Genomic DNA, 144,179 nt, shown 5'->3' with positions numbered 1-144,179 from the left:
ACTAGATCTTAACCAGCTTTCTATAATTTATCTATAAGCCTTCATCAACAAGGAGGGTAGGCTAAGATGACCATTATAGCCTAAGTTCACTGTCTGAAGAACCCATCACTGGCTGATGAATGAGCAGGTGTGGAACACAGGGCTGAAGCAGTTGGCATGAACAAAGAGAACAGCAAAGACAGTGGATGAATCCCGTATCCAGTGAAACACACTATATCAATGGGATGACTAAGAAAGTGCACACCTGTGTGCAGCAAAAGAACAAAGGCTTGAGAGAGACAGCAAGATCCCTTTTTCAAAGTTTGGCTACATCTACTAAACAAAGAGCAAACCTCACAAATTGTTCAGTATGAAAACATGATTCCATCTCACACTGGATTTTCAGTCACCTGACATGTAAGGATCAGTAAGTCACCTATTACACCATCTTAAAATACAGACATGATTTTGATAATTATACAGTGGTCATGTAAGAAAAAGCCCTTGTTCTTAGGAAATAACCAACATACGTAGGGGTAAAGGAGTATAATGTGCCCAGCATATTTTCAAAATGGTAAAGGAAAAAAAATGTGTATGGGGGAGGGGGAGGAAGACAGGGAAAGAGGGAGGGAAGGATGGAGGGGGAAAGAAGAGTAGAGAGAATGAACTGTAAAGCAGGTGGAGCAAAATGTAAATAGGTGAATACAGGTAAAGGGTATATGGGACTTCCTTGTACTGTTCATGCAACTTTTCTGTAAGTTTGAAATTATATCAGAATAAAAAGTTACCCCTGAAGGCCCCCTCCCACCCCCACCCTCCTCAAAAGACAGCAATGCAGTCCACAAAATAAAATATGGCATACATTTCAACTGTTTTCTTGACGTGTCACGTTTAAGGGCTATAAAGAAATAGCTCTGCTTCATTAACTCTACTCTGAGGTCCACACCCCATCTACATGACGGCTGACTTTGGGAAAATAAAGCTTGCTCTGACATAGAACTCAGTGGACACTTGGTGTTCTCCTAAAAGGGAAAATGGCAGGCATGGGAGATGAAGTGGAAACAAAGGAGAGTCTGAAAAGAGTCAAAGACCCATACCACCCTCTCCACAGCAAAGAAATAAACATAATGAGGCTCTGGTGGCCCTGGTTATATTTAAATAGTACTATACTTTTATGGCGGAAGGGGGTAATATCCTGAAGTTAAATATATTACATTTCAGCAGATTTCTACAGCTGAAACCAGAGGTAAATATTTGCAAAATGTGAATATATTTAAAAAACGTTTCTTCTCAAGTCAAGCTTCAAAACATAGATACAGATGTGATTTCCCTAGATTTTTTGATGTGGTCTTGGTCTATATTAATCCTTGTATCTTTGTGGAATATGTAAAGGAATGGAAATAACATGATTACATGCTTCTTTTAGCGAAAACTTGCTACACTCCATACGTTCATGAAATGCACATTAATTTACCAATTAGTATTGAAATGTAATAAAATAAAGCCCATTAAAAATGAAGTACTAATCTCCTGATCATTTGGTTTTAAGTAATAACCATCTCTTACTCTGAGTTTTTCATATTAAAAACTGGCTTTATTTTGAAGGCTAAGTTTGGAAACCTTGCCTCAGAAATGTAAACCCTGTTCAACTTACCTTTGTCTGTTCTTTTCTAAGTTGCTTTAATAATATTAAATTGTCCAAATTCTTTTCTCTCTCTTCTCGGAGCTGTTTTACTACTGATGAGGTCTGAGCTATACAGTTTTTTATGACTCGGTCCCTACTGGCATGAGCCGCCATCAACTAAAAGAACAAAAGAAGGAAATGAGAAAAAAAAAATCACACCAATTTGTCACATTTCAGTGTTTTAAAAAAACTTTTTTAGGCTACAGAAATGTAATACTTTCTAAAACAGTTTTTAAAAACTGAATCTGTGGAAGAGAAGATTGTGCTGAATGAGCCCGCTCAAAGGCAGCAGCTGTGAGGGTGAAAGTGAAGAGGTTGGGCCGTCCTCTTCCTCACTAAGCTCCCAGGCCTTCCTGCTCCTCTTCCTGCACTCCTTGCGCTGTGCTTTGATTCATCTCAGTCTCCTCCCTACACTCCTTTCTCTCCCATTCTTGCACCTGTGTGTTCCTCTACCCTACACCCACCCTCACACACCTTCTGGGCCACTTCCTATTGCTGTTCTCTTTTTGTTCTTTCATTGTTTTTTGCAGCCTCATGTTGTCAACAGTGCAAAAAATTATAAAGTAAGTGATATAGAGAAGCTCTTAGTTACAATAAAGAAAAACAAAGAATGCTACATTTACCTATGTCAGACAGAACCCTTTTCAAGATTTTAAACTTTAAGTACTAACAAGGAAAAATTGTACATGAAGTGGAGGTCACCGATTCCATCAATTGTGTGTACTGACGGAGAGTAAAGGATGCCCAACAGAGCAATTATCAGCCTTCATCTTAATGTAACAAATCCAATACAATAATTTGCATCTATTTTCTGCCTTGTTTCATTAATTATGATAGTCATGTTTCAATTCAAACATACTCTCATGATCATAGCCAAATTCTGAAGATACCCCAAAAACTTGGGGTGGAGGCAGAGCAAAATACTAAAATAATATGCAATCGTCATTATAATTAATGGTGCATAATAACAGTAGTTCACCTCCAACTAAAATTTAAGTGTTGGCTTGCTCCATTTAATCACGTTATATCATTCCTTCTCCCCTCTGAAGGGGGAATATCCCAATGCTATGCTAGTGATGGCTGTATAGAAATAACCCATTATATATATTTTATATAAAATATGGGACTAACAACCATTCTATAAGCATTCCTCATAAGTTATTTGAAATACAGCTCTTAAATGGTCATATTGGGACCCCGTGGTTGAGAACTACTGGTCTAATACACACCAGGAAAGAATAAACCTTTATATTTCTAGAGGGGAATACTAAAAGTGCATTAGGTAAAAGTTGTACCCATGTGAAGGGAGGGAATTTCATAACAGACGTTAATCCCACCTATAGTATATTTCTCTAATAAGCTAATTTTTTTCAGTGTAACATTTAGGGTTCACAAGGACAGCCTCAAGGCCCATATTTATTAGCTAATATGCTGCTTCTGTTACAGGCTTCAGTTTCTTCTTTTGGAAAATTATGGATTATGAGTAAATAATCACTAATATCCTTTCCACCTCTAAAATTTAGAGGCAACATGACTCAGTACATTGCTCAGATACCAGATGCTATTTAATTACTTTGATATTTTGTCTAACCCCCCAGCAATTAGTGAAACAGCATTAGTACCAACTAGAAGTCTATCACAATATTTTCATTTTTCTATCTGCATTTTAAAATCAATTTCAAATTTTGTACATTTTATTAAAACGTTCAGTATCTTTCTTTTGGTCTCTCTCCACACAGTTTCCTTCCTTGGCTGGGCTTTCCTCCATTATTCCCCTCGTTAGCTTGGCCCCCTACCTGTGGATACACTTCTAGATGCAGACTACCCTCCTACGCTCACCTGCTTACATTTCCTTCAGATTAGCCCCACTGTGAACCCACTCCTATGTGAACAGGAATTACTGGGCAAATCACCTTTTACTCAGTATTATCAATTATTGTGGTCTGTTTTCATGACCATCCTTCAATAAAATTCAAAACTAAGAGCATATGCAAGAGGAATATGCATGGACTTCTTTCTGTACATATATGTCAAAGAAATGAGGACGCTTGATAACTAGTAACAGATGGGGTGACATAAGCCTACTAGAGAAAAAATAACATGAACCCAGGCTTATTAGCTCATTAGTATCAGATGCTTGAGGATTTGGTCATAAGAGAATTATTTCTGATACCTAAAGTGCTTATAAAGGAACTGAGATAAAATTAAGAAACTCAGTAAAGTAAAACTTTGGTTAGAGGAGAAAAATCCTGAACTATAACCATATCATAACCATACTTCCTTTGATTTGGGGTAAGCAATTCTGAAATGAAGACACTTGGGGTGGGGCAGGAGAATGATTCAAAACTAGTCTACAGGGGGTATATCTAGGACTTCCCAGTTTTATTTTACCACAACTTTGAGAACTTCTTTTAGTCTGAAATTTTCACCTACTACCTTTTAATCATTATTTTAAAATAATGCTTTTTGCCTTTAAGGGAAACAGAATGTCATTTTCCTGATTATAGTTTTTTGGTGTTTTTCTTTCTAGAACAAAGGTTGATTCTAAATTTCCCAAACATCATTTTAGAATCCTAACAACGACCCTTAGTTTAACTATCATTAAAAGCAAAACACTTAAATATTGTGAATCAGTATGTTGTACACCTGAAACTTATATAATATTGTACATCAACTATACCTCAACTGCAAAAAAAGTTAATAAGTTTTTGTCACGGCATTTTTTGTGTGTTTTAAATCTTCCTCCAGAACTTCTGACAAAAGGATGTAAGCAGCATACTTTTTAAACATAGTCCAAAAGTTCATTATATTAAAGAGATAGCTTTAAGAATTACTCTAAATCAATCATTATGACACTGGTAACAGTTTTGCATTTGTAAAGCACTGTTCCAAGTTCATAGACTCTTTAACTGTTCAGTATTGATTTTTATGTTTACCTTGAAACTAAACAATAAAGGAAAACTTCATATATTGAGGGAATATGCTCTAATAAGGGAATCTTACTGAAATTATTTCATTTTTACTAAGATTATACTTTTAAAATTTGGAATTTCTAAAATCAGTGCTTTATAATAACTTTGCTTATCTTCTCCTATGAAGAAGTATTATCATTAGAGTGCGCAAATATTCCTTCATTGACTATAAAAGGAAGGGTCAGCGACTAAAGACAGTCAGGGTGACCGTAAACAACTTGGACATGTCACAGAGTTCCACTTCTTAACTGAGACAATATCTAAGGGAACTCAGTGGTACTTGTTAGCATGGGTACTCTATTGCAGGCTCAACCCCTGGAACAGAGCTACTTGATAAATAATCCTTTACATACATTCATGTTGCTGGCTCCCTCTAGAATACAGATGGAGAAAAACCCAAACACATACACAAGAATATCTAAAACAGAAAGGTTCCAAATTTAGCATGCCAGTTTATCCTGGTTCAACAAAGGAATAAGAAATAATAACAACAATAAGAGAAGCAGCAAGCATTTATATGTAAAACATTTAGTACAGTAAGCACTTTATATTAACTCATTTAATCCTCTAACAATTGACCGGATACTTTTCTGATACTATTTTACAAATAAGGAAACTGACTCAGAGGTTATTTCAAGGTCACCCAGCTAGGAAGTAGCAGAGGTGAGATTTAATCTAGATCTGGAATCCATGTTGTTAATCGCTATACTATAAACCTCTAGGTTAATAAAAAGATTCTAAATGGAAACAATTGAATAGATTATAGAGATTATATATATATGGGTAGTGAGGTGGATCACTAAAGCCATTACAAACTTCTACCAATAGTTCTTTAGACAGAGCTACCCAAAGAAACTAAGTGAACTGTCGAACAACCTCATAATAAATTAGGCCTTGGACCCATGCTCTCTACTCCCAATACTGGAGTCTACTCCTTAAAGCCCCCGTCCCTACAATTTTATGAAGCCACAAGAATTACCTGACCACTCAACAAAGTAACATACTTTCACATAAAAGCAGGAAAAAAATCAGCAGTTAATGCTTTGAATTTAAGTGATATGAATAAGTTTATCCAAAACTGATTTTTTTTCCATAATTGAGAAATTGACTTTAGATTTTAAGTAATACAGTAATCTTCTGGTAGAGACTAAAAAAGCAAATGCCATATATCAGCTTCCAAATTAATGGAAAAAAATAAGTAAGCTATAAAAAATGCTCAGCTATATCGTTATTTCCTTTCACTTTTAGAAATTAAGAAAGAGAAATAAAGGGGATCTTTAAGAGGCAATGAAAAAATATATACTTGAGAAACCAAAGCCTCAGAAAAGGACAATTTATCTGTGGCTTTTCCTTCTCTCCTGCCAAATGCTTCTTTTCCCTTTCCTGATGAGTCAGGGAAGATAGAAGATATATTGATAAAAAGTGTGAAGGGTTTTAATTCTTCCTTAAATCAGGTGTCTAGCTTCTTAAGATTGATCCATTCAAAGACCCTGCTCTTGTTTCACTGTTTTATTGTACTTGACTGTTTCACTTTCTCCTTCATTCCTTGAAGCATAAGCTTTCCTTAAGTTAAAGGCTGCTCAGGAGGGGGTCAAAAAAAGGCTGCTTTCATTCCTTAGAACTGTCTCTTCCCAGACTTGTACTTAAGATCACACATTTTCTTTAGTTTGTAGAAACCAGATCAAAACATATATACCCTCAGGTATGGGCAAGAAAACATGAAGATTCCATTCTTGTATCCACAGTTTAATTATGTCAATTGTTTTCTTATTTTGCCTACAGAGAAAGGCATAAAGGAAGCACAAAAGAAAAGACTCAAAAGATACACTTACAGACTCATAAAGTTGTTTACAGGTTTGGCTGGCATCAATTTTCCCTGCAAAGGAAGCTGTTGGAACCGTAGTGTTTAATTCATGTACTATTCTGTCATCAATCGTCCTCATCACCTTGAGTAATTCCTATATATATTTAAAATAAAAGAATAGTAACTTGAATGGAAAGTTAAGTGGTTAAAAAAAGACCATTTGAGCAAAACTAAATAAATAAATAAAGCTCTTGGATATGTTACAACCCTGTGAATTAGGAGTGGGGAAACCACACTATATATACTGCAACCACAGAAAAATCTTTTTTACAAGAATGAGAGGTAGGTTATGTAATAGTAATTCTAACAATTGGCACAACTCTTTCCTTGGTCCCACTGTGATCATCTTAAGTATAAAGATGGTTTCATTCATTTGTAAACCCCATGTTCCGGCACGGTGCTTAGCAAACACTGTGTTCTTTCCATCTCCAGCATACAGCCAATAAAGGATTCTACTGAATTTGATTACCTCAACTTGTCCAAAACAACCCAGCATCATTGCTTGCTCTGTTCCCTCTTTGTCTATCATTCTAAAATGTGGTGCTAGACAGAAATTTTCTAGAAAGATACACAAGAAACTATTAGCAGTGATTAACGTGCAGACGTTAATCTATATCCTTTCAAGCTTTTTTCCCTTTCAGGCTTTTTCTTAGTTTTTTACTACGATTGTGTATTATTTTTGTAACAAAAATAAAGTATACTGCTAGAAAAGAAATCAAATCTCTTTGTGGCTTTCTTGTTCATAGAACAAGTAGTTTTACCTTTTCTCAGTTACCCAAGTTCACATTTCCCAAGGATCTCTCTCCTCTAAAAGAGGCTCCAACTCTCAAAACCCAATCAAAATAAAAATAATACCAAAAGGGCAGGGAACTTAGAAAGACCCTGATGAGTACACCAACACAGCATAGTCCCTTCTCCCCACATTTTGATTAGGGTACTTCTTTTCACTTGTCACTAGACAAAGGCTGGGCATCAGCTACCTTCTGTCTGCAGATGATATAAACTCTAGAAAAGGTTTCTAGTAGTATACCACTTTCTTTCTCTTTTAATCCACCCTTACCTCACCCTGGCCCCACAAAACAAAACAAAACACAATCACAGAAAAATCATTAAGAAAACAGAAGTGTATAATACTAGGACTATACTTAATGAAAACATCCAGGAAGTTAACATTTAATATTAATGTGTATTAAAAGCATCTTTGCTTGATCCTCTACTTCGTTCAACATATGAAACTATTTCTTTGCCAAACTTAAATCCATCACTGAAATCAGCTTCTTCATTCCTTTTATCCATTTTTTTTTGGTCATATTAAAAATGACAGATTTTGGGCTTCCCTGGTGGTGCAGTGGATGAGAGTCCGCCTGCCGATGCAGGGGACACGGGTTCATGCCCTGGTCTGGGAAGATCCCACATGCCACAGAGCGGCTGGGCCCGTGAGCCATGGCTGCTGGGACTGCGCATCCGGAGCCTGTGCTCCGCAACGGGAGAGGCCACAGCAGTGAGAGGCCCGTGTACCACACAAAAAAAAAAAAAAGACAGATTTTAATCTGAAAATTGGCAGGAGTGTGATTTGCATACATTATTTAATCACATGATTGTGAATTAGTTATAGTTACCGTTCTTTTTTATTGAATTATAGTTGATTTACAATATTATATTAATTCAAACATACAATGTAATGATTCAGTATTTTTATAGATTATACTAAATTTAAAGTTATTAAAAAATATTGGCTATATTCCCTATGCTGTATCATCCATTTGTTAAAATAAACTTTTATTATGATTAAAGTATTACACAATCATTTTGGAAAATTTAGGAAAAAATTTAAAGAAAATAGAATCATCCATATTTTTAAATTAATTTTTATTGGAGTATGGTTGCTTTACAATGTTGTGTTCAGTTTTTTCTATACATATCTGCAAATATTTTTATCAAATTGAGGTACTGTATAACATTTAAAAGTTTTACTTTATGAAATTATGAGCATTCTGCCCTTGTTACCTTGAAGACATTTTTAATAGGTGCATAAATATTCTGTTCTGTAGAGGTATCACAACTTATTTGACCATTTCCCTCATAATTAACAGCTAGGCGTTTCCAATTATAATAACCATTTAGGCCATTCAGTCTGTCTGCAGCCTAGATTCTATTCCTACCAGGCTATTAATCTTTAATTAGTAATTTAACGCCCTTTTCTAGAACCCAATCTAGAAGCAAAACAGCTTGTAGAAGGCTCATAATTTAGACTAATAAAAACAGGCAAACATCAGATCTAAAACCAACTTCACTATCTTATCCCCTCTTCTTGTATCTTTCTATTTTTGTCAATAGTATCAAGATTCTCTGTAAACTGGAATTCTTAGGGGATAATCTTAACATATTCACTAAGCAACCACAATTTTAAATAATGTTTTATGTACAGTAGAGGATATATAATGTCAGTAAGTGGCAAATTTCAAACAAACAGCGGCAGTACTATTTAGAGTCAAAAAATAGGTAAGTAGCAAACAGGGAACTTCCTTGCCAACTTTACCTCCTACAACTTGCCTATTAAAACAAAACCAAAAAAAAACCTTTAAAATCCCTCTCGTCTTTCCCTCTCTCTAAATCGAACTGATTCTGAGGCCAAGGTTTACATTATACCTTTTAGATAAAGCTTTCCTTGACTGAGAGTCCTCAGCAATCTTTCTTCTTTAAACATATGCAGCAATTAGAGAGACCACAGAGTTGATTCATTAACTCACTCTTCATTCAAAAAATACTTACTAATGTCTAATGGTTAGGCACCATTCTAAACACCAGGGCTATAATGGTGAATAAAATAGAAAAGGCCCTTGCTCTTATGGAGCAAAATTCTCAGAGGGGGAGAGAGACAATAAACAAGTACCCCAATAAATGAGATAATTTCAGTACTGAAAAGTACTACAAAAAAGAAAACTGGTAATGGGATGAAGAATGACTAGGTGGGGCTGAGGGGCTAATACTTTAGATAGGGAGATCAAGGAAGGCCTCTCCAGGACATAACATTTGAGCTGAGATCTGAGTGATATAAATAAGCCAACTAAAAGGACATCTGGGGGAACAAGTCAAAAATTAAGAGGCAAGAACAAACTTGGGGATGTTTGAAGAACTAAAAGGGGGCAAGTGGGCTGGAAGTGAATAAGGGAAAGTGGTATTAGGTGAGATCAGAGTTGAGGAGAAAATAAAGGACAGTAGAGACAACAGAAACAATTAAGGGTTTTTTCCTAAAGGAAACAGGGTTTTAGGCAAGGGAATGATATAACGATTAATTTTTTAAAAGATAACTTCGACTGCTATGTGGAGAATGGAAACAGGGTGATCATTCAGCAGACTACTCTGGTGGTCTAGGCAAGAGACAAAGAGGTAGCAGTGGAATCAGGGAGAAGAAGTTGGATTCAGGATGTATTTTGAAGAGAGAGCTGATAGGACTTGCTGATGAATTGGTGTTGGGGGATAAGAAAAGAAAACAGAATGACGCTTAGGATTGAGACCTGAGCAACCAAATGGATGGTAGAGTCATTAATTAATGGTGGGGAGAGACTGGGAGAGGAAAAGATTTGGAAGGAGTGGGAAGATCAAGATCCTATTCTGACTCAGAGGATATTTTACATTTAGGATTATTGTTAATTGTTTGCGACACTGGTATTGTTTAAAATTGTAATCTTTTAGAAATAAAGACTGAAATATTTACAGAACAAAAGATCTACCTGGGATGTGCTTCAAAATAATCTGGTTAGGATGGGGAAAATGGTAGTATATAAATGAAACAAGAGTGGCCATGAACTGATTGTTGGAACTGAAAGATGAGTACACAGGGATTCATGGTACCTCTCTCCTTTTGTAAAATTTGAAATTTTGCATAATAAAAAGTTTTTTTAAAAAATTCTGTTTTGGACATGTGAAGTTTGAGATGCCTGTTAGATATGAGTAAAAAAGTTAAGCAGAAAGTTGAATATACCAGTCTGACACTGAACTGGGCTGAACTTATATTAACAAATTTTATTTATTTATTTATGCATGCATGCATGCTGCACGGCTTGCGGGATCTTAGTTCCCTGACCAGGGATTGAACCTGGACCCTCAGCAGTGAGAGCTTGGAGTCCTAACAACTGGACTGCCAGGGAATTCCCCAAATTAATGTTTTTAAAGCCATGAAACAAGAAGAGATCACTGAGGGAGACTGTAGGGAATAAAGGGGGTTAATGATCAAGAAGGAACGCTAGCATCTAAAACTACAGGAGAAAGACTGAGATGTCACAGAAGTCAGAAGAAGAAAGGTTTCAAGAAGGAAACGGTCAACTGTGTTGAATGTTACTAGGAAGTCAATAAAGATGTGGACAGAAATTAACTTTTTAGATTTAGCAGGATGGAAACTATGGGTGATTTCACAAGAGTCATTTAAATAGAGTGTTTAATGGACTGAAAAGTTAATGTGGCTTAAGTACAGAGAATAAGAGAAAGCATGGTGTAAAATGAGGTCCACCATTACAGATCATGTTATAGGATTTTAGTCTTTTTCCTGAAAGCAATAGGGAACCAATGAAGTGTTTAAATACAGTGGAGTTACATGATCTGATTTGTATTCTGAAATGATTGCCTAAGTTAAAGTTAAAGAATTAAAGTGTGGAAAATGGATTAGAGAGAAACAAGAGTAGATGCAAAGAGGTTAGTTAGAAGACTGATGCAGGTGAAAGGTTTTATCACTTCCTAGAGTTTTGATTTACTTTGAACTTTAACTAGTTTTGAGTCTGATCATTAGCAATACAGCCAATTTTCCCTCCAATAAAACAATTTGGACATACTGTTAAGTTCCTTACAGCAATGGGAATTTACTGGCATTAACTAGGTAATAAATCAAACAATTTCAGTCTTACAAATGTGAATTTTCAAATATATGTGTTCTCTGTGTGCTAAAGAATCATCAATATATGATCTAGAGCTTGGCTTTTAATATGAAAGTCACCAGCTATCTATATAACCTCTATCTAATCTAACCTCTAAATAAAATGAGGTTATTTTAATCAAAATTGTTCAATTGCACGAGCTACATTTCAAGTGCTCAAGAGCCACATACTGCTAGTGGCTACCATATTGGACAGCACAAGTTTCCACCATCACAGAAAGCTCTACTGGACAGTGTTGAATTCGAGATAATATAATGACAAACTGATAGTACACTTGTTCAGGAATTGCTGAGCACTGTAAGCTACTTTTAACTATCACAGAAAAGATACTAGGAAAGCTAAAGATAAGGGGGGAAAAGGGGTAAGGCTCAGGAAGGAATTTCTTTCAAAATTGCAAAAGGAGAAGGAAAAGAACTATAAACTACCTCACTAGGCACAAATTTCTTTACAGTACAAAAGGTGCCAGAGCTCTTAAGGCAACTCCAAGGGGGTCTAGAGAAAAGCTTGGGTACCCTCACAGACTGAGAGCAGATGAAGGTTAATACAGGCACATAAGTGCTGCCATTAAACTATATGTATCATTCATAAGGAATTACTACCTACCTACCTGATACTTTGTTCCAATGGCATACCCTGTCTCTCACAAATTCACCAAGAAAATATAAAGAAGACACCCCCGAGCAGATAGCATACAACAAACTGCAACACAAGTCCACAGAGATAATACAGAAATATACACAGTTCAGTGGCTCTCTGAAGACTACATCTTTGTACAGGAGCTGGAACCCTAATCAGCTTCTAAGTGTCAAAGAACAGCAGAAGATAACTCTCCAAACTTTGTAGTGCCTCCAGCTTCTCCTTTCTTTCTCCTCAAAACAACAAGAAATTCTGATATATCATGAATTTTTAACTTTAGGCTAACCCTTTAAAGTTATTCAGGCACTTACCTTGGAATTGCATTTTATGTATTACCTTTAACTGTGGGGTGAAAATCTCACCCTCTTGGAAGGCAATTTCAGTACTGAAGGACTGACCGTATCTAGCAGCAGGGAGGGGTGGAGAAAATTTTCTACTGCCCCTGCAATTATACTATACTCTATTCCTAAGGTTACTCCTTAGATAAATTCTTTTTATTATTTTGGGAAGCTTTTAGAGTACACGGGGGGTGGTAAAAGGTCTATTACTTGACAGTAAAATTAAAATGTACTCCACAGAATGATCTGAAATTTCTTAACCTTTCTTCTCCTCACTCTCTGCCTGAAGGTACCCAGAAGTAGATCCCATTCAATGGTGCTCTTTCTGGCTCCTCAAACTCCATTTTCTTAACAATGCTCACACTGTGCTTCCCCCAAGCCAGAAATACAGACTTGCCTACAACTGCCAGAGTCCTGTGGTTCCTATGCACTCCCAGGCAAGGGAACAGGGAGCAGCTAGGTATGCTGCAAAAGATACCATCACTGATGCTAGAAAATAGTCTATTTAGTCTGTACCTAATTACCAAACAACTCAGAATCAATTGTGTGTAAATAAATAAATATTCTTACCAGAAATACCAAGACTTAAACATTCTAGGAATACTTAGTTGATTTTGCTCAGGTGATATATGAACTGGGTCTCAGATAGAGTCAGGAAGAAGGGATTTCAGGGTGTTAAGTGGAAAAAAGCACACAGAAATGACAAAACATCACGTGTTCAGGGAAAAGTAGGCCTATGTGGCTGGACAGCAGAGTTCAAATGTACATTGGAAGTGGCAGGGGTTGGGGAGAGAGAAGTATGTATGAATACGGGCAGTGGTGAGAGTTAACTAAGCAGAGGCACTTTGGGATTGGATTTTAAAAGGACTTGTATGTCATGTTAAGTAGTTTAGACTTAGTCGTATAATCCTGAAATTAGATGCATGGTTCAGATTCTAAAATTTAGAAGATAACAGTATGAAGCCATAGCATTTTGAAGGGGAGATATATTAGAGAAAGGAATGACTGAAGATAAGAAGAGCTACAGCAAAGCTAATTGCAAAAATGACAGGATGCTAACAAAGACTGTGGGCGTGGTAATAAATCTTCCTAAAACATTTTTGATCAATTCACCCCCTCTGCTCACTGACTCCCTAACCTCACACTTGGCATTCAAGGCCTTTCATAACCTGGTTCCAATCTTTTGTGTAATCCCAATGTGCTCCTGTGCAAATTCTGAATTCCAGCAATTTGCTATTTCCCCCCCAATATATAAAACTTTCTGCCTATATACTATTCCTTCTACCTAGAATTCCCCTGGTTCTGTCCACCTCTGGTACAACTCAATTACCATCTATTGACTTAATTCTCTCTGAACTGTTACAGCATTGTGTTCATATTCTAAATATCCTCTACACGTTTTGTATCTCTGCTTGAGTTCCTTGTTTTATATCCTGCCCACTCAGTCTCTCCAAGTGCCTGATACCTAGCAGGTTTCTGTTATGGACTGAACAGTGTCCCCCCTCGGCCCCCCTCCTGCCCCCAATTTCGTATGTTGAAGCCCTAACACCCAGTGTGACTGTTTTTGGAGACAGGGCCTTTAGGGAGGTAATTAAGGTTAAATGAGATCATAAGGGTGGGACACTAATCCCATACAACTGGTGTCACTGTAAGAGGAAGAGACACCAGAGATCTCTCTCCCTCTGTGTGCACACAGAGGTCATATGAGGATACAGTGATGAGGTAGCAACTTACTTTGAAATGCATCAAAAATTAAAAAGGTGGATTGACGGATAGATTGAGGGATGGTATGTGATTTAGTAAGTATAGTGAATCACTGTAGAACCTACACAGTGGGTACATGAGTATTCATTGTAAAATTCTTTGAACTTTCTACAGTGTTTCAACATCTTCATAATAAAATTCTGGGGAAAAAGTAACTAAATCTTTATAATAAAAAGTACACAATTTTCTGTTTCTCTTCCACAGTATTCAGTGCAGTGCTTTTCACATATAAGGTACCTACATACAAAATGTAATGGTTTCACAGCTCTAAAAAACATAAACTTTGATTAATAATTTGTGAGTGTGCCAGTTAACTACAGTTTATAATTTTACAAAATTCATTTAAATGTAAATGTTATACTAAAATTTTATTTTCAGATACATTTTTTTTACATTTGTATGCCTCTGAAGCAGTAAGGGCAAATGTTCTTATACTCATTCACAATGAGGTTAAATGATATGCCAAGGCCAGCTCTGGAAAACCTGATCTTCTGACTTTTAACCCAGGGTATTCTCCATTATAAACCACACATTTGGAAAAGTCCTAGAGAAACAATCTAAAAACTTCTCCAGGTTTCACTAATGAGATTCATTTTATGACTTTTTAATTTACATTATCTCTGTGAATAAAATGGTTCTGCAAGACAGTTTAGCTTTTGCCCACTTACAACATCTCATCTGAACTTCCAAAAGAAAATGAAAGTGTTCTTTAAGCACTGTTGAATGTTTCAACAACTCAAAGAGATCCTTTGAAATTTGGTTTTAGAGATTTAAATAATTATAGAGATGGAAGCCATTTTAAATGTTATTTAACATAATCTTATTTTACAGATTCAAAAGTTAATTATGGAAGGGGTCAGGTGATTAGCTCAAGGTCCCAAAGCTGTTAATGGCAGAAGTAGTACTAGAACCCAGAACATCCAACTCCCTAACCAGGGTTCTTTCAGATAAACTTTAAGGCTATCATAGCTCAATTATCTGAGCTCATTAACCCAAGTTAAATCACAGGACTAACGTGACAAGACCAAGGCCACAAATGGGCTGGTTAACCTTAGAATCCAACAGTCTTTTTTCTACCTTATTTAAGATTTTTACAAATATTTGTATTTGTTAGGCACTTTGATCACATTTGAAGTCTGCTGCTGTTGTGCTGATCTAATCTGCGCAGCTGAAGTGGTGAAAAGGGTGTATATAATGCTGGAAAGACTCCACAGAAACTTCTTTGACCAAATGATGTTTGTCAAATAATTCAATCTGTTGAGATTATCTTCAAGAATATCACTCCCTAAAAACGGATGCAAGCACACAGCTTACTACAGAGGTCAGTGATACGTGAAATGATTTTTCATTATCTTTAGTTAAAAATACATTTTTCATTATTTTTAAATTCCACACTCTTATCAAGACAGCAGCACTTATCCTTACATTGGAACAGATAACTTTCATTGCAACTTCGTCAAAATCCAGACCCCCTGTTCTTTAATTCGTGGGTTAATAATCAGCCCTAGACCTCTGGTGTTTGAATATATAAAAGACATAACCTTTTTCTTAAATGTTACATTTTCTCTAATGGTTGGGAAGGCAGAGAACCAGCGCAGGTACTAGGATTAATCGACCCTTCAAACCTCCAAACGTTCTGACCGATCAAAATAGTGAAACTCGTACAATTTTTTTGTTTTATCAAGTAAATAAGCTTTCCTTCACTTTCTTCTCTCCTATAAATACTCAGCTTTAAACAGGAGGGGAATGACAGAGACTAAGAACTGAGTTCAGAGAATGGCTAAATGGTTGCTGCAATCCTTACCCACCCGGCCGGACTCGGCTTTGCCACCGAGGAACCACTGGAGTTTCTGGGTGCAGTTACTCAAGGCCTGGGAGAGCCATGACCCCAAGGCAGCAGCCTCGCTCCCCAAGGCCAAGCCCGCGCCCCTATGACCTCCAATGTCTCGAAAAAGGAGTTTTGAAATATCCGCTTTTGCCACAACTGGTCCGCACTCCCTCCCAGGCCAGAATAGGGAACAGGGTCCGGGGACAAAAGGAAGGTCACGCCTGCCGCGTGAGGAAAACCCCGTCACCTGGAACTCGGCGAACTCCTCACAGTTCACACCGCCACTGGGCGCCGCCATATTGGACACACACGAGGCCCCCGCCGCGAGCCAATCATCGCGAAGCAAAGGTGTCCGCGGCACCGCCTAACAAAAAATATTGAGAGGAATCTCAGCAAGAAAGCTGAGCTCAAGGTTTGTCTTTTCCCCTTAGCCTCGCCCACATGTAAACCCGTAATGCTGCTATCCTTCTTTTCACTCCTGGGCTTTTAACATGTCCTCCTGGAACTGGCCCAGGTGCATAGATCGAAGAATGTCAGAACTTGAAGGGATCGTTTTACTCCAATCCCATTTACTTAACAAAAGGGGAAACAGTTTCCTGGTCGCACCAACAAGGTGGTTCGAGAAGGAACTCTCAAGTAGAAGTGAGGTTTTTCTTAACCCTCCCGTCCCGACCCTTGATCAGAGGGGCTTTTGTTCTTTAAGAATTTGCGCCCACCAAGAAATGTCAAGAAAAGACATTGATGGCAGTGGGGGTTAAGGGTTGAATAAGGTGTTTAGGTGTGGAAATAATAAAATGTTTAGTTTTATAAAAATAGGCAAATAGAAAACAACATAGGAAGCATACATGTGAATTTCTCAGGTAGCCTGAGAGATACTCCCTAAAGCCAACCAAGAGATGAAGGCCACTGGTCACTAAGAACCCAATTACGCAGTTTTGAAAAAGGCATGTACACATTCATTGAAAATACTGAAAAAAGTGTACTGAAATACTGATTTATCTAGGCAGTGTGATTTCGGGGTCTACAGGTCACAAAAGTCCTACTTAGTAAGCATATTACTTTTCTTCTTTTTTGTTTTTTTTGGTACGCGGGCCTCTCACTGTTGTGGGTTCTCCCATTGCGGAGCACAGGCTCCGGACGCGCAGGCTCAGCGGCCATGGCTCACGGGCCTTGCTGCTCCGCAGTACGTGGGATTTTCGCGGACCGGGGCACGAACCCCTGTCCCCTAGCATCAACAGGCGGACGCTCAACCACTGCGCCACCAGGGAAGCCCCACTTTTCTTCTATTTTAAACGGGTACTTTCTTAGGTGCAGAGAAGGCCATTGCAAAGGCCCTCGAAACCAAGACTCCAAGACAGCAGTTTTGCGGCCGCTTCCAAGACGCGGCGCCAACAGAGACGTGGCTGGGTAGGGCACGCTGCCCGCACAGTCTGAGCGCCAAGCACGACCCACACGCTCCACGCTTCTAGTAGGCCCCGCCCATCGCCCGGACGTCACTCATGACCCGTTCGCTCTGCCCTCACCTCCCACAAGCCCCTCCCCAGAGTCCTGCTCGGGTCTCTGAGCTCGCTGCGCTCGGCGACCTTCAGCCTACCCGCGCCACCGGCCTTGCGGCACTGTGTTGGTCGGCGGAGTAGGCGGCCATGGGGAGCCTCCGCGGCCTGCGCCTGGCGGCTGGTGAGACGCGGGCCGGGCAGGGGGTGGGCGGGAAGCCAGCTCGGCCGCTGTGGGTGGAGGAAGCCTGCAGCCTCCTCAGGAATGGTAGTTGCTCTGTTCCATTACGCTTTCCCCTCAGGTAGTTCGGAATCCAGGGTAGTAATAGGGGGAGAGAGCAAGGGATGAGCGAGCAACTGGTAAGCAAGACACTGCGGGCTAGCCGAGAGTGACCCTCTGCATCCAACCAGCTGCCACCAACTTAACGAGCCGTTTTGCTCCCGGATCACTTTTCCGACCCCCAGCCCCTGTGAGCTCAGTTCTTAATGCACTTCCCATCCCTAAAACTACCCCATTGCCTGATTCATTCAGTTTTCCACGAGTCTTGAGCCTCCCCCTCCCCGCCACTCCCACCCCCACCATCTCTAGAGTTTATCTCTCAGAGAAATTTTGGGTCTAGGGTTTCCTACCTATTTGTTATCTGATTAGGCAAGGGATGTATGGTCTCCCAGAATAACAGTAATTGTTTTCCTAAAATGGGGGGGGTACACTTCTTTTAAATAATTCTACAATAAAGTGCTTTAAATTTCTTGGAGGAAAGTGTTATGTAAATGCAGGATCTGTGGTTTGTTTCCCTTGTAGACATTTGTGTAATGACTATTTGGAGTCGGGGTTTAATTTGCCTTCTTGGGGAACCAGTAGAGCCTTTGCTTAGTAGGGGCTGAGAAATCAGTGTTTGCCTCTTGGCTGTTTTCTAGGCACCAGGGCAAATCACACTTTTGGTTACCTTTATGAACTTTGATAAGGTGTAATGATTGATTCCTTAGTACCAAAACGTTGTTTAATTCAGATTTTACCAGAAGAATCGCCCTAAACTTGACTATTGAGATAATGCAAATGTACATTGTAAATGTAAATGAAATAATGTAAAAAAAAAAAAAAGTTATCCTTGACATTTCTTTTTTTTTTTTTTTTTTTTGCGGTACGCGGGCCTCTCCCGTCGCGGAGCACAGGCTCCGGACGTGCAGGCTCAGCAGCCATGGCTCACGGGCCCAGCCACTCCGCGGCATGTGGGATCTTCCCAGACCGCGGCACGAACCCATGTCCCCTGCATCGGCAGGTGGACTCGCAACCACCGCGCCACCAGGGAAGCCCTCCTTGACATTTCTTATTTTGCATTTCAGTGGAGAATGGACTGGAAAACATGTCTCATGCTGAATATTATTTACTTACTTTAAAACAAATACCCTTTCTGCTAAAAGAGATTGATTTCATTGATTTGTTCAGTTTACATGAACTAATTCCCCTAAAATCTTTTGTACACATCCTGTTAACCTTTTCAGCAAGATGAGTGAAAGAATCATTGCTCTGTAAAAAAAAACCCTGTGAAAGGGACTTTGACTACAGAACCAAGACTGAGTGTTTGTAAGTAATTCATCTTCTTGCCTTGAGAATATATTTATGTACTATAAGGATTCCAAAGCCGCTCTCCAAACTTTTGACGTTTAAGAACTTTACCATTGGGCAGTCAGTCAAAACAAAATTCCTTGAGCAATTTAAGAACAATTTATTTTACTCCAGATAGATCCACTAAGGATGTTATATGAGCAACTCTTCCCAAAGGATCTCTGAATGTCTGATGTTTTGTGAGCAACTTCAAGCAATTTGCTCCTTCACCCACTTTTGCCCATTTTATTTCTAAATACTTTGACCTACATTGTTTTACTTGATTGATTGATTTCTCATAGTAGCCCTCTTAGGTAAGTCTTATCGTCTCCTCTCCATTTTACAGATGAACATGGGTCATCTGTAAAACATGGGTCCGAGGGTTGGATGACTTGTCCCAGGTTGATCCGCCATAAAATGTTAGAGTCAGGAGATGAGTCAGTGCCCTCTAATTCTGGAACTGTACTCTTTGCTTTGTTCAGACTGCTTGTTCAGATATATGTGTACATGTATTTGTCATAGCTAATAGGGTCTCCTTGGTGTGAAATGGAAGAGTCATGAAATGCAGATTTACTTGTGAAATGGAAGCAGTCATTCATATGCAAATAGTTTTCAAGTAAGAACGATTTAACTGGCAACTTTACTAAAGGAATGGTAGATCAGATGGAAACATAATCTAGGCATACCTCATTTATCCAGAATATTATTTGGAAGAAGGTACTTTAGGTGAATGAAATTTCAAAAACCCAAGGCTTAATCCTTTAAATGATGGACCCTTATTTTTAATTGTTTCTGTTGGAAATCTTTGCTATACTCCCTTAACAAACAGAATGTAGGCTTTTACGATCTTGAATTTGTTTACTGTTTTGTAGATGTACCTGTAGAAATAGGTCAGGGTTGTTAACTTTTGGTTCTTGGTTCTCGGTTCTTTGGTTCTTCACAGATGAGAGGTTCTGTGAACCTCTGAAATTGCATTCACATTTTTATGATTATATGCCTGTTTGGGGAAGAGAGGATCCATAGCTTCCATCCATTACTCAGAGCAATCTGTGCTAAGCTAAAAAGCACTTTTATGATGATTTGGAACTAAATGGCTTTTGATCCACACTACTGTGGGTTCCATGAGGGTAAAGATGGGGTCTGTTTTGTTTTTACTAAATCTTCAGCACTTACCAGTGTCCAGCTCATAATAGATAGGCAATAGATACTTTTTGGAATAATTGTTTTTAATATTTTATTATTTTTAATAAAATAATTGTTTTTTATAATTTTTACTTTCTATATAATAATTATTAGATCAAAGGAATGGAATGGTCTTATAAGAATGTTTCTTCACACCTTCAGAAAAGATTTACTGCCCTAAACTCCTTTGACTTAACAGCAGATTTTTAAATGAATTTATTATTGTTATTTTATCAATGCAGTGGGCCATGGGCATTCTCCTTGTCAGTTTTACCCACATCCTAGAGCATTAGAATCAATGGATAACGTAAAAGTCATGTAGTCATGTAGTACCCTAAGTTTACAGATGAGGAAACTTAAGGCCCAGGAAGGAAATTGACTTGCTAAGGGTCACACAATTACAAAGCTGGGAATATCTCCTGGTTCCCATTCTGATTTTATTTCTACTACATTCTGCTCCTTCATTGTACTTTTTGTTTGTTCTTACTAATCAGCCCTAAATGAGTACATGCCCATTTTTACCATTTTATGCCTCCAGTCTTTGGCTTTGCTTATCACTCCCTCCAGGTCTTGCCAACAGGTTTTTACTGAGCAAACACTGTGTGCCCTGTTCACTATGAAACCTCTGGAATGAGTGGACTGCCACTCTTCCTAGGGCTAATAAAGTTTATTGCAATGAATAAGCAGACCTATATAATACACCTGGAGAGCTTATACAAGACAGTATATATTAAGTTCTAGATTGCAGAGCAAATTTTTTTTTTTTTCGGTACGCTGGCCTCTCACTGCTGTGGCTTCTCCCGTTGCGGAGCACAGGCTCTGGACGCGCAGGCTCAGTGGCCATGGCTCACGAGCCCAGCCGCCCCACGGCATGTGGGATCTTCCCAGACCGGGGCACGAACCCATGTCCCCTACATCGGCAGGCGGACTCTCAACCACTGTGCCACCAGGAAAGCCCTGCAGAACAGATTTTAAATACTGCTCTTGTGTCCTGAAGCTGGTTCCTCCTGGCTTTGTGCATATCACTTTCCAGTTTCACAGGTAGTCATGTTACACTGGTAGCTTGAGATCTGCCATGGTGAGGGTTATTGGCAAACACTACAAATCAGGGCTTTTACCCACCACCCCCCTCCCAAGAGCCAGCATACCACTGGTTTTAAGAATTCAGAGATTGAGGGTTCTTTTCCCTAAACCATGTAGCCTCTGAGAGCATAATCTGACCTTAAATATTTTTACCACTTCATCCTCATTTTCTTAGTGTTGACTCAAGTTGCAACCCCCATTTTTTTTAATGAAAGTACATAGAACAGAAAATTTTACAATTCATCCCAAATGGTAAGAGTAAATATTGTTTTAGTCATATATATGTACACACACATAGGTATACATATATATAAATGTATGTGTCTGTATTGGTGTACTTGGTCATTAAATAAAATGCATTTTTCCCTTGGGAAAAAAAAAAGAATTCAGAGAAAGGAAAAGTAGTGTAAGTTAGGATTATCTACTGAAGGTTCCACTGAAACAGAAGGGATGGGAGAGTGACACGAGCAAAGGTGGGGGCAGTAATGAGTCTGCAGAGGGTGTGGGGGGAGAAAGGGCAGTAGGGAGAGAGGATTATCTTGGATTTCAGGAGGTACTAATAGGAGATGCAGTTTGGCCTTCAAGGGTTTGAACCAGATGAATTTGGACAAAAAGGAAACCTTCAAGAAGAAGTCATTAAAAAATATTTTTGGAAAATTAACATGGTCGCTGCATACAGCATGAATACCTGCTACCTGTGAAAATATTACAGTAATCCGTAGGTGAAGTGATGATGAGAATGACGAAAAGAGAATGTATCTAGGAAGTATTTTGAAGAAACTGTTAGTATGACTTTCAGACAGAGTAATTTAAGGAAGACATAAAGACTGAAGTTTTTGAGTATGGAGGAGTGAAGGAGTGCTACTCCGTTGTCAGAGATAAGAAAGTTGGGAAGGCTTACTGATTTGGCAGAGAGGATGGTGCACTATTGAGTGGGAGGTGGCATTGAGTTATAGATGAGGATGGAACCTCAGTCACAGACCTGAGGACAAAGGAGGGGTAAAGTTAGGGAAATATATGGGAGCCATCAGTGTAGAGCTGATTATTAAAACAGAATGGAGGAGTCCTCCCTGAGAGCAGTGCGGGACAGAGGCAAAAACTGAACCTTGGAGGCCTGACGTAGTGTAAGCAATAGGAAGTGGCAGAGGATATTAAAGAAGGTAGATCACAGAGGTCGGAGATGAAGGGAGAAAACGTAGTGGTGTAATGTAAGGGAGGACTGAGTCCTTGTAGAAGGATGAGATCATTAGAGTCAAATGGCCACAAAGATGGGAAGAGGAGAGTCAGATGAGCTAGTGAAAAGATTCTAAAAGACATATTCATATGACTAGAAAGAGATCACTAATTTACAGCAATTTTAGTAAAATGAGTGAGGGAAGAAACATTGTAGTTATCGTGTGGGTGATGGGGTCAAGGTAGTAAATACATGCCACTTATTCAGTCACTTCCACTATGAAAGGAAGGAGGTAGTATTTTATTTATAGGAGCTGTTGACAGCAAGTGAATGTTTTGTTTGAGATAGTGGGCCCTCAGTACCACTGTGGTGTAATAAGTCAGGAATTCTCATCAACTACCCGTAGATGTATAAATTGATTCAGCCTTTCTGGAAAGCAGTTTTTTATATATTTTAAGAATCTTAAGATTGGACCTAGAGATTATCATACTAAGTGAAGTAAGTCAGAGAGAGAAAGGCAAATATCATATGATATCACTCATACGTGGAAACTAATTTGTAAAAGATACAAATGAACTTATTTACAAAACAGAAGCAGACTTATAGATATTGACAACAAACTTACGATTACCAAAGGGAAATATGGTGGGGAGGGATAAATCAGGAGCTTGGGATGAACACAATTGCTATATATAAGATAGATAACCAGCAAGGACCTACTGTATAGCACAGAGAACTCTACCCAATATTCTGTGATAACCTATATGAGAAAAGAATCTAAAAAAGAATGTATATTTGTATATGTATAACTGAATCATTTTGCTGTACACCTGAAACTAACACAACATTGTAAATCAGCTATACTCCAATAAAATTAAAATATTAAAGAAGAAAAATGAATCTTAAAAGGGTTCATGTCCTTTAACCATCATATCCTTTAGCCCTCCACTACCAGGATTCTATATAAGAAAATAACCAGAAATGACATTAAAGATTTATGTAGAAAACTATTCATTGAAATATTATTTGTAATAGTGAAAAATGAGAAATAAATCCAGCCATAGGGAATGATTAAATTCAGGTTATATCCATTTGATGTTATACAGGTATCAAAAAGGTTTTTTTTGTTTTTTGCGGTACGCGGGCCTCTCACTGTCGTGGCCTCTCCCGTTGCGGAGCACAGGCTCCCGACGCGCAGGCTCAGCGGCCGTGGCTCACGGGCCTAGCTGCTCCGTGGCATGTGGGATCTTCCCGGACCGGGGCACGAACCCACGTCCCCTGCATTGGCAGGCGGACTCTCAACCACTGCGCCACCAGGGAAGCCCTGAAACACAGTGTTTGCTCAGCAAACACTACAAATCAGGGCTTTTACCTGATCCTAGATCAGGTAAACGTAAAAGTCATGTAGTCATGTAGTACCCTAAGTTTACAGATGAGGAAACTTAAGGCCCAGGAAGGAAATTGACTTGCTAAGGGTCACACAATTACAAAGCTGGGAATATCTCCTGGTTCCTGGTCTGCATTAATAACATCTTTTATAAGAGCATTTTTTTTATTGGTTTATGGTTGATTTACAATGTGTTAGTTTCAGGTATACAGCAAAGTGATTCAATTGTACATATTTATATTCTTTTTCATATTGTTTTCCATTTTAGGTTATTACAAGATATGGAATATACTTCCCTGTGCTATACAGTAGGTCCTTGCTATTTCTCTATTTTATATATGATAGTGTGTATCTGTTAATCCCAAACTCCTGATTTATCCCCTCTCCACCCTTTTTCCTTTGGTAACCATAAGTTTGTTTTCTATGTCTGTGAGTCTGTGTCTGTTTTGTAAATAAATTCATTTGTATCATTTTTTAGATTCCACATATAAGTGATGTAATATGATATTTGTCTTTCTTTGTCTGATTTACTTCACTTAATATGATAATCTCTAAGTCGATCAACATTGCTGCAAGTGGCATTATTTCATCAAAAAGAGGGATTTTGAATGCAGCCAGAGACATAGGTATTTAGCTCTGCAGGTGTGCCCTGGTCATTCATGTAGCCTATGTTCAACAGGGACTCTAGCTGGTTGTGCTAAAAAGCAGCAATTCTCAAACATGGCAGCACATTAGAATCACTTAGAAAATCTTTCTAAAAAATACTAATGCCAGAGTCCTCGTCACAGAAATTGAGATTTAATTGGTGTGGGATGGCCCTGTGTGTTGGGTTTTTGTTTTTCTGTGGTGATTCCAGTATACAGAGTTCGAAGTCCATCTTTTTAGAGTAGTGCTTCTCAAACTTTAGTATGCATAAGCATCATGTGAAGGGCTTGTAAAGACATTTTTCTAGATTCTGAAGGTTTGGGGTGGGGTCTGAGAATTAGCATTTCCAGGAAGCTCCCAGCTGAGGCCGAATAGCACTGTTCTAGACTTTAGAGTGTGTGGTATTGGTTTTCCTATGTCTGGCACACAGTGTGTACTCATCAGCTATTGAATGAATGTAGCTATTTGATTCTTGAAATTCTTGAAATTCTTGAAATTTCAAGAATTCTTGAAATTCTTGAAATCAGTTGGATATCTCATTAAAAATACAGATTCAAATTCTGTAGGTCTGGGGTGGGAGCTGAAAGTCTGCATTTCTAACAAGCTCACAGGTGATGGCAACAACATTTGAGAACAGCAAGGTGTAACAAGATATGTATCGTGTGTAATTTTCTCATCTCATTTCCACCAAGGTGCACTAGGCAGATGACCTTCACCTGGACATCTTTGGTCTACCCTGAATTGGGCAATTTCCTACTATACCCCATTTCTTTCCTTTTCTATCCCATTACAAAAACATATTGGAGTACAAATGAGTGAGAGTGACATTTTTATAGAGATAACATCAAATCCTCTCCAATTTTTAAAATATTAAATATCAAGTAAATATAAAAATTTCATAAACTATGTATAAAGTAAAAAACAATAAGATGTAATTAATACACATGTTTAAAAATATTCTTATTTAGAATAATTTTAATTTACAGAAAAGTCGCAAAGATAGTATAGAGTTCTGTGTACCCCTCACCCAGTTAACCCTAATGTCATCATCTTACATAACCCACAGTACATTTGTCAATACTAAGAAATTAACAATGATACTTTGCTACAAACTAAAGGACAAACTTCATTTAGTTCTCTCCAGTTATTCTACTGTTGTCCATTTTGTGTTCCAGGATCCAATCCAGGATACCACATTGCATTTAGTTGTCATGTCTCCTTAGTCTTTGCTGATCTGTGATGGTTTCATATTCTTTGATTTTCATGATCTTCACAATTTTGAGGAATACTGGTCAGATATTTTGTAGGATGTCCCTCAATTAGGTTTTGTTTGATGCTTTCTCATGGTAAGACTAGGGTTATGGGTTTGGGGGAAGAATAAATAGCACAGAGGTAAAGTGCCCTTCTCATCATGTCATATTAGACAGTATATAATATCCACATGATTTATTACTGGACTCATTTTATTTTTTATTGATGGAGTCATATTTTTTACCTTGTTATAATCTATTACTCTTATTTATTTTGTTGTTCAGATTATGCCAGTTTAGGCTTTATCAGATCAACTTCTGTGTCCCTTTACAGGCCCTCATCATTTTGTTTTTTGGACACTTCCTTACTTTCTGCCACTACAGGATGGATATTCCAGACTCATCTGTATTTTCTCTGCCCCAACATAGAATCAGCCAGTTTTCTCCAAGGAGCCCTGGTTCCTTTCATTGGATAATGGTATTTAGACACCAGGATCTGGCAATGAGTGTGCTTGTTGCTACTCAAGTGTCACTGATTCCAGGCCTGCCCAGTGGGTGGAGCTGGAAAATACATGTGTGTATTCTAAACCATGTGTATACACATAATTATGTCTCTGTCTCATATCATCTTTCTATATGTATACACACATGTATATATAGAAAACTAAAGGTGCACATACTGAGTTTTCTGACTCTGACCCAGCACCACATTCATTCTAGCCTTCCACCCTTGGTTTTGGAACTTCTTTCTTTGACAATGAGAAACCTGGCTCTCATTATCTACCATTTAGTTACTTACTTGTTCAATCCTAGTATATAGTTATAAAGTAGTTTCAGAATTGTTAACCAGTACTCCTGTAAGAAACAAATTTGCCAACTAAAGTACATTTCTCTTTGTCTTTAGTCTTACAGTTTCCAGTCAAAACAATATTTTCCAAAGTTACTTAGGTCAGCTCCTTTTTTCCCACCTTGAAGTTTATAAGGTTAGATCACACATTATTTCTAATACAATTAGATACATTTGTCACAGTCTGCTTTCCATCCTGGGAATGATCCAACACCCTGGTTGATATTATAAAATTTGCATATATTAAAGCTCTCTGTGATGTAGTTTTAGGGGTTTTGACAAATGCCATGATTTCATTTTTAAGCAGATCATTGGCAGACTTCATAACTAGCAACATATGTGCAACAAACCTGGCAGCTGATCTTCACACAGGTTAAGAAACAATAACTTAGATAATCTTCTAAAAGCTTCCTCACCAGCATTCATTGAACCTTCATTTATCATCACTGGTTCCCGGAGATTGATCACGTTCCAGGTAACGTCACTGATGGTTATCTCCAGGAGAGTCTTGAATGATTCTGAGAAAAAAAGCATCCCCACCACTCTGCACAGTCCATCATGGGTTGGAAAGAATGGGAAGGAAGGGACAACAGGGCAGAAGGCAGTACTTGAATCAGCCTCGAGGCTGACCCACTAGAGCCTCCAGCCAGCAGTAATAACTCTAAGGCACAGATTTACAAATTGTGAGCCCCCAGACCAACAGTACTGGCATCACCTGGGAAATTGTTGGAAGTGCAAATTCTCAGGCTCCACCTATACTTACTGAATCAGAAACTCTGCAAATGGGGTCCACTAGTGTGTGTTACGAATCCTTTGGGTGATTCTGTTGCATACTAGAGCTTAAGGATTTCTATTCTTAAGATTAACTAGCCATTTGCCAGTCAGAGCCTTACGGGCATAGTGAGGCTTCATCTTGACTTCTTGCTAAGGCTTTGGGGACACAGAACTGGTCAGCCAGGGACAGGCTGCAAGTGTAGCCAGATGGTTTAACCCTCTGGGTTTAACAGCCCTTTAAGGGCTGGTTTTCTTTTGTTTTTTTTGTTTGTTTTTAATTGTGATCCACGAGAGGATGGAAAATTTTGGGCTTGGATGTCTGGGGCAATATATTCTCTCTCTTTGAGTTAGAAAAGTGGTCTTAATAATGATACTGGGGGGGTGGGAAGGGTAAGCTATGACAAAGTGAGAGAGTGGCATGGACCTATATACACTCCCAAATGTAAAATAGATAGCTAGTGGGAAGCAGCCGCATGGCACAGGGAGATCAGCTCGGTGGTTTGTGACCACCTAGAGGGGTGGGATAGGGAGGGTGGGAGGGAGGGAGAGGCAAGAGGGAAGAGATATGGGAACATATGTATATGTATAACTGATTCACTTTGTTATAAAGCAGAAACTAACCATTGTAAAGCAATTATACTCCAATAAAGATGTTAAAAAAAATAATGATACTAAAACTTTTTTATGCTTTAATTTTTTTGTAATTGCAAAATGAAGACCGAAATCACATCAAGACTTCATATATATATATATATATATATATATATATATATTTTAGTGATGTCGGGTTTAAAAATTTTTTTTTTACAATGGTTTGTTATTTCTAATGTGTATAATATCATGTTTGTTTATGTTTTAATAACCATTTATACCTTAAGGAGGTACAAATTCCTGGCCTCCAGTATGAAGTTGTAGTAAGAAAAGTTGGGAGATATTTTCTGATCTAGGTAAACCTCTCATGCCTTTAAGTCCCTATTCCTCACCTCCACCCCCAGGTATGTCTGTGACCTCAAGTACTGCTTCTCTTTTCATTGTTCCTCTGTTCTAGCCATGCTGGCCTCCTCTTTGTGTCCCTTAGGGCCTTTGCACTTACTGTTGTTTCTGATTGAAATACCCTTCCACCAGATACCTGCATACTAGCCCCCTCACTTCCTTCAAAAGTAGCATTCTCAAACAGAACTTCTACTTCCCTATCTAAAATTTCACACACACACCACATTCCAAGCACAGAAACACTGTCACTCCCCATTGTTTATTTTTTCTCTCTGGAATTTACTATCTAACTATATATATACGTATATATATATATATACATATATATGTATATATATACATATACGTATATATGTATATTTTTCCCCCTTCCTCTAGTAGAATGTAAGTTCAGCTGGCATAGATTTTTATCTGTTTTTTATACTGCCTAGAACAATACCTGACAAGTAGTATTTGTTGAGTGAATAAATATCTCCAAACGTGCATTTGTGTGACTGACAGTAAGTAGGTGTACATGGTAACATTTTTGCTTTATCATTATTACCCAAACTGAGCTGAGAGGCAGCTTGTCTTTTATTCTCCTAAACTGCCTCTGTTCTAATTAAGAGGGATGGGGAAGGACAGTACCTAAGGAGATAAATATTGATTCTTTTTCTGTTTCCTCTTTAGACAGTAGAGCTCACTGCCAGTTAACTTTGTTGCTTTCTGTCTCAGCACCTGCCAGAAGGCAATGGGACAGGATGGTGTGAGATGGGGATTTGTAGGTCACATTAAACCAGTGGTTCTCTGGGGAAGATGAAAAATTCGAGATGGATGGTGGTGATGGTGGCACAACAATGTGAATGTACTTAATGCCACAGCCCTGTACACTTAAAAAATGGTTAGAATGGTAAATTTTGTGTTATATGTATTTTACCACAGTTTTTTTTAAAAAAAAAACCCAAACACAGTGGTTCTCAAAGTGTAGTTTCAAACCAGCAGTAGCAGCTTCACCTAAGATCTTGTTAGAAATGCAAATTCCCAACCTTCAACCCAGAATTGTTGATTCCAAAACTGGAGGTAGGTGTGCCTAGTGATTTGCATTTTAACAAGCCATTCTGGTGGTTCTGATGCATACTGAAGTTTGAGAGTCACAGCATTGAATACTTGTTTTAATCCTTAGAGCTATGGAAAACTTTTGAAGAGGTTCATAGAATTTCTTCATGCCCTGATAACTGTATAAAATTACCTTGATCAGAAATACTGACCACCTTAGGGGTAAAATTGAAGTGCTCTGGAAATGTTTTGAGGATTAGTGCTTTAAGTAATATTTCAAGAAACAAACTTAACGCTTAGAGTGCCTGCTGTGTTTCAAGCATCTTGCCAAATGCTCTCACGCTTGTTTTCCATTTAACCCTCAAATCAGCCCTGGTGAAGTAAATACTACATTACCTAGTATACATTTAAAACAAGCCGAGATCAGTTATAATTTATCTACTTTTCTTACAGTGTATACTTACTGTCACTAGGTGGCACTGGTGGTGTGGTTACTCAGACCCAGGCAAAGCTTTCTGGGACTACCTGCCTAGAAAACTGAAATAAATGAGGCCTTTTATGAAAGAAATCAGACTGCAGACAACCACAAATCTTGATACAAGTAGAGGTTCTAACTTAAGGTATGTCAGAGTTAGGACCTCTGAAAATTCACTCCTATAAAAAGCAATGAAAACATTACCATAAAGTCTTAAAATCAACTTTTTCAGAACTCTAGGAAATAACCAGAGGCTTGTGACAGTCTGTGTGGCATTTATCGAAGAAAATGACTTCATGGTAAGGACAACAAGGCTAATGGAGTTTTAACTGATTCCTGTCTCCTCTTGGCTTCACAGTAGCCTTGAAAACTAATACCTCAAAATTGCAGTAGCTCTAAAAACCTAGCAGACACTGAAGAAGGCAGAATGGATTTGGAGCTCCCCCAGACCCCTAGCCCCAGAGGACTGTTACTATTTGGCCTGTGTGGCAGTTCCATGGAAATGTTCACTCACAGGGCTTGCCTTTTTTTTTTATTAACCTGACTCAGAGCTAATACAATTCGAACAGCTTCTTTCTCACCCACCCCAGAGCATGCCCCCAAATGCACACATAGCCCTCCAGCAAAGGCTGGCAAACTTATTGGTGCAAGGCATTTAAGGAAGTCTCTGTCCAGTTATTAGTGGACTACTAAGCTAACATAGAACATAGACTTCTGTGGCAAAACACAACAAAGAATACTGGGGAATACAGAGCATTGGAAATAGAATTGAGAGTCTGGAAATAAACCCTCATATTTATGGACAAATGATTTTCTATATTGTGTCAAAACAATTCAACAGGGGAAAGAATAGTCTTTTCAACAAATGGTGCTGGGAGAATTGGATATCCATATGCAAAAAAATGAAGTTGGATTCCTTCCACACATAATATACCAGTATTAACTGAAAATGGATGACAGATCTAAATGTTAAAGCTAAAACTGTAACGTTCTTAGAAGATAACATAGGAGTAAACCTTTGTAACCTTGTATATGACACCAAAAGCTCAAGCAACAGAAGAAAAAATGGATAAGCTGGACTTCATCAAAATTAAAAATTTATATATTTAAAGGACATCATCAGGGACTTCCCTAGTGGCACAGTGGTTAAGAATCCGCCTGCCAATGCAGGGGACATGGGTTCAAGCCCTGGTCTGGGGAGATCCCACATGCCACGGAGCAACTAAGCCCATTCACCACAACTACTGAGCCTGTGCTCTAGAGCCCGTGAGCCACAACTACTGAGCCTGCGTGCCGCAACTACTGAAGCCCACACACCTAGAGCCCATGCTTTGCAACAAGAGAAGCCACCACAACGAGAAGCCTGCACACTGCAATGAAGAGTAACCCCTGCTCATTGCAACTAGGAAAGCCTGCACGCAGCAACGAAGACCCAACGCAGCCAAAAATAAAAAAATAAATTTATAAAAATAAATAAATAAAGGACATCATCAGGACTTCCCTGGTGGTCCAGTGGTTAAGAATCCGCCTTCTGATGCAGGGAACGCGGGTTCAATCCCTGGTCAGGGAACTAAGATCCCATATGCCGTGGGGCAACTAAGCCCATGCCCCGCAACTACTGAGCCTGTGTGCTCTAGAGCCTGTGCGCCACAATTAGAGAGAAGCACGTGTGCCACAATGAAAGATCCTGCATGCTGCAATGAAGATCCCACGTGTGGCAACTAAGACCAGACACAGCCAGATAAATGAATAAATAAATAAATACATAAATATTTTCAAAAAATCAAGTACTGATAAATGCTACAACATGGACAAACTTCGAAAACATGCTAAGTGAAAGAAGCCAGTTAAAAAGGCCACATATTGTGTGATTTCATTTATATAATTAAATACTGTAGTAGTGATCAGTACATAACTTTGTGTATATAGAAAAAACTACTGAATTGTACACTTTATTTTTATTTAGTATATATATTTAAAATTTTTTTACTTTATATTGGAGTATAGTTGATTTACAATGTTGTGTTAGTTTCAGGTATACAACAAAATGATTCAGTTATACATACCTCTGTTCTTTATCAGATTTTTTTCCCATTTAGGTTATTATAGAATATTGAGGAGAGTTCCTTGTGCTATACATTAGGTCCTTGTTGATTATCTATTTTATATATAGTAGTGTGTATATATTAATCCCAAACTCCTAATTTATCCCTCCCCTCCACCTTTCCCCTTTCATAACCATAAGTTTGTTTTCTAAGTCTGTGATACTATTCCTGTTTCGTAAATAAGTTCGTTTGTATCATTTCTTTACATTCCCCATCTAAGTGATATATGATATTTGTCTTTCTCTGTCTGACTTACTTCACATAGTATGATAATCTTTAGGTACAGCCATGTTGTAGCAAATGGCATTATTTCATTTTTTTTTTATGGCTAGTATTCCATCATGTATATATACCACTTCTTTTTTTTTTTTTTTTTGCGGTACGCAGGCCTCTCACTGTTGTGGCCTCTCCCGTTGCGGAGCACAGGCTCCGGACGCGCAGGCTCAGCGGCCATGGCTCACCGGCCCAGCCGCTCCGCAACACGTGGGATCTTCCCGGACCGGGGCATGAACCCGTGTCCCCTGCATTGGCAGGCGGACTCTCAACCACAGAGCCACCAGGGAAGCCCTACCACTTCTTCTTTATCCATTCATCTGTCATTGGACATTTAGGTTGCTTCCATGTGTTGGCTATTGTAAATGGTGCTGCATTGAACATTGGGATGCATGTATCTTTTCAAATTGTGGTTTTTCTCTGTATATGCCCAGAAGTGGGATATGTGGATCACACAGTAGCTCTATTTTTACTTTTTAAAGGAAACTCCATACCTTTCTCCATAGTGGCTGTACCAATTTACATTCCCACCAACAGTGTAGGAGGCTTCCCTTTTTTCCACACCCTCTCCAGCATTTATTGTTTGTAGACTTTTTGATGATGGCCATTCTGACTGGTGTGAGGTGATACCTCACTGGAGTTTGGATTTGCATTTCTCTAATAATTAGCGATGTTGAGCATCTTTTTATGTGCTTTTTGGCCATCTGTATGTCTTCTTGGAGAAATGTCTATTTAGGTCTTCTGCCCAGTTTTTGATTGGGTTGTTTGTTTTTCTGGTACAGTAAGTCCCCTACATACGAAACTTCAAGTTGCGAGCTTTCAAAGATACAAACGTGCATTCGCATGTACAGTCACGTAAGTTAGTTCATGTGTCTGGCGTTCATTGTCACGTGCGTGCATCCGGTACAAGTGGTTGTGCTTTTATGTACTGTACAGTACTATACAGAGTACAGTAGTACAGTATCTTTATTTCAAGCTAGATCTGCAAGAGAATGACTTCATTGAACTCCTTGCTATACAACACGAGGAGCTTACTAATGAAGACCTGATGGAATTGGAGGCCGAGAGAAAGTATGAAGAGAGACAAGAGGAAGAAGAAGTAACTGAAGAACTGAAGAGATTTATGATGCAGGAAATGACAAGGGGATTTTCTTTATTTGAGGAGGCACAGGACCTGAACGTAGAATGGTACAGAAAGGTTGCAGCAGCTGTTCAGAATGCAGTCCAGTGCTACTGTGTCATCTATGACAAGAAAAGAAGAGCTACTACCCAGACATCGCTGGATTGTTTTTTCAAGAGGGTAGATAGAATTGAATCCAGCAAGGAACCAGAACCTGTGCCATCAATGTCAGGCATGAGTGAAATTGCAGCTTGCCCTCCGTCTCCAATTGCTGATGATCCTTCAGCTCTACCATTTCCCACCTCCTCTCCCTCCTCTAGTCAGTGAGTCTTCTTGCCTTTTCTCTTGATGCAAGCCCGTGTATGCCAGCTGTTGTACTGTACTACTCTACTTTTCAAGGTACTGTACTGTGACATTAAAAATGATTTCTTTATTTTTTGTGTTTGTTTTTTATGTATTATTTGTATGAAAAGTATTATAAACCTTTTACAGTACAGTACTATATAGCCAATTGTGTTAGTTGGGTATCTAGGCTAACTTTGTTGGACTTACAAACAAATTGGACTTACGAATTCACTCTTGGAATGGAACTCGTTCGTATGTAGGGAACTTACATTGAGCTGCATGAGCTATTTATATATTTTGGAGATAGCTGCATGAGCTATTTGTATATTTTGGAGATTAATCCCTTGTCGGTTGCATTGTTTGCAGATATTTTCTCCTGTTCTGTGGGTTGTCTTTTTATTTTGCTTATGGTTTCCTTTGCTGTGCAAAGCTTATAAGTTTAATTAGGTCCCACTTGTTTATTATTATTATTATTTTTTAAACAAAATGTTGGGGGTAGGAGTTTATTAATTATTTATTTTTGCTGTTTTGGGTCTTTGTTTCTGTGCGGGGGCCACTCTTCATGTCTGTGCGCAGGCCTTTCACTATTGTGGCTTCTCTTGTTGAGGAGCACGGTCTCCAGACACGCAGGCTCAGTAGTTGTGGCTCACGGGCCTAGTTGCTCCGTGGCATGTGGGATCTTCCCAGACCAGGGCTCGAACCCGTGTCCCCTGCATTAACAGGCAGATTCTCAACCACTGCGCCACCAGGGAAGCCCTATTATTGTTTTTATTTTCATTACTCTAGGAGGTGAATCCAAAAAGGTATTACTGCGATTTATGTCAAAGAGTGTTCTGCCTATGTTTTCCTCTAAGAGTTCTATAGTATCCAGTTTTACATTTAGGTCTTTAATCTATTTTGAGTTTATTTTTGTGTATGGTGTTAGGGAATGTTCTAATTTCATTCTTTTACATGTAGCTGTCCCAGCACCACTTATTGAAGAGACTGTCTTTTCTCCGTTGTATATTCTTGCCTTCTCTGTCATAGATTAATTGACCATAGGTGCATGGGTTTATTTCTGGGCTTTCTGTCCTGTTCCTTGATCTATATTTCTGTTTTTATGCCAGTACCATATTGTTTTAATTACTGTAACTTTGTAGTATAGTCTGAAGTCAAGGAACCTGATTCCTCCAGCTCCATTTTTCTTTCTTAAGATTGCTTTGGCTATTTGGGGTCTTTTGTGTTTCCATACAAATTTAAAAATTTTTTGATCTAGTTCTGTGAAAATTGACACTGGTAATTTGAAACAGATTGCACTGAATCTTTAGATTGCCTTGGATACGATAGACATTTTGACAACGTTGATTCTTCCAATCCAAGAACATGGTATATCTTTCCATCTGTTTGTGTCATCTTTGATTTTTTTCAAGGGTGCCTTATAATTTTTGGAGTATAGGTCTTTTGTCTCCTTAGGTAGGTTTATTCCTAGGTATTTTATTCTTTTTGATGCAGTGGTAAATGAGATTGTTTCCTTAATTTCTCTTTCATTGTTAGTCTATAGAAATGCAGCAGATTTCTGCATATTAATTTTGTATCCTGCAACTTTACCAAATTCATTGATGAGCTCTAGTAGTTTTCTGGTAGCATCTTTAGGATTTTCTGTGTATAGTATCTTATCATCTGCAAACAGTGACAATTTTATTTCTTCCTTCCAATTTGGATTCCTTTTATTTCTTTTTCTTCTCTGATTGCTGTGGCTAGGACTTCCAAAACTATGTTGAATAAAAGTGGCTAGAGTGGACATCCTTGCCTTGTTCCTGATCTTAGAGGGAATGCCTGCAGCTTTTCACTGTTGGGTATGATGTTTGCTGTGGGTTTGTCGTATATGGCCTTTATTATGTTGAGGTAGGTTCCCTCTATCCCCACTTTCTGGAGACTTTTTATCGTAAACTGGTGTTGAATTTTGTTGAAAGCTTTTTCTGCATCTATAGAGATGATCATATGGTTTTTATTCTTCAGTTTGTTAATGTCGTGTATCACACTGGTTGATTTGTGGATATTGAAAAATGCTTGCATCCCAGGGATAAATCCCATTTGAACATGGCATATGATCCTTTTAATGTATTGTTGGATTTGGTTTGGTGGTTTGTTGAGGATTTTTGCATGTATGTTCATCAGGGATATTGGCCTGTAATTTTCTTTTTTGTCTGATATCTTTGTCTGTTTTTGGTATCCGGGTGATGGTGGCCTTATAGAATGAGTTTGGGAGTGTTCCTTCCTCTGCAATTTTTTGGAACAGTTTCAGAAGAATAGGTGTTAACTCTTCTCTAAATGTTTGATAGAATTCGCCTGTGAAGCCATCTGGTCCTGGACTTTTTGTTTGTTGGAATTTTTAAATCATAGTTTCAATTTCAGTACTTGTGATTGGTCTGTTCATATTTTCTATTTCTTCCTGGTTTAGTCTTAGGAGACTGTACTTTCTAAGAATTTGTCCATTTCTTCTAGGTTGTCCATTTTATTGGCATATAGTTGCTTGTAGTAGTCTCTTATGATCCTTTGTATTTCTGTGGATTCAGTAGTAACTTCTCCTTTTTCATTTCTAATTTTATTAATTTGAGCCCTCTCCTTTTTTTTCTTGGTGAGTCTGGCTAAAGGTTTATCAATTTTGTTTATCTTTTCAAAGAATCAGCTTTTAGTTTCATTGATCTTTGCTATTGTTTTTTTGCTTCTATTTCATTTGTTTCTGCTCTGATCTTAATGATTTCTTTCTGTCTACTAACTTTGGGCTTTGTTTGGTCTTCTTTCTGTAGTTGCTTTACGTGTAAGTTTAGGCTGTTTATTTGAGATCTTTCTTGTTTCCTAAGGAAAGCTTATATTGCTATAAACTTCCCTCTTAGAACTGCTTTTGCTGAATCCCATAGGTTTTGAATTGTTGTGTTTTCATTTTCATTTGTCTCTAGGTATTTTTTGATTTCCTCTTTGATTTCTTCAGTGATCCATTAGTTGTTTAGTAGCATATTGTTTAACCTTCATGTGTTTGTGTTTTTTGCAGTTTTTTTCTTGTAGTTGATTTCTAGTCTCATAGTGTTGTGGTTGGAAAAGATGCTTGATATGATTTCAGTTTTCTTAAATTTACTGAGGCTTGCATTGTGGCCCAACATGTGATCTATCCTGGAGAATGTTTCATGTCCACTTGAGAAGAGTGTGTATTTTGCTGGCTTCAGATGGAATGCTCTATATGTAACAAGTAATTCCATTTGGTCCAATGTGTCATTTAAGATCTGTTTCCTTATTGATTTTCTGTCTGGATGATCTGTCCAGTGATGTAAGTGGGGTGTTAAAGTCCCTTACTGTTATTGTGTTACTGTTGATTTCTCCTTTTATATCTGTTGATATTCACCTTGTATATTAAGGTACTTCCATGTTGTGTGCATATATATTTACAATTGTTATATCTTCTTCTTGGATTGATCCCTTGATTATTATATAGTGTCCTTCTTTGTCTCTTGTAACAGTCTTTATTTTAAAGTCTATTCTGTCTGATATGAATATTGCTACTCCAGCTTTCTTTTGATTTGCATGGAATACCTTTTTCCATCCCCTCACTTTCAGTATGTATGTGTCCCTAGATCTGAAGTGGGTCTCTTGTAGACAGCATATATACAGGTCTTGTTTTTGTATCCATTCAGCCAGTCTATGTCTTTTGTTTGGATCATTTAATTTGTTTACATTTAAGATAATTGTCAATATATATGTTCTTATTGCCATTTTGTAAATTGTTTTGGGTTTGTTTTTGTAGGTGTTTTCTCTTCCCTTTCTCTTTTGTTCTGTTCTCTAGTGATTTGATGACTAATGTTAGTGTTGTGTTTGGATTCCTTTTCTTTTTTGTGTGTATCTATTGTAGATTTTCAGTTTGCAGTTACCATGAGGTTTTGATGTAGCAGTCTCTCTCTCTCTCCCTCTATCTCTCTCTCTATATATATACATACATACATACACACACACACACACACACACACACACACACACACCCATATATATATATATATATATATATGATTGTTTTAAGTTGCTGGTCTCTGAATTTCAAATGCATTTCCAATATCCTGCATTTTTTGTACTCTCCTCTTCTATCAATTGTTGGGTTTTGTTTTTGTTTTTTGCGGTATGCGGGCCTCTCACTGCTGTGGCCTCTCCCGTTGCAGAGCACAGGCTCCAGACGCGCAGGCTCAGCGGCCATGGCTCACGGGCCCAGCCGCTCCGCGTCATGTGGGATCTTCCCGGACTGGGGCACGAACCCATGTCCCCTGCATCAGCAGGCGGACTCTCAACCACTGCGCCACCAGGGAAGCCCCGATTGTTGGTTTTGATATCATATTTGTGTGTGGATGATTTCCTACCTTTACTGTATGTTTGCCTCTACTGGTGAGGTTTCCCATTGGTAATTTTCTTGCTACTGGATGTGGGCTTTTCTGCCGAGAAGTTCCTTTAGCATTTGTCATAAAGCTGGTCTGTTGGTGCTGAATTCTTTTAAATTTTGCTTGTCTGTAAAGCTTTTGATTTCTCCATCAAATCTGAATGAGAGCCTTGATAGGTAGATTATTCTTGGTTGTAGGTTTTTCCCCTTTCATCACCTTAAATATATCATCACTCCCTTCTGGCTGCAGAGCTTCTGCTGAAAAATCAGTTGATAACCTTACAGGAGTTCCCTTGTATATTATTTGTTGCCTTTCCCTCGTTGCTTTTAATATTTTCTCTTTGTCTTTAATTTTTGTCAGTTTGCTTACTATGTTTCTCAGCATGTTCCTCCTTGGGTTTAATCCTGTATGGGATTCTCTGCACTTACTGGACTTCGATGACTGTTTCCTTTCCCATGTTAGGGAATTTTTCAGCTATTATCTCTTCAAATATTTTCTCAGGCCCTTTCTCTCTTCTTCTTGGACCCCTATAATGCAAATGTTGGTGCGTTAAATGTTGTCCCAGAGGTCTCTTAAACTGTCCTCATTTCTTTTCATTGTTTTTTTCTTTATTCTGTTCGGCAGCAGTGATTTCCACATTTCTGTCTTCCAGCTCACTTATCTGTTCTTCTGCCTCATTTATTCTGCTGTTGATTTCTTTTAGTGTATTTTTCATTTCAGTTATTGTATTGTTCATCTCTGTTTGTTCTTTGTATCTTCTAACTCTTTGTTAAACATCTCATATCTTCTCAGTCTGTGCCTCCATTCTTTTTCTGAGATCTTAGATCATCTTTGATATCATTACCCTGAATTCTTTTTCTGGAAGGTTGCCTATCTCCACTTAATTTCATTGTTTTTCTGGGGTTTTATCTTGTTCCTTCATCTGGAATATACTCCTTTGTTGTCTCATTTTATCTAACTTTCTGTGATTGCGGTTTCCACAGGCTGCAGGGTTGTACTTCCTCTTGCTTCTGGTGTCTGCCCCTGGTGGGTGAGGCTGGTCTAAGAGGCTTGTGTAGGCTTTCTGGTGGGAGGGACTGATGCCTGCCTACTGGTGGGTGGAGCTGAGTCTTGTCCCTTGTTGGGCAGGCCTGTGTCAAGAGGTGTGTTTAGAGGTGGCCATGGGCTCAGGAAGATTTTAGGCAGCCTGTCTACCAATGGGTGGGCCTGTGTTCCCACCCTGTTAGTTGTTTGGCCCGAGGCATCCCAGCACTTGCACCTACCGACTGTTGGGTTGGGCCAGGTCTTGTTGTCTAAATGGTGGCCTCCAGGAGAGCTCACACTAATGAGTACTCCCTGGTATCTCTGCCACCAGTGTCCTTATCCCCACAGTAAGCCACAGCTGCCCCCCACCTCCACAGGAGACCCTCCAAGACCAGCAGGTAGGTCTGGACCAGGCTCCTATGAAGTTACTGCCTTTTCCTGGGTCCTGGTGTGCACGAGACCTGTGTGCATCCTCTAAGAGTGGCATTTCTGTTTCCACCAGTCCTGTGGAGTTCCTGCGATCAAGCCCTGCTGGCCTTCAAAGCCAAATGCTCTAGGGGCTCCTCCTTCTGATGCCAGACCCCCAGGCTGGGGAGCCTGGCCCAGGGCTCAGAACTCTCACTCCTGAGGGAGAACCTCTGCGTTATAATTATTTTCCAGTTTGTGGGTAACCCACCCGGTGGGTATTGGATATGATTGTGTTGCAGATGCATTCCTCCTACCATCTTGTGGAGCTTCTTCTTTGTCTTTGGATGTAGAATATCTTTTTTGGTAGTTTCCAGTCTTTTTCGTCGATGGTTGTTCAGCATTTATTTGTGATTTTAGTGTTTTTGTGAGAGGAGGTAAGCTCAACTCCTTCTACTCTGCCGCCATGTCTCCAATCCTCCTTTACTTTCAAACAGAGAGTTGTGGTGGATGAGCTTTTTGCCTTCCCCAGATGGTTGAAGCTTACAATTTTTGTTTTTGGAAACCCTACCGCCTCCTTATTTCTATTATTATTTTTGCAAGAAAGGTATAAAGAGAGTTGGAGTGGAGGTGAGATTTGTGATTGAGAAAGCCCTGGACTCCCTTCTCCATCTTTCACCTCTTTCTCTCTGATTGGTTCCTGTCCAGCAGCAGATTGAAGCAGGAGATGATTCTGAATTTTACACGTTAAAAGGATGAATTTTTGATGTGGAATTATGTATCAATAAGTGTTGTTTTAAACATCTTTAGACATATATAAACATATGCCTATGAGAAGTCTACAGTGATATCTTTTAGATTGCTATGTTTAAAAGTTTTCTTAACAGCAAGAGAAAAAAAAAGCAAGGGAATTATGTTTCTCACCAACTATGGGAGGTCCAGTACTATAATCACATTTTACTCTTCGTTGCTCTCTTGCATCTCCTTATTGCTTCAAACTCTGAAGGTGCAATGACACTCAATTAGGAGTTTGGAATTTCAAAGGTACACACTGTCCACTAACAAATAGATTTTTAAAACTGCTTGAATTCTTCTATGATTTTTTTTTTTTTTGCGGTACCTGGGCCTCTCACTGTTGTGGCCTCTCCTGTTGCGGAGCACAGGCTCCAGATGCGCAGGCTCAGCGGCCATGGCTTATGGGCCCAGCCGCTCCGCGGCATGTGGGATCTTCCCAGGCCGGGGCACGAACCCGTGTCCCCTGCATCGGCAGGCGGACTCTCAACCACTGCGCCACCAGGGAAGCCTTCCTGTGGTGTGTGTGTGTGTGTGTGTGTGTGTGTGTGTGTGTGTGTGTGTGTGTGTGTGTGTGTGTGTGTGTGTGTGTGTGTGTGTGTGTGTGTGTGTGTGTGTGTGTGTTTGTGTGTTTGTGAGGTTTTTTTTGTGGTACGCGGGCCTCTCACTGTTGTGGCCTCTCCCGCTGCGGAGCACAGGCTCCGGACGCGCAGGCTCAGCGGCCATGTCTCACAGGCCCAGCCGCTCCGCGGCATGTGGGATCTTCCCGGACCGGGGCACGAACCCGTGTCCCCTGCATCAGCAGGCAGACTCCCAACCACTGCGCCACCAGGGAAGCCTTCCTGTGATGTTTTAAGCACAAAGCTGTGAGGGCACACTCTTGTCGCATTAAAGGCAAGTCTTGGGCATGTTTTTCTTTGTTACCCAGAGCATCATGGAGGGTCAGGACCCTGGTCAGATTTATCATTGGTGCCTTTCCAGCTTTCTTTTCTGTTTCATTCTACTGCAGTGCTCCCTTTCTTCCATGTCCTAGGACCCTAGGGCTCTTTTGTGATCTTCTGACTGAATCCTATACCAGTCCTGCTCTCTCTTATACCACGACACCCCCATACTTAGAATTATCCCGTTTTACCCTCATCAGAACTGTTTATGGCTGTCTCTGCTTTGAATTCTGATTAATTATTGACATTAAAAATGTTTATGCTAACGCTGAAGGTGAACATTTCTAAGTTCTTAAGCATGCATTCGTTTTAAGAAGGAATGTGTTTCTTAGGTTTGTTCACTGAAAAGGTCTGGAAACAGTGACAAACTCGGTAACAATGAACCTCCCTCAGGCATCTCTAAGAACATTTTCTACGTAAAGGAACCAGAGCACTTTGGAGGAATGTCTGATTCCAAATCTGGGGCTGGAAGCATTTAAAATGGGTACAGAACATGTTAGAAAGTAAGGCAGCTATAAATGATTACTGGGCACATGTTGAAAGGACCCAGGAGCCAATTAGAAAGGTCCCCAGTGACTAAAGATAGGAACATCTGGGCATTAAAAAGAAAAATAACTGGAATGGACTGGAGCACATCACATGTGTTAAATGCAAGAGTTCCTTATGTTGCTTATAAACAAAAGGTTACCTGTGGAGGTTGCAAGGAAACCAATTCATTAATTTGAAAACTGGCAAATGAAGGGAAAGAATCAAGCATTTATTCTACATTTCTTATATGACTTTTACCTCAGGATAACCAAATAAGTAAAGTAGAAAAAAATACTACCATCTTGCAACCCCTAATGAAACAGTCACCAATGTCTGCATAAAACATTAGATGAAAGGTGATGGAGAACTTTATAAGGATGAGTCACACTGATAGTATCTACTGCTCAATCTTCATATCACAAAAAGACAAAATCGATGTATACCTTAGGATGTCATATGGTAGGGTGTACACAGTACCGCCTATGACATTTTCTTGCTAAAAATTCTAACCTGAATCTGATGAAACCTCAAAAATCTGTTTACAAGAAATAGGGGAATTAGAAGAATATGTTAAATAACACCATGGGGAGGCAATCAGCAAAACCTAAAGTGAGGGAAATTCGAACTAATGATCTAGTTTCTTCAACAAATAAATGACAGGAAAAAAAGGAGGGAGAGACCTATACGGCATGCATCAACCGTATTCAGTGTGTGCACCTGTTTAGAATAAATCCACTGTAAAAAAAATTGTGAGTCCGTTGGAGAATTGAATCATCATGTCATTTGATCATAATGTGCTGATATCAAAGGAATATTTTTTAGTTAAATTAATGGTATTCTGGATATGATTTTGAAGTTATTATTGTTTTGAGATAAGTACTGAAGTGTTTATTGATGAACTAATAGGTTGTTGGGGATTTGCTTTAAAATAATCCGGTTGGTGGGAGGGAGTGGGTGGGATTCAGACGACACAATATTGGCCATGTATTGATAATTGCTGAAACTGGGTGGTGAATACATAGTGATTTGTAATACTATTCTCTATAGGTGCTTAGAGTTTAGACTTTAAAAATTAACTGCATACATATACTGTATATGATAACATAGTTTTATACATTTGTATGTATATAAATATATATATAGTTTTTAAATTATACATAAATTGTGACTGTATCTAAAGTTGATTTCTAATTGGAGAATTATGTCTTGGAAGGAACAAGGCTCTCTAAAGAGCCCCTTGCTGGCCATTGCAGCCCCCTACCCAGAGTTTATCAGAACAGTATTGGCAACTTGGCATCTTGTTTTAGCACTTCTGGGAGGTTGCTGATCTTTACCTCAATGGCCAAGGGTCATAATCCATAATATTCCCACCAGAATCATTATTGTTATGATGAGACATACGTGAGAAGTGCTTTTATAAAACTTACAGCCGATAAAATGTTTATGTTGTAAATTCGTAATTTCCTAGTCAGCAACACATGCATATTTTAAGATAGCACTAAGCATAGCACCTTAAATATAGTACATGTATCTTACATATAGAGTAGGATATTCATTTTTAAGTGAGTTAATCTTTATAAATGAAATTGTATCTTGCAGGTATTTCTCATTTTGAGACATCGATTTCCTTTCTCTGAAACATTTTTCTCTCTTTTCTAGGAAGTTATTTTAGGTTCTGTGAAAGAGATGCTTTCTCATCGGTAAGGCTTACCAGAAACTCTGATTTGAAGAGAATAAATGGATTTTGCAACAAACCCCAGGAAAGTCCAAAGCCTCCAACCCGTAAGTTTTTATTAGTCTTTCCAGTCTTTCCAGACTAGGCAGCTCCCAAAGACTAGAATAACTTGGAATCAAAAGAACCTAGGGGCTTCCCTCGTGGCACAGTGGTGAAGAATCCACCTGCCAGTGCAGGGGACACGGGTTCGAGCCCTGGTCTGGGAAGATCCCACATGCCGCAGAGCAACTAAGCCCGTGCACCACAACTGCTGAAGCCCGCGTGCCTAGAGCCTGTGCTCCACAACAAGAGAACCCACTGCAATAAGAAGCCCATGCACCGCAACGAAGAGTAGCCCCCGCTCGCCACAACTACAGAAAGCCCTCTCACAGAAATGAAGACCCAGCCAAAAATGAAGAACACAGCCAAAAATAAATAAATAAATTTATGAAAGAAAAGGAAAAAAAGAACCTAAAAGAGAGGTGGTCACAGGCGTCCCTATATCATACCCTATCATGTAGTTCAGGCCTCCCAAATTGTGCTTATATTAGCTGTGCTTACATGTGGCAGTGATTTCTTCATTTTTCTCATTTGTCATTTTCATCTCTTGCCTCAGGGATTTGACTGGAGCTTTTTATAGGACTATAGATGCACCAAAGTAAATAGTGGTCTAGAAATCATCTTTTAAGGAACCTCAAAGATGAACCAATCAAAAAATGATGTTTTGGGTAAAATATAATTAGGGCTACGCACTGGCTTGTACATTGACTTTAGCCATGTTTAGTCCTATCCCTAACTCCAAACCCTGTCATTGTCACCACTGTGGAAGAAGGAGCATAATATATAAACTGTAGGGTCCCAGGAACTATTTGCTTGTTGCTTCTTCATGGCAGTGCACTAGGGCTAGGCAGGTATTGGTGAGTGGAAAAGAATTATTCTCAAAGAATATTTATCAAGAGCTTCAGAATGTTTATACCCTTTGACTTGGTATTTCACTTCTGGAAATCTATCCTAAGGAATAATCCCTATATGTGGAAAAAGCTTTGAATGTAAAGATGTTCCTATTTTTATATATATATATATATATATATATATGGAAAATGAGAAATTAGTCTAAATGTTAAGTAATCTGGGAATGATTAATTATATATGTTAGATCTACTTGATGAGGTTGTACAGCTGTTGGAAATAGGGCTTATAAATACCGCATACTGGCATGGAAAGTGTTTGTCATCATGTTAATGAACAAAGCAGAATACAAAATTTTATATTGTGCGTAAGCACAAGCATGGTACATATAGAAATTACATATATATACATATGTATGGGGATAAGACTTAGGAAACACACCAAAATAAAAATATAGTGATCATGCTATGACAGGAGAATTAGGGGTGGTTTTTAAATTTTTCTTTTTTCACATCTATACTTTCTGAATTGTCTTTAATGAGTATATAGTACATAAAATGGAAAAAAAATTTTAAAAACTCTAGAGAAAGTTGTGCCAAGCACTGGAATGGTTAAAAGATAAAATCACAGCAGTTCTATTTCTGTACTTCTAAACCTCTTTTCTTGACTTTGGTTCTTTATGGATTTTTTTCCAAGTGACCTTCCTGTTCCTTTTGCTGTTGCCTTCTGGTTAAGTGAAAGGTGCAGCTTAAGCAAAGGTGATGTGTATGTAGTCAAGGAGATGGTCTGTCTGCAAGAGAGATGTAGGCATTATATGGAAGTTGGATGAGATTATCTCCAAGGTCCTTTCTAACCCTGACATTCTGTGATTCCCTAGCTTTTTCTGCTCCTTGCCTTCAGTGACTTCCCCTTCCTTTGAAAGGCTCTCTTATAGTCTATGGTTCTACCTTTCTTGTTCATTTTCATCTTTGGCTGCTCTGTTTTCCTCTGCTGCCTCTTTCCCCTGTCTCCTTTCTGGGTCATGCCCCAAGGCTCAGCCCCTGGTCTTCTATGTTTCTCTGTCATCCTCACTGGTTCTCCCTTTGCACTAGTGGTTATCTCCACTCCCAACTTATTAATGAAACCTACTCAGATGGCATGAATTTAGAGTCAGTAGATCTAAAATGGCATTCATGCTTTTTCCTCTCCTGACTGGTTCTTTTCACAATCTCCTTATTTTGGTTAACAATACTGTTATTGTCTTACTCATCCAAGTTTGAGGTTCTTCATGAATCCTTCTTTGTCTTCATCTCCAGATTCTTTCAGTCATCATCATATTGACTTTGTTGTCTCTCTTCCTGCTGTTATAACTCTAGTTCTGACTATATCACCTCACCCTTGTATTGTAATATCTTGTATTATAATCTTCTGTTTGGACTTGTTGCCCACTCTGTCCTATCCTTTTGCTTTCCATCCATTATGCAGATTAAATTTTCTAAAATGTTAACTTCTTCCTTGCTTCAAAGTGTACAGTAGTTCTTGAATCAGGTCTAAAAAGCTTAGCCTGCCATTCAAGTTCTTTTATAATCTGATTTTACCTACAAACTTTTTTTTTAATTCTACTGAAGTCAAACAGGCTCCTCACTGTTCTCTTTTTAGTTCATCCTTCTCACCTTTATAACTTTGTTCATGGTGTTCTTTCAGCTTTCAATGGCTATGGCTTATATTGGGAAATAATGCTTTTATTTTACTTCAGTCCTCACAGAATTTTTGAATCTCATTTAAGAAATAAGCAACCTAAGAAATTCCATCCAAACAAAGCTCTAATTAGCTTGAGATTTCTCAATGATTCTGTTTAGCGAATAGCTAAAAAGCACAAATAGCATTTTAATGTTGCTAAATTTGAGAGTCAGTCTCATATAAGTAAGATATCTTCTCTTGTTTTCCTCATAGACACTTACAGCCACAGAGTGCCATTGCATAAGCCTACGGATTGGGAGAAGAAGATCCTAATATGGTCAGGTCGCTTCAAAAAGGAAGATGAAATCCCAGAGACTATCTCGTGAGTGCTGAATTTAGGGTTGTAAGCAGCTTTTATTTTTCAGTAGTCTATTTTAAAGGAAAAGCAGTTCCTCTGAGTCTGACTACTTAAAACCTTTCAACCAAATTTTAAAACAGTTTCCACTTCTCTAAATGTTTCCTCTTTGGCAAGTACCTGGAATAATAACAGTGCTGGAAAATCTATGTGTTATCATTGATACCTTATGTAGTGCCTAGTGAAGAGCTGTTAGATACTCTGAAGTCAGCTGATTTGATATCCTCTCCTAGCTACAGAAAGTGACTAAATTAGTTTTTCTTTCTTACATTTCATTGTTAGTGTATAGAAATGCAACAGATTTCTGCATATTAACTTTGTATCCTGCAACTTTACTGAGTTCACTGATGAGCTCTAGTAGTTTTCTGGTGGCATCTTTAGGATTTTCTATGTATAGTTATCATGTCATCTGCAAACAGTGACAGTTTTACTTCTTCCTTTCCAATTTGGATTCCTCTTATTTCTTTTTCTTCTCTCATTGCTTTGGCTAGGACTTCTAAAACTATGTTGAATAAAAGTGGCAAGAGTAGGCATTCTTATCTTGTTCCTGATCTTAGAGGGAATGTTTTCAGCTTTTCACTGTTGAGTATGATGTTAGCTGTGGGTTTTTCATATATTGCCTTTATTATTTTAAGGTATGTTCCCTTTGTGCCCAGTTTCTGGAGAGTTTTTATCATAAACTGATATTAAATTTTTTTAATTAATTAATTTATTTATTTTTGGCTGCGTTGGGTCTTCGTTGCTGTGTGCGGGCTTTCTCTAATTGTGGCGAGCAGGGGCTACTCTTCATTGCGGTGCACGGGTTTCTCATTGCAGTGCCTTCTCTTGTTGCAGAGCACAGGCTCTAGGCACATGGGCTTCAGTAGTTGTGGTATGCGGGCTCAGTAGTTGTGGCTCGTGGGCTCTAGAGCGCAGGCTCAGTAGTTGTGGCACATAGGCTTAGTTGCTCTGTGGCATGTGGGATCTTCCTGGACCAGGGCTCGAACCCGTGTCCCCTGCATTGGCAGGTGGATTCTTAACCACTGTGCCACCAGGGAAGTCCCGCTACTTTCATTTGTCTTTCTGTCTGCTGTTCTGTTTGGGTGATCTCCATTATTCTATCTTCCAGATCACTTATTCGTTCTTCTGCATTATTTAGTTTGCTCTTTATTGACTTTAGCCTGGTTTCACCTCAGCAGTTGAGTTGTCTAATTTTGACTGGCTCCTCTTTATAGTTTCTAAGTCCTTGTTACAGTGATCTGCATTTCTAGTGATTGCCTTTCTTAATTCCTCCAGCATTTTTATTACCTCACTTTTGAACTCGGGTTGTTAGACTGGAGAGGTCTGTTTCTTCAGTCTAGAGAAACAAACCAACTGGTTTGTTCTTTCAGGAGATTTCTCTTGATCTTTTAATTGGGAGTGGTTCCTATGTTTTTTCATTTTACTTATATTTCTCTGACTCTATGAATTTAAGGGAAACAGTTATCTACTCTGGTCTTGAAGGGCTATTTTTATGTGGGAATGACCCTGTGTAGCCTGTGTGAGTCCAATATTTTTGGTTTGAGGGCTGTTTTTGGTATGGATGTCTGCCACATCTTTCCTCAATGTGTGTTGGCTGTTATCTCCTTCATAGTGGTGTGATTTGTGTTGTGGTAAGCAGAGTCTGCACTGGATCTTGTGTTGAGGGGGGCCTTCTCTTTGCTCTGTTGTTGTCACAGCCCTGTCATGGGCAGGGTCTGTTCCCCAGTTGTTGGAAGAGAAGCCCCCAGATCCGGTTCTAAGCTATGATGTGAGGTAGGCAGGAGTGGAGTGCTCCGGCTGGGAAAGGAGCTGCTGTGTATTCCCCCCCAGGAGCTGACTACCCAGACATGTGCTCTGTGACGTCGCCTGCCACCCACTGTGCAGGCTCACAAGTACACTGTTGTTGGCGTGGCCCTCAGCCCCGCCTCTGCTGTGGAGACACCGGTATTGGCTCTGATTTCAGCCCCACTTCTGTGTGTGTGCACCCATGAAGCCTGTTGCTCCTGGCACAGGACCCGTCTCAGCTACAGGAGAGCCAGTAATCAGCTCAGATTATCCCCAGGCGCTGCCACAGGCATAAATTCGCCGAAGTTGCACACCCGCAGGGAATCGCCTCAGATTTCAGCCCTACCTCTGTATGCGGGCAACCACCCAGCACTTGCACACTCCCAGAACTCATAGCGGCTAAGCCACACCCACTGTGAGCTCACCAAGAATGAGGCTGCTGTGGCAAGTCCCTGCCCCTACCTTAGCGCGCTGACAGTGGGTCTCCGGTGATGGGCATGGGCTGTGTCCTCCACACACTTCCAGTTGCAGCCTGGACTACACCTGAGGCCCTTCGGGCTGCCTCCGCACAGTCAAACTGAGTCTTCTCCTCGGGTTTGTCTGCTGAAGCCCAAGTTTCAGCCCTGAGCTGCTGCACACACACCAAGAGGTGCACGTCTTGGGCTGGGAAGTGCAGCAAGATGGCCAGGGCCACCTGTGCTGGCCTCTCTCTGTCCTGCCTACTGTAAGCCGGCTGCTTCACTCTCCTCTGAGGCTTACTGTCTGTCCCCAGTGGACCTACCAGTCAGCTAAGGGGCCTCCCCGTGTGAGGGACCTTTTCCGCTTTCACGGCTCCCTCCCAAGGGTGCAGGTCCTGTCCCAATTCCCTTTTTTTTTTCTTTCTTTTGTCCTACCCAGTTATTTGGTGATCTTTCTTGCAGCTTTAGTTGTATGAGATCTTCTGCAAGTGTTCGGTGGGTATTCTGTGGGAATTATTCCAAATGTAGATGTATTTTTGATGTCTTTATGGGAGGATGTGAGTTCTATAATACATCCTTCTATCTTCATCTACACCCCATTATTGTGTTTCATATAGAAAGTGAATTGTGAAAATGCTCCATCCTCCCCAAAGTCCTGTATGATCTCTAGGCCCCATCTCCTTTTTTATATGTATAGGCACTACTCTACTCCTGATTTGTGAGACACAGATTTATATCCTTCTGACAACTTCAGAAAGGGAAATTTTAACTTTCTCTCACGATCCCATTGTATTACTAGGTTTGAGATGCTCGATGCTGCAAAGAACAAGGTCCGGGTGAAGATCAGCTATGTAATGATTGCCTTGACAGTGGCAGGATGCATCTGGATGGTTATTGAGGGCAAGAAGGTGAGAGTGGACTTGCCGTCTATCTTTGTGTATTTTCCACAAAAAAACCTAGAGGAAGTCAGGGGTTGACCCTTGTATTTATTCTCTGTGATGAGGAGGCTACTTCCTACATGAGAAATGATAAGAAACAAAATAAAACATAGTAGGAACAAACCTGAGATATGATGCCTGGAGATAAATAGCAAATCCTAACTTTGGCAAGGTGAAGGACTAAATTAGTTTTGGTTAAGTAAAAAAAAGTGTTTAGTTATCACAGATGTCATAAGTAATGTAAAACAAATAGTATGACACTGGCATACTTACTAATAACTCCTTGCATGTCTGTAAAGCACTCTCATTTTTGTATTGATCCTCACTCTGCTCTTGGTGAGTGTTCTTATCACTGTTCTTTACTTGATGTTCAAACTGGGCCATATATCTAAGCTCCTAAGTGGTACATAGGAATTCAGGTCCAGAAATCCAGTCATTATTCACATCTATGTTACTGTCTTCCAAGTACCTTGCGGTTATCTTATTTAAACCTCACAACAACACTGCAAGATAGATAATTTGATTAGGACCTCATTTATAGATGAGGAAACATAGCTTAGAAACCTTTAGTAACTTACCCAAGTTCACACACATCTCCCTAATTGCAGAGCCACAGTTTGAACATAGACCTGTCTAATTGAGGTGATGGTAAAAGTGCTCCCAGTTACTGATTGCTCACTATGTAACAGGTATTGTTAAACTTATTTAATGACCACAATAATTCTAAGAACCTAAGAGGTAGGTTCTGTTATTATCCATGTTTTGTAAAAGAGGAACCTGAAGCTTAAAGATGTTAAATAATTTTCCCAATGTCACATAGCTAATAAGTGGCAAGACAAAAAAGTGGAGCCAAGTTTGCCAGTTACCAAACTGCATATATACTGTCTTGTGATTAAAATAGTTATTTTTATATGCAGCAGTACTGGCCAAGGCGTTACTTTAACACCATGTCTAATTCTATATATCACAGCTTCCATGTGGAAAGAGATGTCTCATATCTGTTGTCAGATATTTAAAGGGTTCTTCTGCAAACCCAGTGGTAACTGACATCCTTATCCCCAGTGAGTCCAGAGTAAAAGAAATGAACTTCTGGCTCTCTTTAGAGTCTTGGAATAGAAGATACTGACCATTTAGGCTGATGTTATGGGAGCACGAAGGGCAAGTGTGGAGGCCTGGGTGAATTTCTCTTGACTACTCTGTTCCTGCCCCACTTCAGTATTTTTTCTGTCTCCCTCTTTGACTTTTCATGCTTAGCTCTCAGACTGAACCTGCAGAAGCATGTAGACGGGACATAGGGCTTTCTAGAATTCTGAGAAATCTGCATTGCTTTTGTCTACTTGATTATACTAGCTGAGTTTATTTATTTTTTAATAAATTTATTTATTTGTTTTTGGCTGCATTGGGTCTTTGTTGCTGTGCACACGCTTTCTCTAGTTGTGGCGAGTGGGGCCTACTCTTCATGTGGTGTGTGGGCTTCTCATTGCGGTGGCTTCTCTTGTTGCGGAGCATGGGCTCTAGGTGTACGGGCTTCAGTAGTTGTGGCTCTTGGGCTCTAGAGCACAGACTCAGTAGTTGTGGCACATGGGCTTAGTTGCTCCGTGGCATGTGGGATCTTCCCGGACCAGGGCTCGAACCCATATCCCCTGCATTGGCAGGCGGATTCTTAACCACTGTGCCACCAAGGAAGTCCTACTAGCTGAGTTTAAATACTCCATAAACAAATCACTTCTGAGGTCTTCCCTAGCCTCATCCAAGGGTATATGCTGTATAGTTTAAAGAGTTCCTCTCCTGTTCTATACTACAAAATTTTACTATTTCTCTTTTATGGAACTATCCGTTTCTAAAAAGTTGGTAAATGCTACTGGAATGAAGAACTTTTGAACTTAATGTGATTTAGAAGACAGAAATTAGCCATTGTGTTTTGTCCTCTCCATCAACTTACCAGTCCGATTCTCCTCCCCTCCCCATACTTAATTCTTTACATGTGAAATCACACAGATAGAAGAAAATACCACCTTATAGGGTGCTGTCTTCACTCATTTGGTATAAAAAATTTGAGACTGGTCTGTTTATGTAAGCTTCAAAGAGATGTAACAAGTCACAGGGAGGGAAATAAGGGAAGAGGATGGTTGTTTCTTCTCCACTCCTGTTTGCTCTCAAAGGATGGAAAAGCAGGGTAGACACTGCTGGGAGTCATCAGTCGTAGTATTTGGTGAAGTCTGGGATTCCCAAAGCTGAATGTTTTTGGTACAAGAGGAGTAAGGAACTAGAAGGGTGTGAAAATATACAAATGAGTTGGGGAAGGAGAAATGGTAGCAACAAAGAAAAGTGAGAGGAGGGAAAAAAGGGATAGAAATGGAAACAAGAAGGTATTTAATACTAAAAAGAGGAAAAGAGAAAGACAAGGGAATACATTATAAAGGGAGAAGAGAGGCTGGAAGATTTGAAGAAAGGAGGCCAGAAAGGAGGAGAAGGTAGAGGTGTGGCATTTCTCTCTGGTGCTTGAATGGGTGAGCTGCTGTTCTAGGAAGGCTCAGAGGAGGCAGAAGGCGCGTGGAGGGGCTGCTGTGCCCGGAGCACAAGCAGCCAACCCTTCCATGCCTGTACTTCCTGTGTCAGCCTGCTGGCGTCTGTGCAGTGACATCCTCCCCAGACCAGCATAAATAATCACTTGTTCAAATTGGTTTCACTTTAGGGTGCCAAAAGACACGAGTCTTTAACAAGCCTGAACCTAGAAAAGAAAGCTCGTCTGAGAGAAGAAGCTGCTGTGAAGGCCAAAACAGAGTAGCAGAGATACCATGTTGGCTGGATTTTGAAAATCTAGAAACAATGTTGCAGTAACAGGCCTTATTAAAATGAATGTATGAGTTCCCTAATTCTGCTCTAGAGCTACAAATAAATTTTCTTAAAGAAATGACTTGTCTATATTTTACGGCTTTGATCCAGGTTAAATGCAGCCTCAGCTTTTTTGAGAAAATGAAAGAAAGAATGAAAAGTGAGACAACTTACTTGAACTTTAATATTAACTCTTCTTTAGAGAGTCAGGTCCCGTACCTTACTTTAATTCCCATTACCAAAGTGACATCTCCCCAGAAGCCAAATCGTTTCTAGTTCTGCATTTCTCTCTCTTCAGTGTCATTTCTGAAGAGATAAGGAGGGCCAGCTGAGTACACTGCCTAGGTGCACGTTGGAGAGCTAACCTCCCCAAATACCCTGGTGTTTCTCGAGAGCCCTGGGAAGCAGCCAGACCACACTATGCCTTTGTCAGGTGTGCTGGAAGACAGAGGCTTTTAGGAGAACAGTCTTTGAAAAAGTCCCGGCAAGGTGATGATGGAGGTCTGGCCACAAGTTTCTGAGGATTTTGAAATCCCAGCACTGTGGAGTCGCTTGGGGCCAGCACAGTCACCTCTTTTACTCCATGGCTTACAATTCCCAACCGGTCCTTTTTCTTCTGCCTTTACACTAAATTTCTCAGTTATGAATATCTACCAAATGCATTTTCTTATTAGTGCTGAAAAATAAGCATTTGCACCTGGTATGTATCTTACAGTTCGACGAGGGTGCCAGGTTGTCTCACATTTAGGTATGGATGCTGGTTTCTTATTTAAGTATTTCATTTATTCTCATGTGCTTCAATAGTATTAATGGATGGCAGGTCCACATAAACATCCCAACCTGCTGGTTCTCTTCAGAGGGTTATAGCAGATTAACAAGTAATACATGCAGCTGTTTGGGAATTTGGTTTAATAAAATACTCAGTAAAATGTAATGCACCACTCTACCTACAGCTTCATAATCTATCTGATGATGTTAATTGTGTCTGTCTATATACGTTACAGTATTTCAACCTTAGCTTCATTTTAGATATCAAGCTCTTTGATTTTTAACACTTGCAAATTTATCATCAAAAAGCATTGCTTTGTATACATTTTAGCAGATTAGTTTTTCTTGATTATTTTGGAACACTTATGTTACGTCTTATCTAAATACGGGTTTTAAATATGGGTAAAATCTAATGTACTTCTTTTTAAAAGTGTATCATCTTTCTTCATAGAACAATACCATTTTTAACTTCTAAAGAAGCATTTTAAAGTGTTGTATCTTGGAGATATATTGTAATAAAATGTATGATTAAGTCAAAGCTCAAAAATGCTACCATGCAGCAAGAATTTATATAATCATTTCTCATTTTGTGTCAACTCTCCTATTCAATAACTTATAGTGGCTACCTCTTTTTGGGTTAAATATAAATTTCATGACCAGTATTTAGGACCTGCCCCTATCTAATCCCACTTCTCCCAGTACCCTCACTTATTAACTTCTTAGCTGTCACTCACCTACTAGTAACTCTAGTATCTTATATTGCTTACAACTTGTCAAGCGATATTTCATGAGCACTATTAAAAGCAACAAGGTCAAAACTGTCTTCTTTTGTATTCTATAATACATACTTTCAATTAAGTGATCATTGTACTATGTTTTGTTTAATTCCTAGATTATTTTTTCATGTTTATCATGTCTCTATAGGTAAAATGGGCAGAAAACATTTTCCACTTCATATTTCCTGTAAGCCCTATTTGAATAAAGTTAACATGTGAGGCTATGGTTAGGTACTTTTAATCAACAAAAATAATAGTATGGGGAATTGACTCCAAAAACTTATTGAAAGCAGGCAAGGAATGAAGTTGTGATGGTGGTATAATTCATTGTCATTCATCAAACATTACTTGAGTCTCTCCTATATACAAAAAGTGAGAATACAAAGATAAATAAAACATACTTGACTCTGCAGAGCTCACAGTTTACCAGACACATGGCCCATGAAACCATTACAACACAAATTGGTAAATGATATATTTTGAATTTTATGACAGAAGCTATAGCAAGAAGCAAGAAAACTGAATTCAGCTGTCAGCTGTGGCTGGAGGCAGGCAGCCAGTGATGGTTACACAAAGTGGTGATTTTCTGAACTGAGTCTGTAGCATGGGTAGGGTTAGATCAGACCTAATGAAAGACAGCAGCCTCATTCAGACACTGAGCTTGCCCTGAGAATCAGGAGAGGGCAGTCTGACGAGGTAGTGAGAGGTCCTTCAGTAAAATGCCTTTATAATTTTGTTCTGGTTTATTTTTAATTTTTATTTTGATAAAAACTTAAAACTTTTAAATCCTCAGAACAAACACAACCATTGCTTATTTTTCCCAATTTACAAACTTGATTCCATGGACCATTTCACGTCCCATCGTGTAGGCTATCACTTAAAGTGTATGAGTGGCATCTGACATAAATCTCCAATCCACCACCATCCTAGGCTTATTCTCTTAATTCACCTAATCACCCAAACCAAATACCTTGGAGTTATTCCAGACTCCCTTGCTCCCCTCATTTAATCAGTCATCCTGTCTTGTGAGCCTTACTTCTAAATTTTTGTCAAATACAGTGATCCTGTAGAATAGTCACTGAGAGGAACAGAATGAGAATCTGCTCAAGGACAGACACGAGAGATTAATAACAGACCTTAAGATTAAAGTCAGAAGCCCTGGGATCTAGACTTGCTTTTCCAACTGTGTTGCTTTGCAAATTGAGGTTATAGGTCTTAAAATCTTGTAATTCAAGGCAATGTTTTTTAAAAAATACAAAACCATGCCAAAATTGAGAGGAAACCATCTTTTAAAATACCTAACCTTTTTTTTTTTTTTGGCCAATCTGACTCTACTACTTGATTTCTAAAGGGTTTAGTAATTACTCATCCACAATTTAACTGTTTTGTCATTTCCTAATGCTGCTGATGCAATGATGTTTTCTGTAGGATGACAAGCTGCTGAGATTACGACATCTGTATGGCCTTGTAATTTCTGTACAATCTCTTTAGTCTGAAGGTTCCAAATATAAACCTGGTTATCCTCTGAACCAGACACAATCCACTTTCCACCAGTAACTGAAAAACTGGCAAATATGCAGTATTTCTCATTCTTGTGACCAGTATATGTCTTCAGGCATCTGCCTCTGCTATAATCCCATAGTTTAAGGGTATTGTCCAAAGTTGCAATGAGAATATATTTACCATTTGGAGAAAATTTTACAAAAGAGACAGGAGGGTTATCATCATCAACAAGTGTTTTTAAACACTGACCTGATGCAGCATCCCAGATTCGACAGACACCATCATAGCTACCTGACACTATCAAGGACCCGCTACAATTAAAGTGAACAGCAGAAACTGGGTCAGAATGAGCAGACAAAGTCTTAAGGCACTTTCCTGTTTTCTCCTCCCATATTTTCATGCTCTCATCAAAAGATCCTGAAATGATGAGGTTAGATGGTGGATTGAAATTACAGCAAAAAACATAATCACTGTGCCCCGTAAGCGTTTTCAAACATTTTCCAGATCTCACATCCCAAATCTTTAGAGTTTTATCATCTGAGGCAGAAACAAGACGACCGGAATCTGATGACCAGGCAACATCTGATATTTCCAGATTGTGTCCTTTAAGTGTTTTCTCATTTTTTCCATCATAGGCTCCCCAAATTATAATTACTTTATCAGCAGAAGAACTTGCCAGCCATTCTCCATTAGGACTAAACTTAACTGATGATACTGCTTCCGTATGTCCCACCAGAGTAAATTTCAGAGCATAGTTTGGTTTTTCAGACACACGCTTGCTCAGATTGGCTGATGAGAGAGCCGACTCTGCTTTGGCACCTCCTGACTCCTTTGTAGTCATGACTCTGAAGCTCCAAGTCTGTAGGCTGGCTAGATGTTCCGGTCCTGAACCAGGCAGCCAGTATTTTGGCCCTTCTGTCCAGTAAAATGAAGATAAAAAACATCGGACTCAAAAAACAAAAAATCAACAAACTAAAAAACGGTCTTTTAGTGACAATAATTTCTGGATCGTTTTTAAACTGCAATATACACTGATACAGCAGCACGGCTTGGACCGCTTCAGTTTTTCCTCGCTTCTTCCTCTGTAAACAAATACTTGAGAAATACTATTAAAAGGGTCCTGTGCGCTGTCGGCAAGTAAGGTATTACTGCTGGGTATTCTGCGAATGTATAAAGCGGTCCAAAGCTGCACGCGGAGGGGTGGGGCGAGGGGGGTGGGGCGAGGGGGGGTGGGAATCTACAGAAAGTTTCTCACCGCTCCTCCCCCCAGCTCTGAAATGTTTGCGACTACTGAGCACCCCTACCCGCCAGACTTTAGGTACTCTACTTGAGCATGAATGAATCACCGCTTTAAACAGATTTCAGAAGCTAAGCGAAAACCTGCGTGGGCTCGGTTCCCTGAGGTCCAGGCCTGTGGCTCACTCTCCACACCGCTCCGTAGCGAACTAACACGAGGGCAGCACAGCCGGGCGCATGCGCAGAGGGTGCCCTTCCACCACCACTTCCGAACCGAGGTGACTTGTGGGGGAAGCCCGCTTGCGCTTGCGCAAAAGAAAGCCCTGAGGTTTTCTTCCGGCATTCTGCACCCTCGCCGTCCACGCGCGCGCAGTGAGCTGCGTTCTTGGGCGAGAGGGAAAGTGAACAAGGCTTCTTCCAGATCTCACTGGCTAGCGTAGGAAGCAGTGAGTATTTCGAAGAACATTCATTACTTTCTGGAAACCGTGTGACGAGAACGGACTGAATTTTGCGATGCCGGTAGCTGTAGGGTTAAGCCCGCATTTGGATGTAAGGCGCTCAGACCGCGCGTTTCTTAGCAGACCGGTGCCCACCCAGCGCCGATGACTGCGTAAGCTCCGGCTGCACAGGTGGCTTTCATTCTGTTCTCCACCTGCTGTGGTGTAGAGCCTGGTGGGGGTTACGAAAGGCTGCAAGTAGGCGAGGGGGACGTAGCTAAATTTACGCCCAGATTGTAAGACTTCTGATTTAAAAAGTGTTCCCTAAACGTTTCGGGAAGGATAAAGAATATGTGTTAGGAGCCTTTAAAGGCCAGTGCCCACCAGGTAGCCCGACATGGTAGTGCCGGGGGAAATGAGAAGACGTTTGTCTTAGCACTTCCTTATGGTTTAAATTTTCCAAAGACACAGAAAGTTCAGATCTGCATAGGTGTTTGGAACGGAAAAGGTGGAATGGGTTAAGAAATGTGTAAGGTTACTCGTAACTAGGCTTTAGCCAGCCCTCCCTACTTTTAAGAAATGTGGCTGTGAAGTACGTGAAGGATAGATGCTTTTCAGGTGTAAATTACTCTTTAAACAAGAATAAGTTTACCAAAAATGGAAGCCTGACTATCTTCTCCAATCCTGTATAGTCTGTCCCTTGGTATCTACAGGGAATTGGTTCCACGACACCCTCCCCCCCGCCCCGCCACACATCATACCAAAATCCACTGGACGCTCAAGTCTTTTGTATAAAATGCTGGAGTATTTTCATATAACCTACTCACATCCTTCCCTATACTTTAAATCATCTCTAGATTACTTACAATACTTAATACAAATGCTATGTACATAGTTGTCAGGATGAAGCAAATTCAAGTTTTGCTTTTTGGAACTTTCAGGATTTGGGGGCAAGATTTTTGATCTGTGGTTGGTTGAATGTGAGGATGTGTAACCCACATATAGGGAGAGTCGATCGTAATTGCTCAATAAAGAGTGCCCAAGAGAGGCTGTTAGTGTTGTTTGAAAGGTTTTCCTGGTAGCCAGTTGAAGTGAAGAGGCAAATGTGTCTCATGATGTTTTCTGTCAGTCACCAATTAAAGCATTTGGAAATAAAGGGTCTCCTGTCCTGTACATACTGGGGATAATATAAAGTCTTGCTTTTATAAGGCACAACAGCATAATTAGATCACCTAGAATAAGCTAGTAAAAACCTCATTACTTAAAGACTGTACTACTCTAGTTTGGAATGTAGACAGGAATTGACTTAGCTAGTGCAAATTAACAGTATAAACACAATGTGGTGCTGAGAATGGGAAGAGCATCTTTAAAATGGTTTGAAGCATCCATTTTTATACATTATCTTAATCTGATTAAACTCCACCTCCTCCCTCTCCTTTCCTCCTCCCATTTGCCAGGGTTACAGTGATTTTTACTGGGAAGCTTAGAAACACTCTAAATAACTCATTAAAAAATAAATTTAAAAGCACTTCACAGAACACAGGCTTTGTTTCAAAGAATATAAGTAAATCTGTATTTTTCCAACACAGAGTAAAGAAAGGCAATAAGACAAGGTAAACACATGGTCTGAGGGCTAAGATGGGTGTTGGTACTGGAGTATATTTAGCCCACTAGAAATACCACAAGCATGAGGGAGAGAGGGGGCACACAATTAAGAATGTGTTGACAGGAATATCCAGAAATGATTTTGTGTCAGATTTTCCCAAAATTTGAGTGAGAGATTTCAGTATTAAAATTCATTTCTTGGTGTCTGCAGTGTTTTTATGAATAGCATCAGGAAGTCGTGTAAAGAAAAAGCTATGAACATAACTAGTTAAATCTTTATTCATTAGTCATGTTCTAATACTAACATGTAGTCCTAATATTGTAGTCCGTATGGATTAGGACAAAGAATTAGTTTACTTACTTGGGAGGAGGGGAGCATCAGCAACTGTGGAGTGTGTAGGAATAGGGAATACTGATACAAGTAAATCCAAAGTGGCTGAAACCATAACTAGAGATTTGCATTTGGGGCTCTCAAGCAAAATTCCTTACTCGGTCCCGTTTTTAATCATTTCTATTTTTGCTACTTTTAATCTTCACCAGATAGGGGATTTGGAAGTTTCTCTCCCATTAAAGCTTCTTTAAATTTCCCATAGAAGTTTTAGAACTGAAAGTCTCATCTGTGGTTGAAAGGTTTATTCTCCTTGCCACCCAGTAAAGTTGCAATTCTAAGTAGAAATATTGCCACAAATGGGTCATTTTTTTTTAATTCTAAAAAAATTGGGGGTGGGGGGGTGGGTATGTGTGTCAGACCTTAAACACGGCCTGGGAGTGATTCCTATACTAAGGAACAACTTGACTGACGTCCTTCGTAGCAACTGATTACCAAATCCAGACCTCAAAAATCAAGCATAATAGAACTCTATACATACCCAGTTGCCTAAGACCACTAGCAATTTAAATATACAAGCATCTCTTTGGGCTAAATATGGGGTGGCCATGCAACTTACCTAAACTGAGACTTCTTTAAAGTGAAACGGGGCACTAAAATAATTAACAGGTGTTGATTTAAAAACTGGGACTGCCCCCAGCAAATCAGAACAGTAAGTGTGGACTTCCCAAGAGGGCTCTCCTCATTATCAGAAGTTAATCTTGGAAGATTCTACACTCTTTGTATGCTAATTTGCACTCCAGCCTTCGCAGATCTCTCCCCACCACTGTGGTCTTCTGGGTTTCTATTTTCTCCTTACCCATAAATAATGCTGGGGCCAAGTGTTTTAGATAGGGCAGTGATCCATATTGTGGACACCCGCTGGGCTCCTTTGGCTTCCTCAGGTTAAGTGGGTATAGATAAAGGAATTTAGAGAGTAATTTCATTCTTTGGAAAAACATTCAAGATCACAGAAATGACCATTATTGATTTTTAAATTAGAAAAATACTTTTTTAAAAAAAAAAGGTCATGAAGAACCTAGGGGTTAAGATGGGAATAAAGACACAGACCTACTATAGAATGGACTTGAGGATATGGGGAGGGGGAAGGGTAAGCTGAGACGAAGTGAGAGAGTGGCATGGACATATACACTACCAAACATAAAATAGACAGCTAGTGGGAAGCAGCCGCATAGCACAGGGAGATCAGCTCCGTGTTTTGTGACCACCTAGAGGGGTGCGATAGGGAGAGTGGGAGGGAGGGAGATGCAAGAGGGAAGAGATACGGGAACATATGTATATGTATAACTGATTCACTTTGTTATAAAGCAGAAACTAACACACCATTGCAAGGCAATTATACTCCAATAAAGATGTTTTAAAAAAATACTTTTTTTCAAAATGGCAAATGAAATAGGGGCAACAGTCATCTAAGCTAGCTTTAATAAACTTGTAAACCCTACAATTGTGTACTATGGATGATAGTGTAGTCTGCAGGAACTAAGACTGTTTTAAGATTTTTTGTTTTCAGAAAAAATACCTGGTCAGTGAAATGTCAAAAATGGTAGAGAAGCAATCACAGAATGAATAAATACATCTTTCTGTTTCTACTGATTTGTCACTTAAATTGGAAGAATGTATAAAGAAAGTATTCTCATGCAGCAATACATATAATGTGTAAAAATGAAAAATATTTAATAGCCTAATAAGGCAACCACCACTTCCACATTGGTTGGATATAATTGGCAAAAAAATGTTTTCTTCTTAGAGTATGCCAGAAGAGACTGATGAGCTATTTCTGGTGTATATATAAACATGGTATTGATTATATATTAGTTACCCTGTAAAATATACCCATTAACTTTTCTCAGAAGGCATAGGGTTTTTTTGGGGGGTTTTTTTGTTTGTTTTAATATAACAAACCTGTGTTATGACAGCATTTGCTTTTGTAAACTTCAGGTCAAATTATGTCTCCTGAAAGGGAACTACATATAAAACACTTAAATTTTGAGACACTAAAGAGTTGCTAATCCTTGTTTCAAACAGCAGCATAAAGGAATTCCTTTGAGCTTTCTTTGGTACCCAAGTACCCTTTACTAATATCACATAGATGCACATTCCTTCAGTCATTTAATATTTATTGAATGTCTACTGTGTGCAAGGCACTCATCCATGGCCTGACCAACCACATTCAAGTACAAAGAATCATTAGAACCATTCCAAATCAAAGTGTAAGAACACTTTGAAAAAGGACATAGAGTGGTCAAAATGACGAGGTAAGCAGAACATACTCAACAACATACATTAAAAGGTCATTTTTTTAAACTTTGGACACTCCTGTGTTGACACTCCTTTAGGAAGCTGTGTTAAATTCACATCCATGGATGGCACTGCTTTCTATGGCAGCGTTCTTTGTTCCAAAGCCTTTCCCTCTCTGTCAGTACTTCCTACATTTGAGTTTGTTGAATGGAAACATGTTTCTGAGTTTAGCCATTATGCTTCTAAACTCAAAATCAATCATTTATATATTATTTTTAAATTGTCAGGTCATACAGAATTTTAGCACCACAGAAGGGGAAAGATGTTTGGACTGAGAGGGTCTACACTCCAGATTATGTAACCTAAAAGCAATTCATACCTGATTCAGTCATTTCAAGGGGACTGATAAGGAAGAACGAGAAAGAATGGCCCAACAAAACAAGAGTTGGCCCCGCTATGGTTGCTGTGTCTTGTTCTGGGAATTCTTGGCACAGAACACCTCACTGTGACTGCTGCTTTCTTAAAGACACACAACCTGCAGGGCTTTTCCCCACCTTTAGACAGTGTCCAAGGGCTGTGACCTTGAGGCAAAGTAAATTCTCCTAAGTGTTGATTTTGTCACTATAACATAATGACAATTATCCACCTCAAAGAGCAGTTGAAGGATTAAATGAGAAAAAGTGAAAGCCCTTACTTAGCCAGGCACCTGGAACACAATGGTTCAAATAACGACTAGTTGCCTTTATGTGACCTGTAGGAAAACAGACTGGGACTTCCTTGTCTACCCCTAGCTGAAAACAGAATGGAACTTCATCTACCCTTAATCCTTTCTTATTACCCCAAAACTTCCAGATGAATTTTATGTCCAGTAGCAATCTGATATTTTTAGAATCAGCATATAATTTATTTTACTTTATCACATTCTTCTGATGCTCTGGTACCCATTGTTACTACCTATCCTTTTCTGACAATAAAGCATGTTACAGAATATTCTCCAAGTTAGAGCAGACTTACTGTACTAGTAGTACTACATCTGCCTTCAATTACTTTAGCTTCTTAAAGATATATACATAACTTTAACTTTTGATGATAGAAAAAGATAGCCAAGAATATTTCCCAGCGGGGTAGATATATATTTACTCTGCTCACCTCACAACAGAAGAAAATGGGTCTGTTAACTTCAGATGGCAAAAAATTCAGATTTGAGACTTCCATATATATGTATACCTGTCTCTGCAAATGAGCAAATTTTGGAATGTAGGAGGTAGAACATAGTAAATAAATATGAAAAGCAAATAATACCTCTTTCTAAAAGTGGATCCCTTTTCTTTAGTGAAAATCACCCTTAGACATCACAATTTCTAATATATGTAAAAAGCCCCAAGCCCTTAAACAGCTATAATGACTTGCCTATTGATATAAAAATGTTCACAAAATTCATTAGCGAGAAAGAAAAATTCTTCAACCTGAGGAAAACTCTTTCATAATGCAACCCCAAATTGGGGTATTAAATAACTGAAATATTTATTTAGCACTAGAGAAGTAAATTCATAGTTGCCCGTGGGTGGCCATGTACAACAAAGGATAGTTGACAAAGTTTGATTAATAAAATATACTACATATTTTTCCTTATGCAAAGTCAGCAACAATCTGGAATAATTCAGATTTATTATGGGATAACTGTTAAAGTTTATATCTGTAACAATAACGGTGAAAAATGACCCAGATCCCATTCAGCTTTATCTGGCAGATGGAAGGAACAATCCTAGGGCAATAGAATTTTCGAAAACAGTACAGGTGATATAAGTTAAGTTTAAAAGGGTTCTAATTACTTAGTGACAACATGAATTAAAAGTGTTCCATGGAGAACTCTGTCTCCTAATTCTCACCATTCTTCGTATCTATCATCTTTACCTTTTTTGGTGTCTCTCAATCTGGCCGTTATCTACCTCCTGGTCCTTCAGATACAAAGTGCCTTTACATCCCAAATGTTATCAATGCTTTTTTTCCCACTAAAGTTCTCATTTCAAAGAATACACTTTGAAAGTTTGGAGGAGGAAGAAAAGGAAAGGAAAGTAAAATCAAGCCACTTCCCACCCCCACCCCATCAGTATATTAAACTACAGAAGAGTTTTCCTGTGTTGAAATTAGCATGCTTTTTTTGTAATAAGTAACATCTTAGTGATAAGATTATACAATAAAGTAAATTGATACAATCTGCCAGGTAGAGAACTAAAAATAGGACTTAACAGCTACCTCCTAAATGTCATCCTATTACCAAAAAGGCTGCTTTATCAGTTACAACAATTATGCTGGGATTTAACTTTTTATCAATTCCAACTTTTATATTAAAAAAAATTCATTGCAAAAAATTAGCTCATTATCTCATGGCTCATGAACTTCTAGGACAGGAGCAAGATAAATTCCTCTTGTTTTAGACAGAAAATAGACCACATTAGTTAAATGGACTTTCTTTGTTTTAATTCATTCATTGAGACACCTGCAATTGCTAGCAAAAATTCCCAATGTATGCTCTTCTTGCTAACTTGGGGAAATAATTTTGTTTTATATTTTTTCCATTCAAATTGGTTTATCAAAATGAGCTGAAATTTTTTAAAATTATCCAATAGAAGGTACATGATTTAAAACATCCTAGAGAAATGTGTTACCAGTAATTTACAATTTAAAAAAACTCAGCCACAAAAAAGTCAAAGCTAAAAACAAGATTTTTACTATGAATCAGTGTTTATATTACCCTTCTGAAAGAAGTTATATTTTAATGTGATGTAAAGGCAACATTGAAAGTTTTTCTTTAAATTAACCACCTAATTTGTCCCTAAAATTACAAAGAATCAAAGTCTTTTACAGGTCAAGTGCAGTAAACTAAAATGTTCTTTCAGCACAAAGCAGCACTAGAAAAAGTAACAGTTATAGATGGGAGTTGACTAGTTTTGCGTGGCTGCTCCATCAATAACAGACAGACATCAGACGGTATCCATCCAGAGCACAGACACAGTTACAGACTAGATGCAAAAAATGCATCACACGCTTGGCTGATAAATGTCCTCTGTTTTTGTATCTTTCTACTTTGAATGAAGTGGATTTTTTAAAGTTTAAATCAGATCACGTAAGTTGGCTGCTTAAATAACATGATGAGGTATGAAAGCTCTGAATGTCCCTAAAGTTCAGCAGGATTTACCAGAGACATAACAGCTTGCCAGGGGAACTTCCAAATAGTTATGCTTTGGGGTTATAATGAATTCTAGAAGAGGACAAAATTAAAGAGGTTTAATAAAAGGATATTCTCTGAAAAAGTGAGCAACTTTTCCTTCAGAATTCATTTTGAACAGCACATCAACAAAAAATCTTCTCTGATAATATATCCCAACATTGAGTCAAGATGGCCAACTAGCACCAAGAAGTCGTATTGAACTCAGTTGCAGTTCTCTTGGCAATTAAGCTTATTTTTTCATTCCAGTCTGAGCACAAATGTGGATCACTGAAGACAGTACTGGAAGCGCCATTTGCAGGTAGAGATTGCAGTCATCATTAAATGAGCCAGAAGGTAGAACTGTTTTTATTTTATGGAGGGGACTTGACTGGGTAGTACTAGTAGGAGATGAAATGAAATGATTAGGGAACAATGAGGTTATAAGAAAAAGATCACTGCCCTTATTTGGGTTAAACAGGTCATGTCCAGAAGATGGTTATTTAAGATAAAGATGTTACTTATGTGCAGCATGAATACATTAGAATCCAGCTGCACCCAACTAAGGGAAAAAAAAAAAGAATTCCCTAAGTAACCTTTAAAAGCATGTGTTACTTGCCAGTCACAGAGGGGAAAAGCACCTAGGGTGAACTCCAATTTAATGAGGACCTTGATCAGGACCACAAAGCCTGAAACATTTCTTTTAATGCAGAAACGCAGCCTCTAGTCACACTGGTTAAGTTTGGGAAAATCAGAGGGCTTTTTTTTTTCTATTTGTTTTTAACTTGTTTATTGAATTACAGGATACGGTTTCGATCACTAAGGATTCTAAGTCTTCATACCAGCAATAGAATTGAACCACTTCCAAATCCTAAGACACATAAGACCAAAGAGAAGCAGTAGCCATACAAATTAATATGTGCCCCTCTCCTTTTTGCTCTAAGGGAATCTTCAAACCAGTATCACATTTAAGAGTCAAAGTGTTAATTCTTCAGCATTCCTGACAACTAGAAAGCACATTCACTGAAGGCTGAAGGTGAGGGAGCGGATGGTTGAATATCTGTGGAGAATGGCGCCAACAGAGGAAAGAAAACCATCCAATCTCAGTAAGGATTAATGCAAATTTGGCTAGAAAAAGCCACCAGGTAATCCAAGGGTTCACTGTGGAAGAACTCATGAAAAGTACTCTGAAGTACATAACAGGTCTAAACATCTCCCTTGTTGCAAGTAGTTGTGTGAAATTCAAGATAAAGGTTTAGTCTCATCTTTTAATGTATTTTTTCCCACATTAAAGGGAATGAGGAGTCCTCTTTTTTCCCCCAGAAAAAAAAAAGGGAGCCACATTATTATGTGTATATTCCCATGACTCTATAATATATAAGTGCGGATCTCCACAGCCTAGGGGTTTTCCATAAGAGAGCGGGCAGTTCTGGTTACCCTTTTATTAGAAGGGTATTCCACCACAGAGAGCCAGAGGTTTTCCAGATGTGTGTAAGAGAGCAGGTGCGCAAGGCAAGCAAATGAGCGCAAACAGTATTATGGAAAACATTTGAGAAGTTAGCTCCATGAGGACTGTGGGCTCCACAAGAGGACTCGACTGGGTAGCCTGGTCTGACACGGGGACATGAAAGCAGAGTATTGCTTCAAAGCTGGAAACCTTCCATAGGTGCCTCACACTGCTGGAAGATGTACTGCTGCTGGCTAAGGTCAACCTGGGGTGCAATGCTGCTGTCTTCATCCTCGGTCCCGAAGTAATGCTCAATGAGATCAAAGGCCTTCTGGTAGATCTCTTGGTTTTCATGACTCTGTAAGAATTCAATTTTATCCAGACCTAGAATGAAGAATTAAAAAAAAAATCTGTTGTATATCTGTTGGAAATTCTAATAAAACTATATTTTGTCATGTCTCTTTCCTTGACATAAAAGGAAGATTCTCTGTATCTCATAAGCATCTTGCAGCAACATAGAAAACATTGCTGGGATTACATCTGAATAATACTATTGCAAACTGACATCTTAAACATGTGTGCAAGAAACAGCCAGTCCCCAGAAGCAGCAGTTTCCATAACAGTCACATCATCCTGTGCCCAAGGCCAGGAACAGAAGTTTTCCTATTGGACTGTGTCTGTGGCCTAATTTATTCTTTGCTCTGGTTCTATCTACCTAGGCCCTGAGCTATCCAATATCATTTCAACACATGTGTAATATCCTTAAATCAATCAGAATCAATTTCTATTGCTTAAACTAAGAAGTCTAACCAGAACAATTAGCCAACACATACTCCTCCCTTTATTAAGTTTAAGCACATCTGAGCTAGGCTTTCTTTTACCTATAGCCATAAGCAATCTAACTGCTACAGTGATACTGGAAATAAATGTTAACACTGCTCAGAAGAAAAAAATACATATTCATATATGTATCCATATTTTTTTATATATATATATATACACACACACACACACACACACATCCAAAAATTAACAAAAGTTCTCTCCTATGGCAAAAGATCTGGGTAGAGGAACATTTGTCTTTTCATACATTTCAAAATTTCTTACACTAAGCAGGAATATAGTTTTTATAATCAGGCCTTTAAAAAATGGTAAACTGTTAAAGTCATTTTGGAAAACAATTCTGCATTATCTGATAAATTTGAAGATGAATGTGCCCTATGATCCCTAATTCCAATTTTAGGAATAAACAAACCCTAGAGCAGTGGTTTTCAATCCTGGCTATCCATTAAAATCACTTAGGGAACTTAGAAGTTTTAAAGTACAGTGGTAAACCAGTGATTAAGAGTACAGTTAGAACTGAGATTGGAAGAATGAGGAAACCAAACAGCAGATAGTGACTCTACTGTTTCTAATGAAACTCTTAGAGTTTACAGTCAAGAACACTTTAGGAACACAGGAATTGGGGGATGCAACTCAAAATCAGAACTCTAAAATCTTACAAGAGAAAAGGAGTGGAGTCGGGCATTGTCTACAGTAGATATGGATGCTCTTGAGGCTCAGATGGACTAGTAAGAATACAGAAGTACCCACAATGGCAAGCAGAGTCAGGGAATGGAAGATCCTAACAGCCCAGTGTAAAAAGGGCTCAACTTAAAAGGGTACTTGCTTCTCTTCACATCTACAATGCATCTTCTTTTCCAATTCTGCATACTAAATATTACTCATAAGAGAACAACTTTTTTGTATGAGTTTGCTAATGACAGGTGTAGACAAGCCAGAAAAGCATGGAGAAAAAGGAAAAAAATAATTTCAGGACATCTATTAAACAATCTATCTTACCATAAGCTTCTTCAATCAAAGCACAGTAAGGATTAATGCCAGTGCCATTCCTTTTGGCTTCTTGTTCTCCAAGCCTCAGGATATTTTCCAAGCCATTTAGGGCAACCTGTACAATCTTAGAGTCCATGACTGTGAGGAGATCACAGAGTGGCTTGATACAGCCCAGTTCTACGAGGTACCTAAATTAATACAAAGAACAATTTAGTCAAACAAAGCTTTTCATTTCATAAAACTTTTATGAAATTGGTAGGAGGGAAATCCTCAAATTCACTGTAGAAATAAAAGTAGGCACCCATTCAACCATACAACCTACACCTTGTCAAAAAAAAAAGCTACAAATAAATTAAAAAAAAAAAACAGTTCTCTGGCACCATCACCATTTTTTTTCCCTCCACAATTATTAGACTCGAAGAAACTGGAATACTCTTACTTTGACTATGAGTGATTCTTCAAAATAGTATAGTTTTGATTCATTTCATTTTTGTTTCTATAGGTAACCACACCTCTGAAACAGGACACACTTGGTGCTAAAGCCAGCGCCGGCACAAGCCCAACAAGCCAATTCTACTGTGTACAAAGAACTCTTAAAACTCAAAGATAAGAAAACAGAATTTAAGAATGGGCAAAAGATCTCAACAAAGATATACTGATGGCAAAAAAGCATATGAAAAGACACAACATCATATGTCATTCAGGAACTGCAAATCAAAACAATGATGCCCCTACACATCTATTAAAATGGCTAAAATCCAAAACACTGACAATACCAAACACTGGTAAGGATGTGGAGAAACAACTCTCATTTTTTTTGCTGGTGGGAATGCAAAATATGATAAGCACTTGGAAAAACAGCTTGGCAGGTTTTTGTTTTTGGTTTTTTAACAAAGCTTTCCATATGATCCAGCAATCACACTCCTAGACGTTTACCCAATTGAGATGAAAATTTATGTCCACACAAAAACCTGTACAAGAATTATTTACAGGAGCTTTATTCCTAACTGCCAAAAACTAGAAGCAACCAAAATGTCCTTCAATAGGTGACTGAATAAACTGTAGTGCATTCAGACAATGGAATATTATTCAGTGATAAAAAGAAATAAAATGAGCTATCAAGCCATGAAAAGATGTGAAGGAACCTTAAATGCATATTGCTAAGTGAAAGAAGCTAGTCTGAAAAGACTCCATACTATATGACATTCTGGAAAACAGAAAACTTTTATAAAGGCAATAGAATAGTGGTTGCCAGGGATTTGAGGGATGGAAGTAAGGGAGTAGTGATGAATAGGTGAAGCAGAGGGGATTTTTAGAGCAGTAAATAATACTACAATGGTGGAAACATTCATCAAAACCTATAATTGTACAACACAAAGAATAATCCTTAATATAAAATATGAACTTAAGCTAATAATGTATCAGTACTGGTTCATTAACTATAACAAATGTAACCACACTAAAGCAAAAGATTTTACTAGAAGAAACTTAGAAGGGAGGGAAGTATACAGGAACTCTGTATTATCTAAATTTTTCTGTAAATCTAAAAATGTTCTTTAAAAAGGCTTAAGTTTTAAAAAAGTTTTATGTAATATTTAGCTTTATTATTTACAAAGGAATGAATTTAACAGTATTGTGTGTAATTTTATTTAAATATTTACTGACAATTTAGATGATATGTCCTAGGAATAGACTAGGTCAGTCATAAAGAGACTAGGTAAGGCATGAAGCCATTTCTGACCAGTTCCCCTTCCTTTACACCACAGTTTTTAGTCACTAAAAACTGTTAACCATTCCTTCAACATATTTACATAATTCTCACTGTTTTTCTTAAAAAAAACAAAACCAAGCCTCTTTAGATTATAAATGTTAGTTGCTGCAAATTTGAAAAACATAGAAAAGCATAAAGAAAAATAAAAAGTACCCAGAGATAACCACCACTACAACATCCCAGCTGTGCTACATACAAGCTGGATGACTTTGGAAAAAAAAAAAAAAAAAAAGCTGGATGACTTTGGACAAGTTATCTGATCTCTCTGTGCCTCAGTTTCCTGAAATAGAAAAGTCTGGGAATCAAAGACTAAGTCTGTCACTAAACCCCAGCAAAATTTTAGAGTAGTTAATTAAACAGATGACTTACATGTCTACACTTAAACTTCACTGGCCTATACAGGCAAGTCTATAGAACACCAACTGGATTTCAGAGATTTGTTCAGAATCTCCAAATTGTCTGCAAACTTCATCATGGTCTATGCTTGATATGATTTTCTCTCCCATCTAGAAAGCTTGGCTCAGTAACCTCTAATCCTTACATCGCCTTTAAAAACCTCATTTACTTTTGTAATACTGTCTGGTTGTGAAACCTTTTATTATGAAAACCAGTGTTCTGAAAATGATTCAGAATTAAAAACAAATTTTAAGTTCTAGAAAGCTTCTAGAACTTGTATATAATTAAATGAATAAATACTGACTAAAACTTTCTTATTGAAAAACTCTACCCAAAAATGTGCTAATAAGGGCTTCCCTGGTGGTGCAGTGGTTGAGAGTCCGCCTGCCGATGCAGGGTACACGGGTTCGTGCCCCGGTCTGGGAAGATCCCACGTGCCGTGGAGCGGCTGGGCCCGTGAGCCATGGCCACTGAGTCTGCGCGTTGGAGCCTGTACTCCGCAACGGGAGAGGCCACAACAGTGAGAGGCCCGCGTACCGCAAAAAAAAAAAAAAAAAAAGTGCTAATAAGTAAATCCAGAGTTTTGAAGATGTGAGGTTTTATATTTGCAAAAATATGGTATTATTATTATTATGGCACAGTTCATTAAATGAGTTTTGGGTTCCCAATTCTAGCCACTTAAATTATACCTCCTTACAAGATCAGAGGAATTCAAGGTCCTGTTTTCTGATGCAACCACTCATCTTTGGAGATTTAAGACCACCATAGTGGTATTTCACTACTGATGCAAGTTTCTCCAAAGATAGTAATTTGCACCAAAAAGCAAAACAGGTCATCAGAAGACCTGGGCTGTATAGGAGTTGGAAAGTCATGTTACTTTGAGAAAAGCACTGCAAGAAGTATGTCCTCAGGAAAGTCTGAAGACTTGAAAAGATGACTGGAAAACAGGCACAATTCTATGGTTAAAGTCTGGAACTGGCTCCAATGCGTGGTGTATTTCAAACACTTGGATAAAGCAATCACTGGTCACTGACGCTAGCTGGCTTTTGTGGCAGAAAAGGCTTCCATTAAGAAAATTTTCTGGGTAAGGAAATTTAGTCCACTAGAATTTACTATCTGGAAAAGTGAATTATATTTCTCAAATATTTCTTCTGATGAAAAACAAACTCACTGTGTCTTAAACCATCTCTCTCGGAACTTCCCTGGTGGCGCAGTGGTTAAGAATCCGCCGGCCAATGCAGAGGACACAGGTTCAAGCCCTGGTCCGGGAAGATCCCACATGCCGTGGAGCAACTAAGCCCGTGCGCCACAACTGCTGAGCCTGCACTCTAGAGCCCGCAAGCCACAACTACTGAGCCCACATGCCACAACTACCGAAGCCCACACACCTAGAGCCCATGCTCCGCAACAAGAGAGGCCACCACAATGAGAAGCCCTCGCACCACAACAAAGAGTAGCCCCCGCTCACCACGACTAGAGAAAGCCCGCACGCAGCAACAAAGACCCAACGCAGCCAAAATTAAATAAATAAAGCCATCCCTCTCAAACAGGATTTTGCTTCTTCTGTGTCCTAATTTTATCAACAGCGCCACCTTTTTCTCCGGTCATCTTTGGCTCTTTCCTTTCCTTTGCAATCTGTTAACCTGCCACCAAATCCTACAGATCGTTATTTCCCATATCTAGACCCATACCTCATGCTACAACACTTTTTTTTTGCCACACCTGGCAGCATGCGGGATCTTAGTTGCCCGACCAGGAATCAAACCCGTGCCCTCTGCAGTGGAAGCATGGAGTCTTAACCACTGGACCACCAGGGAAGTCCCTACAGCTATTACCTTAATTCTGGCCATCACAGTATACTAAACTACTGCAATGGCATCTTAATTGCTCTCTTTCCTCTCCTCAAAACACTATGTTCTTGGGACTTCCCTGCTTCCCAAGATTAAGGCCTTCATCCCAGTTTTCAAAGTCCATCAATTACTTATTTCCTCATCCCTGCACAGAATAACCTATAGCAAGATTGATTTGCCTCTTCCAATAACATTTACTGTGCATATTGCCTCATGCTATTGTCTCTCCTCCAAAACTGCCAAATCTCTACCCAAATGTCAAGTTTCATCTCTTTCATGAAACTTTAATTCCAGGCAACATTCTTTATCCTTCATTTTTAAGAACTGTAGTATGTATTAGCATTTGATTATATTTAACCTAAAATTATGAGTACTTCCTAAGTTATTCTAACTGGTTCTTGCATCTAAATCTTGTCTTCTCAACAAGAAGCAGAAGCCACACAGATGTCTTTTATCAGTAATAAAGACAGCTTATTTTCTATAATTTGGACCATAATAGTTTTATAATAATCTTTCAAGATAACTCTTTACCCAGTTAATAAAAAACTGCTAGGAGACTGATAATTAACTCTATTATTATAAATAGCTATGCTGAATTGTAAAAAGGGATAGTAGGCATTCCATTCCTCTCTAACAGAGCAAAATACCCCTGAATACTTTCTGATGAAAGATACCATAGTATTTTAAAATGTCTTTAAAATATGTACCTGTACAGTTTCACTATTTCAATTAAGAAAACATATTTGGTATAAAATATAGTGACAATGATTATAAATCTGAATTTGAACATAAGACAACCATCAACTGTTCTAATAACTTCTATATTACTTCATATTACTGCCATCTGGTGGTGGCATACTTAAAAATCATACTACCCCAGACCGAACTCTGGAGGTTAAAAAAGACCCAATCCCCTACAAATGTGCTCTGAAGACCACTTGAAGTCCTCCTTGGCTAACCTATCCATGATGAACTTCACCGAAATAGCTACTGCATGTGTTAATCTATTTAAGTTGTATTATTTCAGGTACATACTTATTTTCTATAATCTTATTTTCTGATCAGTTTCTGAAATCTTAGGACTACTTTACCTTCTCATGTTGAAATTCCCAACAGAGCACTAAAAAATCAGCACTGGTTGAGCACCTGCATTTAACCCACAAAGCAACAATATCAGAAGTAGCTATGTTCCCCCCATATTACTACATATATAAAAGGGGTTAAATGCTTTAACACTCATTGGTAACCATATTCTCATTTGAATTCCCCAAAGAATCTTAAGGCAGGCTAAGAGTCTAGGTTCCATTCTTCTTTTTTTTTTCTATCTGAAATACTTTATATATATCCACAATTAACCATCTGATTATATGATGTTCCTTTGAGGAATTGATTCCTATCCATATTTATGCCTACTCTAGCCATTAAGATTATAAGTTGCTGCCCTAGGGGCCATTTAAGTCTCAAGCTAATACACAGACCTCTCCCTTTACTGAATAACATAGTCCTTTAGGAGACCTGCCTCTACTAAATTTGGCACTTTATTTTAAGGCATATCAATACATCTCTTTCAAGTCTGTCCAATTCTACTATTAAGACATCTAAACTAGAAATAGCAAGAGTTAGCTATTAAAGTTAGACTCTAAGAATTCTACAAGTAACCTTCTAGACTACCCAAGATGTTTTTGATCAAGCAGCTTGAGAGTAGGCTCAAGCCACCCCTATAAGTATTTCAATCGCCTCAAACCTCAAACCTCAAACCTCAAACCTCAAACCCTCTCACATCCCAGAATTATCTTCAGCAACAGAGAATGGGAGCGATATAAGGAATCAAATATACGCTTGAGTCTAATTATGAAACTGAGAACAATCTTCCAAGAGGCTAGAGTTGAGCATTCTTAATTGGGAGACAGTAATTTTCCTTTAATTTACAAGATACTACTTGGCTAGTACTTACTTGATCTGTTCAGCTGATCCTCCAGAAGTTGCATTTGTGATGGCCCAAGCTGCTTCTTTCCTTGTCCGAAACTCAGCAGTTTGTAATATACTAATGAGGGCTGGGAAAATGTTGGCATCTATCACAGTCTGGAATGAAAAAATTAAACGGAAAGGGAAATTACAAGAGTTGTAAAACTGTTCATGACACTAATTATAACTTTTCAGCTAGCTTCACTAATGACACCCTTCCCCTGTTAAAAATAAACTGGGGCTTCCCTGGTGGTGCAGTGGTTGAGAGTCCGCCTGCCGATGCAGGGGACACAGGTTCGTGACCCAGTCCGGGAAGATCCCACATGCCGCGGAGCAGCTGGGCCCGTGAGCCATGGCCGCTGAGCCTGCACGTCTGGAGCCTGTGCGTCTGGAGCCTGTGTGTCTGGAGCCTGTGCTCCGCAACGGGAGAGGCCACAGCAGTGAGAGGCCCGCGTACCGCAAAAAATAAATAAATAAACTGGAAGGAGTTTAACTCCTCATTATCCTTAACCTTTTGGCTATACTTAGTATCACTAACAACATCCTCCCTGGAGTTTGTGACCTTGTAATCTCCTAGTTTTCTACCTGGGTTCTTTTCTCTTTTATTTTTCTCTCTTGTTCCACTCACTATAACAAATTATAAAAGTTCAATCTTCTTTCTTTTCCTCTGCCATTCTCATTTCTCTCATAGCATCCACTCACATGTGTGCTCTACCTCTCCAATCCACATTTCTCACTGGGGCCCCAGCCCAAGGTGGCTGACAGCTGACTTAACATCTGCTAACCACCTTAAACATATCATCTGCTCTTTGTATCAGGTCTCCTTTCAAACCTCTCTAGTTTACAAAGGCTGTTTTTATATTTATTTATTTATTTATTCATTCTAAATTCAATCAGTCACCAAGTCTCCTTTACATTCTCAATTCAGAACGTCCTAAGTCCATCTTTTCCTTTCCTTCAGCACTGCCACCATTCTATTCCAAGCCACCACCTCCCACACAGATTACCAGAATAGCCTTTAGACAGAGTACTTTTACTCAATCCCTCTCATATATTAAAGAAGTCTTCCTCAAATTGCTTTCTTCATGTTTCTCCTTAGCTCTAGAACCTAAAATGGGTTCATATCATTTCATTTATCAAAAAACTGAGGAATTCTATATGAGAGCCTGGTGGTAGCAGACAATAAAGTGCAGCTGAAATCACCCTGATGCATGCTATAAAATGCCACAGTTATCAATCTCAGTCCCTGACACCTTCCTGGGGATGACTAACCATGCTTTCCTGGTCAAGAACTCTTTCTATTACACCACTGAAGGAAGTCAGTAAAATTTAGTGGAAAGGTGCTTCATCTTGGTCCTGTCATTTACTAGAGGTATCCTTGAGCAAATCATTTTATTTCTCTGAGCTTCAGTTTCATCTTTAATTGAGAATGTTGGGTTAGATGACCTCTATGATTCCACTGAGCTCAAAGTCCCATAAGTCTATGGTATATCTTTTCCAACTCATTATTCCAGCCTTTCTCATGGCTTATTCTGAACCATTTGGCCTATGGCTTAGCCTTTCACTTCGATTACTCTCCCACTAATACAAGGACAAAAGTAAAGGGCAGATAACCATTTAGAGAAAACTGGGTCCCCAAAGAGTCATGAAAAATTGAAGCAATCCAACATATGGGTCCACTAGAAAAGAAATTTTTTTTTTTTTTTTGCAGTACGCGGGCTTCTCACTGTTGTGGCCTCTCCCGTTGAGGAGCACAGGCTCCGGATGTGCAGGCTCAGCGGCCATGGCTCACGGGCCCAGCCGCTCCACGGCGTGTGGGATCTTCCCGGACCGGGACACGAACCTGTGTCCCCTGCATCGGCAGGCGGACTCTCAACCACTGCGCCACCAGGGAAGCCCAGAAAAGAAATATTTTATTTGGCAAGAGTAAAGCCAATCTGTTCAGCGTAAAGTCCATCAAAACATTTTGAAAATACAGATCTTGTCTCAGATCTTGACAAATCATCAAATATTAAAGGCAAAGAGAAAAAACCAAGGCCTAAGTGTAAGTTTCAAAAGATTTAACCTCTATAATGTTGGATAAAAAAAGTAAGAAGTAGACTAAATATGACAACATTGGAAATTAGTGTTCTCCAAGGCAATAATGAAAAATTATACATACTTTAAAGGCTGACTGAAAAAAAACCTTAACTAATAAAAATACAGAACAAAAGACAGGTGCTATGAGATTACCTGGATCTGTGCCCTATTTCCAGCTGTGATGTTAGATATTGTCCAACATGCTTCCTTTTTGATAGACTCCTTTGGGCTACTCAGCAAATGCAATAAACTCTGCAGAGCTGAGCAATTCAAAATTACCTAAAGAAAAAAGTTTGAAAATTTTACTTATTGTGTTAATCCAAACTGAAGTAAACCTTTAACTCAAAGACTTTATTTTCGGAAAATACAAAGAAATAACATCTCTCCTTGAAATTTTAGAAATAACTTTGTATATGTATAAAAGTACTCACTGCTAATAAGAATTCATTTCTAAGATTATCAAAGCAGTTTCATTATATACACTCACAACTGCTAAACATATTTAATATGGCACAATATGCCTTATTCACTTTCCTATGCCTATAGCATATGAAAATGTCTTTTGGGTAAATGTATCAAGTGGCCAGAAATTCATAAGTGGTCTCAGATTTTTAAGTCTTCTGATAATTCTCTACCTGGAAGTCAAGGAATCAATACATGCTTAGTTAAGTATACCAGGTGCTTTATAGGATACAAAGATTAAAAGTATATGCCCCCAGCTATCAAACAGCTTACAAAGGTGAGGATGATATACATGACAAATATACATGAACAAAGAGATCTACTCTACCAGAAACTAAAATCATAAAGTTATAATGATTAAAATAATATGTGACAGGCTCAAGAATCAATCACTGAACAAAAGAATAGGATATCTAGTCTAGAAATAAATACAAGTATTTATAAAGAATTAATAAGTATGTAATAAGATTAATCCTTTCTTTCTCCAATGACTGGCAGTCTTATTTAATAGATGGTATTAGAATAAGGGGCAACTAGTTGAAAATATTTTAAAAATCAATTCTTAACCCCAAACAGTAAAATAAATCTGCAACTTATTTAAAGAGTAAATATAAAAAAGAAACCATAAAGCAGAAGAAAATATTAGTTAGTAGCTGGTTTGGGGACAGTGAAGGACTTTCCAAGCATAAAAACAACAGAAGAAATTATAGGGGAAAAATTAAAATTTCACCAAATAGAAATTTTTGCATGTCAAAAACTCATATGAAAATTAAAATGCACACCACACAATGTGAAAAAGTATTTGTAATGGAAAAAAGCATTGCTGTCTTTAATATGTAAATTGGTAAGAGAAACTATATTTTTAATAGAAAATTACCTCACAAAGTAACAAAAGAAATGCAAATTACAATGAAGCCGATTTTTGCCTATTAAATTAACTCAAAAAATAACAAAACTTGTTGTTTAACAGGTACAGTCTTTCCAAATAACAGTGTGAAAGACATCACAAAGCATTTTTAAATGCCAAAGATGTGGTGTGGAAAATAAGCATGTCGGAAGTTAAAGAATACCTGGGGAGGAGTAGTAAGGAAAAAAACACTTCACGGGAGGGGGTGGTGGGGGAACACCTTGAAACACAGACAGGATTTCATAAGCAAAGAAGAGGGAGGACACAGCAGACAGAAGGGTTAGAAATGAAAAAATGCTGAAATGGTTCTTTATCTCACAGGCATTAAAGAAGCGCATTGTTTCTAGGAGGAAAATAATGTGAACAAAGTTATTTTAGGAAAGATTAAGCTGTTATTAGGAAGAATACACTGAGAGGGGTAAATGCCTGGGAGAGCAGGAGGATGAATAAGATAGGTACAGCAACAACCCCTGCATGTGAGAAAACAGGGCCCAAACTAAGGTAATCAGATGTGGATCCAGAAACACTAAGAATCAGTTAAGACCTGCTGACTTGCTATACAAAGTGTGAGAGATGGAGACACCAAATATGACTGCAAAGTTTCAAGACTGGGTGAACAGTTGTACCATTAACTGAAATGGGAAAAACCAAGACGAGAAGGCGAGACAGGTACTGGAGACATGGGACTGGAACTTGAGAGAGGTTGGAACTAGATGTATAGGTTCAGAACTTCATTTATTCAGTAAATTTTTTTTTTTAATTTATTTATTTATTTTTGGCTGTGTTGGGTCTTCGTTTCTGTGCAAGGGCTTTCTCTAGTTGCGGCAAACGGGGGCCACTCTTCATCGCGGTGCGTGGGCCTCTCACTATTGCGGCCTCTCTTGTTGGGAGCACAGGCTCCAGACGCACAGGCTCAGTAGTTGTGGCTCACGGGCCTAGCTGCTCCGTGGCATGTGGGATCTTCCCAGACCAGGGCTCGAACCTGTGTCCACTGCATTGGCAGGCAGATTCTCAACCACTGCGCCACCAGGGAAGCCCAGTAAATATTTTTTGAGTCTCTATATATTGTGCCAGGGACTATTGTAGAAGCAACAAAAATGAACAAGAATGACACAGTTCCACCTCTACAAGCTTACAATCTAGTAGACAGTTACAATACAGTGTGGTAAGTGCTATGATGGATGAAACAAAACAAGGAGCACCTAATTTAAGAGTCAGCTTCTTGGAGAAAATGTTAATACCAAGACTTGAAGAATGAAAAGGCATTAGTGGCAGAGTGAGGATTTGTGTGAGGGACTGGTCAGAACAGGGATGGGGATGGAAGCATATGTTCCATGCAGAGGGAAGCAAGCCATGTGTTAAATCTCAGAAGTGAGCGTGATCATAGCTAATACAGCAGAACAAACATGGCAAAAGCACAGAGTATGGCATGGGAGGGGGCAGACAGAAACTTTTTCTGAATAGCAAATATACCAATATGGTTTTAAAATTCAGAAAATAAAAAGGACTATATAGTTAAAAGCCTCCTTTCCATTCCTATACCCCAGCTACCTGGTTCTCCACAGAGACAACCAATGTTATTAGTTTCCTGTGTATGCTTCCTGAGAAATTTTATGCAAATACAATCAAAAACATACATTGTTTTCTTCTCCTCTCCTCCCTGCCCGTTTTTTACACAAATAGTAATATATCCTACATACTATTCGGCCCCTTGTTTTTCTTTTTAAACAACAGAACGTAGAAACCTTTCCATATACATGCCTATTACCTTCTTCATTCTGTTGCACAGCATTTCATTATACAGGTGCCAGATTTTAAAGGATCTTAAACACTGTCCAAGGACAAGAGGAGGCCATAAGAAGATTTTAAGAGAATGACGCGATCAAATTTGCATTTTACAAGCATCCTTCTAGTGATATGGGAATGATACAAGAAATGTCTGAACTAAGCACTGCAAGGAATGAGTAGAAATAGCAGTCATTAGTGACTGATGAGAAAGGTGGCAGAAAGGGAATAATCAAACTAATGTCCAGGTTTTTGGCTTGGGTAACTGTTGGGGCCATTCACTGAGACAGGACCATAAATAAGCAGAGGTCCAGGTACACCAGTTCCCTTGCGGACAGAATAAATTTAAAGTTAAATATTAAGAGTTGGAAGACACCTGAGAACAAATTCAGTCTCCTAATTTTAGAGATTAGAAAAGTGAAGACATTAAATGTCTTGCTGAAAGTCAGAGCTGGCTAAGAAGAGCTAAGGCTAAAACTAATCCCCTCCAGGGGATAATCCCATAAACAGAAAAGAACAGGTAAAGGAACTTGCTAAGGAGAAATAAATGGTCAATGAGGCAGAAGACCCAAAATACTTCAACACCACAGAAGCCTAGGAAGATAATTTTAAAGATGATGCCAATGCATCTGAGAGATCAAGAAGAAAAATGGCTATAACAATCCACTGTGAGTGATGTATCTTGATATAAAATTTGAATGGAATAGAAGGTGACATCAAGAACCAGGAGGGAAGATACTTCTCACATAGGAAACTTACCGTGTACAAAAAGGAGGAAGCCATCAGGGAAGATAAGATGAAGATGACAGAAAGGATGCTACTAGAGGCTTCTGATGTTCACAAGAACCCCTTCAAGTAGAAGTAGTGGGAAATAAACCGAACCAAAAGGGTAAGTTACACCATAGGGGAACCCAAAATTGCCACAAAGCAATAGGTCAAGACAGAGATAGTGAAGGTATTGAAAGTAGTTGCCAAAGCCAACACTTTTAACAAACATTAATGAAACAAAGTATCATTTCTCCCCATGTGAGTTAAATACTGTAACAGAAACATAATCATGAGGGGTCAATCTGCTATTTCTGAAAGAAAAAAGAAAGAGATACCATTTATTCATACCTGTGTCTGAATATCATCGCCTGTGACAATGTTTCCCACAGCTCGCAAAGCAGGAGAAACCACTTTATAATCATTATGCCTGCAACCATAAAAAGATGTGTTATATCCAACAGTTCTATCTTTAATCTCTTTTCCTTAGGGCTGAAACCCAAAAGAAATTAATATGTGATCGGTTCTTGGAGCAGAAAGGCACCTATGGTGGTTATTAAAGGAACCCTATCATGATGAGGAAATGTTTTTGGTGTCCCCAAGAAAGGCTGTCTTTCCTTTTGTTTGGTACTTTTCGATAAAAACTACAAATCTGTTCTAATAACCCTTCCCAGGTATTCAATCACCTGGAGTCCAAGTTTTCCCTCTTATTCATTAATGCAGGTTTCATTTCCTCTTTACTTGGTCTCTATGGTTGCTGAGATAATGGAAAGAGATAGTAACATTTATACAGCACTTTTTTTAAGTTTTACAAATCACTTAATTTTCACAGGAATAAAAATATATCAACAGTTGAGCTAACTTGAAAATGAAAGCCAGGCCTCATACTTCAAATAGTAGACTCTTTCTACTAAACCTCAGCTGACTTACTGGTCTGAAAAACCCCTCCACAAATCTTTTATATATCTGAAGACAGATATTAAGTCTTGATTTTAGGCTAAGTAAGTTAATATCCTTTAACTTTCCTTAAATATCTTTTTTTTTTTTTTTTTTTTTTGCGGTACGCGGGCCTCTCACTGTTGTGGCCTCTCGCGTTGCGGAGCACAGGCTCCGGACGTGCAGGCTCAGCGGCCATGGCTCACGGGCCCAGCCGCTCCGTGGCATGTGGGATACTCCCGGACTGGGGCACGAACCCGCGTCCCCTGCATCGGCAGGCGGACTCCCAACCACTGCGCCACCAGGAAAGCCCTAAATATCTTATTTTCTCTCCCCTTATAATGATATTGATCACTCTTCTCAAAACTGTGCCAGTTTCTCCACATTTAAGATCCGATGACTAAAAAGAAATGGTTAAAATATTTAGTAATCTAGAGACTAAAGAGTACAAAAGGTTACTCTCCCAGATTCTGAATGATGTACTTCTGAGTCCTCCAGCATTATATTGCTTTTAATTCACAACAGCATTATGCTGCTGATCTGTACCCAGTCTATAACCCCAGAGTTTTTTTTTTAATATACAGTTTTACATCTTTATTGGAGTATAATTGCTTTACAATGGTGTGTTAGTTTCTGCTTTATAACAAAGTGAATCAGTTATACATATACATATATTCCCATATCTCTTCCCTCTTACGTCTCCCTCCCTCCCACCCTCCCTATCCCACCCCTCTAGGTGGTCACACACCGAGATGATCTCCCTGTGCTATGCGGCTGCTTCCCACTAGCTGTCTATTTTACGTTTGGTAGTGTATATATGTCCACACCACTCTCTCGCTTTGTCACAGCTTACCCTTCCCCCTCCCCATATCCTCAAGTCCATTCTCTAGTAGGTCTGTGTCTTTATTCCTGTCTTACAACCCCAGAGTTTTATATTCTATATATTATACTATCTAATTCATTCCACATGTCATCTTTGGGGCAATGTTTCCTTGCATCTACTTTGTACTTACTCCAATAAATTTCACATGGCTTTTAATTATACTATTTCCCCATTATGTTATCACTCTTAATTTTCTTCTTTGATACTATTTTCTAAAAATTTGATTAATACAGTCTCAAATTATTTATGCCATCAGTAAATCTTCCACTTCATAAATGAAAGGCATCACAAAGAGATATAGCAAAATAAAATTCAAAGTCTGACACCAGTCTAGGTTAAGCTCTAAATGAGACAAAAAGATGAAAAATGATCGTTTTTAGTGGCAGTGTGCCTTCTGCTATCCAGTGGTTGGTCTCAGGTCATTAATCATGAGCTAGAATTACATAGATCAAAGTTTTCCAAATGTTTCTGCTAAAGGGCTGCTTACAGCAGAATGAGAGGTTCTTTATAACCCTCAAAACAATCAAACAGACTTGACATGAGTATAAAAAAGTAACAAGACAGTAGCCTAAAGCACAATAAATCAGTATAATGCATTAATATTTGAGTATCAGCAACTAGAAAACTAATATGAGAGACAAAAGAACAGACACACTTTAAGATATCTTACATCAGCAGCTCCACAAGTCTCCTACATACTCCTGCATCAATGACTGCTTGAATTTTATCATTGGGTCCATCTGATAGATATGAGAGGGCCCAGCAGGCATCAGCCAGTACATCAGTGTCACTGACAAACAGCAACCAGGAAAGCACATTCAGACAGGGGGAAACCTATAAAGGGAAGATGATATGATTATGAAATTCAACAGAAAAAAAGCAAGAAATGAGGGGGGAAACTCCAGAAAGCCACCAGGCACACACCTGGTGACTTCTGGTGTGATTAATACTTCTGAAGATGGAGCAGTAAGTGGCCAAGTGACATTTCCATCTTTGGGAATGCTGTCAATAACCCTGCAGTTTACTTTGATGAGGTAGTCAGAGCCCAAGGAAAACAATTTCAAAGAGCAAAGTTTAACATATACCAATTCTCAGAGTGAGATTCCTTGTCAAAACACTCTGTGGATCAGAGAGGTAAAGGAATTTTCCTAAGTGTTAAAGCTAGGAAATTCTGCATTTTAGATACTTTGTTACAAACAAAAAATGTCATGTTTTAAGAGTAATTCAGAACTTTTTAAAGGCAGTGAAAATTTATTTCAAATTCAAACAAAAATAAAAAGACCTATTTTTCTAGAAACAAATTATTCTCTTTCTATTCACATTAATATTGGTTCTTAGACTCTTCCCATTGCAGAGCACAGGCTCCGGACGTGCAGGCTCAGCAGCCATGGCTCATGGGCCCAGCAGCTCCACGGCATGTGGGATCTTCCCGGACCGGGGCACAAACCCGTGTCCCCTGCATCCGCAGGCGGACTCTCAATCACTGCGCCACCAGGGAAGCCCTCTTAGACTCTTTTAACTGTACTTTTTCTGCCAATTTCCCACAAGCGTAATCCTTACCTTTGCAAATTCTGGAGGGGGACTTTTTCCTCTACAGAGATTAGACAAAGCCCATACTGCATTCCGGGTCATGGTCAGGCGGTTTTGCTTTGAAAATAACCTATAAGCATAATGATGCAATGGTAAGTGATATAATGGGCATTAATTCTCTGATGGCATAATATAAATATTTAACCACTTAATGCTATTGATAAACAGATGTCTTCAAACAGCTCTTCTCTACAACAATAAAGCTTAATTAATTCTAACACAAGGAATTCAAAATTTTGGCACTTGAATAAGATAGGATGCCCAAGGAAATGATCTGAACAAGTTAGTAAGAAAATATCTGTAATGAAAAGTAACACTAGGAAATCCAAAATGATTTCCAAAGATGCACTGCTTTCTGAGGAACTTCCCGTATTTTTATTACTCACAAAAAAAAAAAAAAGAAAAGAAAAAAAGAAAAAGAAACTTACTGCAGCAGAGGGGGAAGAATATTGCAGTCTAAAACATAGTCCCTGCACATGGTACTATCTCCAGCAATGTTGCCAAGAGCCCAGACTGCCTGTGAAAGAATTATTCATTAATGACAGGCTGTAGAGTTTAATTTTCTCATAATTCTTTCAAAAAAGATGCCAACATATCACAATAACTCTTTACAGAATTATACAGTAGTTAATCAACATATTATACATGGACATTAACTACTAAAACCCCTAAGTTCACTCAACAGGGAGTCAAATGAAATAGTTGTGGGATTGGTGGAAGAAGATCAATACTATTATATAAGTATACATGTGAATACTCATGGGAGTAAACTTATTAAAAGGAGGTACCAGTTCTTATACATATTCTTTTTTTTTTTTTTTGTGGTACACGGGCCTCTCACTGTTGTGGCCTCTCCCGTTGCAGAGCACAGGCTCCGGAAGCACAGGCTCAGTAGCCATGGCTCACGGGCCCAGCCGCTCCACAGCATGTGGGATCCTCCCAGACCAGGGCACAAACCCGCGTCCCCTGCATTGGCAGGCGGACTCTCAACCACTGCGCCACCAGGGAAGCCCCTTAAACATATTCTTAATCTTAGGGGGCCCTACCCTTAAGTAACATTCCATACAGCCATTGGAACATAGCAGAGATCCAAATGGCTTACTCAGCTGATTACAAATGTATTTTAAGCTTGCTTACAAAAGAAAACAGTGAGCCAGGAATTTAAGAGCAACCAAAATGCAGAAAACTTTACTCAACTTTTGGGGATGATGGATATATTAATTATCTTGACTGTAATGACAGTTTCATGGATATATACGTATGTCAAAACTTATCATATTATACACTTTAACCATATGCAGTTTACTGTAGGTTGATTATACCTCAATAAAGCTGTAGAAGAAAGTCATATTCATTTAGTAATGATTTATATTTATGAATTTGACAAACTTTACGGTAATTAAAATTTCATGTTTTCTAAGTGATTTTCTGCACAAAAGTGGCAAAGACTTGCTATGTCAATCAACACTAGAGATTACTATAAGAAAAAACTCAGCAACTGTTTACATGGTCTAAAATGTGTATCTATGGGACTTAAAGAATTTCAGGGTTGGAAGGGAAAAATGGTTTTATGTTTCTAGGAGAAATTCTGCCTATATTAACTATGAAATTTTCTATTTTGGTTAAGTTTAGATTTCTAGAACACTCCCTGTGATGAACCATGGATTGTCATATCCAAGCAGTAAAACTGAGATTCTGAATATAAGACTGAAGGGAAAAATTGTATTCTTTGACCTGCTTCTCTTTACTTGTTTCAATTTTTACCTGCTCCTGGACATCTTCAAACTCTGAGCTGAGCAACTCTATGAAGATAGGCACAGCTCCTGCCTGAATCACAATCCGGGTCTGAAGAGAATTTCCTGAAGCAATATTTGTCAGTACCCAAGCTGACTCAAACTATAAAGATAAAAATAATTTCATTATCTTATTAGAATTTAATAGCTTGTTTACTTATAACAATAAGGTTTTCTGTGCATGAAGAAAAGAATCTGAGATCATTATTTACACATAATCTATCAGGTAAATACTATATTAATTTTAAATGAAGAATTCCTGAGGAAATAACCTTAGCCTAGAGGAATACTCAGGGTGTCTAAAATTTCAGATCAAGGCAGAGCTGACATGAGACCGTAAGAAGAATGAGGGAGTGCTTCATATACTGACATGGAATGATCTCCCAAGACATAAATGGAGGAAAAAGAAAAACAATGTACATTAATATGGTACCATACTGTATTTTCCAAATAAGAAGGAATATATGCATCAATTTACTTATTGCACAGAATATCTCTTGAAGGAGTCACAATAAACTGTAAATACTTGTCACTTACATAGAGAGCTCGAGGTGAATGGGAAACAAGTATGGGAAGGATAGGCACTTACAGTAAAGCCTTTATGTACCTTTTGGCCTTAAACCATGTTTATTATCTAATAAAAATAAAATTAAATAATTTCTATAAAATGGGCAGGTGAAATGGCGAAAGAATAAAACTGTAAAATGTGTAAAATACAGGCAGACTGTAAAATACAGGCAGAGTGAAAAATACAGGCAGAAGACAACTGAAATGATAAGTAGTCCGAAAGGAGTTAACGGGCATACAACTAACAGAAATGGCAACTTCAGAGCATAAGAGCTTCCAATAAATGAGAAGTCTCCAAACCAAGGCACAGAGGTAAGACTTTTTTAAAAAGAGCATTCTTAAAGGTTGATAAACTGGTAAACAGTATGAAGGAAATTATGGCCAACAAAAAATACAGCACGTTATTAATTCTACACATCTCTACAGTAACTTGACTCTTTAGCCTAATATGATGAAATCCAAGAATGACCTCTTAAAATCCAAGAATGAACTCTTACATTACAATTCTATTTAGAGTTCTTAATTAAACTTTAGTTTTGTTTCCTTCTCCTGTTCTGTCTTCTATTTAATATTCTTTAATGAAGCACATATGGGGAAGAAAAAAAATTCAGTGACATGCCCCTTGAATGAGAAATCAATAAAAAGTCATCAAAAGATGGAGCTGTGACTCCTTTAAGCTTTGGGGTCAATTGAAAGGCAGGTGTCATATGGAAAACTGAATCATCAATCACTTGGGGTACAGGAAAATGAAAGAAATGGGAAGACAATCTGATTAGCCCAGTCCAAAGCTACATGAATGATAGTAAATTTATAGCAGAAGACACTTAAAGAAGGGATATTCAAAGAAACCTAAAATTTGATATACAGAAGTGAAATAAAGTGGTCTGATATCTAGTTAGGACACTGATATTACAGCAGCAGGGAGGCCAGACTAGGAGCACCACAGTCAAACATTTTTTTGCCTGATAACTCTTTGCTATAAGAGAAGTTCAGGAGACTTTTAAACACTGAGTATCATAAAATAAAAACTCATATCACCTCTGTAATTAAATTACTACTCAAACCAATGTACAAACCCTTTTCAGTCTGTCTGAATTGAAACTTGACATTTATACAGTACTTTATACTTTCAAAGCATTATTCACATACTCTCAGGTGTTCCTTACAACAACCCAGAGAAGCCTGGCTTTTCTAGTTTATGAATGAGGAAACTATCAGAAAAAGATCCAATGATCACTAATCATTTGAGTAATGCCAGTCAAAGAGAGCTAGATTACAGCCTCCTAATCTAGTAGGCTTATGGCCCCGACCATAGTTTCCTCTCTGAAACACACCTGTAACACTGACAAGAGTCTTCCAATTGCTTGCAGTTTTGGTATCTAGGGCAAGAAATTTCAAATAATGATATGACAGATTATTTAGGGTTATTATTTATTATTTAGGGTATGCTAAAAGGAAAACACAGTTCACCTAAAATGTAGCTTCTTTTGCTTACTAGGAAAATGAACTATGAAGTGGGTACAAAAGCAAACTTTCCTACAAGAAGAAAGGCTCAAAGTTCAACAGAGAGTCATCAGCATCTGAGACCATGTCAAAAAAATGAAAACTTTGAGGAAAAGCAACCTGTGAAGAATGAATAAGATCAGCATACATAGCAATCTATATCAAAGAGAAAAAGGTTTGCAGTGAGATTTTGATGCAAAAGAAATGGTGACAATAAACTGAGTAGATAAAGGATATATTAAAGAGTTATCAATGAGAAGAAATTAGAATAATAATTGCTAACAGAAGTCAAACTGCTGTTTGTCTGATGAGGTTTAGCCCCAAAGGTCTCCCAGAAAAAGAGAGATTTCCAGATGCCACTGAAATGAATAAAATGGAGAAGCAAAACAAAATAGAGTGACAATGATTAGGAGAATGGAGAATAAGTAAATAATAGCCAGAACATGAATGGAAGAAACTCGGAAGTTAGGACTTCTCAGCAAAAGAAGAATGTACCAGAGTTATGTTTATCACTAAGAAGTACATAATGATTATAACCTCTGAATGCAAACAAGATTCAAGGTCTCTCTTGGTAAGAATGGAAATCAGGAAGTAGTTTTGCCATTACCAGGGAAAGAAGTAGATGAATAACTATAACCAGAGGGCCAGTGAAAACTCAAATCATATTCATGGATTAATGAGGCATTAAAACACACAAACACACACACACACACACACACGGCACTGATTACTGTGATGTTTACCTTGTAAAAACTTATCAAGCTCTATTTGTGCAATTTTCTATACCCATGTGTATATGTGTGACATGAGAAGGAGGCGGGAGGAGAGAGAGAGAGAGACAGAAACAGAGAGAGAGGCAGAGAGAAAGAGAGACTGAGAATTCCTCATGAATATAGACCCCTATTAAAGTCTTGGAAGAAGCAACTTTCAAATGTGTTTAATATGTAAGTATGTTTTAAAAAAACTGGTTGTACTTTGAACTATGTAGTTTCTCTTTCACTGGGTATCGCAGTCTTTATTTTTTTGAGTGGGGTGAACATTTCCGTCTCAGGTCCCAGACTAGATTTTAACATGAAAGAGAGTTGTGAAATGGGAATGTCCAGAGTTGATACCAAAAGCAATTGCATAAAGTTATAACAGAAATGGCCAGAAAAGGTACTTTAAGTAACCATGTAACTCAAGAAAAACTCAGCAACAAGATGAAATGAAAAAAACTTAAGAAATGGTATCACCTGAAGTAGTACCCAAAATTATTATAATCTTTACTCCTCTTTGTTGTTTTAAACTACTATATTCTTAGTGTTCCAAGAATGGCATCATGCAAGGAAACAACCTGTCATGCAGCTGTGATTGCTTACAAATTGTAATTCCACTATTATTTTTCACTGTCCAGAACTTTCTAAATAAGGCTACAACTGAAATCTGAAGGGCACGCTGAAGATTTTGGTATGTTCTCTTTTTCCTTTCTCAATCTCTACCTTCTGGTGCTCAGTTCCTTAAAGTAAGGAAAATGAGAATCCAAAACTGAAGTACTTCTGACCTCCTATCAAGTTTCCCACTCCAGGTTGAAGTACGCCTGGTTCCCTTTCTCCATTTGGATCAGGACTCTGTTGCTGGCCACTTTGCCGGTTCCACTCTGGTTCCTAGCAAATGCCAGGCTCACCTGGAGAGCAAGTGAAAAGAGAGGCTCACATCAGAAAAATAAATCCAGATATCAAACTCTGCAGAGAACAGTGCCTGAGTCATCTGAGCAACCTTTTAAGATAGGTAGAAGGATCAATGAAGATGGGGAAAAAACATAGGAAGATGAAGGCTTAACTGCAGTTTACCACATTAAGCTTTTAGTGTGGACAAGAAAGGTAGAAATGGGAAAACTAAACCAATTTAATTAAAATTTACAACTTGAAGAGGAGTATCTGTTTAATGACTGGAACTAGGAAGCAATTTACTTATTTCTAGCTATTTTTATAAGCTTCTATAAGAAGGTTTGGGAATACACCATCTCAGCACTGCAAAGGACAGTACAAAGATGTTGGACCTGGACTCAAAAAAAACAAACCAAGTGGGCCCAGGGAATACACCATAAGGCAGACCAATCTCATGTCAAGGCTCTCATGTATGGCTGAGGCCTACATGTCACTGTGTTTGAGAATGCTGTTAGTTAAACGGCAGAGTCGGCTTCCAAAGTCCTAGATTCCACCCATATTCATCTCATTTGAGGGCAAGTGAGTATCTAGGTAGCACTGCCAAAAGCAGGCATTTTTATCTCCCTGGTTTGCAGTATCCCACTGATAAGGAAAGCCAGAAAGAAAGTGAAGAAGCCCTTCACTAGGATTCACAGTTCTTTATGTATGGAATGAAGGGAATAAGTTTGTCCAGTGATTTATTATTGAGTTTAGCTATCATGACTACATATTATTACTCTCTTTCTAGAAGAGAAATGGCAAACACCCCATTCCAAAGACACACTATTCAAACTTCTAATAAGCAGGTAGGAATATCATGGATAACTCACATCCTAGCGCTCTCCAAGAAGACAGAGGAAGGAATACCCTCCAAGCTTCCCAGAGCACGTCTAATTATTTAACAATGAAGTCTCCTGGCTCTAAGGTCTCCATCAATATATTTGCTCCTCCTGCTTCTGGGGTAGTCAAGGGTACCCATTAGTCACTCTGGAGAAAGAACACCATATTGTGCTTAAAGGCACACAGAAGAAAAGCTGGGGATGATGACCTTTATATAATAAACAGGTTCATTATCTCTAGAGTCTTTGGATCGCTAAGGTGAAAATCACGAGGTGGTCGCTTCCAGAGGAATCATTTCTCAATCTTTCAGCCTAATTATTAGTTAGGCTGCACAAGGGTGGAATCTGAGAATTCTGATAGAAGCAAATTAGAGATTTCTGAAGGCTTTCATCTTCAGATGTGTTAAGATACAAACTCTAGGATTACAAAATCAAAAATGATGTAGAATTTACAAGTGTTAGCCAGGAGAGGGCACTGCCTGAGAGAATATACTGTGCTCTTTAGGGAATACTGGAGAAGGTGGGGATGGGGAAAGACCAAATTCTCTGACATTTTTCTTTTTAGGACTAGAAAGTTATACCATCTTCCTTTAACACATTAAGGAACTGGACCTCTGCAACCACCTACTAAAAACTGCTAAGTCCAGACGTAAATTTAATATCTCTGAATTACTCTCATTGTCAGAGACAGGATAGAAACATACTTCCACATGAACAAAATGATAAATTTTCCCTACCTCCCTCTTCCTACAAAGCTTTTCAAATGATAAACTGCAGTAAGGCTCTTCATTTGGTCCCTCTGGTTCTCTTGACAGGTTGCTTAAGGGGCTCAGGCTCTGTTCTCTGCAGTCTTGGTTGTCTGGATTTCCTTTTTTTCTGAGAAAAGTCCTCTTTCTTTGCTCTCTAGGTGAACCTGATTATTTTCCAGGTGTCTGGTGATCCTGGCCTTAGATGGGGACCAGAATTACAATCCAGGAAGCAGCCAACAAAACAGAATCTTAATTCAAATGAACTTGGGGATTAGTAAATGTCAAACTGGAGAAGAAAAACTGATGGGACACTGAAGTACTCTACCTTTTCTGGACTTCCTGTTTTTCCTCTGGAAGGAACTCATCACCGCAACAAAGAGAGTAAAAGAGAGAGAAGGATGGGATGGGAGGAAAGGAGAGAAAATATCAAGACAAAGCATCAAGTCTTATGAATTATCAATAATGCTCTGGACAGTAAGGAACCTGGGGAGAGGAGCTGTTACTTATACTTATAAAGATGCCCCAGTCCTTATTACACCCTTAGAGTAAGGCAAAGGTAAACATGGCGGTGAAAGTTATCTTTATGATTAACTTGTTATTAGCAAATATTTACTTGGAAAAATAACCCCATTTTGTAATCTATGTAGGACCTAACCAATCTTTATAGTTACAGAATCTTTCTAAAGGGCCTGAGCCACTCAGATTAGATCCTACAAGTGAGAATTTAGGAATTACAGGTATTTGTTAAAGAATAACTCAGAAATTGATTCAGTTGGTTACTCCAAGGAAGTCTAGCTACTGAATTACTTAATTACTAGTTTACTTAAGATCCAACTTTATTCAGGAACAATATAGTATTTTTAAATTTCTAGATAACTCCCAAGATGAGAGTCAGTTGATAGTTGGTTCTTTTTGCTGTAAAAATTATCTAATCCAGAAGCTGTAGAATTTTCTCTTGGAACCCCTATACAACAGTACTAATACAGTAAACTAACATAGGAGAAAGCACACACATTCCCAACAAGGCTACATCCTTGTCAGCTCTTTTGGGGTGGGGCCGGGGGTGCAGGGGAAGGATTAATTAGTACCAGGTTTGGGGATCAGTGAGTCTCTGATCTAGCCCATGTTACACAGCCCTGAGAAACCCAACAAGTACAATCTAAAAATCCTTCAGAACCAAATTTTACATAGTCCACACTTAGGTCCTTATAATGGCTCCTCTACTGCAAACAATTCCCTACCAGGTAAGTATGATCCAGAGTCATCATAAAATAAAAAGTAACAAGAATTTTAAAGAGTAAAACCAAGAGCCTGGATGTTAACAAAGCTATCAAAGCAGCTTGCAATGTGGTTGTCAGGAACATCAGTATCAAAAAACTAACCCTTCATATAGATTAAAATAAGTAACAAATCTGAATACAAAATGTAACTCTGTAAAGGGAATTAAGATATGAGGCAAGAAATGAAAATGGTCCGCACCTGCAATGTACAATTCTCTTTTCGTTTGAGGAACTCCACAAACCTGGCCACTACTCCTGGTGTGCTGATGACTTCATCAATAGGAGGATTAGGTTCTGTCTCCCCATAAAAATAAAAGGAAAGAAGAAAAATAATCCTTTGATTTCAAGGCAAGGACTTTATAAAGCTCAAACTTACTTCATAATATCCCTCCCTCCATTTTTAGCATCTCTTTCATATTGAAAATCCAAAACAGAAAAAAAAATGTAAAACTGAGTTCAGTCACTTTGAGACTAGGGTAGCTTAAAAGGTTTCATAATAAGGGAAGCCTTAACATGGAAATATGATGGGCAGAATTCTTAAAATTACTGCCTCTACTATTTTAGAAAACTTAGAAAGTATGGGGAAAAACATCAAAAGACAACCACTGTTATTATTTTGGTATACTTCCTTCTAACCCTTTTTCTGTGTATGGGTTTTAAGTCTCTCTTTTTTATTTAACATAAATTGTCCGAAGAAACTGGATTAGGAGATTCTGTGCTTGCAGGATCTAATTTTACTGCTGTAGTGATAAGCAGGAGTCAGCAGAAATTCACTAAGAATGACTTGCCAAATTAATCTTTTTCATTTATGACAACAGAGTATCTTATAAATAAAATCATTCAATAGAAACTTGTTGGACAAATAGATTAGAAATGTCCTAAACGATTAGCATTGTAATTTCAGCAAGACATTTGACAAAGTTTTTGATGACATTCATGTAGCTACGCAAGAAAAATGGCAGCTGGATTACAGTACTACTAGGGACTCTTAGCTAAGTCAATGGCCTGTACTGGGAAGGGATGACTAATGGTTCAATGTTAATTTGCAGCAAGCTCTAATGACATGTTCTTTGCCTGGTTCAACATTTTTATCAACCATTCGTATAAACACAACAAATAAATTTGATGATGACAATAAAAATGAAGTAGTTAACGTGCTAGATTACAGAAACAACGTATAGAAAGAATAACAATAAGCCTAAAATGGCAATAAAACAGCAGGGATAAAGCAAAATTCAGCTTTTAGATTTTTTTAAAGCAATTTTTAAAAATCCACATGACTTCACAGACGAAACCTCAAAACAGTTCATAAAGAAAAGTACTAGGGAGTATAGATCGCTGAAAATGCAATGAAACATTACTATGCCATGACTACCAAAATAAACCAAAATAAATGATGCTAGCCTGGAGTACATTATTGGAATGTATAGTTTCAGGACAATGAAGGCAATCTCCCACCACATCTTAGAGTAATAAGAATGCATCTGGAGTACTGTATTCTAATTATCACATTTTAAGAGGAATGGCTGGCAAACTAGAATACATGCAGGAAAGTAGCAGAGTGTTGAAAGACCTTGGAAAACCACATTATCTGAGAAACCCATCTCAGCATGCTGAAAAGAGATAAGACATTTTTAGAAGGGTGGGGACGGTAATATGATAATGGCCTTCAGCTATTTTTAACAGGTTGTCATCCAAAAAGCAATTATTTTTTGCTCTGGTAGTAGGTTTTCTTTCCAGTTAACCTCAAGGGATATATTAATTTATCACTGATGACTCCAAACAACCATAACTTATTATGCGGGGGAGGGGGTGGTTAACTGTTTTAATGCTGATTTACTATCAACATTTTAATATGGCTCAGAGTTCCAGAGTTCTCACTTGCCCAGATAACAAGAAGTATCATATCCCATTCTACCCTAATTATACACACACGCACACCAAAAAGGTAGTTATCCTGTCCACCAATAAATCCATACTTAAATTTCAGCGATAAACTGCTAACATTAGAATCAACAATCACTACTCTTTCAAGTGATATTTTAAGTTTTTCTTAAAAAAGAGTGGAATTTCTCAATTTGAATTAACATGAAATACTGCTACTGTTCTTATCACTTTAAGATCTTTTATAAGATACCTCAGAAATGAAAATAATGCTGCCTTCTGGTCCTGGTAAGATCACACAAATAAAAAAGGAAATTCAAAAATTAGCCATGGCTCATAATATACCTATGTCTGTATGTGTCCTTTTATTCTGTTGATAGAGATACTCCAAAGCAAGTTATCTGTAGTGTGAAAAACAGATTATGGGAAAGTAATACTTTGTAAATAAATGAAAAATATACTTAACATATTCAGAACTCACCTTTTGAAAGCAGTTTTCTGAATTTCTGTGTTGCTGAAAGCTGTTGCTCTGGGCTATTGGAAAATATCATTTCAATCATGTCAGAAGTAATAACACCACCCTGGAATCACAAACAAAAAACAAATATAATAAAATTTTAACTTAAATTCAAAGGAAAACAAAGAGTACAAATTGCGGCCAAGTTACTGAGTTAATTATATTTATCTACAAGAGTTACACAACGGTAGGATAATCTTTGCATATATAAATGCATGAGATGATTAATAATGTGATGAAGCCAAAAATCTTTGTCTATCATTAAAAAGCTCACAACCGTGAGAAAGTAATGTTAGTAGTAAACACTAAGACAAGGTGTTTATTATTCTTCCTCTCCTGCTCATCACATGGCTGGCTGCTCCTTGTCATTCAGATTAAATGTTAAATTATAAAAGAAGGCTTTTCCTGACCTTCAAATCTAAAGCAGCTACTCTATCTCTGTGATCACATCACTCTTATTTTAATCCTATGCCCAGCCCTTTTCAGTTATCAGTTATTCTTCTTAGTTATCTGTTTATTGCTTAGGTTCCCCCAGTATACTGTAACCTCCATGAAAGCAAAACACCCTGTCTATCTTACCACTACATCCCTGATGGGTGGCATACTTTAGACGTTCAACAAATATTTACTGAATGAGTATAGAGTAGTCTTATATAAATCACAGATTCTAGCCACTGTCAAATTCAACAGCTGACTCTTAAATTTATTTAAAATTTCTATTTTCTTGCCTTATTAAAACTTTTCAGTTTCCCACTAGTTTCTTGCTTTACTAGCACTTTCCCATTTCCCACTACAAGCCATCCTCAGCATTAGTGGTTAAACTTTCTTCTCAGGATCATTTGTCACAATGAAATAAAGTTCTTATCATTTCATGAAGGGTAACAGTCAACAAGATAAACTGTGAAGAAAGCTGCACTGAGTTGTACATGCAAGGTGGTTGGTAAGCAATACCTAACACTTAAGAATAACCCATGGGGAGAATGAAGCATTCTGCTCTTACAAGTCAGAAAAGTAACTACTTTGAAACTTGTAAGTCTGATTCCTGAATAAGCAAAAGTACCTGTATGATTTTGCTATGATTATATTTCCACATATATCTTTGTTTTCTTCTCTCTCTTATCCCCTTATCATATAACATAAGATGTATTGACTTTACATTCATAGTATTTAAATATTGTTAACTTCACATCAGAGTATTTAAGTTACAGGATATCCAAGAGATAAGTAAATATCACCCAAGGACTTTTCCCCTTCTGGGGAAAAGGTTAGTGCATTTTCAGCTGCATGCAGGATAGCTGTATCATGTTACAAGGAGGTATGACCTTGTCATTGTCTTTATCTGAGACTCAGTATGGTTTAAGGAGTTGGGTATGGATGCCACAATGACAAGGAATACACTGGGACAGTTAATTTTATGTGTCAACTTGGTTAGGTTATGGTACCCAGTTGTTTGGACAAACACCAATCTAGATGTTACTGTGAAAGTACTTTTTAGGTGTGATTAACATTTAAATCAGTACACCCGAGTAAAGCACATTATCCTCCAAAATATGGGTAGGCTTCATTCAATCAGTTGAAGAGCAAAGACTGAAGTTTCTTGAAGAAGGAAATCAACCTCAAAACTACAATATCGGGACTTCCCTGGTGGTCCAATGGTTAAGAATCCACCTTCCAATGCAGGGAATGCAGATTCAATCCCTGGTCGGGGAACTAAGATCCCAAATGCTGCGGGGCAACTAAGCCTGCATGCCACAACGAGAGAAGCCCGCACACTACAGCAAAGAAGAACCTGCATGCCACAACAAAGACCCAGCGTGGCAAAAAAAAAAACAAAAAACCTATAATATCAACTCTTACCTGAATTTCCAACCTCCTGGCTTACCCTACATATTTCAGACTTAACAGCTCCAACAATTGCATGAGCCAATTCCTTAAAATCAAACAACTGGTGGATCAATCTATCTCTCTCTTCCTCTCCCCCCACCCCCAAATTGGTTCTGTTTCCTCTGTAGAACCCTGAGTAATACAGTCCACAAAATACTTCATAATCATTTAACGTCCACTTTAAAAAAAAAAGAGAGAGAGAGAGAAAACTCTTCAACTTCCTGAAGAGCCTAGAAGAGTTCACAAAATAATAGTGTTGGCAATAACGTCTACATAGATTCCAAAGCAATTTAAACTGCTCTAATTCCAAAAGAAAGCTCGTCCATAAAAACTGGATATCTATGAAGTAAAAAAAGAGAAAAAAATCTATAAAATACTGTGAATATGCTACTATTTGCCAAAAAAAAGAGAGGGGTTTTTCTCAAAAGGAATAATAAGAATCTACCAACAGTGGTTGCCAGTGGGGAAAGAAACTGGGTGACTAAGGCAGCAGAAAAAGATTTCTCTTTTTTTGAAAACCATGTATATATATATGATCTATTAAAACATATACAACTGATCAAAATAAACTGGAAATCTAGACAGGGGTGATCCATATAAATAAAGCATAATTTTTATCTGTTTATGCAACCTCAAGAAAGCTACAAAATGGGTTACAATAGAAAATTCTTGTGATGTGGAATCAGTTTTTAAAATCATATGAATATGTCCAATTTTGTACTTGGAATGAGTAACAAATTGGGATTTCCTTTAAAGTATTGCTTATTATCAACTTTTAAGGAATAATTTTATAATTATCCTTTTAAGTTTTAATAGCTGAATTGATCTCATAATTAGTTAATTCTGTTTAACTGCATGTTATTCAAAATATAATAAACATTTTATGAACCACGAGTTTACAGATATAGTTTCCTTTTAAAACTGAAATGCCAAGTACTTTTCGTAGCCATCTAACCTTTTTTTTGTTTGGCTGCACCACACAACTTGCAGGCTCTCAGTTCCCCAGCCAGGGATTGAACATGGGCCACTGCAGTGAAAGCCCAGAATCCTCATCACTAGGCCACCAGGGAACTCCCCTAACCTTTTTATTTTAAACTCCAGAAAAGATCTAACCTCATATCTTCATCAGAAAAAGAGTAAAAAGAGGTTCTTTCATTATCCCACTTACTGGTGCCATCTCCATGTTATTAATCTGAGCCTCATGGAAGCCTCCATCTGACATAACTTCTTCTTCTGTTTCTTCTTCTGCTGTAGCAACATTTCTTCGCTTGAATAACTGAAAAATAAAAGTCTGTTACTAAAATAATTCTAACACAAGGTAGTTCAACATCCAAACACTAGGCACCCCACTTTTAAAAAGGCAATAAGGATGGAGCTTTTTGAAAATCATTTTTAAAATTCTAACATTTGTGCCACCTTCAACCTTTCCTGATGAGGAACTATTTCAGAATTCTCCAGTCTTATAATCTAATGCAATTAAGTATCACAACATACTATCACCAACCCTTGATGAGGTAAAACTTACTAAGAGAGGCCTGACAGTACATGACATATAAAAAAAACACATAAGGTTGAAAAAGGAGCTGAGGCATGCTTGGTCATTTCCCTCTTCACTACTGAAGTAGGTGATAGGATAGTCTTACCAATACATCAGGGGAAATGGGATAAAAATGTTGTTAGAATGACTTAATACCTCCCTCATAACCCTAAAGGACAGTGGATCAAGGCTTCCTGACCTTCCCAACCTGTCCACAACCAATGATGACAAATGACCTCTGCTTGAACACTACTTTTAAAGCACCCATTAATTTGTGCAGGCAAAGGAGAATAGTTCTCGCTAATGGCAACTCACTAAGATGCCTTCCGTTACATCCTAGGCAGTACACTTATTCATTAAGCCATGACACAGTAATAATAACTTATCCTCTCACCCTATATGACTAAAAAAAGCAGACGAAATCCCTAAAATCATAGGTTTCAGACATCGGACAACAGACAACAGAGGCAGTGATCCTTCAGAAGAAAAGAAACAAGGTTAGTCCTACAATTGCCTGGATGGAGTTTCCAGCCTGCAGCACAGGTAGGGTGAACCTAAACAGGGTCTAGAAGCCCCCTCAAGTGAGGAGACAGCATTCAGAACTGATGAGGCCAAGACACCTAGAATCTACAAGGCAGAGTACTGAAGACAAGTGATCAACACAGAACTCCAAAAATCTGTGAAAGGTTCCCCTTAAGTCTTTACTGGCTTAGTACTAACAAGCGCAGGTGTGTGATGAAAAGGTCCAAAGCTGGAAAAGAAACTGCCTTCAAGGAGCATGCAGAACAATTCTGAAGGTCACACAGGTCAAGCAATCATTCATGTTTCACCTAGCTGTTAATTGAAAAGACCTCCCAATATATGGGGCACTAAGGAGAATACTCAGAAGGGTATTGACTCAGTAGTGAGATAAATTAGTCCCAGATTAAAGACTGTTCTGGTCCAGCCCAATGAAACATAAAAGCAAACTGGTTTCAAGTAACTTAACTACATCCAATGATAAATTCAGAATTACACATATTAAAAGAATACAAAAAACCCCGACAAAGGAGGTAAAATTTACAATGCTCGGCATTCAATCAATAACTAATAAGCATGCAAAAGAAGTAAGAAAAGACCACCCACGAGGAAAAGAAAAAGCAATCATATCAATCAAAATCACCTATAAACGGAACATGGAAGAACTGGACAAGGAATTAAAATAGCTGTTATAAATATATTTCATGTATTCAAAAGTAGAAGAAAGTATAACCATGAGAAGGAGATAGGAATACATGAAAAAAAAAGGCAAATCAAACACCTAGATATAAAAAGTACAATTTTTCAAATGAAAAGTATGCTGGAGGTGATTAACGTCAGATTAGATATTGTAGAAGAAAAGATTAGTGAATTTAAGGCCATCACAAAATAAAAGGGATGGAAAAAAGGCTGAGAAAATATGTACAAAACATAAGTCAGCTGTGGGACATCAAGTGGCCTACTACACACATGCATTGGAGCCCCAAGGATGGGGGTAGGGAAATGTATTTGGAAAATTAATGGTCAAAACTTTTCCAAATCTGTGAAAAATACAAACCACAAATCCAAAATCTCAAAGAACTCCAGGAAGAAATATGAAGGAAACATGATAGGACATTATATCAATGTTTAAAATCAGGAATAAAAAGATAAAATAAAAGATAAAGCAGCCAAAGGAAAAAAGACATCTTACATGCATGCAGGGAAACCAAAGGTAAGACTGACAGCAGACTTGCTGCTGGAAACAATGCAAACCAGAGAGTGTGGATCAAACACAGTTAAAGTATCACAAGTGACCGCTGGGATAGCCACTATAGAAGTTCCTCAAAAAACGAAAAAAGAATGAAATTTTGCCATTTGCAACAACATGGATGGACCTAGAGAGTACTATGCTCAGTGAAATAAGTCAGACAGAAAAAGACAACAACAGATACTCTGTGTTATCACTTACATGTGAAATCTAAAACATAAAACAAACAATTGTAGATAACAAAGGAGAAACAGACTCACAGATATAGAGAACAAACTAGTGTTTATCAATAGGCAGATGGAAGGGGAGAGGGATGAGATAGGGGTTTGGGATTAAGAGACACAAACTATCAATAGTATGTATAAAATAAATAAGCAACAAGGATATATTGTACAGTACAGGGAAACATAGCCATCATTTTATAATAACTTTAAATGGAGTATAACCTATAAAAATATTGAATCACTATGTTGTACACCTGAAACTAATATAATACTGTAAATCAACCATAGTACTATTATAAAAAAAAAGAAATCCAAAAAAAAAGGGGAGGGGCTTCCCTGGTGGCGCAGTGGTTGAGAGTCCGCCTGCCGATGCAGGGGACATGGGTTCGTGCCCCGGTCCGGGAAGATCCCACATGCCACAGAGTGGCTGGGCCCGTGAGCCATGGCCGCTGAGCCTGTGCATCCGGAGCCTGTGCTACGCAACGGGAGAGGCCACAACAGTGAGAGGCCTGCGTACCGCAAAAAAAAAAAAGGAGGGGAGAGAAACTGTTAAAAATGGAAGTAAAATACTTTTTTCAGCAATGCAAAAGAATTCATCACCAACAGACCAGCTCTGTGAGGAAATGTTAAAGGATGTTCTTCAGACATAAGGAAAATGATACCAGATGAAATACAGATCTAAAAAAAGAATGACAAACACCCAGGAATTCCCTGGCAATCCAGCGGTTGGGACTCTGTGTTTTCACTGCTGAGGGCATGGGTTCAATCCCTGGTCGGGGAACTAAGATCCCAAAAGCCGCAAGGCACAGCCTAAAAAATAAAGTTTAAAAGAAAGAAAAAAAGAAAAGAAATGACAAACACCAGAAATCGTTAAAAGGTAGTGAAATTGGACTTCCCTGGTGGCACAGTGGTTAAGAATCCACCCGTCAACGCAGGGGACACGGGTTCGAGCCCTGGTCCGGGAAGATCCCACATGCCATAGAGCAACTAAGCCCATGCGCCACAACTACTGAGCCTGCATGCCACAACTACTGAAGTCTGTGCGCCTAGAGCCTGTGCTCCTCAACAAGAGAAGCCACTGCAGTAAGAAGCCCACACATGGCAATGAAGAGCAGTCCCCGCTCGCCGCAACTAGAGAAAGCCCGCGTGCAGCAACAAAGACCTAATGCTGCCAAAAATAAATAAATAAATAAATTCTATAAAACATTCAAAATAAAGATTAAAAAAGAAGAAGCCAGACAAACAAGAATGCACACTGTATAATTTCATTTATGCAAACTAACGAGTGGTGACAGAAACAGATCAGAAGTGGCTTGGAGATAGGATGAGAGGGGTAGAGAAAAGGTACCATAAAGGTGTACCAGAAAAGTCTGGGGAGATAAACATATTCACTATCTTAATTATGGTGATAGTTTCACAGATATATATATACACACATGTTCAAACTCATCAAATTGTGCACTTTATTGTATGTCAACTACATTGACATATATCAATGCCATATTGACACTGTCAATAACGTATGACATATTGTATACCACAAAGATTTTTTTTTTAGTTAGAAAAGAGTAATAGCTGAAATAAATTTAAATACTTCTATTATGTTAAACACTATGAGTTTCTAATAATTTTTTTAATTATTTATTTATTTTTAGGTGCGCCAAGGGCATGTCACGCGGGATCTTAGTTCCCTGACCAGGGATTGAACCCATGTCCCCTACAGTGGAAGCATGGCGTCTTAATCACTGGACCACCAGGGAAGTCCCCTGATAATGTCTTAATACACACTCACCCTTTACTGCTCCCCTTGGAGGATGCTAAGGAACCAACTCATTATTTTGAAAACAAAGGGAGAGAATCAAGTATTTCTCTTTCCTATATGATTAGTAATTCAGGAAAACAAAAAACTTGTTGAGGAAAAGCTCCTCTTTAGAGTGACCTGCTAGTTAATAAAAGCAGAAGGAATGATAAAATGATCACTGCAACTCCTGGTAAAGTAATGGATCTAGGCAATGACCATCAAAGGTTACTAAGCTTGAGGTGAAAAACTGATGGGTGTTGACTAGAAGCTTGATATTAAGGAACTGTTAACTTTTTAAGGTATGATAACACAGGCATGACTTGGAGATATCGCAGGTTGAGTTCCAGACCACCACAATGAAGTGAGTCACACGAATTTTTTGGTTTCCCAGTGCATGTAAAAGTTATGTTTACACTATACTGCAGTATATTATAGGAAGTGCCCAAAAACATTATGCCTAAAAAATACAATGTATATCTTAATGTAAAAATACTTTATTGCTGGGGCTTCCCTGGCGGTCCAGTGGTTAAGACTCTGTGCTTCCAATGCACGGGGCACGGGTTCGGTCCCTGGTCAGGGGAACTAAAAGATCCTGCGTGCTGCGCAGTGCGGCCGAAATAAAACAAAACAAAACAAAACTTTATTGCAAAAAAATGTTAACCATCACTTGAGCCTTCAGCGAGTCATAATCTTTTTCCAATATCAAAAAAAAAGTAACATCACTGATTACAGATCACCATAACAAATACAATTATAATGAAAAACTTTGAAACGTGAGAACTACCAAAACGTGACATAGAGGTACGAACTGAGCGACTGCTATTAGAAAAATGATGCCAACACACTTGATGCAGGGCTGCCACAAACTTTCAATTTATTAAACACATACACACACACAATATCTGTGAAGCATGATAAAGCAAAGTGCAATAAAACAAGGTATGCCTGTACTACTCTGGTAAGCCTTTATCTTTCAGAGATACATACTGAAGTATTTATAAATGAAATAATTTGATGTCTGGGATTTACTTCAAAGTAATTCAGGGCATTATTTAACTTCTGTCTAAAGCAGCGGTCCCCAACCTTTTTGGCACCAGGGACCGAAGACAATTTTTCCACGGACTGGGGCGGGGGGACAATGGTTCAGGTGGTAATGCAAGCAACGGGGAGCGGTAGGGAGTGGCAGATGAAGCTTCGCTCGCTCGCTCACTCGCCCACCACTCACCTCCTGTGTGGCCTGGTTCCTAACAGGCCACGGACCGGTATCAGTCTGCAGCCCAGGGGTTGGGGACCCCTGGTCTAAAGGACACCCTCCAACATCGCTTGTAGTACAGATCTGGTGGTGATGAATTTTTTCAGTTTTTGTATGCCTGAACACAGCTTTGTTTCACCATAGTTTTTGAAAAATATTTTTGCCAGCTACAGAATTTAAAGTTGACAGTTTCTTTCTTTGAGTAATTTAAAGATGTTTTTCTGCTGTCTTCTGGCTTGCATTATACACTATTAATGAGAAATCTGATGTCAACTTTATCTTTGTTCTTCTTTATATAACACGACTGTTTTCTCTGGATGTTCTTAAGACTTTCTCTTTATGACTGGTTATAAGTAGTTTGGCTATACCATGCCATAGTGTAGTTTTCTTCATGTCTTTCGTGGCTGGAATTCACTGAGTTTCTTGGATCAGTGGGTTTATAGTTTTCAATAATTATGAAAAGTTTTTAGCCATTATTTCTTCAAACATTTTTTTCTCTTCCACCCTCTCTCCTCTCCTTCAGGGACCCAAACCATGTATTAGGTTTCTTATAAGTTGTCCCATCACTCACTGATGTCTGCTCTTCCGTGTGTACGCGCGCATGTGCATGCGTGCACACGCGTGTATTCTTCTACCTCTCTTTTTCATTTTGGATAGTTTCTAGTCTTATCCCTTGAAGTTCATTAATCTTCTCTTCTGCAATTTCCAATTTACCACTGATCCTATCTGTGTATTTTTGTTCTGACATCGTAGTTTTTCTCTAGAAGTTCAATTTGAGTCATTTTTCTATCTTCTATGCCTCTACTTAATGTTTTGAACATAGTACAGTTACTTGACTGTTCTCCTGATTAATGATCATGTTCTCCTACTTCTTTGTACACCTGGTAATCTTTGTTTGGATGCCAGACACTGTCAATTTGACTTAGTTGGGTACTGGATATTTTTGTATTCCTATAAATTTTCTTGGGCGTTGTTCTGATATGTAGCTAAGTAATATGGAAACAGTGTGATCTTCTTGGATCTTGCTTTTATGATTTGCTAGGTAGGTCTGAAGCAGTACTAAGCCTATGGCTAATTAATCTCCACTACTGAGGCAAGACTCTCTTGAATACCTAATGCCCCAAGTATTATTCCAGTCTGGTTAGGGGAACAGGCACTATTCTTAGCCCTATACAAGTGCCAGGCACTGTTCCCTCTAATCCATTTGGGTATTTCTCCAGCCTTGGGTAGTTTCCTCAAACATATGTGATCAGTACATGCTGAATATTCAAGGAAAATCCCTTGAAGATCTCCAGTTCTCTATGTATAAAGGTCTGTCCTTTCTGGTATTCCATCCTATGAACTCCATTTGTTTTGGTGTCCCAGGACTCAGCTCTGTCTCAACTCAGGCAATCTATGGGCTCTGCCTTAGTTCCCCTTCCCTGTGTTGAAACTTGGAAACTCTCAGGCAGCAAGCTGAGGCAAGTTGTAGAGCTCACCTCATTTGTTTCCCATCTCTAGAGATTACTGTCATTGAATGCTTGATGTCTGTTTTCCTGTTTTGTTTTGCTTTTAATTGAGGTATAGCTGATTCACAATATTGTATTATTTTCAGGTGTATAGCGAAGTGATTTAAAGATAGATCATTTTCCATTATAGGTTATTACAAGATACCGAATGTTGTTCCTTGTGTTATACAGTAAATTCTTGTTGCTTATCTATTTTATGTATAGTAGTTTGTGAAACCGATACTTCTAATTTATCCCTCCCCTACCTCCCTTTCCCCTTTGGTGACCGTAAGTTTGTTTTCTATGTCTGAGTCTATTTCTCTTTTGTATATAGATTCATTTGGATTATATTTTAGATTTCACATAAGTGATATCATATATTTGTCTTTTTTTTCTGTCTGATTTACTCCACTTAACTATGATTTTCTACAGGTCCATCCATGTTCCCGCAAATGGCAATATTTCATTCTTTTTATGGCTGACTAATATTCCATTGTGCGCGCACGCACGCGCGTGTGTGTGTGTGTGTGCATGCGTATGTGACCATCTGTATGTCTTCTTCAGAGAAATGTCTATTTAAGTCTTCTGCCCATTTTTTGATTGGGGTTTTTTTGGGGTTTTTTTGATGTTGAGCTGTATGAGCTGTTTATATATTTTGGAAATTAAGCCCTTGTTGGTCACATCGTTTGCAAATATTTTCTCCATTATGTAGGCTGTCTTTTTTTGTTGTTTATGGTTTCCTTTGCCATGCAAAAGCTTCTAAGTTTGATTAGGTCCCATTTATTTCTGCTTTTCTTTCTTTTGCTTTGGGAGACTGACCTAAGAAAACATTGGTATGATTTATATCAGAGAATGTTTTGTCTATGTTCTCTTCTAGGAGTTTTACGGTATCAGGTCTTATATGTAAGTCTTTAAGCCATTGTGAGTTTACTTTTGTATATGGTGTGAGGGACTGTTCTAACTTCACTGATTTATCAATACATGAGGCTGTCCAGCTTTCCCAACACCACTTGTTGAACAGAATTTCTTTTCTCCATTGTATATTCTTGCCTCCTTTGTCAAAGATTAATTTACCGTAGGTGTGTTGGTTTACTTCTGGGCTCTCTATTCTCTATTTATCCATGCCCATTTTTGTGCCAACACCACACTGCTTTGATTAGCTTTGTAGTACTGCGTAAAGTCTGGGAGGGTTATGCCTCCAGCTTTGTGTTTTTTCCTCAGGATTGCTTTGGCAATTCTGGGTCTTTTATGGTTCCATATAAATTTTAAGATTTCTAGTTCTGTGAAAAATGTCATGGGTAATTTGATATGGATCTCATTAAATCTGTAGATTGCTTTGGGTAGTATGGCCATTTTAACTATACTAATTCTTCCAATCCAAGAGCATGGGATATCCTTCCATTTCATTGAATCGTCTTCAATTTCCTTCGTCAATGTTTTATAGTTCTCAAGGTATACGTCTTTCACCTCCTTGGTCAGGTTTATTCCTAGGTTTTTTTTTTTTTTTTGGACACTATTTTAAAAGAGATTGTTTTTTTACTCTCTCTTTCTGATATTGCGTTGTTAGTGCAATGAAATGCCAACTGATTTCTGTATATTAATCCTGTATTCTGCTACCTTGCTGAATTCATTTATTCTAAAAGTTTTTGTGTGGAGTTTTTAGGGTTTTCTATATAGAGTATATCATATATCATCTGCATATAATGACAGTTTTACCTCTTCCCGTCCAATCTAGATACCTTTTATTTCTTTTTCTTGTCTGACTGATGTGGCTAGGACTATATATAATGAATCCCTAGTGATATTACCAATTCAAATTTATATAACTTCTTTGATTTTACATTTCCATATTTTAAGCTAAAAAAATCCAGGTTCCTAGTATTAAATACATAAATACTTATTTGCTCTGTTTATATATAAGAATATATAGTTTCAGAATAAATATCAATCCTATATGATTACAAAAAGCAGTTAAAGATTTGTTTATACTTTTTTGTCCTTACGATATATCCCAATATAGATAATTAATCATATTGCCATATTTTAAAGTTTATTAAATAATTCCTTTCTATGTAGTTTAACCACAACAAGCATGATACACAGTAAGCGTCCTTTAATTACTTTTATTTTTAAGGATAGCCTCCCTCATGTTGATTTAGTTTTGTTTTACAATTACTTAAAACATTTACATGACTCAAAAATCAAACCTAATCACTAAAATTATATCTACTGGTAATGCAAAATTTATATTCACAGGCAGGGTCCTTAATATGGTATGATGGAATTCAAAATCAAAAACACAATACTATTTACATCACAAGGATGACAAGAAAAGAAGTTAAGAAATTACCTAAGACTACAGCTATGCAACAAGCCCACAGGATAAACAATACCGACTGGAGCAAGAGGACAACAAATATAAGATGAAGGCCTCTAGAGTAAAGAAATAGAACTGAAATTATCTGAGAAGTTTAACCAAGTAGAAAATCAGACAAAAATAATTTAAAAGAACTGTAGGAAAGAGAAGACAGCCAGGAATTAGAAGAAAGCCAAGCAGTTAAAAAATGAGACAATTAACCCCAGGAAAAAACAAAGTATTAAGAAAGGAAATGTAGGGCTTCCCTGGTGGCGCAGTGGTTGAGAGTCCGCCTGCCGATGCAGGGGACACGGGTTCGTGCCCCAGTCCGGGAAGATCCCACATGCCACAGAGTGGCTGGGCCCGTGAGCCATGGCCGCTGAGCCTGCACGTCCGGAGCCTGTGCTCCACAATGGGAGAGACCACAACAGTGAGAGGCCCGCGTACCACAAAAAAAAGAAAAAGAAAAAGAAAGGAAATGTAACCACAGTATACTATTCAGCTCAGCAGTGAATTCTTACATATTGTAATATAACTCTACACTAGGAAGATACACAGGTAAGGGAAAGAGTGGTTTAAGAGCTTAAATCCTCACCTACTATAACAGAACATCAATAGATAATACTTTAAATTGATAAAGACATATAGTAACATACACATATTACTCAGAAATGTAGCAGTATAAACCACGTTGAATAGCTGAGAGGTTGAAAGTGGTTTACTTGGGAATGAGACCAAGAACACTGCTGGTTTGGTTTCAAGTATTTTAGGACTATTTAATTTTTTCAACTATGTACACGTATTATTCAGAGAAAAATAGGTTAGTTTGTTTTCATCTGCTTCTTTGACCAGTTTTATTAAGAAATAACTGACATACATCACTATATAAGTTCAAGGTATACAGCATGATGGTGTGATTTACGTATATTATGAAGTGACTACCACAACAGGTTCAGCTAACATTCATCTTCTCATATAGATACAATAGAAAGAAAGAAAAAAAATTATTCATTTTTCCTGTATATCATACACCAGTGTTAGCTACAGTCATGTTGTACATTACCTCCCTCATACTTATTTATCTTATAACTGGAAGTTTGTACCTTTGGACCACCTTCCTCCAATTCTCCCTTCCCCAATCATCCACCTCTGATAACAAGTCTGATCTCTTTTTCTATGAGTTTGGGTATTATTGTTTTTTGTTTTTAGATTCCACATATAAGCATGTGTCTTTCCCTGTCTGGCTTATCTCACTCCACATAATGCCTTCAAAGTCCATCCCTGTTGTCTCAAAAAAATAGGTTTTAAAAAAGACAAAAATGGCCAAAATAATCATGATTTGTATACCATGTACAGACTACATGTTGACTGAAATTGTAAACAAGTTATTCAGTGGGAAAAGTTGGCTGTCCACAAGTTTTATCAACTTGCTTACTTCACAAAATATTTCTTGTAACTAAAAACATCAATCAAGCCTCCATTCTTTATCACTATGGTTTTTACAAACTTCTTAGCATCATTATGTTACCTACACACACTGAGTTAGCAAGAGTCTGCTTAATTCAAAATATTTTAATAGTAAATGCAAATTTCATCTTTTTATACATAAAAAATTATAAAACTGGCTCAATCAGAATGACATCAACTAGTAAAATTTTTGCCAAAAAATAAATTTTAGTTTGGTCTGCTGGTGTCAAATAAATAAAGGTCATTTATACAGTGCTGCCTAAATAACAAATATTAAGTGCTAGTCTGCTGAAAGGAAAGCTCTAAAAGATGCAGTTATCTTTTGTGTACTTGGCAGCATCAATTCCTGTACTACCCTCGAATCTAGCTGCACAGCTGGCCTAAGCCTGTGACTTCTCCAGATAGATGACTAAGCAACTGTGGAAAGGTAAACAGTACCTAAATGAATCTGTATATTACTGATGTTTACTATTTTACAAATTAGGTGTGAAACAAGTACTGCTGTGATATTAAGAAGCCTGATTTGCTTTACAGTTCTCCTTACATAACACGGCACATATGAAACAACAAAATTAAGATTTTATATAGAGCAATATTCCAGAAACTTATCACAGAAACCTATTAAAGCCCTAGCAGTTTCAGACTCATACAATGAAGATGACAGTACTTCAATTACAAATGTTTTTAGTCAGGTAAGTGGGGCCATACTTGCGACCTGACAGAGCATCTGCCTTCAGGCAACTGAGTATGAAAACCTTACTTTTTGTTTATATAAATTTTACAATGAAGTCTAATAACATGAATTCCCTGTCACCAAGAAGAAACAGTATAAAATAAACACTGTTAATGGCAGACTGTCATTACTACATCTTCAAATACCTTTATGCCAAATATAATGTATAAGCTAGTGGTTATATTCAGACCTATACTTGTGCTTGTGTGCGTACATACATGTATTCACATTTACATGTAAATATAAAATAATGCTGTTGTAATACCTGAAATTTACCCCCAAAATAGAAGCTAAATAAAAGCTCATGCAAAGAAAAGGTTCCACTTCGAATAAGACACAGAGATGAATAAAGATGCAACAAGAAACCAAGAGAAACTCATCCTTTTATGACTAAGTGATTGCTTTCAAAGACAGTAAAGCAGAATGTTAAGAACTCATAACTTAATTTGCTGCATTTAATATAAACTCTATTACAATATTACAAACTCATTGCCCTCTTGCCAATAGTAATAATGATAAAGTGATTCAAACATCTACAGCCCAAACAAATAAAACACTGAGGTTGTAATGCACTCCTGAACTTCAAATAATTGGATTATCTAGTGCAGTGTTACCCAAAAGAACAGTGTATGTTGAATAACTCACGTTTATAACTGTAAACTATTTATAACAAATTGCCTTATTTCTCAGGTATGAAGGATTCTGACTCATTCACTTGCCTTTTATGGAGCTTTCATAGTGTGGGGGTCAAATGGTCCTTCCAAGCTCAAGCCTTAGCAAAAAAAGTCACCTAAGTGTTCTGCCTTTAAATTTTCTTGCCAAAAGGGATGGACCATTTGTCCTAAGCGTTTTAAGAGAAAGGTAAAGAGAAGTTGAGTCTCAGATTCCCCTGTAGACATTCTCAGGTTAAAAATGATCAAAAATCCTTGTCCTAAATGTCCTTATGAATAATACAGAATTCAGGGGTGAAAAGACTTATTCCTTGAAATTTTGTTCAAAATACTACCTAATAAAGAAACATAAAGATAGAAAGACACAAAGCAAGTACAGCAAACTGTTGATAATTACTGAACCCAAAGGGTGGGTTTATGAGGTTCATTATCCATTCTTTATTTTTGTACATGTTTATAAACTTTCAGATTAAAACTCAGAATGAAAAGCAATGTTCTGTTGGTCACTTGAGAATTCATTAATAAACACATAAAATCTTAAAGAAGTTGGAGCTCTAGAAAAATAAAACAAATAGGCCAAAATATTATTTTTTTTTAATTTTTTTGCGGTACACGGGCCTCTCACTGTTGTGGCCTCTCCTGTTGCGGAGCACAGGTTCCGGATGCGCAGGCTCAGTGGCTATGGCTCATGGGCCCAGCCGCTCCACGGCATGTGGGATCTTCCCAGACCGGGGCACGAACCCGTGTCCCCTGCATAGGCAGGCGGACTCTCAACCACTGCGCCACCAGGGAAGCCCCAAAATATTAAATAGTAGTTGGGAACATGAGAACCTGAGAGATTTCTTCATTCTTATATTCTGTTTTTCATTACCTCCACTCCCCTACCCCTAAAACATGTTGATTTTATAGTTGGGAGGGGGATATACACCACACAAACATATATATTAAACATTGTTAAAATTAAAATACAGGACAGTGCTGTCAGGATTAAAAAGAAACATTAAGTGTTTTAAGAGAAATTAATTAAGGGTAAAGGACTTACCTGCTCTTCTCTTTTCTGCTTACGTAACTGCAGTCCTTCTTCCTCTCTCCTTCTGCGCATCTCATCAGGATTCAGGGACTTATTTTTGTAACTTTTCAGGCGAAAGTTCTCTCTTCCTGGGGTAGTCATGACTTCTACAAAAATAAGAGGGAGGGAGGGAACAGATGAGTTCAGCTGAATATAAAGAGCTCTGTTACTTCAATAGCTCAATCTTTTAAACATATACATGCTCAGACCCACCCCACAGGAATGTCAAATGGTTACTTTAACAGCTTTATTAAAGTGTACAATTCAGTGTCTTTTAGTATATTCACAATTATGTGCAAATCAACACCACTGTAAATTTTTAAACATTTTCACCACCTCAAAAAAGCTATCGCTCCTATTCGGGATATTTCATGTGACTAGAATACGTGTGATCTTCTGTGCCTGGCTTCTTCAACTAAGCACAGTATTTTCAAAGTTCATCCATGTTGCAGCATATATTAGTACTTTACTCCTTTTTTTGGCTGAATTATATCATCCCATTGTATGGAGATACTCCATTATATTTATCCACTCATGAAATGATGGACATTTGGGTTCTTTCCACTTTTGGGCTATTATGACTAGTGCTTCCATAAACACTTGTCGACAAGTTTTTACGCAGACTTATGTTTTCATTTCTCTTGGGTATATGCCTATACACTCTGTTTAATCATTTCAGGAGCTGCCAGACTATTTTTCCAAAGTGGCTGCACCATGTTACATTCCTATCAGCAGTATACAGTGTTGCCAATTTTTCCATATCCTCACCAACACCTGCTATCACAACTTTTTTTTAAACTGAAATACAGCTGATTTACAATATTGTATTAGTTTCAGGTGTAGAGCGAAGTATCACAACCTTTTGATTCTAGTCATTCTAGTGGGATAGATGTCTTTTAACATATTTATTTACCAACTACATATCCTCCATAAAAAATGTCTATTCAGATTTTTTGCCCATTTTAAAATTGTGTTGTCTTTTTACCATTGAGCTGTTAAGAGTTCTTTAGACAGAAGTCCCTGTCAGATACATGATTTGTTAATATTTTCTTCCATTTTATAGTTGTCTTTTCACTTTCTTAATGATCAAATCTACTGTTAAAACCCTCTCATGAATTTTGAAGCACCAAAAGTTTTTAATTTTGATGGAATCCAAATTAATCAATTTCTTTTTCTGTTGCTCAATGCTTTTAGTGCCATACTTAGGGATTCTTAACCCTCAGTTTCCTTCTAAGAGTTCAAGAGTTTTATCTCTTACATCTAGGTTTGTCATCCATTTTGGGTTAATTTTTCTATGTGGTTCGAGGTAAAGGTCCAACTTCATTATTTTGCATGTGGCTACCAGTTGTTCCAGCACTACTGAAAAAACTATTCTTTCTCTATTGTACAGTCTTGACACTCTTGTTGAAAATTAGTCAATCACATATTTATAGTTTTATTTCTCAACTTTCGATTATATTCCCTTGATCCATATGTGTATCCTTGTGCCAATTCCACACAATCATATCTTTTTTGTAGTAAGTTTTAAAATCAGGAAGTATGAGTCCTATTTTATTCTTTTTCAAGATTGTTTTGACTCACCGTGATACACTGCTATTCCATGTGAATTTTAGAATCAGTTTGTCAATTCCTACAAAGAAGTCAGCTGGGATTCCAATATGAACTGCACTGAATCTATAGATCAGTTTGGGGACTATTGCCACCTTAAATGTTAAATCTTCCAACCCATGAACGCAACTTTTTTTTTACTTAGATCTTTAATTTCTTTCGACAATGTTTTGTAGTTTGCAGAGTGTTCCACACTTCTTTCGTTAAATTTACTCCTAAGTTTTTTGTTTTTGTTTTTTTTTGCGATACGCGGGCCTCTCACTGTTGTGGCCTCTCCCGTTGCGGAGAACAGGCTCCGGACGCGCAGGCTCAGCGGCCATGGCTCACGGGCCCAGGCATGTGGGATCTTTCCGGACCGGGGCACGAACCCATGTCCCCTGCATCGGCAGGCGGACTCTCAACCACTGCGCCACCAGAGAAGCCCCTAAGTATTTTTTAATGCTATTGTAAATGGAATTATTTTCTTAATTTCACTTTTGGATTGTTCACAAATCCATATAAATACAATCGATTTTTATAATTGATTTTTGTATCCTGCAACCTTGCTGAACTGAACTTGTTTATTAATGCTATTTTATTAGTGCATTCTTTAGGATTTTTCTACATACAAGATCACGTCATCTGCCAGAGATAGTTTTTGTTTGTTTGTTTGTTTTTTTAAGAAGATGTTGGGGGTAGGAGTTTAGTAATTTATTTATTTATTTTTGCTGTGCTGGGTCTTAGTTTCTGTGCGAGGGCTTTCTTTAGTTGTGGCAAGCGGGGACCACTCTTCATCGTGGTGCACGGGCCTCTCACTATCGTGGCCTCTCCCGTTGCAGAGCACAGGCTCCAGACGCGCAGGCTCAGCAGTTGTGGCTCACGGGCCTAGCCGCTCCACGGCATATGGGATCCTCCCAGACCAGGGCTCGAACCCATGTCCCCTGCATTAGCAGGCAGACTCCCAACCACTGTGCCACCAGGGAAGCCCTGCCAGAGATAGTTTTGCTTCTTTCAAAACTAGTAACCTTTTTTGTTTTAAAGTCTAATTTTTCTGATATTAGTATAGCCACTCCAGCTTCCTTGTGGTTGCTACTTGTTTATCTTTTCCCATCCTTATACTTTCAGTGTATTTGTATCTTTAAACTTAAAGTATGTCTCAGGGAATTCCCTGGCAGTCCAGTGGTTAGGACTCTGCACTTCCACTGCAGGGGGCACGGGTTCAATCTCCGGTCAGGGAACTAAGATCCCACATTGTGACACAGCCAACCATAAATAAATAAATAAAGTATGTCTCTTATAGAGAGCATATAGTTGGATTCAGCCTCACAATTTCTGCCTTTTTAATTAGACTGTTTAATCAATTCATATTTAGTGTTATTACTGATATAGTTGGAGTGATGACTGCTTTTCCATTTTTCATTTTCTGTCTCATGTCTTTCATTCCTTTATTACTCTTTTACTGCTTTCTTTGCATTGATTTTCTAATGAAGCACTTAAATTTCTTTAGTGATTTTTTCACTGTATTTTTTTAGTTTTTTTCCCCCCAGTAGTTGCTCAAGGGCTTACCATACACTTTCACTTAGAATCAGCTTCAGACTTACACTAGCTTAATTCCAATGAGATATAGAAATGTTATGCTATATAATTCTATTTCCTTCCCCCCATTTTATTATACTGTTGTTATACATGTTAATGTTACAAATCCAACAACACAGTTATAATTATTACTTTATCATCTACAGTTACTTCCTTAGCTTAAGATAGTTTTGCTCCCACTCACCTCCTGAGCTGTTATTAGCAGATACATTTCAAATACATTACATTTCTATAGGCCCAAGAATTCATTACGGCAAGTCCCCTACACACAAATTTTCAAGTTGCAAACTTTCAAAGATGTGAACGTGCGTTTGCAAGTCTAATCATGTAAGCTAGTTCATGTGTCTGGTGTAAATTGTCACGTGTATGCATCCTCTACAAGTGGTTGTGCTTTTATATACTTTACTGTAGAGTACTGCATACAGTACAGTAGTACAGTATCTTTATTTCAAGCCCAGGATGTCCAGAAGCAAGCATAAAAGCAGCAGTAATGTAGCTGGTACCACTAAGAAGCGCCAAGCAATAACAATGGAAACAAAAGTAAAAATATTGAGAGAGTGGAGCAACAAGAGGAAGAAAAAGTAACTGAAGAATTGAAGAGATTCATGATGCAGGAAACGGCAAGGGCATTTTCTTTATTTGAGGAGGCAGTTAGTTTTTGAGGCACATCACCCAAATGTAGAACAGTACACGAAGGTTGCAGCAGCTGTTCAGAATGCAATCCAGTACTACCATGTCACCTATGATGAGAAAAAAAAGAGCTATCCAGACATCACTGGGTCGTTTTTTCAAGAGGGAAGATAGAATTGAATCCAGCAAGGAATCAGAACTTGTGCCATCAACGTCAGGTGTGAGTGAAATTGCAGCTTGCCCTCCTTCCCCTATTGCTGATGATCCTTCAGCTCTACCATTTCCCATCTCCTCTCCCTCCTCCAGTCAGTAACTCTTCCTGCCTGTTCACTCAATGCCAGCCCCTGTATGCCAGCTGTGGTATTGTGCTATGGTACTTTTCAAGGTACTGTACTGTAAGACTAAAAATGTTTTCTTTTTTTGTTTTTTTATGTATTACTTGTGTGAAAAGTATTATAAGCCTATTACAGTACAGTACTATATAGCTGATTGTTAGTTGGGTACCTAGGCTAACTTCGTTGGACCGATGAACAAACTGGACTTACGAACATGCTCTTGGAACAGAACTCATTCGTATGTAGGGAACTTACTGTATATACATTATTTTACACAACTGCTTTTTAAATCAGTTTTAAGAACAAAGGAGAAAAATATATGTGGTTATACACTCTCTTTTAAAATTACATCATTACCTTTACTGGTGCTTTTTGTTCATGCGGATTGAAATTACCATCTGCGGTCACTTGCTTTCAGCCTAAAAAACTTCCCTTAGCCATCTTGCAAGGCAAGTCTGCTAGTAACAAAGTCTCTCAGTTTTTGTTACCTGCAAAGTATTTTACCTTCATTTTTTTTTTTTTTTTTTTTTTTTTGGTGGTACGCGGGCCTCTCACTGTTTTGGCCTCTCCCGTATGCGGAGCACAGGCTCCGCGGCATGTGGGATCCTCCCGGACCGGTGCACGAACCCGCGTCCCCCGCATCGGCAGGCGGACTCTCAACCACTGCGCCACCAGGGAAGCCCTACCTTCATTTTTAAAGGACAGCTTTGCTGGATATAAAAAAATTGGGGTTAACAGTATTTGTCTCTGAGTACTTGGAATATACTGGGTTGGCCAAAAGGTTCATTGGTTTTTTCTGTACGCTGGCTCTAGTAGCGCTTAGTTGTCTTTAACTTCATTCGAAACAATTTTGTTAAGATTATATTGTGACAGCTGTCATATCAGCGTGCATTAAAAAAAAACTTATCAAAGTTGGTGAATTTTTGTGTAGCCATTTTAATACTGAAGATGGAGGGAAAAAAGCAACATTTTCAGCATATTATGCTTTATTATTTCAAGAAAGGTAAAAACGCAACTGAAACGCAAAAAAACGATTTGTGCAGTGTATGGAGAAGGTGCTGTGACTGATCGAACGTGTCAAAAGTGGTTTGTGAAGTTTCGTGCTGGAGATTTCTCGCTGGATGATGCTCCACGGTCGGGTAGACCAGTTGAAGTTGAGATCAAAACAAGACATTAATTGACAACAATCAACGTTATACCACACGGGAGACAGCCGACATACTCAAAATATCCAAATCAAGCGTTAAAAATCATTTGCACCAGCTTGGTTGTTAATCACTTTGATGTTTGGGTTCCAGTAAGTTAAGCGAAGAAAACCTTCTTGACAGTATTTCTGCATGTGATTCTCTACTTAAACGTAACGGAAACACACTATTTTAAAACAAATTGTGACAGGTGATGAAAAGTGGATATTTACAATAATGTGGAATGGACGAGATCATGGGGCAAGCGAAATGAACCACCAACAACCACACCAAAGGCCAGTCTTCATCCAAAGAAGCTGATGTTACGTATATGGTGGGACTGGAAGGGAATCCTCTATTATGAGCTTCTTCCAGAAAAGCAAATGATTAATTCCAACAAGTACTGCTCCCAGTTAGACCAACTGAAAGCAGCACTTGATGAAAAGGCATCCAGAATTAGTTAACAGAAAACTCATAATCTTCTATCAGGATAATGCAAGACCACATGTTTCTTTGATGACCAGGCAAAAAATGTTACAGCTTGGCTGGGAAGTTTTGATTCATCTGCTGTATTCACCAGACATTGCACCTTTGGATTTCCATTTATTTTTGTCTTTACAAAATTGTCTTAATGGAAAAAATTTCAATCCCTGGAAGACTGTAAAAGGCACCTGGAACAGTTCTTTGCTCAAAAAGGTAAAAAGTTTTAGGAAGATGGAATTATGAAGTTGCCTGAAAAATGGGAGAAGGTAGTGGAACAAAACGGTGCATACGTTGTTCAATAAAGCTCTTGGTAAAAATGAAAAATGTGTCCTTTATTTTTACTTAAAAACAGAAGGAACTTTTTGGCCAACCCAATATTATTCTACCACCTTCCGGACTCCATTGTTTCTGATAAGAAGTCGGCTGTAAGTAATTGGCTGTTTCTCTCTTGCTGCTCAGAAGATTCTCTCCTTGTCTTTGATTTTCAACATTTTCACACTGATATGTCCATTTGCAGATTTTCTTACATTAATCCTACTTGAAGTTCTTTGGGCTCTTTGGATGTATATGTAGGTCAGTGTTTTTCAATAAATTTGAGAAATTTTCAGCCATTATCTCCTTGAATACTTTTTCCGCTTTTCTTCTCCCCTCTTCCTCTAGTACTCTCATGTATACCATGGTACACTTAATTAAGCTGTGACAAAGCGAGAGAGAGGCATGGACATATATACACTACCAAACGTAAGGTAGATAGCTAGTGGGAAGCAGCCGCATAGCACAGGGAGATCAGCTCCGTGCTTTGTGACTGCCTGGAGGGCTGGGATAGGGAGGGTGGGAGGGAGGGAGACGCAAGACATAAGATATGGGAACACATGTATATGTATAACTGATTCACTCTGTTATAAAGCAGAAACTAACACACCATTGTAAAGCAATTATACTCCAATAAAGATGTAAAAAAAAAAAAGGTTACCCCACATTTCTCTGAGGCTCTTTTCAATTTTATTCATTTTTTTCTCTCCCTTCGTTGGATTTCTATCGATCTATTGGCAAGTTTGCTAATTCATTCTTCCACCAGTTCAAATCTACTATTGAGCCCCTATAACTAATTTTTCATTAGTTATGTTACTTTTCAACTCCAGAATTTCCATTTGGTTCTTCTTTAGAATTTCTATCTCTTGATTGTCTCTATTTGATATTAGTTGTCATCATACCTTCCTTTACTTCTTTAATGAAGGTTTCCTTTGGTTCTTTGAACATATTCATAATGGGTACTTCAAAGTCTATGTCTGTTAAATCCAACATCTGTTCTCTTTCACAGGCAGTTTCTGTTGTCTGCTTTTTCCAGTGTATTAGCCATACTTTCCTGGGTTTTGTTTTTGTTTGCACATCTTTTACCTTTTTATTGGGAACTCAACATCTTATATAATACTCTGTAGCAACTCTAGGTATACTCCCCCACCCATGAGGTTTTATATTTTTATTTGCTTGTTTAGTAACTTGCTGTTTTATTTTAAAGAAGTCTACTATCCCACCCCACACCCAGCCCCCTGCACTGTTAAGCCTCTGATGCTGGTCCTCAGGGGGACATAACCTAGATATGCCCACAGTCATCTTGCCATACAGTAATCTGTCAGGACTCACTTTCCCTGACTACTCCCAGCTATTAACCTCCACTAACTGCCAGTTGATTGCTCTACTGATTTAAACGGCTTCAGGCATAAATTGCTCTGCAAAGGAATCCAATCAAATTCAGGCTCCTTAGAAGGAGCAGTTTCAGGTCAGTGTTTGACATTAACTCTGTCCCCAGGAAGCCTCCTTCCAGCTGTCTCTTATCCCAGTTTCTTGCTGCAAGCTCAATGGCCTGCAGTTTAGCCTGGATCTTTTTGAATCTACAAATCTCCCAAGTGCCTTTCACCACAATCTCCACTGTTTCTGAAAGTAGCCTTAGGTTTGAATTTCTCCAGCTCTACTGCAAATGAAGTCAGTGCCTTGAGGAAGAGATTAGGAGCTGTTTCATGACTTGCTTCTCACCCCTACCCCCAAGCAAAATCTCTGAACCAGGGCTCTCAAGATGAAGGTGTGGACAACAGCACACTCTTCTGAGTGACAACACATTTAGCAACTGAGTATTTTGTGGGGGATAGGTAGCAACCTGAGGTCTTCTCAGCTTGTCTCTCCTGACATGGATCTACCATCTTATAAGACAGGGAAAAGGTGATCTGTTCTCTAGTATGCTCAGCAACTCTGTTACCAAGGTAGAGCCTCTGTTCCACAAGTGGCGACTGGACAGTAGCCCCCTACCTCTCCAACACATTTTCCCAAAACTTAGCCATAACAGCAGGCAGCTGGGGGCAGGATGAGAAATCCTCATCCTGCTTCTCCCAGAAAGAAAACCTTTGCTCCAACAGGAAGCTCTGCATTTACTGTATACCCTAGGACCATTTCCAAAGCTCTAAATAGTTGTTTCTTAATAGTTTTCCTCAGTTGTACTAGGGAGCAGATCTGCAGGGCTCTTATGCTATCAGACTGGAAGTCAAAGAAACAGTTATTTTTAAGAAGATGACTTTGATGCAAGCCTGGTTTGAGAATCATTGATTTATACTGTGCTGTGTCACAACACCTATTTTACCTGAATCTCTTAAAAACAAACAAAAAACAACCCTACAGGGCAAGAATTATTATTCTTATAGGTAAGGATTCAGGAGGCTCACAGATAATTAAGGTTAAATGAGGTCATAAGGATGGGGCCCTAATCCAATAGGACTGGTGTCCTTATCAGAAGAAGAGACACCAGAGATCTCTATCTACACCCACTGCCCCCCACCGCCCCACCGCCATGTGCTCAGAGAAAAAGCCACGTGAGGAAACAGAAGGTGGTCACGTGCAGGTCAGGAAGAGAGGCCTCACTGGAAGCCAACCCTGCTGGAACCTTGATCTTGGACTTCAAGCCTCCAGAACCATGAGAAAATGAACTTCTGTTGTTTAAATCACCCAATCTGTGGTACTTTTTAATGGCAGCTCAAGCAGACTAATACATATACCCAGTGGTATTTTGTCAGATTGGACTGAAAGACTGGTGCAATGCAGATGAGAATTTGCAAATAATTCTGAAGGAATCAACTAATGGTGCTGAGAAATGACACAGAGAAGAGTTGTATTCCTGAGGCAGGCAGCATTTTGGTTCTGAAATACCACAATATAGCATAACAGCAACAGTGTTGCAATGAAGTTTCAGGTTAAAGGTATAGTAGTATAGTAACAGGGCAAGACCTGGATAAAGTTTAACAAGACCAAAACCAATCAGACTTAAATAATTGGAAGCCTAGATTCAACATGGAGCTGGAAGGGCAAGCAGTTAAGGAAAGGCAATGTTGGGAACATAGTACACATATACAGAGAGAAGAAATGATAAAGCAAATGGAGCAAAAGGTAAAATGAACAATTGGGGAATGTGGATGAAAGGTAAACAGGAGGGCTTTGTACATTTCTTCTGTAAGCTTTAAATTATTTCAAAAAATTTTTTAAACTACAAAAACTCTAGAAGGAAAGAAATGGTCACGCAAAAATTAATTATTCATTTGCTTTTTATTAAAGTGATGTAAGAAGCAAGTCCAGAGAAGATGTCTGGCCTTGAAGCCCGATTTTCAAATTTACTTCTTAGCACCAAGATGTAGGGAAGGTACTAAACTTCTGTGAATCTTGGTTTCTCTTATTTGCACTATGGAGATAATACCTTATATGGTAAAGAGAAATAACATATGAAAGCATACTTCCACTGTCTGGCCCATATATAGATCATACCTGATATTTGTGTAGTGACGAAATGGCTATAAATAGCTCTAAAGGTTCAAAAAAAGATCCTGTCTGACAAAACTGATCAGGGGTGGCTTCATAGAGAAGATGGTGTTTCAGCTAGGTTGTGAGGGATAGATAGGAATCATCAGTTGAGGTTAAAAGAGAAAGACCCACGAAACAATACAAAAGACCCACAAAACAGTACAAAAGACCCACGAAGTACAAAAAACAGTACAAAAGTACAAAAAACAGTACAAAAGTACCCACGAAACAGTACAAAAGACCCACGAAGAGTACAAAATAAAGGCACAGACGTTAGAAAGAACAACTGATGAGAACAGTAGTAAGTCATGTTTGATTAGAGAAACTGTTCTTTAAAAGAGGTAGGTAACAAGAGAAATGCAAAGGCCTCTTGGTTTTCTTTTTCTTTCTTGTTTGGTTAGATTTCAGTATCCAAGAAATCACAAATGACTCCAGCATTCTAATAATTTCTACCTACCATTCATACAGTGCACTTGTGCCTTTGAATTTCAAAACATTTCAACAAAAAAAGAAATCCAAACAGTATGGAAGGGTATAAAAAGAAAAATGAAAGTGTACTTCCCCCATTGTTTCTAAAGGTAACCACCATCAAGTTCTCTGTATATCCTTTCAAGAAGTGGTTATACAAGCACATACACACCCTTTTGGTTATTACTGTATACTGACAGAACAATTCTATACACAGTTCTGCACTTTGCTTCAACTTTTGACAACTTTCCATACTAACGCCTATAAAGCTTTATCATTTTTAACAATATAGTAATTAATTGTTGTAGCATAATAACTAGACCCTACACATAACTGACAATTAAGCTTGACTCCAATTTTCTGTCAAAAATAACGCTGTAACCAATACTTTTTCATGTATTTGTACATATTTTGCAATTGTATCCATGAATGAATTCTAAACAGTGGAACCTCAAGGTCAAAAATATGTTCACTTCTGATTCACTTTGTTATAAAGCGGAAACTAACACACCATTGTAAAGCAATTATACCCCAATAAAGATGTTAAAAAAAAATATGTTCACTTAAAATTTTGATATTGTCAAAGTTCCCTCTAAAATATTGCATCAATGTACCAGTGAATATGAGTGTTAACAGTTCCCCATCACCATCACTAACCCACGACTGAATCAAAATTTTTGACATTTGCCAATGTGATATGTGAAAAAAATGCTTCTCATGAACACTATTTTCATAATACTCTTAGTTATATGCTTCTTTCATTTTCACTCATAAGTTTTTCAGAGGCGTGGTAATGTGATGGCATCAGTCTGGTGCCTAATGGGATGTTTGCTGTGTATTCCTGTGTTTTAAAATTTTGTTTTTATTTCTAATGCAGTAATTTTGCAGATACACAGTAACATAAAGGTTTTTCAGGGTCCTCAATAAATGTAAAGTTCTGAGACCAAAAGAAATGAGAACCCTTGGTCCAGATAATCCTTTCAGTCTTAAGAGGGGGGAAAAAGAAAACCTTTGATATTCAGATAGCATTCAATTCACAGATTAAGCAAACATCTTTACAATACTCTATCTTCTTGGTCAGAAATTAAACATGTATTTCCTTTTATCTCTTTTGTTACAATGATAAATGTGATGCTTCCTTCCATTATATTCTAACTGGCTACTGTTTGTTTATAGGAAAATTATTCATTATTATATGCTAATTTTTTAAAGCCAGCCACTGAATTAAATCAGCTACTGAATTCTGTTTCTGATACTTTAGCTGACACTCTATAGTGGGGATTTTTCAAAGGGTCATGTTCACTGGGGTATAATTTACATAGAGTAAAATTTGCCATTTAAGTACATATCACAACAATTAAGATAGACATTTTCCTCACTACAAAAAATTCTGTCAGGTCCCTTTCTAGTAAATCCACTTGCCCCAATCCCAGGCAATCGGTCCCTATAATTTTGCATTCTCCAGAATGTCAAACAAATGGAGCCATACAACAGGTAGCTTTCTGTGTGTGGCTTCTTTTACTCAGTATTAACTAATTTGAGAGTCCTCCATACTGTTGCATTTATCAGTAATTGATTCCTTTCATTGCTGAATTGTATTCCATTGTATTCCACAATTTGTTTATCTATTTACCAGATGATGGACATCTAGTTTGCAGTTTTGGGTGATTATGAATAAGCGACTATAAACATTCACATATGGCATTTGTTTAGATAAATGATTTCATTTTTCTTGGGTAAAAACCTAAGAGTGAAACTGCTGGGTCATAGAGTAAGTACATGTTTAACTTTACAAGAAATTGTCCAACTGTTTTCCAAAGTGGCTGTAACATCACGCATTCCTATCACCAATTTATTATAGCTCCAGTCGTGTCATAGTATTGAGATATATATATATTTTTAAATCACATCTAAGTACCACCCATCCATATCTATTTTTTTAAAGTTTTAAAAACCTGAAATGTGTGTTGAATTAGATCAAATGCCTTTTGGCAGTTATTAAAACGGTCACTGTTTATCTCCTTTGACATATTAAATATGGTGATATATTAATACACTTTTTTTTTTTTTCCCAGCATGCGGGCCTCTCACTGTTGTGGCCTCTCCTGTTGCGGAGCACAGGCTCCGGACACGCAGGCTCAGGACACGCAGGCTCAGTGGCCATGGCTCATGGGCCCAGCCGCTCCACGGCATGTGGGATCTTCCTGACCCGGGGCACGAACCTGTGTCCCCTGCATCGGCAGGCGGACTCTCAACCACTGTGCCACCAGGGAAGCCCCAATACACTTCTTAATAGTCAATGATTTTTGACTCTTGGAATAAACACACTTGGTCACAGTGTATCATTCTTTTTAATTCTGTTAGTTATCTTTTTTTTACACTAAATTTTATTTAACATACATTAAAATTGACTTGTTTTGTATACAGTTCTATAAATTTAACACATGTATAAATTTGTTCAGCCATCACCACAACCGAGATACAACTGTTCCATCACCTCAGAAAACTCCCTTGTGATATAATTTTGTAGTCACACTCTCCCCAACCTCTAACTCCCAGCAACCATGGATCTTTTTTCCATCACTACAGCTTTGTCTTTTTGAGATCATCATACTAATGGAATCATACAGTATATAACTTTTTGAGACTGACTTCTTTCCCTTAGAAAAATGCCAAGTTGTCTCATGTTAATAATCTATTCCCTTTTATTGCAAAATAGTTTTCTATCGTAGAGATGGACCTCAGTTTGTTGATCACATTAGGTTACTCCCTTTTTTAGGAGATCATAAGTAGAGAAGATATAAACATTGATGTCCAGGTTGCTGTATGAAGATGAATTATCATAGCCTAAGCAGGAGTGGCATGCCTGAGCCATATGGCAAATATATGTTTTAAACTGATTTTTTTTAAAAACCTGCCAAATTGTTTTCAGATTGTCTATACTCTTTTGCATTTCTACCAGTAATGCATGGGATTTCCAGTCTCTCTGCATCCTCAGCAGCATTTGATATTTTTATTTTAGCCATTCTAACAGCTTGTATAATGGTATCTTGCGGCTTAATTTCCATTTCGCTGATGGCTAATGATGATGAACATCATTTTATGTGCTTATTTGTCACCCATATATTTTCTATGGTTAAACATTTGTTCAATCCTTTTGCCTACTTTTTTTTTTTTGCGGTACGCGGGCCTCTCACTGTTTGTGGCCTCTCCTGTTGCGGAGCACAGGCTCCTGATGCGCAGGCTCAGCGGCCATGGCTCATGGCCAATATAATTGGACTCTCAACCACTCTCAACCACTGCGCCACCAGGGAAGCCCTTGCCTACTTTTTGATTGTTTTCTTATTGGTGAGTTTTGAGAGCTCTTATATATTCTGAATATAAGTACATTGTGAGATAAGTGATTTTTAAATATTCTTGCAGCCTATAGCTTTCCTCTTCATTCTCTTCATAATATCTTTCACAAATTAAATATTTTAACTTTGATAAAGTCCAATTTATTATTTTTATTTATCTTTTATGCTTTGGGTGTCACATCTGCAAACTCTTTTCTATCTCAGGTCATCAATATTTTCTCCTACATCTTCCTCTCAAAGTTTTACGGCCTTAACGTTTTATATGTACATCTACGATCTATTTTGAATTAATTTTTGTTTAAGGTGTTAGGTTTGGGTCAAGTTTCAGTCTTTTGCATATGGATATTCAGGTGTATCAACACCATTTTTGTTGTGTTTTTCCCAGCTTTATTCAAATACAATGGACAAATAAAAACTGTACATATTTAAGGTATATAATGTGATGATTTGATATACGTATACATTGTGAAATGATTACCATAATCAAGCTATTTAAATTATCTATGACATCACATAGTCTTCTCTTTTTTGTGGTGTGAACACTTAAAATATATTCTCTTAGAAAACTTCAAATATATAATACGGTATTATTTGCTATAGTCTCCACGATGCACATTAGAGCCCCAGAACTTACTCATTTTATAACTGAAAGTATGTACCCTTTCACATCTCAGTTTTCCTACCCCCTCAGTCTCTGGCAACCACCATTCTACTCTTTGCTTCTGTGAGTTCAACTCTTTTATGTTCCACATATAAATGAGATCATACAGTATTTTTCTCTGTCTGATTTATCACCTACCATAATGACCTTAAGGTCTATTTATACTGTTAAAAAGGCAGGATTTTCATATTTCTATGGCTGAATAATATTCCATTTTACATTTATGCCACATTTTCTTTACCCTTCCATCCATCTATAGACACTTAGATTATTTCCTTGTCTTTGTTTTATCGCGAATGTTGCAATGACATGGGAGTGCAACTCTCTCTACGAGATAACTGATTTCCTTTGGATATATAACCAAAAGTGGAAGAGCTGTATCATACAGCAGTTCTAATTTTAATTATGTGACAAAAGTTCATACTGTTTTCCACAGTAAACTGCACTAATTAACATTCCCACCAACAGTACACAAGAGATCCCTTTTCTTCATATCTTTGTCAGCATTTATTATCTTCTGTCTTTTTGATAAAAGACCTGTGGGCTTCTCAGATATGGCCTTTATTATGTTAACATACATTCCTACTACACCTAATTTGATGAGAGTTTTTATCATGAAAGGATGTTGAATTTTTGTCAGATGCTTTTTCTGCATCTATTGAGATGCTCATGACATTTATCCTTCGTTCTGTTCATGTAGTGTATCATATTTATTGACTGGAATATGTTGAGCCATCCTTGTACCCCAAGGATAAATCCCATTTGCCTCATTGCGTATGACTCTTTTTTTTTCCAACATCTTTATTGGAATATAATTGCTTTACAATGGTGTGTTAGCTTCTACTTTATAACAAAGTGAATCAGCTATACATATACATATATCCCTGTATCTCTTCCCTCCTGCATCTCCTTCTCTCCCACTCTTCCTATCCCAACCCTCTAGGTGGTCACAAAACACCCAGCTGATTTCCCTGTGCTATGCGGCTGCTTCCCACTAGCTATCTATTTTACATTTGGTAATGTATGTATGTCCATGCCACTCTCTCACTTTGTCCCAACTTATTCTTCCCCCTCCCAGTATCCTCAAGTCCATTCTCTAGTAGGTCTGTATCTTTATTCCTGTCCTGCCCCTAGGTTCTTCATGAGCATTTTTTTTTTTAAGATTCCATATATATGTGTTAGCATACGGTATTTGTTTTTCTCTTTTTTTTTTTTTTTTTTTTTTTTGCAGTACGCGGGTCTCTCACTGTTGTGGCGTCTCCCATTGCGGAGCACAGGCTCCGGACGCGCAGGCTCAGCAGCCATGGCTCATGGGCCCAGCCACTCCGCAGCATGTGGGATCTTCCCGGACCGGAGCACGAACCCATGTCCCCTGCATCGGCAGGCGGACTCTCAACCACTGCACCACCAGGGAAGCCCCTGTTTTTCTCTTTCTGACTTACTTCACTCTGTATGACAGACTCTAGGTCCATCCACCTCACTACAAATAACTCAATTTCCTTTTTTATGGCTGAGTAATATTCCATTGTATATATGTGCCACATCTTCTGTATCCATTCATCTGTCGATGGACACTTAGGCTGCTTCCAAGTCCTGGCTATTGTAAATATAGCTGCAATGAACACTGTGGTACATGACTCTTTTTGAATTATGGTTTTCTCAGCATATATGCCTAGTAGTGGGATTGTTGGGTCGTATGGTAGTTCTATTTTTAGTTTTTTAAGGAACCTCCATACTGTTCTCCATAGTGGCTGTATCAATTTACATTCCCACCAACAGTGCAAGAGGGGTTCCTTTTCTCCACACCCTCTTCAGCATTTGTTTGTAGATTTTTTGATGATAGCCATTCTGACTGGTGTGAGGTGATATATCATTGTAGAGATTTTTGCATATGTGTTCCTCAAGGATAATGGCCTGTATTTTTTTTCTTATGTTGTCCTTATCTGGCTTTACTTTTTTTAATAGTCATAGTGTATCATTCTTTTTAATTCTGTTAGTTTTCTTAAAAATTTCTAAATCAGTATCCACACATAAGATTGATTATTTAATAAAATACCCTCCTCTTTGGGGGTAGGGGTGGGTATTGTATTTGTCACATGATTCCAATTTTATGACATTCTGGAAGAGGCAAAACTATGGAGAGTTAAAAGATCAGCGGTTGCCAGGGGTTTAAGGGATGAATAGCAGAGCACAGAGGATTTTGGAGGCAGTGAAACTATTCTGTTGGACTATAATGGCCGATACATGTCAGTATACATTTGTCAAAACCCACAGAATGAATGTACAACTCCAAGAATGAACCCAAATGTAAACTATGGGCTTTGGGTGATAATGATGTGTCAGTGTTGGTTGGATTATAACAAATGTACCACTCTGGTGGAAATGTCAATGGTGGGGGCACTGGGTGTACAGGCGTAGGGAGTAGATGGGAATTCAGTAGTTTCCACTCAATTTTACTGTGAACCTAAAATTGCTCAAACAAATAAAGTCAATATTTTTTTAAAAAAATCAACGATTTCTTCTCTGATATTCATAAATGAGACTGGGTTCCCCTCTTAGCAGGGGAAAGAGATTATGTTTGCCAAGTGGGAGAGCTTTTTGAAAAACAAGACGCCTCAACTGTCCTTCCGAAGAGTTTGATTAATAGGTCTGAGGCAAACACGAGGTCTCTAGTGTTGTTTTTTCTTTTAAAGACTCCCAAGTGAATTCTGATATGCATCTGCATGCAACTCAAAATCACTATAGCAGAGCAAAAGTTTTATTGGAAAATAATGCAAAATACAGCTGAAATGTAGGCTTCAGTTGGATTGAAGAGAGCTTAGATAACAAATGAAATAAAATCTATAGAGGTTTATGATTTTAAAAAAACATGTAATAGTATTGAGAAAATTATATTTATCCTAAGCAAATATTTTTAGGATATTATCACCTAAGTGATTAATTGAAAAACTTAAGTTATTGTCAATAACTTTTCACTCTCTCAGGAAGCAGAAGCCTTTAAAATTAAAGCCATTATGCCCCATTTTCCTCTTGTTTTCTAGGGAAATAAAGCCAAAAAAGCAATAAAGTTAAAAACAAGATGCAAAACTGGTGGTAAAATAGAAGTGTACTCTACTCTTCCAAAATGAAATCTCCCAATTTCCCCTTCATGTCTATTTAGTTAAAATTATCAAATTTTGCTTATTATTCCATCCAGAGTGATTTTATCTATTCCTATCTATTCACACTGCTACCAGTCTGATCCAGGTCCCTGTCATCCTACAGCTAGATAACTGCAACAGCTCTAACCACCCTTCCTTAACCTCAGTCTCTTTGCTCTTCAATTCATCCTTTGCACAGCTCTCAGATTTATCTCAACACCTTTTTCACTATATAACTTCAATGCCTAAGGACCTAAAATGAGTTTTTAGCACTACTTAGATCAAATCTGAACTTCTTTGTCCTACAAGTTTCCTTGGCTTTGATACTCTTTTCATTTTTCATCAATCTATTCCCAAAACACACTGAGTGTAGATCTTTTTATGTTTTTATTATATTCAAGTATATATATTGGTATATATATTCAGTGTGCTGAGTCAATCCAAGCAGTCAGTAAGCCCCTAACCATTGTGAATATTTAACATTCACAATATTCTTTGTTCAACACTATAAAATGTTAGTATACTTATTAATTCCATCATATAAATTGAGTATAATTCTATTAGAAAACATGATGTGTATTTAATACTAAAAAAACCAAAGACCACAAGAAAGTATGACTACAAAAAAAGCAAGTTACAGGTTTATAAATTTAAGCATAAATGAATTTTAAGTATAAAAAATTTTCAGTTCAGTTGCGAATGTTTTTTGAACCTATGTTTTCATTAGAGAATGGAGAGGTGTGAGCCTGCACCCCAGAGTACATGCTCTCCCATTTGTAAATATTAATTACTCATCTGTTGTTAACTTCTAGTCAAGTAGCAGTGGGTCCCTTTAAAATATTTTAATAAAAATTAGGAAAGAAAAATGACATTTAAAATATCCTACCCATTTCTTCCCAGTAAAATTATTAGAGTACCTTTATTTTAGTGACAACATTCTTGCGTTCAATGGAGGCAAGGTTTGAAAAACCCTGCAATAAGCCTCCTCTGTGAGAAGTCAATGCTACAGATATGATTCGTAGGTGCTCACCTCTGATTACATCTCATAGCGCTAACTCCATTAACCTAATAGAAATCCATACTTTCTTTCATGTCCCAGCTTCAGACCTTCTTCAACTGAGATGTTTACTAAAAACCTTTGACCCTGAATTCTGACCTCACTTCCAGTATCTACAGGTTCCCAACATGCAAGGTTCCCCAGAGACATTCTCAATATCCAAACATTTAAAGGAAAATATTTACCAAAGATTTGGGGAATTCACACCCCAAGATTCAGTAATTCCACTTTTGGAATGTACACAAAGGCAATAAAATCAGCAGTATGTAGAAGAATATTCACAGCAGCATGACTTACAATGAAAAACTGTAAACCTAAAAATTCCAAAACGAGGGCTTGGCTATGGGACATAATCATAACATACTGCGAATTAAGAAAAACAGAACATTAACACATGACAAATCGGGGTGGTAGGAACAAAACCCCAATTTATACTATTCTCTATACTTTTTAAAACATTTTATAACTTAGAATACAAAAATCTTAAGTGGAAATTAATATTCTTCTTTATCTTCCAAATTTTCTACAGTAAGCAATATACTACTTATACAATAAGAAAAACTTTCAAAAAGTAAAGCTGGAAGCATATATTATATTTACTACAATGAGGCTTCCCAGCCTAACTAAAACATTAAATTTCCTTACTTTTGGCTAGAATTTTATCAACTCAACATGCTGTTATTTCATCAAAGTTCTAATTGAATACTTCAGGTCTTTATGAAAGGGAAAAACTACTTCCCCCTTAGAGCTGGATATTTTTAGAGAGAAATCTTTCCCCAAAAATGGCATAATGGACTCCTTCATGGGGGGGGGGGAAGCGCAAACTTGCCTTTATCCAATTCATATCCATTACTGAATCTAATATATCTATTACATGTACACTTATAAGGGTTTTAATGTTTTAAATTAAGATTTAGCACCTACAGGATGTATGTGCTTTCCTCCCAAAACATATTAACAACTCGAAGCTCAGAAATTTAATTTTAATCTTCAATACTAAACAAAGTACTGAGCGTACAACACTCAAATGCCATGGAAAGAATGAACAGGCCAGAAATAAAGAGTTCATGTAAAGAAATAAAATGATGGATTTGGTAGATTAATCCATACCAAAATTATCTTTTTAAAAAAAAGGATGAAAAAAAATAAAAAATAAAAAAAATAAAAAATAAATAAAAAAAGGATGAACTACAAAGATAGAACACAAAAGGAGAGAATCAGAGGTGACAGATGAGATGTCAAAAACTTTTTAGAAGCCTTAAAACAGATGGCCCTGGGACTTCCCTGGTGGTCCAGTGGTTAAGAATCCATCGTGCAATGCAGGGAACATGGGTTCGATCCCTGGTTGGGGAACTAAGATCCCACATGCCGCAGGGAAACTAAGCCCGCGTGCCACAACTACTGAGCCTGTGTGTTCTGGAGCCTGCTCGCAGCAAGGGAAGATCCCCGCATGCTGCAACGAAGATCCCATGTGCCGCAACTAAGACCTGACGTAGCCAAATAAATCAATTTTTTAAAAAGATGGTCTAATGATATTTTACTAGTGAAGTGGAGAACTCTGAAGCCTAAGCACCTGTAAAGAAGCTGATTCACACTGCCCACAAGCAGGAAGCTTCACAGACAGGAGCCCCCGCCCCCCCACCCCAGGCATCTCTGAATGTAGAGTGAGGAACAGGACTAAAAACTAGCAGGTTAGCTGAAAGTCTACAAAACAGCCATCACATTCAGACTTCCTCCTCCATTGTGCACAGCCAGGCAACAGTCCATCCCCAAGCCCCTATGGATGTTGAGAGCATTACTCTGAAGAAACTAAACTAGAGAGACTCTAAAATGAGGGACTCCAGTGTAGGTGATGTGCTATACAAAAGATAGGATTACATGAACACAATTAACAGTGAGAACGCCAGCTTCTTTTCTAAGACAAGTTCTCAGAATTTGGCATCCAGGTGTGTATCCTCCAGGCAAGACTGGAGGCTCTCTTTTACTTTTTTTTTTTTAATTTTATTGAAGTATAGTTGATTTACAATGTTGTGTTAGTTGGAGGCTCTCTTTCTCAAGGAAATTGACAAGCCCAAGAGAAAAGAACTATGAGAGTCCCCTCCCCCTATAAATGGCCACAGCTACCCTGTCCACCCTTTAACAAGCCACACCTATAGTTTCCAATTCAGTTTTTAGCACTTCACTCTTAAATAGGAATGGACAACCGTAAGTTTACCAGACATCCAGGGAGAACCTCTACAGAGAAAGACTGCAATGGAAACAAAGGAACTTCGAAGAAACAGAGCAATGAGGGGTACAAAACTTAAAAAAAAAAAAAAATCATTAATACTGTCCTCAAGAAGACTATAGTGTCTATAAAATAATATAAAGATACCATAAGAATGAGCTCTAAGAAATTAAAATATGGATAGGAATTAACAATTCAATAGAAGGGCTGTAAGATAACATTAAAGAAATCTCTCAGGAAACAGAACAAAAAGACTAAGTGATGGAAAACAGGAAGGAAAAGAAAATTAAAAGAACCACCTAAGAATTCTAAGACCCAAATAATACAAATTCCAAGACAGACAAAAAATCAAATGAGAAAGAGATTATCAAAGAAACAATGCATCAAATTTAGAGTATTCATTCAATGAAAGACACCATGGACAAAACTAACAGAAAGATGACAGGCCTATAAAAGATATTTTCCAATCCTAAAACCAACAGACCTCCACAAGGAACTCCTGCAAACCAAAAAAAAAAGACAGGAGTTCCCTGGTGGCCTAGTGGTTAGAATTCCGGGCTTTCACTGTTGTGGCCTGGGTTCAATCCCTGGGTCGGGGAACTGAGATCCTGCAAGCTGCGCAGCACAGCACGGCCAAAACAAACAAACAAACAAAAAAGACAGGGCGCGGAAAGGAAAGATAGACAAAGTACAAAACAGACAATTAACAAAAGGGAAAACCTGAATGGATACAAGAGATGCTCGAATTCATTAATTATCAGAGAATGTAAATTAAAACTTGAGATACCACTTTATACCCGACTAGCAAAAATTAAGAAGTTGGATAAAACCAAGTACTGTCAAAGATGTGGGCAAACAAGAAAACTCCTCACTGCTAGCAGGCACATAAACTAGTTCTCCTATTCTATGACCCAGGAATCCCACTCCTGGGCATACATCCCAAAGAACTTCTCACACAGGTCCACAAGGATGTACAAGTAACAGTATATTTACCACAGTGCACTTGTGATGCCAGAGAGGTAACTCAGGTGTCAGTGATTAGGGAATAAAAAGTAAAATGTGGTAGATGCACATTATGGAATTCTACATTATACGCAACTATATGTACACACAACGAAACAGAAAGGTCTCCAAACAATGCTGAGTAAAAAGAGTAAGAAACAGAACAAGGTCTATAGCACAATATATAAACTAAATACACAAAACGCACTACATATTTCACAATGATTCACATACAATCAAGGAATGTATCAGCCACAATGCAGTGGGTGCCTACTAGAAAGGGTAATGGAAGTAGGGCTCAGAAATGAAAGAGAAAAATTTAAAGGACCTTGTATAGTTTGATGATAGTGTCAAGAACTGGGAAGCATAATTAACTCAAACTCTTTTTACCTAAGGCCCCAATAATAATAATAAATAATAAATAAATTTCCCAAAACTAAAGGACACAAATCCTCGGCTTGTAAGGGTCCATCAAGTGACCTTAAATGAAAACAAACAAACAAACAATCAAATCTAGGGACATTATGGAATTTCAGGGGTTAAAAATAATACCCTAAAAGCTTCTGGAGATTGGAGAAGACAGGGAAGGTCACATACAAATGAAGAATAAGAACACCTCTGGACTTCAACAGCAACATTAAAATGCAGAAAACAATGGAGCTATGACTTCCAAACTTTTTAAGCCTAGGTTTTTATACCCAGCCAGATTACTGATGAAATGTTAAGGTAGAATATAGATTTTTTTCAATCATGCAAGATCTCAGAAAGTTTTCGCTTCCCAGGTACCCTTTCTCTGTAAGTTAAGAAAATATGGGAAACAAGAGATCCAATACAGGAAAAGGGCAAAGAGAATTTTAAGGGCGACATAAAGAAAAGTTCCAGGATAACAGCTGTGAAGTATACCTAGAAAGTAACCAGTCCAGATTGCATTAAAAGAACAGAAGGTTCCAGGACAGCTATCTCACGGAAATGGAAGTGGGAAAAAAAGGTGTTACTCCTGGAAAACCAAAATTGGTTAAGAGAAGAAATGATATCACAATATACTACATGGTTCAGCTATAAACATTTACATAGTTATAACTGAACGTTGACTTAATAAACACCTGTGATAACTATATTAAAAGGATGGGAGAGGCAGTGTGTAAATGTGGAGGAAAGTCAATAGATAATGTCTAAAACTGCTGTATCAAGAAATAGCAATAGAAGTTATTTATAAATATGAAAGAGGAAACAGCTAAAAGAAGGAAATTGGTGGCCTCTAAAGTGCAGAGGCTAGGACAGGACAGTTGTTTTCAGAGAATATTCTAATTTAAAAATTGTATTTTTTAATGGCAGTAAAGCAAGGAACTCCAATAGCCCTTCAGCTTTTAGTAAATTAGATCTTCACAATATCATTTCATGATGTTAAACAAACTGCATCTAGTTTGTTCTGCTGGAGACTGCACTGCAAACCAAGACAAAAATCAAGCTTTAATGATTGATGTGAACATAGCACAAATAGCCCTGTGATTGAATACCAGCTCCCTCACTTATTCTGTGAAGTAGGGCAAGTTACCTAACCATCCTGTACCTGTAGCCACCTTCTCAAAGTGGGTTTGCAAGGGTAATTAAGTGAAAACACCTGATGCAGTGCTTGAGCCATCAACAGATGTTAGTACCTTTTGCTTGTCTTTCTGCTCCCTAGCTAAAAACCCCCATTTTGACCCCAAGCTGCCTTGCTGGTCACAGAATACAGAGACTCATGGACAACTCAGCACATATCCCTCCTCATGCTGAAAAATCAATCATGATGAGTAAGCAGACTTATCTTTGTATATGAAGAGCAGCATTATTCTTGTTATGTGAAGGAGATTATCCCCATTATCCACATTTTGGATTACTGCCTGCTTTCAAGAACTGTCCCAATTAGTCTACTACACTAGATCAGAACCATTTTGTCACTAAGGTCTGTCATGTAGGGTCGTTATCATCTTTAAAAACAAACAAACAAACAAAAAACTGTACGGGGGGCTTCCCTGGTGGCGCAGTGGTTGAGAGTCTGCCTGCCGATGCAGGGGGCACGGGTTCGTGCCCAGGTCTGGGAAGATCCCACATGCCGCGGAGCGGCTGGGCCCGTGAGCCATGGCCACTGAGCCTGCGCATCCGGACAGCGGGAGAGGCCACAACAGTGAGAGGCCCGCGTACCGCAAAAAAAAAAAACAAAAAAAACTGTACGTTCCACGAGTCTTCATCCCTGCTCTTTCACTGCAAGGACTTAAAATTTCCTAATGAAGGTCCTATCTGGTACCTCACTATCCTGGGGCCACCTCCTGCTCACTGCAGCAAGAATAGAGGCAATCAGCCCCCAGTCAGCTAATTGAATTGTTTACCATTTCCAGTGTTTTCTTCCATTATTATGGCTGAATTCAGAATACCTTGCAAAGTACAGAAACCTTAAAACAAAGAGATTAACAGGGAATTATCTTTATCATCACTATGTCAGTCACCTTTACTTGCATGGCCAAAAGTCTTAGTTGATTTTATACAAAGCATACATACTTCTAGAAACAACCTGACAAGACTTAAAAACACTAAATCATAAATCATCAAGACTTTATCATTAATTCAACAGGTAAACTCCTCAAGGCTTATGTTGTCTGATTCCATTTGAACTTCCTTTGCTACAGTTTCTGCTCAATTTTGACTGATAAAATGTCATGCAGTCAATATTTTTACTCATTATTTGTTAGTCTTCCCTGCAACACTATAAATTCCATGACACAAGAACAGTGTCTTCTAGAGGCAGGACAGGAATAAAGATGCAGACGTAGAGAATGGACTTGAGGACCCAGGGAGGGGGAAGGGTAAGCTGGGATGAAGTGAGAGAGTGGCATGGACATATATACACTACCAAATGTAAAAACGATCGCTAGTGGGAAGCAGCTGCATAGCACAGGGAGATCAGCTCGGTGCTTTGTGACCACCTGGAGGGGTGGGATAGGGAGGGTGGGAGAGAGATGCAAGAGGGAGGAGATGTGGGGATATATGTATATGTATAGCTGATTCACTTTGTTATACAGCAGAAACTAACACACCATTGTAAAGTAATTATATTCCAATAAAGATGTTTAAAAAAAAAAGAACAGTGTCTTGATCATGTCTACATCCCCAGTCTCAAGGTCTATGAACACTCCAAGTATTCGCTGAATTAATGGACCAAATAAAGAAAACGCAACCAAGAAGTATGCAAGGAGAGGAGAAATAATTCCTAAATTAGCAGTGATTCTGGTTCTAAGGCTGGTTCTAACAAGAGCTGGAACACTTTAGGTAAGTTACCTAACTTCTCTGACCCTAGAAGCTTTAATCTGCAGAAAAGGAAAAAATAACATACTTCAGAGTTACTGTAAGCATTAACGTTTTACTGTACAAAAAGTATTTAGCACAATATCTGGAAAGGAGCTCAATAAATGTTAATTCCTTTACCTTTCCTCCTGTTCTCCACCTTAAAATCCGGTATTACACATAAAAGTGCCTTCCAAGAATAAATTACTTCAGTAAAAGTACAATAGAGTTCATTCTCCATTTGCTTTGAAAAGTTAAAATTTCATCTCTTCAATCTTTAAAATGGAGGGGGACTAGCTTGTGAATTACTTTCAAAATATCACAAACACAAGAACAAGTTAAGAAAAAAACAATGTCAAGAATGAGCCTTGAAGCAACGTGCGGGGGGGGGGGCGGCGGCGGGGCGGGGAATCACTCATCTACTGCGAAGAAATAAGGGTTTTTAAGGCAGTGCTCACTAAACGAAAAAAGGCTTGAAAAAGGTAGAAACGTTATTTAATAGTATGTTTTAGAAAAAAATACTTCCCAACTGTTTATTCTGAATTTAAACCTTAAAAAATTAACTATTTTGACATCGTGAGCTTAAAAGTGGAACATTACATATACTTCCATTCAAACCTAAAACATTCCTTCATGACGACTTCCCAGACTCCAGTCATCCTTCAGTTTCATCCTCCCATTTTGAGCTTAATCGAATACCTCGCCGCTTCCCTTACATCACCACTGACACACGCTGTGTGCAGACGAAGTTCTGTCATTCCTATAATTACCACACCCCTGTCAGACGCTTCAGGCCCATGTTGTTATGACATCTGTAAACTGCAGTCCTCCGTCTGTCTCCACCCGCACCGCGCCCGCCCCCCCCCCTACTTCCAAACCACCGGCTCCGGCTCGGGCTGTAACTTGTGAATTCCCGAGACGGTCCCCTCCGGCCTCGGTTAGGATTTTTACACGCCCCCCACCCCTTGCTCTTTCCTGCCTCAGTCGCCGCACTCCGTGCGGCCCACCCACGCCCCCAGCTCGCTCGCGCCGGGCCGCGGCGCTGGCTCCGCACTCCCTCCTCTCCGCCCCGCTGCCTCAGCGCCCCGCAGTCCCCGACGCTGCTTCCAGCTCCACTGCCGCGCCGCCCCGCCCCGCCTCGCCTCGCCTCGCCTCCACCGGCGTTCCCGATGGCGAACCAGTGCTCCCCACCCCCACCGTCCTCTCAGCGGGCCGCGCGGCCGTTGGGACTGCCTGGCCCGTGACGCACGGACGCGCAGCAAGCGCCCAGGCCCAGGAACCCGAGCTCGAGCACTGCCGGCGGCCCGCCCTCACCGCGGGGCCTCCCCCGCACACAACCGGATCCGCCGGAGTCCCCGGCGGGAGGGGGAGGGGCCGGGGGCCGCCGGGGCCCCGCACTCACCAAGCTCAAGGCAGCCGATCCCGGTGCCACTGCTGGGGTGAGCCTCTGGCTCGCTCGCTCGCCTGCCGTGCCTCTCCCGCACACAACCTCGAAGACCCAGCTCGCGCCTCGGCGGTGCTAACCAGGCCTCGCTCGCCGACACCGCCGCGCACCCAGCACAGCGAGACCCAGCTCAGCCGGCGTTCGCAGTACGCCTGCGCGTGGGGGCCGGCCCGCGCGCCTGCGCGCGCCTCTCCACCACTCTGCTGCAGAGGCTGCCGGGAGTTGTAGTCTTCCAACCGTCCTTCTCGCGAAGCGCCAGCGGTTAGCCGGGAACCAGTGGAGAGTCTGGCGTCGGGAAGGAGGTCTGGTTGACAAGGTTCGCAGTTAGTGGCGAAGGTTGGAGAGTCATTCTGGAGTGACAATGAAACGGTACTTCTTAGGCTGAATTGCAAAGTTTTGTCTACAAATTTGTCTTCGAAGCTCTTCCAGGGCGTATCGATCCTTGCTCACCTCTGTCTATAGCGTCTGACAGGCTTGTTACCTAATACACGTTTACTGAGTAAATAATGGAATGAATGAAGCCTGAGGGATTACTAAAAAAGAGTTATAAGTCCGCGCTTCATGTCTAGGGCATTCACATGCAGCATGTTTGAGAAACTTCTGGGTATTTCCTTTTTTAGTTCTCTCCCGTCCCCTTTGCCTGATAATGTATATAAGCAGTATCAAAAATCATTAATAAATTAAATGAAACACAAATGCTTGCTTTACTCTCAATAAATGCTCTCAAACGAAAATTTGGGACAAATAGTTGTTACTGTTAAATCTGATGGAATTCTCTTTGAGCTTAATCGAATTGTTTTTGAGCAGTGGCTTCAAAAGAAGAAAGACTGAAGCCAGCCAAGCAAAGGTCACAGAATACAGTCTCACATGCGACCTGGTTTATCAAATCAATCTAAACACCCACGGAGAAGCAAGGTGAAAGAAATGGGGTAGCTCTATAACATAAGTGTGGGAGAGAGGACCTTACTGCCTGAATCCTAGACTATGCGATGTTCATTTGTCCTGGATCTCTTTCTGCCACGTCAGTATTCCCCACTAATGGTGTGTTTTCTAGGATGAGCTGAGTTTGAGCAAGGGCACTGGGGAAAGGGAATGTGTTCTAAGGGAGAGACTTGGAGGCAAGTGTGCGTGACCGCAGCTAAGCTGAGGACAAATCACTTTATTCCAATCAGGAGCTAATATTATTCAGAGCTGGACTTTAGTGTTTGTGATAACTAGTTTCTTTCTAGTTCACCCTTATTCCTAGTTAGAGTATCCCGTGAGGGTCTGGACCAAAAGTCTGGGGTATTTACGAGGGCCTCTCTTCCTTGACCCAACCTCTTCAGCCCCATGAGACAGTCAAAAGTTCTACTCAGTTTTTCAGCCACTGCTTTCAGAATTAGCAATCACTTCAAGTGGAAAAGTAACAGCAAACATCAGGCTCACCTCTCATGGGTTCCCTTTCTTTTCTTCCAGATCTTGGATCCACAGATTCTCACTGCTGTGGTAGCTCTTCAGTGCCTTAATGTTTTTTATATTTTGTCCAGCTATTCTCTGTGGTGGGAGGATTTGTTCAAGACAACAACAGTAGCCCATTGCTGAAGCAGAATTCCTATATATATGTTACTTTTACAAAAATGTTATCATACCATACATGATGTTTTGTTAGTTAATGTCTCTCTGACTATATCTTTTTGTATTAAAATTTATTTTTAATTTTAAATTATAGAACAGTAGTTTTGCTATTACAAACAACACTGCTGTGAACATTCTTGTACGTGTCTTTGTGTGTACAGGGAAACTGCTAGATCCTAAGACATTGCATCTTTAACCTTACGAGATGTGACAGGCAGAATTCTCAGATGGCCCCCGTGATCTTTGCCCCTTGCTGTTACCCTGTATAATCCCTACCCCTTGAGTGTGGGTGGGAGCTTTGACTTACTTCTGGCCAATAGAATATGGCAAGGATGATTACATTTCATTATAAGTCTCTGTCTTAGCAGACCAGAGCTCGACACTCTCTTGCCGGCCTTGAAGAAGCGAGCTTTCACGTTGAGAACTGCCTATGGAGAGGGCCACGTGGCAGCGAGCTGCAGGTGGTTTCTAGCACCTGGGTGCAGCCTCCAGCTGACAGCCAGTAAGCAAGCCAGGGCCCTCAGCCCTACAACCACAAGGAAATGAATTCTGCCAACAACCTGAGACGGCTTGGAAGTGGATTCTTCCCCAGTCAAGCCTCCAGATGAGAAGACAACGTGACTTACACCTTGATTGCAGCTTTGTGAGACCCTGAGCAGAGGAACCAGCTCAGCTGTGCCCGTAATCCTGGCCCACAGAAACTGTGAGATAATAAATGTGTTTTAAGACACTAGGTTTCTGGTATTTTTTTCCACAGCGATGGAAAAGTAATATGCTAGATATTGCCAGATTATTTCATAAAGTGGTTGTGCCAGCTTATGCTCCACAAGTAGCTGCTGATAAGGTTTTCTTTTCTAAACAACCTTGCTAACATTTGGAAATGTCTTTTTTATTTTTGCCAAATGGATGGGTGTGAAAATACATAATAATTAGACACATACATTAACATAAAAACACGAAAAATAAGTTTTTACTTGCAATGATATATTCCGTTGTATTTTTTTCTGTTGCATAAATGCTATTACTTAAAATAGCAATAGGACTCATTAAAAGTGGCAATTAATAATAATTAATACAAGGACTAATTAAGAAAATAATTTGTGAGAAAAATACAACCTTTTATAGCATAATATATATATATATTTTTTAAACATCTTTATTGGAGTATAATTGCTTTACAATGGTGTGTTAGTTTCTGTGTATAACAAAGTGAATCAGCTATACATATACATACATCCCCATATCTCTTCCCTCTTGCGTCTCCCTCCCCCCGACCCTCTCTATCCCACCTCTCTAGGTGGTCACAAAGCACCCAGCTGATCTCCCTGTGCTATACAGCATAATATTTTTATGTTTCTTCCTGTCCTCTGGTTCAGCAACTTATTTTAACTCTTTCTTAAACTCTTTATCACATATTCAAATTTTGTAGGCTATATTATTCTATATTCTATATGTATATTAAGATACATAAACGTAGGAATTTTATGAAGGAGAGTATATATACAGTAGAACTTGTTAAACAGATATTACTCCTATTACAGTTTTAAGAAATGATATGTTTCTGTCCCATGATAGAGTGGGATATTTTTTATTCTTTTTGTTTCCTTTTTCATCAATATTTCTCTGAACTGCCTGGAGCCTTTAGGACATCTTTTCTTTTATGTAATGGTAAAACCAAATACAGCCAAATATAAAATTAGTTTTGACTTGCAGCTCTGTTCCTCTGCCTGCATTGCACTGATTCTTGTTGGCACAGATGACATCAAGCTAAACATTCCCTCAACAAAAGTGTTTGAGCATAGAACAGTTAGGATTTTAATTACTAATGCAGCAGGTTTTTAAACTTGTAGGAATTTGTTTCTGGTTCTCCAGAATGTCCACCCATTTTGTATCTACAGACTTGCTTTGGTAAACCAACTGTTTGTCAGTCAGGTCCTTTGCATGTATAAATTAACCATTTCTATATCTAAAATGCCCATTGTTTTTAAAACATTCTGAAGCACATTGTATGTTATCATAAGTTAAACCTCTCTTCCCCAGAAAAAATGGTTTTAAAGCATAGAGGTAATTTGAACTTGTGAAATTGAAGTTAGATTTCAAATAAATTTACAGTTTTAGTGAAGAAATTCAGAAAGTCCTGTTTAATTTGGTTACTTTTTCCTAGGGACTTTTTTTTAAAGTTCTGAAAGTCTTATTTCCAAAAATTAGTCCTTTTTTTTCTGTTTGAAGTTTTTGTCGCAACCTGCATATAACATTGAATAATTGAGATTCAGATGGTTCATCCTTTTCTAGACTTCTTATGACCTCTTCAAGGATTATCAGACAGTTTTGGAGAACCAGCATGTTTATTTCTGTTTCACTGTAATTCTTCTCTCCGTTCTCATCCTCAATGTATTTCCAAATTGGAGCAGGACATTCTTCTTGTTCCACGCTTTGAAAATATGATTTCATGGCAGGCTGACATTATAATGTCTTTTCTATGGCTGGCAACAATGATCACCATCTTGTAGGTACATGTTTAAGGAAGCTGTCTCCTGCCATTTCTATAGTCAAAAATGTCGTTAAATGCTTCCGCACGTTTTGAGGAAGCTGAAATGCCCAGACACTTTCATTATGAAAACTTCTGTATCGCAGGTAAGCAAACCACACCCCTCTTTAAACAGTGTTCTGTATAAGATGTTTAGCCGATGAGATCGTTTCATTTTCTTTGGTAAGAAGTTTAGAGACTGAATAGAATTTGTCAAAATTAACATTTGCCCTGAAAGCAAATAAATAAGCCAAGTCTACTTTGTCTTTGGACAGATATAACACATTTTGTTTTATGTGTTTGTGGTTTCATTAAAATCTTAGACATCAAGAAGACAATTTGAAACTCCATTTTTCAAGTAAAATTACCTTAAGAGCTAGGGGAGACATTTTCTGAATCAGGAAATAAAACCTTACTCCGTTCCATAGAGCAATGAAAGTCATGATACAATAATGCATATTGGTTCATGTGATACGCCCAAGCTAATTCAGCAGCCACTATTTTCAACTGAGCATTGGTGTCTTTGGGAGAAATTAAACAAACTTTTGATTGATTTTGAAGTACCTGTCTGTCTCATCCTGGACTTGTAAATTTCAGTCTCCATATGTGCTTTTACATCCCCTTCTCCGCCATACACATCCCAAACTCTTTTCTGCATATTGCACAGTATGCTCTGTTTTTGTTATTTACCTTCATAATCAGTTACATTGTCCTTCCATATGTAATTAATATTACACAGTCGTTGAGCTTTCTTTCAGCGATGTCATCATGCTGTTGCTGGTATTATAATCACTCTCTTATAAAACATGATCATCGCACTCATAATGTTAAAAAATTTAACTTGTATGAGGCACAATGGTTAGTCCATAGGCAAAGCCAAAGATGTATTGCTAATGTTTATGATTACAATGCACTTAAACTGCACACTTTGGTCGCATCCCTCAGAATGATGCAACAATGGATGATCATTACTGTGACCTGTAAATCATGGTTACCAATATCAGTGAACGGGGAAAAAAAACGACAGAGACTATAGAAGTCGAATAATCTGTGCTGTATCCATTTGACACAATAAGCAGTGTTGCTTTCAGCCTCTATGTCGTTATGGGGATATATGGTTTTGTACTTTTCCCCCAACTTCCCACACCGATCATAAAAGATCCGGATTTAAAATTTTTTTTAAATTTTTTTGCCGTACGCGGGCCTCTCACTGTTGTGGCCTCTCCCCTTGCGGTGCACAGGCTCTGGACGCGCAGGCTCAGCGGCCATGGCTCACGGGCCCAGCCGCTCCGCGGCATGTGGGATCTTCCCGGACCGGGGCACAAACCCGCGTCCCCTGCATCGGCAGGCGGACTCTCAACCACTGCGCCACCAGGGAAGCCAGATCAGGATTTTTTTGTGTGTCCTGGGAGGTTTCCCAGGATGTAGGAATTTCAGTGCTAAAACCCAGAAGGTCAGGCAAATCAGAACAGTTTGTCCCTCCTTCCCACCTGTACTGGTCAAATGTATTCCATTCATCTGGCCAGTACACCCATTCCCCTACTTGCTGTGAGTGCTGGCTGATAACTGTCAGCTGCCCCCTTCTCTGACGAATTGCAGGGCTAACAGGAGCCAGCTTGCTACAAGGCTCCCACTCCTTTCCCCAGGGACAAACCTCAGCCAATAACTGACATCAGAGTAATAAAAGGCCAACCATTGCTACAGTGTTCAACTTACTCTAATGGTACTATGTGTGCTCTAGAGCCTCCCCATGTAATCAGACTAAAGCTAGTCTTCAACTGAGACAGCACTCTTACTAGCTTTTCCCCCTGCCTTAGACTGTCTCCTTATTCCTGAGAGCACTCTCCCAATAAGTCACTTGAACAAGAATCCCCATCTCAGGCTCTGCATCTAGGGAACCCCCCCTAGGCCATGATCCTAATGTGCTGTTTTCCATTTCCTTAATCAGTTGTCCAAGACCACTTGCTGAGGTTGGTCCATTGTTTTCCCAGTGATCTGCAATTTTACCTCTGTCATTCATATATATATACACACTCAGGGCTCCATATTGAGAAAAGTATGCCTATAGTCACATGATACTCAGAAAATAAAAAGAACCAGTGAGCAAAAATGCAAGAAACAAATAGTTTAGACTTCAACATGGAAACTTGAATAAGAAATCAATTGTATTCTTTACCACATAAATTCTGATTTCTAAATGGTACTTAGCTTCTAATTGCAAATATTTACTGAAAATATTTTAATGTATCATAAAAGTATTGACACCGTAAAACCTGCAATGTGAAAAGTGCATCATAAATTTGCAGAATTTTTTATATATTTATAAAATTTATATAGTATATATAATATATAAACTTGAGATATATATATCGCAACTATACAAATATATAAATGTATTATATAAATTTATGTATTTTGGGGGGTATTCAATACATATATGATATATATATTCGAGATACATATATTCTCAAGTTTCCATATAGGCACAGGTCTGTTTTGGAGCTTTCTATTCTATTCAGTTGGTCTGTTTGTCTATCCCTACACCAATAACACATCTTAATTACTGTAATTGTATAATAAGTCATAATATTTTGTAGGTCAAGTCATTTCCACTTTGTTTTTCTTCTTCAAATTGCTTTGGTTCTTCTTGGGCCTTTTTGTTTGATATGTTTTATAATTACTCCATCAGTTTCTATGAAGAAAATCTCCTCTGATTTTGATTGAAATTATATTGAATTGATAAGATTAATTTTTGGAGAACAGACATTGCTATTATATTGTCTTCCTCTCAGTGAGGATATAGTATATCTCTCCAGTTATTTAGTTCTTCTCTAATGCTTTTCAATGACGTTTTGTAATTTTTTTCGGAAGTTTTTGTACTTCTGTTAAATTTAATTCTAGTTACCTTATTTTTTTGCTGTTGCTATTATACTAGTTAAAAAAAAAGACTTTACATTTATTGTTTTTCATGCATAGAAATGAAATTGACTTATATAAATTTCTATTTAGAATCTTGCAGAGTGCTTTTATTAATTCTAATAATTTGTCTCCAGATTTTCTTGGATTTTCTATAGACAATCATATTTTCTGTGATTTAATGACATTTTTGTTTCTCCATTTTTAGTGTTTTTTTGTTTGTTCTTTAATGTGTTTGACAGGAGCTCTAATGCACCGCTGAAGGTGTGGTGATAGGAAGCATCCAGTGTCTCATTCCTCATTTTGTAGGGAATC

At 38.4% G+C, this 144,179-nt stretch overlaps 4 protein-coding genes across 7 annotated transcripts in view; 1 reads left to right on the top strand and 3 right to left on the bottom strand.

Annotated features, from left to right (window-relative positions):
• Positions 1–16,360, bottom strand: part of MIX23 (mitochondrial matrix import factor 23) — a 21,907-nt gene extending 5,547 nt beyond the window's left edge. The window contains exons 1-4 of one of the 3 annotated variants that reach the window (XM_060149312.1): positions 16,244–16,340; positions 15,246–15,453; positions 6,468–6,593; positions 1,634–1,780 (exon numbers count right to left, since the gene is read on the bottom strand). In XM_060149312.1, coding sequence (XP_060005295.1) covers positions 1,634–1,780; positions 6,468–6,578 — 258 coding nt within the window. In that variant the 5' untranslated portion in view covers positions 6,579–6,593; positions 15,246–15,453; positions 16,244–16,340. Of the gene's footprint in view, positions 1–1,633; positions 1,781–6,467; positions 6,594–6,968; positions 7,014–15,245; positions 15,454–16,243 lie in introns of those variants that run through there. The other 2 variants (XM_060149310.1, XM_060149311.1) reach the window with 2 other exon arrangements.
• A 1,155-nt stretch (positions 16,361–17,515) lies between these two features.
• On the top strand, positions 17,516–52,661 carry FAM162A (family with sequence similarity 162 member A). The gene is made up of 5 exons (XM_060150490.1): positions 17,516–17,673; positions 43,529–43,651; positions 46,425–46,533; positions 49,609–49,717; positions 52,443–52,661. Exons 1-5 carry the CDS (start codon positions 17,640–17,642, stop codon positions 52,533–52,535), a joined length of 468 nt encoding a protein of 155 aa, XP_060006473.1. The 5' UTR covers positions 17,516–17,639; the 3' UTR covers positions 52,536–52,661.
• Positions 52,662–54,857: 2,196 nt separating this feature from the next.
• Positions 54,858–57,231, bottom strand: WDR5B (WD repeat domain 5B). 2 transcript variants are annotated; one of them, XM_060150487.1, is made up of 2 exons: positions 57,010–57,231; positions 54,858–56,544 (listed from the first exon to the last, which is right to left on the bottom strand). In XM_060150487.1, exons 1-2 carry the CDS (start codon positions 57,206–57,208, stop codon positions 55,481–55,483), a joined length of 1,263 nt encoding a protein of 420 aa, XP_060006470.1. In that variant the 5' UTR covers positions 57,209–57,231; the 3' UTR covers positions 54,858–55,480. The 2 variants fall into 2 exon arrangements, with proteins under 2 accessions (XP_060006470.1, XP_060006472.1); XM_060150489.1 differs by having other exon boundaries at positions 56,976–57,112.
• A 5,953-nt stretch (positions 57,232–63,184) lies between these two features.
• KPNA1 (karyopherin subunit alpha 1) lies at positions 63,185–136,946 on the bottom strand. Its single transcript, XM_060150486.1, has 14 exons — positions 136,766–136,946; positions 110,450–110,583; positions 97,280–97,387; positions 94,192–94,291; positions 92,026–92,120; positions 85,175–85,306; positions 83,839–83,927; positions 83,381–83,480; positions 82,491–82,654; positions 80,353–80,431; positions 76,236–76,361; positions 73,993–74,120; positions 68,031–68,209; positions 63,185–66,572 (listed from the first exon to the last, which is right to left on the bottom strand). The coding sequence occupies exons 2-14, from the start codon at positions 110,576–110,578 to the stop codon at positions 66,385–66,387; spliced, it is 1,617 nt and encodes a 538-aa protein (XP_060006469.1). The 5' UTR covers positions 110,579–110,583; positions 136,766–136,946; the 3' UTR covers positions 63,185–66,384.
• Positions 136,947–144,179: the final 7,233 nt, after the last annotated feature.

This window comes from Lagenorhynchus albirostris, chromosome 5, assembly GCF_949774975.1.
Source record: "Lagenorhynchus albirostris chromosome 5, mLagAlb1.1, whole genome shotgun sequence".
NCBI classification, from domain to species: domain Eukaryota; kingdom Metazoa; phylum Chordata; class Mammalia; order Artiodactyla; family Delphinidae; genus Lagenorhynchus; species Lagenorhynchus albirostris.
The sequence above is the reverse complement of the archived record's forward strand: the minus strand, read 5'-3'. Positions and strand labels throughout refer to the sequence as shown.

Bases quoted from the DNA above. Each gene is read 5' to 3' on its own strand.
- KPNA1 (XM_060150486.1), bottom strand. From the start codon at position 110,578: ATGACTACCCCAGGAAGAGAGAACTTTCGCCTGAAAAGTTACAAAAAT. The intron at 92,121-94,191 runs GTGAGTTCTGAA...ATGGGGAGACAG, and splicing joins CAGAAAACTGCTTTCAAAAG to AACCTAATCCTCCTATTGAT. The intron at 83,481-83,838 runs GTAAGTTTCTTT...TTATGCTTATAG, and splicing joins ATTCTTCCCCCTCTGCTGCA to GTTATTTTCAAAGCAAAACC.
- WDR5B (XM_060150487.1), bottom strand. From the start codon at position 57,208: ATGCCGGAAGAAAACCTCAGGGCTTTCTTTTGCGCAAGCGCAAGCGGG. The intron at 56,545-57,009 runs GTTTTCGCTTAG...TTTACTGGACAG, and splicing joins AGGGAACCGAGCCCACGCAG to AAGGGCCAAAATACTGGCTG.
- FAM162A (XM_060150490.1), top strand. From the start codon at position 17,640: ATGGGGAGCCTCCGCGGCCTGCGCCTGGCGGCTG. The intron at 46,534-49,608 runs GTGAGTGCTGAA...TTGTATTACTAG, and splicing joins GAAATCCCAGAGACTATCTC to GTTTGAGATGCTCGATGCTG. The intron at 49,718-52,442 runs GTGAGAGTGGAC...GTTTCACTTTAG, and splicing joins TGGTTATTGAGGGCAAGAAG to GGTGCCAAAAGACACGAGTC.